Raw genomic sequence first — 144,179 nt, 5'->3', positions numbered from 1 at the left:
CACGTGCACTAAGTCATTATGGACAAGGTTTCCATTGAGGCATTTTCAACAATAGCAGAAAGACGTCTGCTATAAATGACCATCGAATGGGAATTCCTTAAATAGATTATGGTACATCCATATGTAGGAAATGATACAGCCATGCAAAAGGAAGCTTTTCTGTACTGATATGGAAAGCACTTCAGTCTCCATTAAGAGAGAAAAGCAAGGTATGGAAGAGTTTATACAGTGTGCCAACATTTCTGATAACATTTTAACCAGCTCCTGGATTCACTGATTTTTGAAGGACTTTTCATGTCTCTATCTCCTTCAGTTCTGCTCATATCTTAGTTATTTCTCATCTTTTGCTAGTTTTTGAATTTGTTTGCTTTTGCTTCTCTAGTTCTTTTAATTGTGATGTTAGCATGTCAATTTTAGAACTTTCTTGCTTTCTCCTGTGGGCACTTATTGCTATAAATTTCCCTCTAAACATTGCTTTAGCTGTGTCCCAGAGATTCTGGTACATTTTGTCTGTGTTCTCATTGGTTTCAAAGAACTTACTTATTTCTGCCCTCATTTCGTTATTTACCCAGTAGTCATTCAGGAGCAGGTTGTTCATTTCCATGTAGTTGTGTGGTTTTGAGTGAGTTTCTGAATCCTGAGTTTTAATTTGATTGCACTGTGGCCTGAGAGACTGTTAGGATTTCCATTCTTTTGCATTTGCTGAGGAGTGTTTTACTTCCAATTATGTGGTAAATTTTAAAATAAGTGCGAAATGATGCTGAGAAGAATGTATATTCTGTTGATTTGGGGTGGAGAGTTCTATAGCTGTCTATTAGGTCCGCTTGGTGCAGAACTGAGTTCAAGTGCTGAATATCCTTGTTAATTTTCTATCTCATTGATCAGTCTAATATTGACAATGGGATGTTAAAGTCTCCCACTATTATTATGTGGGAGTCTAAGTTTCTTTGTAGGTCTCTAAGAACTTGCTATATGTATCTGGGTGCTCCTGTATTGGGTGCAAATCAAAACCATAATGAGATACCATCTCACACCAGTTAGAGTGGTGATCATTAGAAAGTCAGGAAACAACAGATGCTGGAGAGGATGTGGAGAAATAGGAACACTTTTACACTGTTGATGGGAGTGTAAAATAATTCATCCATTGTGAAAGTCAGTGTGGCGATTCCTCAAGGATCTAGAACCAGAAATACCATTTGACCCAGCAATCCCATTACTGGGTATATGCCCAAATGATTATAAATCATTCTATAAAGACACATGCACACATATGTTTATTGCAGCACTATTCACAATAGCAAAGACTTGGAACCACCCAAATGTCCATCAATGATAAACTGGATAAGGAAAATGTGGCACATATACACCATGGAATAATATGCAGCCATAAAAAGGATGAGTTCATGTCCTTTGCAGGGACATGGATGAAGCTGGAAACCATCACTATCTGCAAACTAACACAGAAACAGAAAACCAGACACCTCACCTTCTCACTCATAAGTGGGAGTTAAACAATGAGAACACATGGACACAGGGAGGGGAATATCACATACCAGGGCCTGTTGGGGGGTGGGGGGCTAGGGGAGGGATAGCATTAGGAGAAATATCTAATGTAGATGATGGGTTGATGGGTGCAGCAAACCACCATGGCATGCATATACCTATGTAACAAACCTGCACATTCTGCACGTGTATCCCAGAACTTAAAGCAAAATAATAATAATAATAAAAAGATTGTAGAAAAGTAAGACGAAAGGAACAGCAACAGACAAAGGAAAAAGAATAGGGATTCTCTGAGAAACTTAAAGAGAACTTTTATTTCCTTCTTACTAACACTTGGAAAATAGAAATTGTTTTGAGTGGAGAACACACACAAGCTCTTGCTGATATGTTATCTGTAATAAATCCAACCTTATTACTGGGTTCCATTCCTCAGAGTAAACAAACAATTCAAAAGGTGGTTGTCACTAATACTCCTGTATCAGCACATAAGTCTCAGCCTGTGGCTTTTCAACTAGGTCCCCTACAAAGGGCTTATGTTTTCCACTTGGTTCCATCAGCCACCATTCATCTCATAGAGAGAGACCTTTTAGAATTATACAGTAACATCTTATTTTCCCAAAAAGGGATATACATTTAGAGCTAGAAGACAGAATATTTTAAAACATTAGATAAAGAAAATTTTAAAACATTAGATACAGACAATTTAAAACTTGACCCTTCTAATTTATAAATTGCCCTTCACATTGCCAGGGAGGATACTGAATATTGAGTAATGAGGAATTACAGAAACTGCTAAAAGCAGTGCCTGATCAATTATGGTCATAATTCTCCAGTGATATTGGAAAACTTATCTTGGCTGCCCCACTTAAAATTTAAATAGACCCATCAAAGCCTCTTCTGAACCTTAAGCCATACCCCCTAGGATCTGAGGCCTTGGAAGGAATAAGACCTATAATTTCAGATTATATAAAAAGAGGCTTGACTATTTCTTATATGAGTTCATGTAACACTCCAGTTCTGTCCATGAGAAAGCCAGACTATAGAGGATGGAGATTAGTACAGAATCTAAGAGCAATTAATAATATAGCCATTCATTGACATCCAGTAGTGCGAAAACCTCATACGTTGTTGACTATAGTCCCAACTGACAGTGAATTATTTGCTGTGATAGATTTATATGATGCTTTCTTTAGCATTTCTGATTATAAGGACAGCGAGTTCCACTTCACCTTCACTTCAGAAGACAGACAATATTCATGGATGGTTATGCTTCAGGGATATACTGAGAGTCCAACTCATTTCTCATAAATATTAAAAGCAGATTTCTTGAATGTTGAATTTTCCAAAAAAAATCCACTTTAATAAATGTGTGGATTATATTTACTTTTCTGTTCAGAAGATAAGCAAACCTCTATAAGAGATTCACTTGTTACAACAGTCGCCTTTAAAAAAAAAACCCCACAAAATTTCAAAAGAAAAGCTTTAGTTTTGTCAAAAAACAAGTGAAATATTTAGATCGCCTAATATGAAAGAAAGTCGTTTTCATTAGTCTGGGAAGAGAAAAAGGGATATTGGCCTTTCGTATCCTCAAAACTACCAAAAACTAAGAAGATTTCTGGGGCTGGTAGGGTATTGCAGAAATTAAATTCTGAACTTTTCTTTAAAATCTCTGCCTTTATACACTCTTTTTATTATTTTTTTATTATTATACTTTAAGTTCTAGGGTACATGTGCACAATGTGCAGGTTTGTTATATATGTATACGTGTGCCATGTTGGTGTGCTGCACCCATTAACTCGTCATTTACATTAGGTATATCTCCTAATGCTATCCCTCCCCCTTCCTCCCACCCCACGACAGGCACCGGTGTGTGATGTTCCCCTTCATGTGTCCAAGTGTTCTCATTGTTCAATTCCCACCTATGAGTGAGAACATGCAGTGTTTGGTTTTTTGTCCTTGTGATAGTTTGCTGAGAATGATGGTTTCCAGCTTCATCCATGTCCCTACAAAGGACATGAACTCATCGTTTTTTATGGCTGCATAGTATTCCATGGTGTATATGTGCCACATTTTCTTTATCCAGTCTATCACTGATGGACATTTGGGTTGGTTCCAAGTCTTTGCTATTGTGAATAGTGCCACAATAAACATATGTGTGCATGTGTCTTTATAGCAGCATGATTTATAAACAGACACTTCTCAAAAGAAGACATTTATGCAGCCAACAGACGCATGAAAAAATGCTCATCATCACTGGCCATCAGAGAAATGCAAATCAAAACCACAATGAGATACCATCTCACACCAGTTAGAATGGCGATCATTAAAAAGTCAGGAAACCACAGGTGCTGGAGAGGATGTGGAGAAACGGGAACACTTTTACCCTGTTGGTGGGACTGTAAACTAGTTCAACCATTGTGGAAGACAGTGTGGCAATTCCTCAGGGATCCAGAACTAGAAATACCATTTGACCCAGCCATCCCATTACTGGGTATATACCCAAAGGATTATACACACTTTTTTTTTTTTTTTTGAGACGGAGTCTCGCTCTGTCGCCCAGGCCGGACTGCGGACTGCAGTGGCGCAATCTCGGCTCACTGCAAGCTCCGCTTCCCGGGTTCACGCCATTCTCCTGCCTCAGCCTCCCGAGTAGCTGGGACTACAGGCGCCCGCCACCGCGCCTGGCTAATTTTTTGTATTTTTAGTAGAGACGGGGTTTCACCTTGTTAGCCAGGATGGTCTCGATCTCCTGACCTCATGATCCACCCGCCTCGGCCTCCCAAAGTGCTGGGATTACAGGCGTGAGCCACTGCGCCCGGCCTATACACACTTTTAAAACAAGACAAGCCAGACTCTGGAATGGGCAGAGGAAGATCAGTTAACATTAGAAGCAATTAAAAGGGATCTTATAGATGTCCTGGCCTTAGGACATTCAAATTATAATATTCTCTTTGCACTTTTTGTATATGAAATTAAGGACATGCCCTAGGCATTCTGACCCTAAAACATGGGGGTCAAAATAGACCTATAGGATATTATAGTCAGCAATTGGATACAGTGGTTGGAGGACTACCTTACATAAGAGTGATAACAAAGACCACCCTGCTGGTAAAAGCAACTGAAGAAATAATTATAGCATCTCCCTTGTCTTTGTTCCACATTTTTTGGAAGCACTTCTAAATTTACACCATATTCAGTATTATTCAGTGAGCAGGCTGGCCTCTTCTGAAGTCCTACTTCTATTTGTACCTCATATTACAGTCCCTAAGTGCTATAATCTAAATCCTGTTACTCTTCTACCTGAAATTTGTCATGCAAATTATGCTATAGTGTCCTATAGTGCTGAAGAAATAGAAAGTGCTTATCTTCTAAAAACAACATCAGTTCTACAAGCAGGATTGAAGCATTAATTAGAGCTTGTCAATTGGTAAAAGGAATAACTGCTAATATTCATACAGACAGTCGATATGCCTTGGAGTAGCTCATGACTTTGGAATGTTATGGAAACAAACAGTATTCCCAACCTCTTCTGGTCAGTCCATTAAAAATGGACACTTTATCTCGCAATTATTAGAAGCCATATTATTACCAAAATCACTAGCAATTATTAAAATCCCAGGTAATTCCAAATCAGATACACCAGAAAACAAAAGACATCAGCTAGCTCATAAGGTAGCAAAGAGGGCTGCTCTCAATATATCCAGGCAAGAAAAGCAATCCATATTAACTTTTAAAGAAGGCTGTCAATCCAGAGCTCCAAAAACAGAATAGGAACATTAGAAAACAAAAGGGAAACATACTCCCCTGTGGATGAAATATATTATGGGCCAAATGACTTGCATATAATTCCTACTAAATTACAGTAATCATTTTTAACATATGTGCATGATTTAACTGACGGGAGCCTTTATACAGTGGTTGCTTGGGTAAAACAGTATTATTGGAAACCTTCTCTGACTATAGCTTATAAGGCATATAGTTGCTGCCATATCTGCCCAAAATATACTCCAGGGAAATCTACACAGTGTTCTCAAGGACGTTTTCCTTTACCTGAAGTCCCCTTTGAAGTGTGGTCATTGTATTTTATTCAGATAAACCCATCACAAGAATACAAATACGTTCTAGTGATAGTTTGTACATTTTCTCATTGGGTAGAAGCATTTCTGTGCAGAAGAGCAATGGCTTTAGTACTAGGTAAAATTCTCCTGGAAAAAAAATTACTCTGACTTGGGGAGCCCCTTTAGAACTTCACAGTAACAGAGGTACTCATTTCACTGGACATATTATCCAATCAATATGTAATATTTGGCCAATTCTTCAACATTTCCATGGTGCAAATCCAGGTTAGAAGAATGCACAAACAGAATAATCAAAACTCAATTGGCAAACTTAATCAAGGCTTTTAAAATTCCTTGGCTAAAATTTCATTAATTGGTTTTGCTTAACCTAGGACCCATCCCTTTTATAGCAGACATCAGTTTTCTCCAATTGAGATAACAGACTTATGAAACTATCTATGAATTCATAATGCTAAAAGGAGATATATTCTATTACCATAATGGCCTTATGAAACAACTAAGTAAAAAAATACAATTTGGCAAAAGATTATTTTTATTGTGAACTCCCCCCCAAAAAAGAACCTCAAACCCATGGTCTTCAGCCAAAATATTTTGTCTACTAGAAATGACATCTTCTAAAGAATTCCCTTCAATAGAAGTGGAAAGGTTCCTATCAGGTACTTCTTACTAACCCTTTGCTACAAAGTTTGAAAGCATAGACTCATGGATCCACATGTCTCATTTAAAGAAGGTTGAGCCTCATGAATGGACTGGAAGGTGGTCTTTGACTAACATTGATGCCAGGCTAAGAAAAAAAAAGGTATCTGAGGTAGACAACACTCCGAAGATGCCAGACCAGACCTGTATCTAAATGAACACTTACACTTATCTACTAGCAACCATTATCATCATTGCTGCAGAAATTTCATTAATTGTTATTATTTTATGTGACATAGGAAGCTGCCCATTCTAGTCTGTTGAGATAATTACTGTTTTAGTACTTAGCAGGGGTAGTTCAACTAGAAAAGAATTAATTTTATTTTTTTCTTTGTGGTTATTCCTTTATCTCGATGCATGGAATGGCATGATAACACTTTGATTAAACTTTCCCAAATTGTTGCCACTGGAGGAAATTGAACTGTTGGATCTGCTGTATGATTCCTGGACCTATTCATGACCAATATATGTCATTAGCAAAATTTGTCACTAGTTTTCCAGATACATCTAATGCCATTACATATTTCAGATACATCTAATGCCATTACAAAAAAAAAAAGAGAAAGAAATGCATTGCTGAAAAAATGAATCCCTCCTCTGCCAACATCTCTTTCTGCTTTTTTGTTTTTGTATTTTTTTTTTTTTTTTTTTTTTTTTTTTGAGATGGAGTCTTGCTCTGTGGCCCAGGCTGGAGTGCAGTGGTGCGAGTCTCGGCTCACTGCAACCTCCGCCTCCTGGGTTCAGTCGATTCCCCTGCCTCAGACTCCCAAGTAGCTGGGACTACAGGCACCCGCTACCATACCTGGCTAATTTTTTTTTGTATTTTTGTATTTTTAGTAGAGATGGGGTTTCACCATGTTAGCCAGGATGGTCTCAATCTCCTGACCTCGTGATCTGCCCGCCTCGGCCTCCCAAAGTGCTGGGATTACAGGCATAAGCCATCGCACCCGGCCCTAACATCTCTCTTTCATTTCACATTATACAAGTGGGTTCTGGCAAATAATGCAAAAAACGAAATTTCTGATTTGATCTGGTGCTCTCTACCCTTCCTGTTAATGAGGCCATTAATGAACATACCCCCAGAGGAATTACTTGTGTTCCCCCAGGTTATGTGTTTGTATGTGGCATTGGGACTGATTTGCCTACCCAATGTTGGGCACATCATTGCCTCAATAGTTGGTAAATAGAGGGTATATCTTTGTTAGGTCATTTCGTAACTCCCATATCCTTACATAGAAATACAGATGAACTCCCTTTCTCCCTCCATTCAGAGCTAACAGGACTATGTTAGCAGGATATGATGATATCTCAGAGCAAAGCATTTTGGGACTAATCCCAAATGCTAGAGTTTATATTAAATATCTGAGTCCAAACCTATCAACCACTATTGGTCAGATAGCTGAAGACACTGCAACAAGCACTGCAACTCAACAAAAACCTTTGGATTCCTTAGCCCAGGTGGTACTAAATAACAGAATTGCCTCTGACTATTTATTGGCTGAAAAAGGAGGAGTCTGTGGAGTAGCAACACAGCACTTAACGTACTTATATCAACACCTCTGGGGGAAGTAGAGACTCAATTAGAAAGAAAAACTTAAAAGTCTAAAGAGTTACGAGACTTAAGAAAAACTGATCCTCTAAATGATATGTTTAGTTGGTTACGCTTGGGGCTAAGTTCTCTATTTCATCCTGTTCTTTGAGTAGTTATTATCATAATCATAAGCACAATTGTCATTTTCCTAGTTATCAAATTACTCGCGATTTGTATTTCAGCTTGCCTATGATCAATGACTAAAACTAGAAGAATGACTGCTCAGAAAATTGTATTTAGTTAAAAATATGGTCATGTCACCTGAACCAGACCAAGTTACTTTCCTCCTGTTGCCTTATAATTCCACCTTACACATTTCCATCTTACAAATTAAACATTTCCCTCCTCCACTGGACATGACTCTATAGGAATGAGCCTTCCTAGGAATGCAGGATTTAACCACTTCTCTAAACAAAATGATTTTTCTGCAATGTTTCTTCAAAAGATCTTGAAGAAAAGGGGGAAATATGAAGGAAAGTGGATTTTCTGTCTATTTGGGGCTTCTAAAAGTTGTTAGGCCCTAAGCGAGGTTGACTTTGAAGACCAAGTCATGGAGCATGACCTCTTAGTTACTGACCTTTTGTTATAGATTAACTTCTTTCCTTATTTTCTTGTTTCTGTCTCAGACCAGATTGTATCTGAGATAAAAGACATCTTGGCTGAGGTAAAAGACCCCTTGACTATTACATCCTTAACATGGAATGTTAAATACACCTTTCCCAAAAAAGGAACACTGCTTATAAGCAATCATATTGCTGTTACTATGCACTAACTTTGAATGGAAAATATTTAAATCCTATGCCTTAATCCCCTCTTCTATAAGGACATGAGTCATACCGGATTAGAATTCTAATGACCTCGCTTTAACTTAATCACCTTTTAAACAATTATTTCTCCAAATGCAGTCACATTCTGAGGTACTGAGAGTCTGGGCTTCAGCATTTGAATTTTAGGGGGACAAAATTCAGCCCATAATAACGCCTAATGCCATGTCCATTGCTGACATTCCTGCTGAGAAATGGTCCCTAAAAAAGAGAAGCTGTGGTCAGTCATGGTGGCTCATGCCTGTAATCCTAGCACTTTGGGAGGCCAAGGTGGGTGGATTACTTGAGGTCAGAAGTTCAAGACCAGCCTGGCCAACATAGTGAAACCCCATATCTACTAAAAAATACAAAAATTAGCTTGTGTAGCACATGCCTGTAGTCCCAGCTACTTGGGAGGCTAAGGCAGGAGAATCACTTGAACCCAGGAGGTAGAGGTTGCAGTGAGCGGAAATCACACCACTGTACTCCAGCCCGGGCACCCAGAGCAAGATTCTGTCAAAAAAAAAAAAAAAGAGAGAGAGAGAGAGAAGCTACAAACAGGGCTGAAAGTCTCCCAGCAGAAGAGGCCCAACATTGAGCTCAGGGGACTCTGTGTTGGGTTGTTACATTGGGTGAGTCCTGCTAAATGAGGTGGAATTTGCCTGAAAATTCCAAATCTCACTCCATACTTCTCAAAAGGAGCTCAGGTATTTGGTGCAATAATAGATTATATTTTCGTGTGAATTACTTTCCAAATTTATCCCAGGGCCTTGAGCACTGGAGGGTGTGTCTGTGAGTGCAACAGGCAAAATGGTACCTAATAAGCCATTCTATCATCTCGGGACTATGAGGACAATATAAAGTTATCTGCTGAGCAATGAGCCGTGTCCAGGAACTATTGGTCAGTGGTAATGGTCATAGGGTTTGGCCTCTGTGCTAATAGATGCAAAGCTTCCCTGCATACAGTACTCTGGTGACAACTGATTTATGGTGTCCACAAAGAAGCTTCTCTAATTAGTACCAGAAGCATCCTGCAGTATCCTGAATGCTCTGGAAGAGGCCTGCTGTGTAAAACTGTCCCCTGAAATGATGGCATTGTCCTCTATTTGTGGTGTCATTAACACGTTAAAATAAAACTCTTGACAGGTATTTTTGTTTCATGACTAAGAGTTGATAGCTTTGTGAATTGCAGTATGTTTTTATGAGAACACATAACTCACTGGGATATGTGCTGTAGAGCTGCTTCTTCCATGAGGCATGGACTGAGGAGGTCAGACAGAGACATAGACAGAAACACCCCTGCTTGCCTAAAGCCACTCTGTAGTTGAAATGCTCCACATGAAGCTGGAGACAAACTTCTCCTGGCTGCCATCTGCTTTCAGCCCTCTCTACTGGCAGCTGAGAAGTAATGGCAGAAGAAGCACACATTGAAAGCAAGACATCTATTATAATCTCCTGTCCTAGCTCTTGAAAGAGTGAATAGCTAATAAAATGATCAAAGGTGCTTTGATATGACTCATTCTGGCTTACATGGCTGACTCCTTTTACAACTGCTGAGATGATTCAAAGGCTGATCTCTCTTCGAGGTTCTGCAGAGAGGCTCTTCAGAGGGAAATAGAATCTGAAAACTTTCTCAAATGCATTCCAAGTTTAAAAAACAAACAAGGTTTGGAAAAAAATACTGAGTGGAAAAAAAAATGAATTGCCTTAAAAAGTCATTTTCTCCTAAAATTGGCTTGCGAATTACCCTAATTATTCATGAGATGATGGCTGAAAACGACTAATTTTCAAAAATGCATAACTTAGAAACCCATTCTTCTCTTTTACCTATATTTATGCTAATTGAAGAGGTTATTGATTATAGAAAAAGTAACTTCAATTACTTCTAGAGAATAGTTTTATTTCTCAGGTTGAAAAAACTAACATTTTAATTTTTAGATTAATAATACATAACTTAAGATGCATTTAGAATCTAGGCAAGCCAACATACTGATTGGTTTATCAACAACAATTCTAAGTGGTGCCATAGAATTATGAATAAAATTGAATTGAGCTTCAGCACATAGACATAGCAGTTGAAAATTGTAACAATCTCTGATCCACACTACATTAGAGTAGGGAGTGGCTGGTAATTTGCCTCAGTAGTTCATGAACAATGCTGGGGAGAAGGGTGCCTAGAGTTGGCCAGAATATCTGGCATGAGTGACCCCACGGGTGGAAGGCAATAGTCAACCATATCAACTTTTGCCCTACCTTTGTAACCTTAAGGAAGGTAATTTATTCTATCTCTTTCCTTGACAATATTTTTCCCACCTTTTATGGTCCTTTCTATATACAGGACAATGAAAGTAATGAGGGAGGTATAGATAGTGTTTCTCACATTTATCTCTGGTGTAATCTTTCTCCTGACTTTCAGACCCTTTTTCTAAGGCCTCTGAGGAAATTCTCTAGAAGAATAACAGGAATTCTAAAACCTGCATCTTCAGACTGAATTCATGATCATCTCTCCCCTGTAATTGACTCTTATTTTTTAATTAACTTAATAGCTCAATTAGATACCACTGAATCATCCTGATTCTTTCTTCTCTCTCTCTCTTCCTGGATCCAGTCACTGCATTTTTCTTAAATTCTTCCTCCTCTCTCATACCTACTATCACTGACTTGGTTAAAGTCCTTAGTATTTATTTTGTTCATTTGCTGAGCTTTTGTGGGGGCTAGGCACTAATATTAATGAACTCACATCTTTGTTTTATAAATTCTCAGTATCTACAAATGTGGCAGAAACTGTACTAAGCAATGACGATATAGAGCTGAAAGATACTAGCCCAACCTTATAGATCTGGCTAAAAAGAAATATTCAAATAAGTGGAAAAAAAGGTGTGCTCTCTATTAAGTCTAATTGGTAGAAAACAAGCAGTGGGGGTGCAGAATCAGGAAATATTTGAAAATATTTATGCCGGGGTTTACGTTTACGTTAGGATTTTGAAGGATGAGTAGAAGTTAGCTTGGTAAAGAAGTAAAAAAGATATTCCAAGCAAAGGGGATGGTATGTACAAGGCATAGGCACAGAAAAAAATCACAGCAAGTTTATACAACTGTGAGCAGTTTTGCAGAGCTGAAGGATAAGGAAATAAAGAAAGTGGTAGGAATATTGTAAAAGACATTGAAAGATTTTTAGAATGTGGGATGGTCTTAAAATATGTCAGTGAATTTTTTCACAGTCCTCCAAAGGTGGTTCCTAATTCCCCAACCCTTGAATGTGAACCAAACTTAATGACTCACTTCTAACGAACAGAATGTGGCACAAAGTGATGCTACGTGACTTCTGAGGCTAAGTCATAAAAAGGTTGGCTTCGGCATGGCTCTTTCTCTCCTGGGTGCTCGCTGCAGAGAAAGCCAGTGTCATGCTGTGAGAACACTCAAGCAGGCTAAGAGAGGACCATGTGGTGAGGAACAAAGGCCTCCTTCAATAGCCAGCATCAAGTCGCCAGCTACAGGAGGGAGCCACCTTGGAGGTGGATTTTCCAGCTCCATTCAAGCCGTTAGATGACTGCAGCCCCACGTGACAGCTTCATTGCAATCTCGTAAAAGACCTTTAGCCAGAAATACCCAGCTAAGCAACGCCCAAAGTCCTGATGCATGAAAACAATGAGATTAGTAAATGTTTCTTATTGTGTTAAGTAACTAAGTTTTGGGATTCTTTTGTGTGTAACAAGTTGTCTTGGATAACCAAGACAAAACAAGAGTGATGTGATTAGACATGTTTCATGAAACTTTTGTGGCATTGTGAACTATAGGGAAATTATTGGAGTGGAGGTAGAATGAAGGCAGTTGAATAAGTTAGGTCTGTCACATGAATTAGGTAGGGATGTGACATGGACCTGAACTAAGGCCTTGGCTTTAGGATTAAAGAAGAGTGAAAAACGTTTGAGAGATTTAGGGAGGAAAAAGCAACAAAATTTAATGAATTTGTGAGGGATGAGAGAATAGAAAGCACAGGAGATGGGGAGATCACTTACGATAACGGGGAATAAAGAAGGAAAAGCAAATCAGGTGAGGAAATAAGCTTAGTTTTTAGTTTTGAATGTACTGAGTTTGATGTGCCTGTGGAAAATCAAAATGATGTCTTAGTAGAGGTGTGTGTGTGTGTGTGTGTGTGTGTGTGTGTGCATGTGTGTGTGTGTGGATACAAAAACAATCTCTACCCTAGGAAAGGAAAATGGGCTGAAAATAAATCAAAGGAGAGTGGAGAGTGTAATATAAGTTGGCAAATGGTAGAACATTAGATCACTTCAACATTTAATGATAGAAAAGGATACAGGGAGCAGGGGTGTGAAAGATTCAACAACAACAACAAAAATTAAAGTGGAGAGAAAGCATAAAAACCCAAAAGGGAGAGAATCCAAAGAAAAGGTGGACAGTGAGCCAACAGAGATAAAGACTAATAGTTGTCTACTCTACTGAGCAACCAGGAAGTTACCGGTAAATTTGACCATGGCAGATTCAATAGGACAGATGGTGACAGAAGCCAGACTGAAGTGAGTTGAAAAATGACCAGATGGGAAATGCAGAGGCATTGAATGCAGCGTGTGTGCTCCAGCAGCTCACTGTGAACGGGAGCAGGGGGAGCCTCCCAAACGCTCCCTCTGCCTTTGTTTTGCCTTCCCTATTTCTGTTCCACGTTGCTACAAGCGTGATCTTGTCAACATCCAAATCTGCAGAGGCTCCTGATTAAACATGGTAAACCAGCCCATATAATTGTCTCCCTTCCTTCACAAGATTTCACTTAAATAAATGTAGAGAAAAAGATTTAAGTACAAACCAAAATAACCAGAGACATAGCAGGTGAGAAATATCAACAGATTTTTGGAAGAAGGAAAGGCAAAATAGGAGTAGAAAGAACTTAGAAGAAAGCTCAAGTGCTGTAGGAGACTAGAAGAATTGTCTGATTTGCTCCTATAGGGCCTCTGAGATTCCCAGAACTTAAGATGAGGCAGAGCAGATAGTAAAGTACTGAGCTAAACAAATATGGATTGATTAAAAGGCTGTATATGCACTGGCTAGACTTCTAGATATGTTGCAGTTTATTCTCTGTATAAACAGATCAGTGAGTTTCCAAAAGAAAATGCCTTCAGTACCACAAAATTAAGAAAATATTTTGAAAACATTGATTAAGCCCTCCGCTATTTCTGCAAACTGAGCCATTTTCCATCATGAGATGAGAAAGTCAAACATGCAGTGGAAAGACAATATGCAGGGTCATCAAACAATTTGAAGGAAAATATTCAAACCACCTCCAAGATCAACCCTTGTTTTATCTCTGCCCATTATTTGAATTAGTGTATAAATGCAATTTTTACTGAATTTTTGTTAAATATAGGAAATACAGATTTATTTTTCATTTTTGTGGGTAGTTTTTCAGAATAAAGTTTTAATCCAACCTTTCTTCCTACTTACCCCCAAATGTTGATCACCTTGTAAGTTCTCTTCATGTGGACTTTTCCTGATACCAATGATTATGGATAAAAATGACCTCCTAGCTGTGTATTAACCTAAATCTCACTACAGTAATTTTTCACATGCTTGTGATTTCTGACAGGCAGAAATTACCCCTTAGCTAGGAATGTGACTTTCTCAGTCTTGCATCTCTAGAATCTAGTACAGTGCTTAGCACTTTAAATGCTTATTAAAAGAAACAGAAAGGAGGGAGGAATGCAACTTATTTAGCTATCGGATTAGTTATTATGCCATTACCTCCCTGCTGTGGAACAACCATCCTGCCCTTTCAACAGTCTTTGCATTGGTAGCCATGGGGCTAAAACCGTGCTCAGGACTAAGTTGCAGTGGTGGAGGGGCCTTCAAGTGACCTCATCGCTGGGAGACCTCATCTCTCCAAGACCTTGTCCTTAGAAATATAATCCACCTGTTTTCTTCCCTCAACCAGAGTCCACACCTGGAATAGTCACTGGATAAGTCAATGCTCCACTTTTCCCTTTCATCAGGATGGCATCCCATATGTGCAAGGGAAGAAGTGAGTAGGAGCAAGGTTAGGAGTAAGGAAGTGATGGAGAAAGTAGATATTGCTTCCAAGAGGTGTGTCCAGGAGTCCTAAGAACCACATCACCAGGGAGGGACCCGGATTGCAGAGGGAGTTTTGTTTTTAGTCTCCACAATGAGAATTGGTGTGTCATTTACCTTTTAAGTGAGGCTATAATTTAGAGTTCATTTTTAGAGTGTTATCAGTGCAGAATTCAGCCCTCACATTGTAGCAATTATAATCGGAGTATATACTTATTTTACAGAAATTACTAGGCAGTTATAACATTATTCTACTGATAGAACATTCTGGATCTAAGCTCAGAAAATGTCACACTGAAAAAGACCTTTACTTGTACCGGTTTTGAAAACGCTTATTGCTTCCCCACAAACTTGTGTGCCTTTGACCCAGGAGCCTATTTTAAATATCTTCTAATTCCTGATAACACACCAGTTCCTCTGCTTGTGGCTGATTACAGCATGCTCATTACAGAAGGCTGCTAATGTCATTTCCCAGATATACCATATCTTATTAGGATTTTTTTTTTCCACATACTTATGTTTAAGCGATCACAAGGGGCCTTTGAGAGGAGAGTAATACAGGTCAATTCTCAAGATCTGTTATTGTCAGAGCTCCAGGGAAAGGCTGTGGTTCACCTGAACTCTCCTATCATCACAATCTCAGGGGACAAGACTTACACTGAGATCACTAACTCACAGGTGCAGTGAGAGGCACAGACCTGGGCAGGTGCTAATAAAAAACCTGGAGAAGAACAAAGGGAGCATTCTCTGTGCTCCTCAGGAAATGCCACGCATAGGAAGGGAAGCATTGTCTGTGGAGCATGTGGGCTTCATCAGGGCCCACTAGACAGAGCAAATCAATGCTATTGTTGGGGATGGGCTCAATGAACGCCATTGTAGCTGCTATAATGAGTTCAGCGACAGAGCAGGATAAATTTCCATCTGGCTTCTATATATCCTGAAATACCCATTTCATCTAGTGGCCCACCTGCCACCTTTTTCCTTCACATGTAGAAGTCAGATTCGACTGAAAGTATCCCAAGGTTACACTGCCTTCTTTTAAAGATCACCCAGCTTCTATGTTTCTGTTTATTTTTCAGTATCCTGAAGTTGTATCTACACACAAACACGTGTGAGGGACTGGGGTTTCAGAAAAAAACAGAAAATCTGATTTTGCAAAAGACGCGCTGACTTAATTCCATTTTCACCTGCTCCCCACCTACCCCTAATATGTTTGTGTTCATAAATTAGGCCAGGCTGAGTTTTGACATTTTCCCTACCCACACAGACACACAGGCTTTGCATGGCATATAGGTTTCTTAGTTTGTCAAGAAGACAAATCAGATAAATGTACACTAAGATGATAGTGATAAATCAGATTTTTCTCTTGATGTAATATACATTATAAAAGAAAAGTTTGCAGCTTGGAGCAGAAAAATTCATCCTTATATAAGACAATCCCTCCTTCTGCACGATATTTAGTAACCCTGCCTACCTCTCTTCTCCCTGTTTGCCCCATCACATCCTTCTGCATTGTAATAACCAAAAAGTCCTCCCAAGCTCCTCCAAATATTCTCAGTTAGGATCTACCACCAGAGATGATGTTTATAACAATTGCAGTGAAGCATTGAGTGCCTGCTAGTTACTAAACACTGTACTGCATGCTTCATACTTAATCTGAGATAAACTAATCTCAGGTGGTAGACTTCCAGGCACTTGGTTGGGTGAATATGCGCAAGCAGATAAGACTTCCTGATACTACCCAAAGCACATAGGAAGGTAAGATATTCATGGTTTAGGCCAACCCTGGCCAAGACAAAAGTGAGAAAATCTCAATGAACTTGCAGTTCATTGAGAACTCAAAGCAGTTATTCTCCATCACTGCCATTTTCTGCAGCAAGGAGGCCTTATCCATGGACAATATGCTATTTCTTAGGGCTTGCTAGAGGACATGCTAGAGCTCCAAAACAGAGTATGGCTATTTTGTTTGCCATTGCCTAAACTTGTAACGTGTCTGTCCGCTTGACACCCTTGCATTCCCTTCAGTTGCCAATATGGCACTACTGGGCTGCAGAATTTGGAGAATCTGAAAGCCCTCTGTGTCTCCAACTGGCCTGACCCACACTGGTTCACTGGCAGCCAGACAGAAAAACAACAGACAGAAAAACTCCCACAGAACTATTATTTGACACAAATTCCAAAAAATGGGAGTTAGAATTCAAAGAGCCTTGCAAGTTTTGATCTACGGCAGAAAGAGGGCCACATGAGAATGCCTCTGACTTTTAAGCAGTGGCTTCTTGAAAGAGATTAGAGGCTCTGGAAGCAATGATGAATACTTATACTGACTGAGGAAACTGATCATTGCCGACATCCATTTTTTATATTAAAGTCCCTGCTAACATTTCGTTTAAAAAAGGGCTTCCAACAAGCTCAAAATACTTCCAGCTCAATGTTCTCTGCTCTGGTTAGTGTTTACAACAAGAGTATTCCTTGCTTAGTTTACTAGATTAGATCTCCAAGTAGGCTCTGTGATAAGGTTTGAAGAGTAATATCTTGACAAGAAAACAAAGAGAAAGCCTCTTAATTATGTCACTTTTTTCCTGGAAATTATGAAAAAAGTCATTTCTGCTTTATTTTCTGGGCACGCTTAGATGCAATTATGCTGAAATTATTGGGGGTAACTCTTAAAAAGCTATTTGTTTTCATAGATGTGTCCTCTTCCACCATGCATCTGTTCTCTTGTCATGCACTATAGAAGGTCTAGGTGTTTTTAGTGTATTGGAGGAAGGTACCCCACATGGTAATGGGCGTAAATGAGTTCAAGTTCCTGAATTACTCCTTCCAAGGAGCTGCCACTTGGGGTTATTCAAGAAAAAACATTAGCTGCCCCAAGGCCTCCAGTTGCACTTCAGAAACAAATCAGAGAATTTTTGCAGTCAAAGAGAGTAGAATCTGAACCTGACCTTCAGTGTAGCATGCAGAGAGCCTGAACTTCCCCCGTGTAGCATGGAAGGAAGATGTAGGCAATGCTATATGCCATGAGCTTGCAAATGGCTCAAGACAAGTTGGTACTTGACAATTATTATGTTCCATTTGCGAAATATCAGTTATTTCCTACTAGTTAGAGGTAGGAAGGGTCTGTAGGTCTTCTTCCCCACCGTATCAGCACCAGGTGATGATACACTGACAGAGAATCTCAGATGTAGTTCTAACACGTGAACCAATTTTTCTTAGCAAGCAGGCACAAAAACCAATCACAATTTATTTTGTAAGCTCAGTGAAGTGCCAGCTCTCTGTCTTTTTAGGCATCCCAATAGACACTTTGTCTGGAAGATTCACTCAGCAAAAATCTAACAGGATTTTCCTGTGTGAAAATTCCTGGGTGAGAGGTCACAGATGAGATGGATTAGAATCCTAATCTATGGCTGCCTCTCGGAAAGATTTGGGCTACTGAGCTTGCTGAATTCTCATAGTGCTTGCCTGACATTTTTGGCCAATCCACATACCTTAAATACCACTTATTTCATCAGCGAAAAAGTTTTTCTAACATCTGTTATGCTAATATTAATTCAAGAGAGTCTTTGATGTTCATTGGAGGTAAAGATAGCTAAAGTTCTTATAGCTGCCTCTAATGTAAGCCTTTCATTAAGAATCTTTTAAATGTTTATTAATCTCCTATGGGATTTCTATTCCAGATTAGAGTATGTCAATTATTAACAATTGCCCCTATATCTAGAGTCAAAAATACAAATCACAAATTCCATTCTCAACTACTGAAGATAAGTTACAGAGAATATAAAAGATGGGTTAGAGAGCCACAGAACCATGAGACAGGATAATGTCACTCCCAAAATGAATAAGTCAAGCAGAGACAGCAGCATTTTATGGTATACATTTGAAGGCTGCTCCTAAAAAAACAAATAGTCCAGGAAGATGGAAGAAGGTATAACACCTAGAACAACCACTAAAGATGCCATGCAGAGAAACATATTCAAAGACACTATAGATAAATCAAAATAGAATTCTAAACAGAAATTTAAAAGCCTCCCAGATACTTCACATGCTAGAGAGGAAATGGCTGATCGTATTGGCTCATTGTATTGGCTGATTCATACCAGTTACATGTTTAGTAGTAAAATAGTGAGATGAGTTGAGGAAGTTAATTTTTCTCCTGTGAGTTTTACAACATTACTATAAGTGACACCATGCAGACAGTATATGGAACTGTATTACAGAAGCAAAAATTATGTCTTAGAGGAGTTCTGTGATTCATAAAATTGTAGATCTGAGATTAGAACCCAAGTCATCTCATTTCAAGTACAGTAATCTTAAATAAGCACTAAGTACATTAAAAAAAGATGGTGTTAATTTCACTTTCTACTTAAGTTTCAATAGCTGTCATTTTTATTATCTGTCTGTCTCCCAGAGTTGGCATAACCCAATTGCTTCACTTTTCCTCACCACTACTAGAGATAGTACTTTTGTATCCCTTCTATCGCCTAGGGTACATTCACTTCATTTTGTCTATTGTTAAGTATTTGTTCTTGGATATACTGTAAGAAAGAAAATACTTCATTATATGATATCTTTATCTAGAGAAGAATTAATTATTTTCAAAATTATATAAACACAAAGTCTGAAATGAAAACCAGGATGCTGTGAATCAAGAAGATTGTCAGAACTGGGAGACCCCCACCTGTCTACTCAGTCCAGCTCTGTGACTGCCACACAGTCCCTCTTCCCTTATGTGCTCCTGGGGAGGGGTATTCTGTCTGAATCACTAGTATAGCGTGTGAAGAATAGCATTAAATTTGGAGTCAGAAAGCTTTGATAGAGTAGGCATCTGTTGGTTCCTCTGACACCATGTGGTAATTCAAAATATTTCAGTACGAAAAGAGTAATAACCGGGTACAAATTCATTCTCATTTATACCATAGGGGAAGTTAATCAGAACTTTGAATTATCTTTTTGTTGTCATTTTAACTTGTTTTATTTTATTTTCCAACTTTTATTTTAGATTCAGGGGTACATGTGCAGGATGTGCAGGTTTGTTACATAGTTAAATGTGTGCCATGGTGATTTGCTGCACAGATCATCCCATCACCCAGGTATTAAGCCCAGCATCCATGAGGTATTCTTCCTGATGCTCTCCCTCCTCCCACCCCAACTCTCCATCAGGCCCTAGTGTGTGTTGTTCTCCTCCATGTGTGTTATCATTCAACTCCCACTTATAAGTGAGAACATGCAGTATTTGGTTTTCTGTTCCTGCATTTAATTTGCTGAGGATAATGGCTTCCAGCTCCATCCATGTCCCTGCAAAGGACATGATTTCACTCCTTTTTATGAAGGCACAGAATTTTGAATTCTCTAATAAAGACTCTACATTTCACCTTCAGAAGTAGTTACTCACCACAAATATTCTTATCCAAATACATACTAGGAGTTCTGTTGCATAGCATGAAGTATGTTAGTAATAATTTGTATTGATAATAATATCCATAAAAATCAAGTAGTGTTCAAATTGTGTCATGTTGATTAAGAAAATTGTCGTCTCTTTTCTCAGTGAAGTGCAAAAATCCAACAGGCCCAGCAGTCATACAACATGCCTACTGGAAGAAAAGTAGTGGTTTTCAAAATGGAGTACCCAAATGCTTGGAGGCTATGAGAAGATTTACTAACGAGTTTTAAAGAGCTCCATTTCCAGATCCTCAAGTTTCTCATGCATTCTTTTGTAAAAACTGTTTTTCCTGGGAACGTGCCTGTTCCAAACCACTTCTGCTTTCCCACCACCTCATTTACCATAGTTCTTCTCCTACGTTATGAAAGAAAAGTAGACCTCTCACTCAGAACCAGTGACATAATTGGCAGGAACTAGTACAAAATGAAAATGTGGGGTCACTTGTTCCAAGATTATTAAGAATTTCAAGACAGTGTGAGCAGTGTATTAAACCAATACCAATAGCTGAGCTGGGGGTTCTGTGAGAATGCTGGTGTAGCCTACCCTGTTGTCACCCTATCAAATCCTGTCACAGCATATTCTTACAAGGGCATTGTAAAAGTACTTGGGCAACAGATGAAGGGAAAAGTCAGTCTTTTGGCTTGGTATTGAGAAAGTAACAAGTACTTTTACAAGTCTTGTGGTCTCCCATTTGTTGCTTTCAGCTAAACTAAAAGAGGATGAAATCAAGTTCTCAGAAGATAAATGATAAAAAATAATTTCGATAATAGATCACTATGTGATTTTTGGCATATAACTGAAAAGGAATTCAAATAATCAATCAAATGACATTCCTATAATAAAACTTCTTTTACTCCATCTATATAGTAAAGAAGGAAAACTTTACTATTCCATCTATGAATGGATTTTCTTTGAAATTTTATTTACAAAAATGCTAAATGGAAGTAAAATCAATGCTGAATACCATCTCATTTTAGTTAATAAATACACAGGCATATACATGGATATACATGAAATAATTGTTTTGGATCTCCATCTTATTAAGAGATATGATTCTAATAAAAATTTTCTAGGTTTAATAATTTTCCTTTAAAAATGGGCTACATATTTCATATCTGAAATGGTTTGGACCAGAAGTGTTTCACGTTTTTTATTTTAAGGATTTTAGAATATTTACATTACACTCACTGCTTGAGCATTCCCAATCTGAAAATCCAAAACCTGAAATCTCCAATGAACATTTCCTTTGAATATCATGTCAGCTCTCGTGTCATGAAAGTTTCAGATTTGGAAGCATTTCAGATTTTTCATTTTTGGATTAGAAATGCTCAATCTGTATATGTAATATGTTTACGACATTTAAACTAATTTTAATGTAATAATTATAACAATTTAGTCCGGAAAGAAAAATTCATGAGCCTTAAAGTCACAGAAATTTTTTGAATTAAAATTTAAATGCATATACTTATTTTCATTATGATATGGGGATCAATAAAACCCTTTCCAGTATAAAAATATAAGAAATTATGATAAATCTCTGAAAAGGAAGGAAATGAAATGTAAAAAGGAAAAAGAGGAATTATAGAAAGCTTTTTACTGTTAAAGAAGTTTATTTTTTGATGGCTCATAATACCATGGTACTGTGTTTAAATTCCATAGGCTACATTTAAAAGACTAATGTAACAGGCCTGGCATGGTGGCTCCCGCCTGTAATCCCAGCACTTCGGGAGGCCGAGGCAGGTGGATCACCTGAGGTCAGGAGCTCGAGACTAGCCTGGCCAACATGGCGAAACCATATCTCTACCAAAAAAAAATACAAAAATACAAAAATTAGCCAGGCGTGGGTGGTGGGCAACTGTAATCCCAGCTACTTGGGAGGTTGAGGCAGGAGAATTGCTTGAACCTGGGAGGCGGAGGTTGCAGTGAGCTGATATCGCTCCATTGCACTCCAGCCTGGGCGACAAGAGCGAAACTCTGTTTAAAAAAAAAAAAAATCAGGGCAGCGCCAAGATACAAACAGCTCTCTGCGGTCAGTAGCTCCCAGCAGTACAAACGCAAGAAGCGAGTGATTTCTGCATTTCCAACTGAGGCAGCCAGTTCACCTCACTGGGACTGACTAGGCAGTTGGCATGACCCAAGGAGAGTAAGAAAAAGTAGGCGGCGGGGGGTGACAGTTCACTCTGGAGCTGCGGAGCTGCGTGTGGTAAAGGGACCTCCCTCACCCAGCCAAGGGAGGCGGTGAGGGACTGTGCTACCCACCTGGGGCACTACATTTTTCCCACGGATTTTTGCAATCCACAGATCAGGAGATTCCCTTGTGATCCTACACCACGAGGGCTTTGGGTCTCAAGCACAAAACTGGGCAGACCCATGACATCTGCTCCCGTCAATGGCTATTCCAGCAGGCACTGAGCTGCGGCAGTTTTTACATACTCTGGCAGCGCCTGGAACTCCAGTGAGGCAGGAGAACCATCCACTCCCCCGGAAAGGGGGCAGAAGCCAGGAAGATAAATGGTCTCACTCAGAGGGTCCCACTCCCACAGAACCTCGGAAGCTAAGACCCACTGGTTTGAAATCTCTGCTGGCTAGCACAGAAGCCTGGAGTCTGCCTAAGACGACTGAGTTGCCAGCAGGAGGGGCAACCGCCATTACTGTAGCTCTAGTTGGTGGCTTTTCCCTTCCCAGTGCTAGGGAGGCAGGGAGGTTTGGACTGGGCGGTACTCCTCACAACACAGCACAGTGGTTGTGGCAGATTGTAGCCAGACTGCTTCTTTAGGTGGGACCTGGATCTATCCCTCCTCACCAGGCAAGGCCTCCCTGCAGGAATGCCAGCACCCCAGCCAGGAGCTTATAGATAATCCCTGGGGCAGAGTACCTCAGGGGAGGGGCAGACACCATCTCAGGTTCAGAGGACTTAATCTTTCCTGCCTTCTGGCTCTGAGGAGTCCAGCTGATCTGGATGAGGGAGATTTTCCCAGCACAGTGCACCAGCTCCACTAAGGGACAGTCAGACTGCCTCCTTAAGTGGGTCCCTGATCTGATGCCTCCTGACTGGATGAGACCTCCCAACAGAGGTTGCCAGACACCTCATACAGGAGAGCTCCAGCAGCATCAGGTCGGTGCCCCTTTGGGATGGAGCTTCTGCAGGAAGGAGCAGGCAGCAATCTCTGGTGTACGGGAGTCTCCACTGGTGATACCCAGGTGAACAGGGTCTGAAGTGGACCCCCAGCAAACTCCAGCAGACCTGTGGAAGAGGGGCCTGTTTTAGAAGAAAAACAGCAACAACAACAACATCAACAAAAAAAGACCCCACAAAACCCCCATACAAATGTCAACAGCCTCAAAGATCAAAGGTAGATGAACCTACGAAGATGAGGACAAACCAACATAAAAACACTGAATATTCCAAAAGCCAGAATGCCTCTTCTCCTCCAAATGATTGCAAAACTTCTCCTCCAAACAACTGCAACACTTCTCCAGCAAGCACGCAGAATGGGGCTGCAGCTGAGATGGATGAACTGATAGAAGTAAGTTTCAGAAAGTGGGTAATAACGAATTTCACTGAGCTAAAGGATTATGTTCTAACCCAATGCAAAGAAGCTAAGAACCATGATAAAAGATTACAGGAGCTGTTAACTAGAATAAACAATTTAGAGAGGAACATAAATGACCTGATGGAGCTGAAAAACACAGCACAAGAACTTCATGATGCAAACACAAGTATTAATAGCTGAATCAATCAAGCAGAAGAGAGAATATCAGAGCTTGCTGAAATAAGGGAGGCAGACAAGATTAGAGAAAAAAAGAATGAAAAGGAATAAACCAAACCTCTGAGAACTATGGGACTATGTAAAAAGACTGAACCTATGACTGATTGGAGTACCTGAAAGAGACAGGGAGAATTGAACAAAGTTGGGAAAAACACTCTTCAGGATATCATCTGGGAGAACTTCCCCAACACAGCAAGACAGGCCAATATTCAGATTCAGTAAGTCCAGAGAATCCAATAAGATATCCATGAGAAGATCTACCCCAAGACACATAATCATCAGATTCTCCAAGGTTGAAATGAAGGAAGAAATATTAAGGGCAGTCAGAGAGAAAGGCCAGGTCACCTACAAAGGGAAGCCCATTAGACTAACAGTAGACCTCTCAGCAGAAACCCTACAAGCCAGAAGAGACTGAAGGTCAATGTTCAATATTTTTCAAGAAAAGAATTTCCAACCAAGAATTTCATATCCAGCCAAACTAAGCTTCATAAGCGAAGGAGAAATAAAAGCCTTTTCAGACAAGCAAATCCTGAGGGATTTTGTCACCACCAGCCCTGCTTTGCGAGAGCTCCTGAAGGAAGTATTAAACATGGAAAGGAAAAACCGTTACCAGCCACTACAAAAACACACTGAAGTACACAGACCAATGACGCTATGAAGCAACCACATTAGCAAGTCTGCAAAATTAACCAGCTAGCATCATGATGACAAGACCGAATTTACATGTAACAATATTAACCTCAAACGTAAGTGGGCTAAATGCCCCAATTAAAATACATGGAAAGGCAAGCTGGATAAAAAGACAAGACCCATCCATGTGCTGTATTCAAGAGACACATCTCACTTGCAGAGACACACACACATAGGTTCCAAATAAAGGGATGAAAGCAAATTTACCAAGCAAATGGAAAGCAGAAAAAAAGGAAGGGTTACAATGCTAGTTTCTGACAAATAGACTTTCAACCAACAAAGGTCAAAAAAGACAAAGAAGGTCCTTACATAATGGTAAAGGGTTCAATTCAACAAGAAGAGTAACTATTCTAAATATATATGCACCCAATACAGGAGCACCCAGATCCATAAAACAAGTTCTTAAAGACCTACAAAGAGACTTAGGCCCCCACACAATAATAGTGGGAGATTTTAATACCCCACTGTCAGTATTAGACAGATCACTGAACAGAAAATTAAAGGTATTCAGGACTTGAACTCAGCTACAGATCAAGTGGACCTGATAGATATCTATAGAAACCACCCTAAAACAACAGAATATAAATTTTTCTCGGTGCCACATGGCACTTACTCTAAAATTGATCACATAATTGGAAGTAAAATGCTCCTTAGCAAATGCAAAAGAAGTGAAATCATAACAAAGTCTCTCGGCTTACAGCAAAATCAAATTAAAATTCAAGATTACGAAGCCCACTAAAAACCACACAACTACATGGAAATTGAACAACCTGCCCCTGAATGATATCTTGGTGAATAATGAGATTAAGGTGGAAATCAAGAAGTTCTTTGAAATCAGTGAGAACAAAGAGACAATGTACCAGAATCTCTGGGATGGTGCTAAAGCAATGGTAAGAGGGAAATTTATATCACTACATGCCCACATCAAAAAGCTTGAAAGATCTCAAATCAACACCCTAACATCACAATTAAGAGAACTAGAGAACCAAGAGCAAACAAACCCCAGAGCTAGCAGAAGACAAGAAATAACCAAGCTCAGAGCAGAACTGAAGCAGATAGAGACATGAAAAGCCCTTCAAAAAAATTAACAAATCCAGAAGCTGTTTTTTGAAAAAAAAATCAATTAAATATGTAGGCCACTAGTGAGGTTAATAGAGAAGAAAAGTGAGAACATTCAAATAAACAATCAGATATTATAAGGGGGATACTGCCACTGACCCCCTAGAAATACAAACAACCATCAGAAAATACTATAAACACCTCCATGCAAATAAACTGGAAAATCTAGAGGAAATGGATAAATTCCTGGACACATACACCCTCCCAAGACTGAACCATGAAGAAGTTGAATCCCTGAATAGACCAATAACAAGTTCCAAAATTGAGGTAGTAATAAACAGCCTACCAACCCCTCAACAAAGCTGATTTCTACCAGAGGCACAAAGAGGAGCTGGTACCATGTCTTCTGAAACTATTCCAAACAATTGAAAAGAAGTGACTCCTCCCTGACTCATTTTATGAGGCCAGCATCTTGATACCAAAACCTGGTGGAGATACAACAAAGAAAACTTCAGGCTAATATCCCTGATGAACACTGATGCAAAAATCCTCACTAAAATATTGGCAAACTGAATCCAGTAGTACATCAAAAAGCTTATCCACCATGATCAAGCTGGTTTCATCCCCAGGATACAAGGCTGGTTCAACATATGCAAATCAATAAATGTAATTCATCACATAAACAGAACTAAAGACAAAAACTACATGATTATCTCAAAAGATGCAGAAAAGGCCTTCAATAAAGTTCAACATCCTTAAAGTTAAAAACTCTCAATAAGCTAGGTATTGAAGGAATATGCCTCAAAATAATAAGAGTCATTTATGGCAGACCCACAGCCAATATTATACTAAGTGGGCAAAAGCTGGAAGCATTCCTTTTGAAAACTGGCTCAAGACAATGATGCCCTCTCTCTTATTCAACATAGTATTGGAAGTTCTGGCCAGGGCAATCAGGCAAGAGAAAGAAATAAAGGGTATTCAAAAGTAGGAAGAGAGGAAATCAAATTGTCTTTGTTTGTGGATGACATGATACTATATCTAGAAAACACCATTGACTCAGCCCAAAAGCTTCTTAACCTGATTAGCAACTTCAGCAAAGTCTCAGGACACAAAATCAATGTGCACAAATCACAAGCATCCCTATACACCAATGACAGACAAACAGAGAGCCAAATCATGAATGAACGTCCATTTACAATTGCCACAAAAAGGAATAAAATATCTAGGAATACAGTTAACAAGGGAAATGAAGGATCTCTTCAAGGAGAACTACAAACCACTGCTCAAGGAAATCAGAGAGGACACAAGCAGATGGGAAAACATTCCATGCTCATGGATAGGAAGAATCAATATTATGAAAATGGCCATATTGCCCAAAGCAATTCATAAATTCAATGCTATTCCCATTAAACTATCATTGACATTCTTCACAGAATTAAAAAAAAAAAACTAAAATTCATATGGAACCAAAAAAGAGCTCATATAGCCAGGACAAACCTCAGCAAAAAGAACAAACCTGGAGGCATCACACCACCCAATGTCAAACTATATTACAAGGCTATAGTAACCAAAACAGCATGGTACTGGTACAAAAACAGATACATAGACCCATGGAACAAAATAGAGAACCCAGAAATAAGGCCACATGCCTACAACTATCTGATCTTTGACAAACTTGACAAAAACAAGCAATGGGGAAAGGATCCCCTATTCATTAAATGGTGTTGGGAAAACTGGCTAGCCATATACAGAAAATTGAAACTGGATTCCTTCCTTACACTTTATGCAAAAATTAACTCAAGATGGATTAAAGACTTAAATGTAAAACCCAAAACTATAAAAACTCTAGGAGAAAATCTAGGCAATACCATTCAGGACATGGGCATGGGCAAAGATTTTATGATGAAATCACCAGAAGCAATTGCAACAAAAGCAAAAATTGACAAATGGGATCTAGTTAAACTAAAGAGCTTCTGCACAGCAAAAAAAGCTATCATCACGGTGAATAGACAACCTACAGAATGGGAGAATATGTTTATAATCTATCCATCTGACAAAAGTCTAATATCCAGAGTCTACAAGGAACTTAAACAAATTTACTGGATGAAAACAATCCCATTAAAAAGTGGGCAAAATATATGAACAGATACTTCTCAAAAGAAGACATTCATGTGGCCAAGAAACAAATGATAAAAAGCTCAACATCACTGACAATTAGAGAAATGCAAATCAAAATGAAAATGAGATACCATCTCAAGCCAATCAGAATGGTGATTTTTAAAAAGTCAAGAAACAACAGATGCTGGTGAGATCATGGAGAAATAGGAAGGCTTTTACACTGTTGGTGGGAATGTAAATTAGTTCAACCATTGTGGAAGACAGTGTGGTGATTCCTCAAAAATTTAGAACCAGAAATACCATTTGACCCAGCAATCCCATTACTGGGTATATACCCAAAGGAACATAAATCATTCTATTATAAAGATACATGCATGAGTATGTTCATTGCAGCACTATTCACAATAGCAAAGACATAGAATCAACCCAAATGCCCATCAATTATAGACTGGATAAAGAAAATGTGGTACATATATGCCATGGACTATTATGCAGCCAAAAAAGGAATGAGATCATGTCCTTTGCAGGGACGTGGATGAAGCTGGAAGCCATTATCCTCAGCAAACTAATGCAGGAACAGAAAACCAGACAACACATGTTCTCACTTATAAGTGGGAGTTGAACAACAAGAACACGTGGGCACAGGGAGGGGAACAACACACACTGGGGCCTATTGGGGGAGGGGAGGGGAGGGGAGAGCATTAGAAAAGAGCTAATGGATGCTGGGCTTAATACCTAAGCTGATAGGTCCAGCAAACCACCATGGTATATGTTTACCCATGTAACCAACCTGCACATCCTGCATTTGTACCACAGAACTTAAAAAAATAAAATAAAACAGTAAAAAAGATGATGTAAAAGGTATACATTTAAATGCCCATATCTGCAAAATCCCAGAAATTAGCTACTTTGCAAGGTTTCCCAATTTATAAAGTAAGAAATTTTGACTATGATCTCTAAGGTACTTTCCAGCTCTGTTTTGGTAATATGTTTAATATCAATTCCATTCCAACTGTTTTCTTTCTCGACATACATTAGAATAAAAACAGCAGAATACATGACTCTTTCCTTTATATACTTGTTCAATACATCTTTATTAAGAACATACCATATCCCATGCATTTTTTGAAACACTAAAAATATATTAATGTTCAAAGCTGATGAAGTATCCCACCCTCATGGAGCTTATATTTTAGTGGGAGAAAATACATAAACAAACAAATAAATAAAATATGTAATATATAAGATAAATTCTATCAAGAAAAGGAAAGCAGGAAAGGGATGGAGATTCTATGGGGTAGAAACAATTTTTAATAGGCTCGTTAAAGAAGTTCTCCTTGAGAAAGTAACATTTGAACCATGCGTATAGTTATAGGTATTGTGGGATGATCTGGAAATCCTCAGCTACTTGAAGACTGACATAAGTCAGTAAACATAAAAGTGAGATTTTAGCGACTGTTCACAAGAAAGATCACGGCGGTGAGCCTGTGAGCAGGGGCTGATTTAATGAGAAGCTAAAGAAGCTTCAGTTTCAAAGACCCTCATTTGCATGGGCCCTTTTGAGGACCCCAGGAGAAGCTAGCAATACATTTGCCTGGTATTTTGTGATCTTTTACTTGAAAAGAGCACCCCAAAGTGTATAAAGCTCAGTCCCACAGAATTTGGATCCTCTCCAGCTGTAAATGTCACACAGGGAGAGAGGTGATGGTGTGGCTCATGCCAGGAGCACACAGAATTCAAGGGACTCCCATTGAACCTGCTGATAAATAATTATCCAGCTAGTGGTGGATTGCATTATTGTTCTCTACTCTTTCCTTCTCCCTTTATCTACCACCTTAGTCATAAGACTTTGCAGTTTGCCCTACAAGAGGCAGAGTATATTTCCTTGCCTAGCTGATACTGGATTTAGCCGGGAAGCTTGCTTTGGCCAATTGAATGTTCTGAATGGGATGAAAGCAGTCCATTTAAAACACATCTATAGGCTTGGGGTTGTCCTTTTGTGCTCTTTCCTTTTGTCATGAGAAGAATGTGTCCAGGGTAACCTTCTAGTCTCAGAATGAGTAGCACGTGGAATGTACCTGAACTCAGCCTAAGCCTGAAGCCACGGCCAGCCAAATCCAATCTAGATAAGTTGGACCTCAGCCAACCTGCAAACAAGAGTGAGAAATAAATGCTTATTTTTTAAATACCAACTGGAATTTTGTAGCAAGACTATGTTAACTATGTAGCATAATTGATGGAGTAAGTAATACAGTTTTGTCAGCTTAGGCTAAGTTATGCTGCAGTAACAAGAGATCCCCGTATTCCTCACTCATGTAATAAGCCATTGTGGGTCAGCTGAAACTCTGCCCCTTATTTTCACACAGGGGCCCTATTTGATGGGAAAGCCCCTATCTGGATTTACTGGTCTCCAAGCAGAGGACAAAGAGAGATAGGGAACTATTCACTAGCTCTTAAAATTTCTGCTCAGAAATAACTTACATGACTTCACTCAAATTTTATTGTTCTAAATAAGTTACACAGCTCCACCTGAACAGGGCAGGAATGTGTAATCCTTCTGCAGGAAGCAACACAACAGAGAAAGGGCCCCCAGGAAAACTTTCACTTTGGGAAGAGGCAGTGAATAATTTGAAAAATAATAAAATCTACCATAACAATATACCTTGGACATATGAGTACATATTATGTAGTGAATTGTCTCCATCCCCTGCGCCTATCTTTTAGTTTTTGTCCTGATTGGCTTGAATTATGCTTTAACTCGAATCTTCAAGCCAAAGGGTGTATGTGTGCATTCATGCGAATCTGCACATTATCACACACTCCCCTGGTGGGATGTGTCCACTACTCTTTACAGGACAGCCAAGCAATGATATACAGCTTATAATTTTTCCCCGATATTAATAATATCAACACTGCTCTGCTCTCTAAGCATCAGATTTCCCATGGAAAAGAAATCAGAAATCATTAATTTTCCACATCAAAATGACTGTATAGTGGTGCCATGATGCTATAGAGACCTCATTTTCACCTGTTGCTTTGGAACAGTGAGTCCTAAATGCTTGGATGTCAAAATTGATCCTGCTGGACCTAAATTCCACCCAACCTCCACCTCATGCCACAAAGGCTGAATTTTATGTTTCACCCTAGTATGGAAGAAAATTCTATAATTTCTTTCTTCTGTAATTAAAATCTAAAGAACCAGTTAGTCAAAGCAGTGCATCATTTTTCTTTGGCTTTCTTTTTTTATTTTTATTTTGAGAATGTGAATTTTATTGTTGTGTGTTTCTTTTTGGTATTAGCACTTTATGCAGCAGCCAAGATGGTCACTTTCTGTGAAGGAGATAATGGAGGATAATGCAACCATCCAGCTGCTTGAGCAAGAGACCTGGGCATCTCCAAGAACAATCGATTCTACTTTCCCTATTTTCTTGCTGCTGCCATTGCCTTAGTTCAGGCCCTGGAAATCATTTGCTATATTTAGCCTCCTAGGAGCCTTTCCACTTCTAATCTCTTTCCTCTCTAACCCCCTAAAATAACCAGTGATACTAGAGCTCCTCTCGAGTTTTCTTTTGGTAACTGACCCAAGAAAGCTTTGGATATGTTGTAATCAGACAGAGGAAAGAGATTTGATACAAAAACAAATCATGACCCCAAAATATGAAACTATATCTGATAATTTCACATTTTTGATACCTTGTATCCTTTTGAGGCAGAAAAAGAAAAAAAGTCAAAAGGTATATAGAATCTGTATTGGACTTTTTTAAATCATTGAAACTTAGGGGAGAAAAAGTCATCCACATTTTGGATGGGAGTAGAATGACAGGAGAACTCAAAGTACTTGAGATCTTGATTAAGCGCTTCTGAAAAATAATATGGTCTCATGAATCCCTGGCTCACTTAAATGCATTAAGACTAGCCTGCCCTGAGCAGGAGTGGAGAGGGAATTCTCCAGCCTGACAGGCTGTGAACTTGAGCCGCAGCATCAGCTTTTCCTAGGTTTTCAGCCTGCTGGTCCACCCTGCAGATTTTGGACTTGCCAGCCTCCAGTATAGTGTGAACCAATTCCTTCAAATAAATCTCTTTCTCTCTCTCTACACACACACCCTATTGGTTCTATTTCTCTGAAGAGCCCTGACTAATACAAGGGCTATACCATTTGGCATTCCCAACAATCATGTATGAGAGTGCCTGCTTTCCCAAAGCCCTGTTGATAGCATATCAGTAAGTGTTGAAATTTTTGCCAAACTGATAGGTAATAAATGGTATCTTAACATACCTTTAATCTGCATTTCTCATGAGTGAAATAGAGCATCATTTCATATGTTTAAATATCATTTGTATATCTCTTACACTGAAAAGGCTTTTGAAAAGTTTTGGTAATGAAAAAATACATTTCTTCCTATGGACCACTCTAAATCCCCCTTAGAAAGATAGACTGGGTTCCGATGATAAATATAATCTATTATTTCTGATAAGAATACCCCTTCCTTTATGGAATGCAGGGTGTACATACTCCTTATTTTTTATACATACATTTTATTTTTATTAAGCAAAATTTGATTAGCAACATAATGTATACAGGGAAATTCTCTTTGATAAAATGTGTCCTGATGAGAATCTAGATTTTACAATGGAATTGTAAAAAACCTAGGGGAGAAGAGATGCCTTGTTAGGGCACGTGGACTCCTGACCTGACATTTTTTATTAACCAAGATAGTCGTCACTTTCTTCCTCTCCCTCTTCTTACTTACTCCCTATCCCCCAGGTTCTCCAAAGTTTTCTTTGTGTTGGTTGAATAAAGACAAGTCTGTGCCTTTTTTTCTTCCTGTAGCTAAACACTTTCATTTTAACACAAGCAAGTGTAAATATCTGCTTAAAAGGTGCAAAGTGAATGCATTTCAAGTTAAATCTTCCTCCAAAGTGCTAACTCCCAAGAAAACTAAACTGTAACAGGAACTTTAATATCCTATGTGTACTGCTCACTCCTAAATAATATTCCGTTTTCCCAAACTTGCCAGCAGAAAATGTGTTTAATGCAAATAGAGGTTGAAGTGATCAGCAAGTAGCTAGCTAGCAGTTCCCCGACACCCGACAGTTGCAAACTCGCAGCTTGTGAGATGAAAACACCTTGCAGACATGTTCAATTTTCTTTAGGTTTGAATAAGTTGTATTTATTTTGAAAATTGAGAAGTTTATTGAGCCAGTGCTTTTTGAAAAGGTCCTGGTTTTTCTCCAATATTTTCTTTAAGACATTATAATGGATGCATGCAATGAATGCAAATGTTGTTTTGCATAAGGAAGGTGTAATTTCAACATAAATTCCTAAAAGGTGGACTTCTGGACCAATAAGAATGTACTTTTTTAAAAATCAAAATCTCCTTTTGAGAAAATGAAGCATAAAAACTGCTTGCCAAAGTCCCCACCACACCCTATCACTAAACGTGGTTCACTTCTGCCATTGTTATTATTCATCTGGCATCAGTAGACATTTGAGTTTACCGACATTGCTGCAAAGAGCTAGGTAATTTCTGCTATGCTCATGCTTCTTAGTTCCATTCATGGAAACATCTGTCTGTGCTTGAAATATTCCAAGCTCTTTCAGACCTCTAAGCCCTTATTAATTGTGTTCTCTCTGCTTGGAATAAGCCCCCATCCAGCCTTCTCTCAGGAGAATCCCTGCACCTTCTGTAATTCAATGTCAATTTGTTTGTGATATGTGGCAAAATTGCCTGCTCCCTCCTCTGGGCTCACAACGTAGTTGAAGGCATCTTTGTCATACACAGTTCTCCCCATTCTATATTATGATTATGACTGCATCTCCACGCCCTTGACTGAGGGGTCCTCAAGGGCAATTGTGAGGATCTACATGTCTTTGGATCCCCATCAGCTGTCTGGCACATGGTTAGATGTGATACATGCTTGTTCTGTGAATGGGCAATAAATAGCCTCTGGGTCTTCAAACAATGCAGCACCAAGTAGAGAGAACAATATTGCTATTTGAAAACTGCATCCAAAACTGGGCTCTCCCACTCACATAACCTCTTTAGCCTATGTCTTCATTTTTAATAAGGGTTAGCAACACCTACCTTACAGAGTTATTCTGAGAATTAAATGAGAATTTAAATAAAGTGTCCATCATCACAGCCAGAAGCTCTTAGCACGTGCACATTGCTCATGATTAGTTTGGACTAGTTTGTCTGCTGAATTTGAAAATCTGAAAAAAAGTGCATAAGCAGAGAAATGACACTTATTCCAAATAAATAAATTGTCCATTTTTCACTCAGTCCATCTTAACCATGTACAATGAACTAAATTACTATTTATAATTTCCTATGTACAACAGAGCCACAGCACAAGAGGGTGGGCATAAGAAGTTGCCACCCAGAAGAGCTTTCACTCATGAAAGAAAGCCCTACAAATAGGCCCAGGAGAAGCAACGTTCACCAACAATTATGGACGTTCTCATTTTTTCTGTTCCTTGGAATTTTCTCTTACCTGTTGCTTTCATTTCTAAAACAACTATGAAAAGCAAAGATTTTTTTCTCTCTTCCCTCAAGCCAGTTGCTGGCAGTTACGCTAAATTAAGAGGGAGATGGGGTTCAAATTTTCTAAACTTTAAAATTCTGATAATCTATATCAGAGACTGGGTTGTGTCCGATGCATATATTTTTATCTACCTCAGAGATACTATATACATTTACATAAACCCATTCTTTTAACAGAAAGGCTAATATCATCATAAAATAAGAGAAATGAACAAAGAGAAAAGGAAAACATGTTTTGAAGCTCATGAATCAGACTTTTTCAAGAGAATGAGATTCAGAATTGGTTGCTTTTTGAAGATATTAAACAGGACCCCTGATTTCCCCAGAACTGTACTCTGAAGGATATTTCGAACTAGAAAGCTACATAGGAAGTAAACATGACAGAAATTGTCATTCCTCTTGTCACTCAGAAGAACCATCTGCTTCTGAGTTGAAGCCATTTTCTATTAAATTCACCAGCATGCTAATTAAAGAATGACTGGAGGATAGTGAAGCTGCCAGATGCTATGAAGATATATCACTGTCTTTTTATATGGTTAGGCAAACGTTTAATTAAACCTGCAGCTGCTGTGTCTGGTCGATCTACCAACACAGCTAAATCTCATTTACCTGAGAAAATCATTTCGCATTAGTGTCTTTCAAGAAGTAAAACAACTTAAAACAGACTTTGCTGAAATATTTAATATCTTTGTACATGATTTAATTATATGCATCAGTAATTACATCAGGGCAACTTGAACCTGACTTTCCTTGGGGTTCTTGTTGTGTCTCCTGATAACTAATCAAGTGTCTCCTCATTGAAGACACTGGAGGAATAGAATTACAGAGCGCCTAAGTATAGGTGCTTAGCCTGTTTCTACTACATTTTACTCGGGCATATGAGTTTGAGTGCATTTGAAAGGCCGCTTTTTGAAGAAAATTAGACAAGACCTAGAGGAGATGGAAATGAAATGCAGCATCAGGGTGCTTGTCTTGAAACTCTGCTAATGATCAACACAATCGCCACCAGTACTGTGGACCTGTGCTGATTGTTTCTTTAAGAAAATAGTCATTTTCTTTTGTGATAGAGTTTTGTTTGAATTTTGGATGTATGCACATTCTTCTACTTTGTAAATAGAACAGTGTTTTGATCAGCAGTGGGTTTTAACTGGAAAACATACTGTATATCCCCAAATTCAAAAACAAATCATCACTATTAATAGATGCTAGCTTCAGATTAAAATGGAGACAGTTATCTTAATTGAGGATCTTGAAGACTGGATATATATAGTCTTCATTGACGGGTTTTTAGGCTAATGTCTTAAGCATGAGATGCAGTGCAAAAGGGGGAAAAAAGTCATGTAAAAGCCCTAGATCAGCTGAGAGATGAACCTCAGCTGCAGATTTCCCTGCTCTTCCTCAGGAAAGAAAAGCCTCCTTGGAGGCAGCCAGCTTCACCTCCCTGCTTGGCTGGTCCCTAGAACGCTGTGACAGCAAAGCTGCTGAGACAGTTTGCCTGAAGGATCAGAGGCAGAATGTGGCAGTATATACAAGAGAAGCACTACCTGCCTGGATTGTGCCACAAATTTAACCCAAGGAGTTTGTGATTCTATTGGCTCCCCCTTCCTAGAATGCTTGGTGCACTAGTGACTCCTTGTCAAGCACAACTTAGCCAGCAGTTTCTCCAGACTTTCCAGCACCAAGGATTGTTTCCTTCTGTTAGGTAAATGGACGTGCTTTGGTCAAGAATAGGCTGAGGCAGACATCCAGGCCAGTGTGACTCGGAGTTTATAGTGCAGGCACACAACTCCACTTGTTATATAACCTGTTTGTATAAGCTCATACTTGGCTCGAAGCCACTATTGTCTGTAAAAGGTATAACTGCCCTGCTGACAACTGTACACACAGCTCTTGCAGATGGACAGCGGGGAGCCAGGAACCAGCCACGTGCCAGGGAGTGCAGCTGTAAGTGTGGGAGCGGCAGGAGCCCCAGAGCCTGAGCAGGCAGCCAAAACAAAGGTGGACAGTGTAAGAGAGCTGCTGAATAAAACCATATTTCACCTGCCCATGCCCCACCCCGAGTGTTCTTTCAGCTATCTGCCACCCATCTACCCACTCCCCTTGGAACTCAGCATGAGCTGGAACCTGACACTTGGTGTGACACCTTCGCAAAAGAGCTGGGGAGAGATGCCACAGTCAACATTTGTGGGATCAGCTTTATGATGTATAGCTGCTAGGACAACATGATGGCCTTTGTGGCTTGCTTTCTTGCTGAGGAGAAAGAGGGAAGTTCTCCTGGGGAAAACTTGGTGATATTTTCAGTTCTATGCGGTAAATATTTTATCACTTTGGTAATGGGATAACTTGCTACCTTGCCAGCTACCCCTAGAATAATGTCTTCCCCCTTCCCTTAATAACAAAGAGCTTCTAAATGCTGTAGTTGTAGTTGCTGAGGAAAACAGTAGAGGAGGGACACAGAGGAAGTTAAGAAAGTGGGTGCTTAAGAGTAGAGCACTGTTTTGTGAGCCTGCACCCCCTAGTGTGAGTTTCAATACGTTTCATTATGAAGTTGTACAATCCAAATTAGAATTTTTCTTTTCTGGGTTTGTTGTCGTTGTTTCTATTTTCATTTTTAAGGAGAACATTCACCATCCTGTAATCACACCACAGCTATGTTTTGACAGCATGGGACACAGCCACTAACATTCTGTCCTCTTTCTGATTATTTAGGAATAAACAGTACAGAAACTAAGAAAGCAAGACACACTGAACGGAGTGGGATTCCTTGGAAGCAACTCTATGGGGAAGTGTTAGACAATCACTTCCTACTTGGTCTGTTTTAAATTAGTCCTCTGAATGTCCTCATTTCTAAATTTTAAGTTGACTATCCAAATTTTAAAAATCAGACAATCAGGAGCCTGCAACCTGAGTCAGGCCTTTCTGATTTCAAACTTACAATTGTCTGCAATCTCGCCATTGGCAACAGTCCAAGAAAACATGTGAATGCAGCTGCCCAGTGTGCTCTGCCACAGACATATGCTAGACTTAAAGATATTAAACCACAAGCTCTAAATACAAGTAAGTATGCCAGCTGTTGTTTTTCCATCAGGATCAAGTTACCCAGGTAAATTCTCTCAGGAGAGAAATTGGAAAGTGGAGGAAATAAATATTCTTAACAGGAATTCCCTATTTCTTTCTGAAATTACACAAAGTAAATAGTTTTGGATTCTGAAAACATAATCATTGTAAAAATTAAATATCTGGGGTAACATAAATGAAGAGCCATTTATAATCCCAAGAGTCAATAAAGAGGGAAACAATTAGTTATCAATGTTAATAGTTGGTTACAATAGGCCAGGCACAGTGGCTCACGCCTGTAATCCCAACACTTTGGGAGGCCGAGGCGGGCGGATCACGAGGTCAGGAGATCGAGACCATCCTGGCTAACACGGTGAAACCCCATCTCTACTAAAAACACAAAAAATTAGCGGGGCATGGTGGCGGGCGCCTGTAGTCCCAGCTACTTGGGAGGCTGAGGCAGGAGAATGGCATGAACCCGGGAGGCAGAGCTTGCAGTGAGCCGAGATCGCGCCACTGCACTCCAGCCTGGGTGAGAGTGCGAGACTCTGTCTCAAAAAAAAAAAAAAAAAAAAAAAAAAAAAAAAAATAGCTGGTTACAAGAAAGTAATCAAAAGTATATTATAACAATATTTTCTTTCAATTTATAAGCATGGCATTTATATACCCCTGCTCGAGAGGAAATGAACTTTGGGTGGATTTTCCAGTGGTAGGGTTATTCTGTCCCATTTTTCTGAGATGACTAGTCGTGGCTAAGGATGGGATTTGTGACTTTGTAACATGACAGGCTGTTTAAACTTGGCCTTATTGGTGCCACCTGCCAATCAGTTGAAGTGTACAGTCAGGACAAAGCAATAATTTGTAGAGAAAATATTATGTACATTTTCAGGGAGGCTCTCAACTACAGCTCTCAATAATAGCCAGAAATAGCTAATTCAGATGGGATTCATGAGCTAACTTACTCTTATGATCTCATCTAATCCCAGTTACCTCTCCAATGGCCCCATCTCAGAATACTATCAAATTGGGGATTAAGACTTCAATATATGAATTATGGGGTGCACAAATTAGTCCATAGCAGTTAACAAGAAATGTATATTTATAAGTGCCCTCCCAGTTATTTATGTTTGTCTTCATTTAGCAATTAATTTTTAAACACTACTATGGGCATACAAAAATGCAAAAATGATTAAGACACACATTTCCTAACCTTAAGTAGCTCATAACTCAGTGAGGAAGATAGACACACAGAAAACAAAAATTGAAATAAGGTGTGATTATTCTAATAAAGGTTTGTAAGAGGAAATGTGTCAAGGCTTTATTACAGTTCAGTAGTTTAGTTCATCAGCAATCTCTCTGAATTTATTGAGCACCAACCACATACCAGGCAATGCGCTTGGCACTCAGAATATAAAGAAATAGAAACAGAGTACTAGCTCAGGCCAAAGGATCCAGGGAAGATTTTCTAAAGAAAATGGTGGGATGCGCTCACCTGAACTGAGGAAAAATTAGCCAGGTTGGTGAGAGGGGAATAGGCATCCCTAGCAATGAGAGGAAAGTGTGCAAACACACAGTGGTATGAAGTACTGGCAGAGAACTAGACAGTGTGGCTGGAACATAAAAAGGCGTGAGACTGGCCTGGGTCAGGGAGGTGGGGATGGGAGAGAGGTGATAAGAAATGGCCAGATTCTGGATATATTCTGAAGCTAGAGCTATCCATTAAGGTATGTGAGAGAAAAGAGTTAAGCTGACTCAAAGATTCGTATTCGAGAAACTAGAAGAACAGATGTATCATTTACAAACAAAGACTGGTGGAAGGAACGGACATGTGGGAAGAGGCTGGTTCAGAATCAGGAGTTTGGTGACTGGAGATTCATTTGCTTCACAAGTTTTGTTTTAAGTGGGCTCCCAACTGAAAGAGAATAAAGGCCTAAGAGTGCTGTAGGAGGTAGAACTGACAGAATTTGTGGACTAATTAGATCTAGGCAGTGAAGAAAAAGGCAGAGAGTGGAGTCTTAGATGACTCTGACTGGGTCACGAGGTAGACAATGGGACCATTCACTGTGATGGGCATTACAGGCAGGAAAGGGAAGTTACAGTGGGGTGATAACAAGCTCCATTTTTTTAACGTTACATTTAAAGGCCTGCGATACACCAAGTGGAAATGCCATCAGGGTCTCTGGAGCTAGGGAGGGAAAAGTGCTAGAAATGTATCACCCCCTTTAGTGGCAGAAACTGAAGCCATAGGGTAAATGAGAAAGCATATAAAGATGAGATACAATGCAAAGAGAAGCAATATAAAGACAGAACTTTATTGAACAATATTTAAGGAGAAGAGCCCAAAGAACTTTGATCCTGATCTAGTTCAAACTTTCCTGTTGAAGAAAAATACATGTGATCTGTACAGAAGAGCCATTAGAGGCTTATAGACTAAGTCAAATTTTCATAATCATGATAAGATAAAGAACTATGTTTCAAAGATCAAAAGCAAGATTAAATAAATTCATTCTTTTATGCTTTATACTCAAGAAATCTAGGCTATCATAATTTGAGAAAATATTTTTAAAGTTTTATTAAAATATAGTATGCCTACAGAAAAGTGTACATATCATAGAAGTACAATTAGAGTAGTTTTCATAGACTGAACACACTCATTTAACCGAACCAAGAGGAAGAAATAATATATCACCAACACCTCACCTCAGATGACGTATTTATCAATTTGAATGTCATGGACATTTGAGTAGCTTCTAGTTTGGGACTACAAAGGACTGCTAGAAATATCCTAAAACCTAGCTTTTGGTAAATATATATAGAAGTGGACTAGTTGGATCATAGTATATCCTATGTTTAGCTTTAGTTTTTCAAAGTGGCAGTCCAAGTTTACACTTAAGCAGAAGTGTGTGAGTTCTAGTTGGACCGAAAGTTTTCAAAACAGAGGGAAAACTGTTGCAAAGGAGCTCTTCAATGAGAGGAAAATGTCCACATCTCAAAACTGGTTAATATTATATTTTTTCTCATTTTAATTTTCTATGGGTGAAAAGACTAGTGATGGAAATAGGAATTACTTTAGTACTACATACATGCATTTTACTTAATCACTAGTAAGCCACAGCCCCCTTGCCTCTCAACTTAAAGCAGACTTTCTCAAAGTCAAACTCAAATGCTACTACTGTCCATACAGCTTTCCTTATCCTCTCAACTAGAAGTGATGTCACTTATTAAAATGTTTTTTCTGTTTATGCTATTGAAGTCCCAACTTTTATTTTGGCCACATTGTGTATCTTATCTCTTATTTATTAGTGGCTTGAAGGTAAGGACTGTGTATATGTATATCACTATCTATTCCATCTAGACTTTTTCAATTTACCCATAGTTTTTCATAAATTTGTTCACAGAATAAATAATTTTCACATTTATTGTGAAGAGTCCCACTCATTTATTTCCAGTACCACAATGTGTTAGTATCCCTTGGCTTTAGGGAACAAATGACTTAAAAAAAAGACTTGATTTCAGAAAATTAAACATTGAAGCTCATCTCTAACTTACACCTCAGGGAGCAGGGAGTGGGAAGGAATTTAGAGGGGAAGCAGAAAGTCAAGCAATTTTTATTGTTCAAAGGAATGTGCAATATGTTCTCTTGAAGCTCTGGGGATTTAAATATCAGGGGGATTGTTGGCAGCTTGGGTTTGCATATGCAGCACTGTTTGGGAATGCTCATATGGTGTGTGATTGTGCTATGCCTAGAACTGACAGCACCATCTGTTTCCTTGCTTTATTGAGCAATGGGAATTAGCCTGCCCTCTCCAAATGAGCACATGTGCGAGCACACACGCACACACACACACACACACATATGCATGGCCCCGACCCCCACCCCAGCCTAAACAGAATACTTGATCGACTCTCCATTTCAAGCTTTAATCTCAGCAAGCAATTCAGATGAGTCAGATATCAGAGTATGGCCATGGTGAGATCCTACTCTTTCATGGAGAACTGCGAGGTCCAAGTGACAAGGAAACAAGTAATCATCACATGCAAAGTTATTCAGCATGGAAGATGAGTTATAATGACAGATGGTACCAGTCAAAAAAAATAGCTCTATGGAAAAAAGCATGCTGACAGGATACCAGTGTATAAGTCAAACATGGGCAATGTAATAAAATAGCAATAAGGGATGACACAACAATTTTTTGAGAAATGTTCACAAGAACTGTTTTAAGTGTACCTGTACATCTGTTCTCTATTCGTCATTTGGAAATAGTAGTTATTTCCTAATATCATCATCATCATCATCATCATCTTCATCAAATAAAACAATAGAACTCAATGTTCATAGATGTAGCTGCGCTGAAGGAGATCATGTGCCCTGAACAGAAAGGGAGAAGTTGAGCTACGTGATTAATGTGCTATAGATGCAGAGAACATATGCCCAGGACTTTCTGTGATTGTCTCAATTTTATGTAACTTTATTCTTAGAAAAAAAGGGACAATGATTGACTAAAGTTATGAGAATTTAATTTTTACACAATTGTCTTTTCACATGAAAAAGTTCACAAATCAAGAAAAGTTTAGAAAACATAAATATCACAATGATGGCCTTGAGAAAATAAGTATGTTGGTGGCGATGTATGCAGGTGGGTAAAGCAATAATCATTTTCAGCAAGTTGTTAATCCCCGTTACAAAATGCAGAATAAAAATAACAAGCATTCTATTTAGTGTATTAACTGAGTTTGTAAGACAGTAAAAAGTAATTAATATGGGTCTGAAATGGAAAGGAAACTGAAATCTTCCTGGTAAAGACTCTAAGCTGACCCTGTGGAAGGCATTCATTTTGGGTAAAGTGGGAGAGTGCTTGTTAGTTTAGGTAACCTAAGAACCTCAGCTTTATACCCAAAGAAAACTAGGCCTTGGGTAGCCTGATGTAAAAGTTCAAGTCCAAATAGGGCATTTTGCATAGTCTCAAAGTATCTCCCTTCAAATATGTAGCAATTACAAATGGAAAAATAGTTAACATCAGAGTGCAGCAACTTGGCAGACAACATCTAAGTGAAGGTATCATGATTAACATTGTGAGTAATATATGCACATTGACATGTACCCCTGATAGGATGTATTAAGAAGGACCCGTAACTTTTCTAGTATCCTTCCCATTGGTGTGTAACTGCAGCATAATCATGAGAAAATGATAAACCCAAATTGAGGAACATTCTATGAAACAACTGAGCAGAACTCTTGGTGAGTGTCAAGGTTAGAAAGACAAGGAAAGAATGAGGACCTGTCCCAAATTAGGAGACTAAGGAGTAAGGAGTCATGATAGCTGAACCTAATGTGAGATCTTGGGTTGGATCCTAGAACAGAAAAAAATGACATTAGTTGAAAACCTGGTGAAATCTAAGTGATCTTAGTTTATTAACTTAAAAAAGCTAATAGTGTTATAACAAGATTCACTTCTTTGTTTTGATCAATGCATTGTGACTAGGTAAGATGTTAACGCAACAGTGTATACAGTTGTGGAAGATATTAATATAATGGAAGGATGTATGGGAATTTTATAGTTTCTGCAATTCTTTAAGAGTAAATTTATGTCAAAAAAATTAACTGTTTAAAAAACAGGTACCAGTGACCTCATTGTGGCTATAAAGGGGATCAAGAGAAAGAATGAAATAAGAAGAAAAAAAAAGGTCATTAAATCATGGCTAGAAAATTAAATTCAAATCTAATGAGTTGGCAGGGACTCTTCTTTATTATAAACTGTGTAACAGGATGTGTGGGCACTGTGCCCATTCACTCCTTCCCACCTGCTGAAGTCACCCAGTAAGTGACAAGCCACTGCTAATGGCAATGTAAACCCCCCAAAAAAAGCTGTCAGAGAAGCAGGTGGCATCAATGTCCCAAGTGGCTTGAAATTTCCTGGAGGCAGCTCCTACCTCTTTTAAAAAACTGTGGGCTGAGCATTGTGACTTTAATGAAACCATAAAAGTAATAAGGCATTCAACAAGCCTCAGACTGAAGAGACCGGAAAAGTGAGAGTGCAGGAACATTTGATTTGAATGAATCAAATCCAACTAATGATACATGCAATCACTGTAAATCAGTTACTCCAGGTTTTATGTTCTTTCATGTCCCTAAGAATTTTTCTTACATTCTAAAGAGACGTTTGAGGGTGGGTGTGGTAGATCATGCCTGTAATCCCAGCACTCTGGGAGGCCGAGGTGAAAGAGTCCTTTGAAGCCAAGAGTTTGAGATCAGCCTGGGAAACAAAGCAAGACATCGTCCATGAAAAAACTTTTTTTAAATTAGCCTGCTGCAGTGGCATGTGCCTGTAGTCTCAGCTCCTTGGGAGGCTGAGGTGGGAGGATTGCTTGAACCCTTGAGCCCAGGAGTTTGGGGCTGCAGTCAGCTATGATCATGGCACTGCACTCCAGCCTGGACAACAGAGGAAGGCCCTGTATCTAAAATAAAATAAAGAAGTTTGAGATATGGTGAATAACATTATCTGATTGTCCTAGAAAGTGCTACTACTTTCCTTGCAATTTAGCAGTGAAAAAATGAGGGTTAGGGATGGAATTTGGGAACAATTTGACCTCTGATTGATTACAAATATAAATAAGCTCTTCACAACTTCATGCAATGGTGTTTAACATAGTGGATACAGATGCAAGGACTGGAATGTTTTAAATATGGAAAAATAATCATAGAACATACCATTTGGAGCTGGACAGAACTTTGGAGGTTATCTGGTCCAGCTCCCCACTTTTGATATGAGAAAACTGAGGCTCAGAAGGATGAATGGACTTGTTCAAGACAACACAATGGCCTAGCAGCTCACAGCCTAAATGTCCTGCCACCTGCTGCACTTCTTAAAAGCAAAGATACAAGTTGCCAGGTGAGCATAATGTGTGGACATCAAATCTGAAACAGGCTTTAAGATGTAAAATGAAGTCAAAATACAAGTAAGTACCTTCACTTTGTTAATACTCAATTACAAAGGAAACCCATCATGTTCACCGGGAAAAACTCAATTTCTTTTTGAAGATTTTAACGTTAACTTCTAAGAAGACATAGAAGATGATCTGATTCACCAAGAACCACACAAGAGACACTCACAATGAAAGGAAATATGATCTTGGGACGAAGGCAAACGGGGATTCCTTACATGGCCTTTGGTGTTTTGATACTAACTATGCAGAAACATTGATGTCCATGCTTTAATGTATGTGAGTTTCTTACCCTAATTTTATACTGTTTATGTAAATAAACCGTAGCTTTTTGGTGGTGCAGTAAGCTTTGAAATAAGTTATACGTAAGATGTGATATTCTGACAGGATACCTAGACTTTATGTTCTACAAAACAGTCATACATAAGGTATAACATAGAATGACAATAAAGTATTGATATGGTTTGGCTGGGTCCTAACCCAAATCTCTTCTTGAATTGTAGTTTCCTTAATCCCATGTGTCATGGGAGGGACCCGCTGGGAGGAAATTGAATCATGGGGGCAGTTACCCCCATGCTGCTGTTCATGACAGTGAGTTCTCATGAGATCTGATGGTTTATAAGGGGCTTTTCCCCCTTTTGCTTGGCACTTCTCCCTGCTGCCACCATGTGAAGCACGTGTTTGCTTCCCCCCTTCTGCCATGATTTTAAGTTTCCTGAGGCCTCCCCCCAGCCATGCTAAACTGCGAGTCAATTAAACCTCTTTCCTTTATAAATAACCCAGTCTCATGTATGTCTTTATTAGCAGCATGAGAATGGACTAATACAAGTACGTTGGTAAATCAGAAAGAGAGAGAGAGAGAGAGAAACAGCTAACATTCAAGAACCCAGGTTGAAAAATACAAAGATAGAATAAAATACACCAAAGAATACTTATCAAAAAAAAGCTGGCAGAGAGTCTTATTTCAGAAACCAGAAACTTTAAAGCAAAAAGCATTATTAAGAATAAAAAACTTAACCATGTGGCCAGAAAAACAATTCACTAACCATAAAAATGATAATGCTAAACTTCTATGTACATGATGACATGGCCTCAAAATATATAAAACAGAAATTGATAACATTCCAAAGAAAATCAATGAACTCACATTTCTGCCACTAATTAACTCATGGGTAGCAAAATTTTTTAAGAATATAGAAAATTCAAATAATACAGTTAGGTAGTTTTATCTACAACAATTAGAGAACTAGGTAGTTTTATCTACAACAATTAGAGAATGACAACAATTAGAGAAGACTCATTCTTTTCATGCATAAATGAGGCATTTCAAAATTGACCATGCACTTAGTTACAAGGCAAGTTTCAACATACTAGATGGTCTGTATCAAACATACTATCTTCTCTGTCCACTATGCAATTAAGTTAGAAAACAGTAATGCAAAGATAAATATAATTCATCATAATTTATAAATTTAGTAACAAACTTCAAAGACAAATTTTTATGGAAATAAAGTATTTGGAGCTCGATTACAATTAAGATACGATACTCAAAACCTGGATGGCCTAACTAAAGAGGTACTTAGAAAATTTATAAAATTACAAAATAAAAAGAATTTTTAAAAAATGAACTAAGCACGTACTTAAGAAGTTAGAAAAATAACAGAATAAACCCAAAAAGACTAGAAAGAAAGAAAAAGGGCCAAAATTAATAAAATAGAAAGCAACAGATTACAGAAAGAATCAACAAAGGCCAAAACTAGTTTTTTGGAAAGACAAATGGATAACCTCTGGCAGTATTGATTATTTTTAAATAAAGGAAATCACAAATAAGTAATATTGGGAATGAAAAAGAGGCCATGGGTAGAGTGTAGCACATATTAAAGAAGAACACCAGAATGGACATTGATGATGGAGTGGGAAGTTCCTATTCTCATCTCTATGGCCTTCAGATTTTTCCCCACTGGTGGCTCTTATTTGGCTCACTCCCTTTGATATTTTGCTCTGCAAAGCTGGCCATTTCATCTATTAGGTTTAAACTTGCCTAAGTCTACAGGGCCTTGTGCTTGTAGAATCTGTGTACCTTTCCAGTCAACAGGGTTGTAGAAAAAGAGACTGAAGTACTCAAATCATAGAAACTAAACAAAATCGGAGCTCTCACCCAGCCCCGGTGTGCCCGTGTCATCAGGTGTACTGCCTTCCTTTCCCCGATTTCTACCCCTGTTCCTCATTGTCCTGTCAGTGATTACTCTCACAGCCCATTAAAGGTTACTTTTTCTCAAGTTTGGCTCTGTTCTATTCTCTAGGGTAAAAACATAATTTTGGCAGTTTTGGAGACCTGGGAAAGATAAACTTTTTCTTTCATTCTGTGGCTTTGGTGAGGGCTTAGGAACTATAGCTATAAACTAACCTAAGATAGCTTCCGCAGAAATTCCTGCCCAACAGAAAGGGCCTATCAGCATTTAACAAGTAATGTTTGTAGGGGCTAAGAAACTTGCCCTGAGACAGCTGGTATCACAGTTGTAATCTCAATTTAGGTCTGTCTGAGACAAAATACTGCTCTTTTTTCCCCTATGTAATTTCCACTGAGGTTAAATCTTGGTTTCCTGTGATGAGTCCTTTCCATCATTATATGCTATTTATGTTTTCCATGCTTTGTGTGAATGCCATTACAACTTCAAAAATGAAACCAACAGATGTTTCTGAATAACTGTACACTAAGGAAAGGTACTATTTTTAAAAAATAAAACCCTAAATGCATAGTGCCCTTATCAGACTCTGAAGACGCATAAAATAAAAACATTCACACAGTGTGAGCACATTTTCTCAATAATGATCAGTCTCCTCACTTGAAAAATAAGAGAAAGATGGAGAATTGGACCAAATATTAACCGCTTTAGCTCTACTTGACTAATGAACTGAATAATACATGGACAGACTTTCCCCCTTTCAATGTACCTAAATTAGTATTTTCAGGCATCGTGGGAGGAGCTCTTTTGTTCAGGAGCTGATAATTGCCAATTTTTGCAAAGCAACAACAACAACAAAACACCTAAAGTTGAGTTTTAAGATAATTAAATGAACAATTGCTTTTACCCTGTTTTTGAAGTCAAGTTGATGTGATTTTGTGCAGTTTGAGTGAGAGGATTTTACTAATCACAACTAATATTTGTGATATTTTTATGCCATAAAAATCCCTGTGCCTAAATATACTTATCTTCAAAGTTTTGGTGTGGTAAAAAAGGAAAGGTGTTATTCTAATGATTAAGGTAGGAAGGTATGGGAGAGGTATTTCCATTTCCTCTCTCATATGCACTTTCTTACTTTCCCAACTCAGTGGGAGCAGCTTAGAGCATAAAGAAAACTAGAGAAAGCCCCACTCATTCTGTAGACTCTCATCCCTTCTTGTGTCAACTATACTTTCCAATTGTTAAACTCTATCTTCCACTCAGCAAGTTTTGCCATTTCTCTCCAATCTCAAAAGCAGACACATCTGTGCATTCAACCACTCATCCTTTTCTAGCAAGCTGACACCCCATTTATCTCCTCCTCAGGCAAGCTTCTTGAAAAATTATTATACTTCTTATCTCTCCTTCACCACAATAAATTTCTCAACACACACAAAATTGACTTCAATTTTCCTAGTTGCTAGATTGAATTTGCCTTTACCATAATTACTGAGGACCTCCTCAATGTTCATTTCATTCTTTGGTCTGTCTTAGAAATGTTTCTACGCTTGCCGCATCTTCTTTTTGAAATTTTTTTCTGGCTTTGGTAACTTCTATCATGCTTGTCTTCCCTGGGTTTCCTGCCATCTCTGTGGCTGCTCCCTCAGTCTTCTTTGCTAACACTTTCTTTTAACCCTCATCTTAAAACTTAGTGCTTTTAGGCTTACACTTCTTAGTATTCTGTTACTGTCTCTGCTTTCTGAGCAATCTCACCTACTGACTTAACTTCTGACTTCTACCTAAACAAAGATGTTGTTGGGGTGATCAGACCCAATACCAGGTCATTGGGGTGACAAAGTCTGGCAGAGTCAAAGGATTGAGGAAAAGACAGTGAAAGAGAAAAAGGTGGGCCATCACTATCATGGAGTCTGTGAAGGCCCAGAGCTCTGGGAGCCCACGGTATTTATTGGTAATCCAACAAAGAAACAGGTGGTGAGAATGTGGAGGTCAAAAGGACATGTTGCATTAAGCACATGATTTACAGCTGTGATGGTTTAGCATTTATATGGAACATGTTCTGCTACTTGAGATAATGGGAATAGGAGCCTAGGAGCCTAGGAGGGCCATAAGCAAGGAGCCAGCAAGTCTAGACACATTCCAGAAGACATTATGCAAGCCCTGCCTCAGTTTCCCTCCCAACCCTCAGCTTTTTCCCAACAGATACGTCCCAAATCCCTATCCTCAGCCCAGACCTTCTTCCTGAGCTCCAGGCTGGGATATAAATCTGCCTGCAAGACATAAAATCTTGAATAAACCACAATCATCTCAAGTTCTAATCATGTCCCAAGTTGAGTTTGTTGCTTTTCTTTCTCCAAACCTCCTGGAATTTATCTCTTTCCTTTTCCAGAAACCCCAGCCAGAATCTAGAATCATTCTAAACTCTTTAGTGTTCATCGCTTTACTCATTCAGTTTCATGCAACCTGTCTTATGGATTCTATAGTTATAATGCTATCCATTTCTAGCTCCTCCTTTACACCCCCACTGACTTAGCTCATATTCTTTTTATACCTGGCTCTAACTACTTCAGTGATTTGAAGAATCCCTGCCATTGGTCATTTGTGCCCTTTATCTCCCTTCCCAAACATCCTCCCCACAGTGATCAATCTGACCTTTCCAGAGTGTCATTTATAAAATGACATAAAGGTACATTTACTTTGATGTTTTAACCCTGTTTAACACCTGTCAATGTCTCCCCACTTCAGAAGTCCCTAAACATGAGTTTAGGGATTACTGCTGGGCTGTGTTCAGTAAGCTGATTAGAGGGGTGACATAGAGGAGAAGAACAAATATGTATTTTTCAAAAGTTCCCACTATAGGATTCTAATATACAGCCAAGGTTGAAATTCTCAGGGCAAAAGGCCAAACCAAAATCACATATGCAAAGGGGATTAATCACTCTGGATGACCCATTCGTACTAATTGGGATGTGAGCCAAGTAGTATCCTGTATTTCTCAGGACTGTTGAGAACTTCTGACCAAAAGGTCCAAGTCAAAACTCAACAGGTACAGAGGGCTCCCTATCATCTGATCCCTGACCCAATGTGCTGCGTAATCCCCTGCCCTCTCCAAGCATCCTGTGTTCCAACCATATGAAGCTATTAAAACTCCTGACTGGGCGCAGTGGCTCACGCCTGTAATCCCAGAACTTTGGGAGGCCGAGGTGGGCAGAGCACGAGGTTAGGGAGCTCAAGACCAGCCTGGCCAACATGGCAAAACCCCGTCTCTAATAAAAATACAAAAATTAGTCGGGTGTGGTGGCAGGTGCCTATAATCCCAGCTACTTAAGAGTCTGAGGCAAGAGAATCACTTGAACCCGGGAGGTGGAAGTTGCAGTGAGCCAAGATCGCACCATGGCATTCTATCCTGGGTGACAAGAGCAAGACTCCATCTCAAAAAAGAAAAAAAAAATCCCTAAGCTTATTATGCTATTTTGTACTGGCTGGAAAATTCCTACTCATTCTTTAGACCACTTTGAAGCTTCTTTGCTACACATTCCTAGGCTCAGGAAATAAAAGCCAATAACTTCTCATTTATGCCCGTATTATTCCTTGGACATGTTTCTATGCATTTGCACTGCATTTTAACTCTGTGTACATTACCCATTAACCTGTGATAGCCTTAAAGACAGAGATAATATCTTAGACATTTTTGAGCCTCTAGAACCTGAAACAATATCTGATCCATAAATATTCAATCTATTGAATGAATGTATTCCTCCAAAGAAGATCTCCCCAAAAGATTAAATGCTCAAATATTAGAAAATGGGCTAAATGACAAGGATTAGTCAGCCTTTGATCTAAATTAATTCAATAAGTCTGAAGCTTGATTAGTATCATCTACTAGTTCTTCTAGTCCCTAATCCTTTCTCTTCACTCTGATGTGCTAATTCATGGGCCATTTGGTGGAGGACACAGATATTTATCCGGTGAGACTCTGGAAAGACCAGTGTTTGCAGTGTTTATTTTTTCAGGAACAAAACGAAATAAACTGAGTGATTTCCATCAAGGATCAACTATTATCTGTTGTGGAACCTATTATATGCCAGGCATTATACTTGGCATTGAACGTGCAAAGATGACACAAACATAACAGAATTATGCCCCCAAAATCTATTAGGGTCCCAAAGAGATATTTGATTAATTCTGCCTGAAAGACTGTGCATGGTCTATGAATTCATGAAATGTTAGTTTGTGAAAGCCAAAAGGTGACATCTTAGATAATAAATGGCTATTGTTCACAACAACATTTATACAAACAAGATGACAATAATGCATTTGTTAATTGTACTCTATTTATGGAGAGGAGCCCAAGCTGTAGATGGCAATAGTGGCTATTGCAGAAGGCAATGATAAAGTAATCAGCAGAGCCAGACCTATGTGAAGTTGTTTATTGAGAGGTTTAATCATTTGTATATCAGGGAAAGCCTTATGCCTTAATTACAGTGATAATAGAAAAAAGTATTGATTAGGCCTGGATTTCTGTCATGAAAGTAGAGATTACAAGGTATCTTCTTTATCAGTAGACCTTGCTGACTTTAAGAAAGGCAGACTTTCCTTCAGTCTTAGTTTTACGGAAAAATGAAAACTTATTTAATAAAATTTTTATAAAAAAGGGAACGAAAACCTCAGAGATATAAATAAATGATTCAGAGTCACACACTGGCAGTCAATTTCACTTAGACCCTAAGCCCACCCTCTTTTCACCACATCCAAGATTGGATTACCATCAACAATTGACTGGATACAAGTGTAGAGTGTTACTGAATCCCCCCAACCGACTGATCTGTTTTGTTCTAAATATGCTGTGGTGCGGCAAAGGGCACACCAATCGAGCATAGTAATGAATGATACATGTAAAATGGGTGCATTGCATTCACACTTTTACTGTCTGAGCCTCATACTAGACGTAAAATATGAATAACTTGGGAAGAATAGTAATTTAAGGACATCAGGAAAATAGAGCTATGGTTTAAAATTTCACGCAGCTTCAAGAGTAGACAAGCAAATGAAATTTCCCATTGTGATTTCTGTCTTCATGTGGTGGAGCTTGTGACTTGAAAGGTGGAGAAAATGTCAAGAATTTTGGTTATAAACTATTAGGCACGTATCAGCCAGTAGTGGGAATTGCCAGGATCTAGAGGCAGATAGGCCTTGGCTGAAACCCAGCTCAGTCACTTTCTACCCTTGTAATACTGGCACTCAGTTTCCTACATAAATGATAATACTAATAGCTGCCTTGGAGGGTGGCCGTCAGGAACAAACAAAATAATGTGCCAAGAGGAGCCCGGCATGAAATTCTTAGTGAGGCTCCCACCTTTCTCCTTTCTTTTGTGAGGCCCAGACTATTTGTCAGGTTCAGATTGGCTCCCCAGCCTTCACCCTAAAGCCAACGTTAGAATGAAGTGAGTGAGGCAGTCAGCTCAGGCACAAAATTTATGGGGATGCCAAAATGCAGTAATCAAGATAAACAATATAATGAATTATTTTAACAATCAAAATGCCAAAAAAGCCCATGATAAATAAAATTTCAGCAGTTTAAAATTAAGATAGGGTCCAACCCTTCATTTACATAACTTAGCCTCACTTGCCTCACCACCACACTGGCCCTGCCGGATCCTGTCTTTATTTACAAGTTTGATATTTTGTTCTTCACGGGTTTCTCATACTGTGATTTTAAAAATCATTTCAGTAAATATTACTTAGATTGATGACTGAGTTTTTTGGTGGGCATTACATTTTATGTCTGAGCCACACGTATCACTCACCTCCTCTTAATCTTGAACCTACTACTTCCTTCTCCCAGGCCCCAGGTCTCAGGAGCCTTTCCTATCTATCCTCCCTCTACGAAGTTGGCATTCTAGTCTTAGGGCTGCTCAGTGCTAGACTTGCTGCAGTGGGAGGCAGTCTATCAAGGGCAGGCTCTTTTTGTCTTACGAACCATTTTGAAGATATAAGGATAAGACAAATGTAAATGGAAGAGGGCCATTTTATCTGCTAGGAGACACCCACACAGAGCCAGGAACCATTGAGGTAGAGGGGAGAAAAGTGTGGTGCTGAACAACCTAGCAATTCCACCTCTCACTACCTGTGTAACCTCGGGAAGTTACTCAAGCACTGCCCTGTGCTAGCTGTGTCATCTTGGGCAAGTTATTTAAGCTTTCTCCTTACTGGTTTTTTCATCTAGGGCAACTTACTTGAGCTCCCTTACTAAAAATTAAAGATAGCTGTTGTACCAGCTAGATTGCAGGTAGCTAGGTAGCTTATGCAGATGTCAGACCTCTATGTCCCTTTTCCATCTCCTTTTGATGAGAATGGTAAGTCTGCTTACCCTTGTATGTTCACATAAGGAAAAAATTAACCTATTTAAGGCTTGATCCCTGATTTAGCAACAGAGGGGTCCTTTGGGCCTGAATAACTGGCTACTTAGGTTCTAGGGGAAGAGTCTTTCCTCTCTGTTTGCTCCAGCCACTTGTGAGAGTCTTGCCCTTGACACAGCACTGCTCCTCTGTGCTCAGCTCTGTGCAGACTAGAAATCCTGCCCTATAGCTTTTCTATTCTCCACCATTGAAGGATCTTTGAATCCAAGTGCAGTTGTATTAGTTGTGTGTTTACTATGTGCATAGTACTAGGTGAGGCATTTGAATGACATCAAAATTCTATTCTCTGCTATTTTACAAATTTGATAAAAGTTAAGGCTTACAGAAGCAACTGAGAATAATAAATATATTAAAGTCAAAACTAAGGAATAAATAAGAATGGAGAAAAGAAGAGAGACATTTTCGAGAAAGATTTCAAAAGCTATTAAAAAATAGTCATGGTCTTGATAGTTCATGACATATCAAATGTCCCAAGAGAGTTTTCATTTAAAATTTGCCTTTCATATTTTTCTAAATGGGAAAAGTAGTGTTCATTTTCTTTTTGTGATAATTATAAGCTCTTGTTTCTACATAAATATTCATAGGTCTGATATGTCCAAACGAGGCAGGTAACGATCTTTATGTGCATTTTTTTCAAATTCATTTAAGATCGACTTTAAATATGATTTCCAGCCATTTCTTGAGAGTCAGCTGCTTTATTGATGATCTGAAACCTCTTTGTCTTCCTTTTCTCCAGTAGAGTCATCCATCATCAGCCCTATTAAGGGCCTGAGAAGCTGAAGACATTCTAGCCCATTTTTTTGTCCACAGTAAACTTGTCTTCTGCCTTGTGGAGTTATACCCTAGAGGATCCTCTGCATTACAGACTGAAAGCTCCATGTTAAACTGGAAGACAGGGCACAAAGTTGTCCTGAAAATAAATTGTCATTAACAGCCATCAGTTAAGGAGGATATAAAACATTGTCAGAGCTAAAAGTTGATAAGGTTGATGTTTATTGAGTTATTTCCTACAGAAAGGACAGGAACTTTTTCTAAGCCTGTGACTGACAGAGGTGTTTTATATTTTCAGCTTTGACTACCTGCCATTGCTAGTAATAGCTTACTGTTTGGTAAGTAGCTTACTAGCTTGCCAGTAGTGATAGTTTACTAACTTGGTAAGACCATGTCACATAATGTATCAACTGATCATAGAAAATTTTTCCTAGTTCAGATCATTCTTACCTATCATCTTTTCCTATCTTTCATACATGCTCAACCTCTTCTTCATGCCAACCAACCTTACCATTCCTACCTCTTCCCTACCCAGTAAGTTTTCTGTTCAAAATTTTTAGCCATATCTGCATTGCTTTTCCTAACACTATACATTCCTTGCGAGTCATATGCACTTCTGTAATCCCTAATCCTTAGTAACTTCTGCTGTTCATGTTCTCTGGGCCACGAACCATGGTGAGAGAAAGCAAGGAAAATAAGAACTCTTGACACACTCAGTATTCTTGCTCTCTGATTTCAGTTGGCAATCACTTCACTCGTGTTGTATTTTCTATTATGCTCTGTGTTAATAGCTGTTCAAATCCTCTTTACTTTCTCTTACACCCAACTACTTTTCTCACTTAGCAGATGTATTATAGGTCAAAGTTATTTTGCAAGTGTTCTCTCACCTACCATTCCTCCACTGAAAAGTCTATTTTTTGTTGTTTTCATTCTCCATTCTCCAAACTTCCGTTTTAGTTTTGTTCCCATTCTTTAAATCATTTGATTAAAAATAAGTTTTTAGGTTTAATTTACATTCAATAAAAAATGCTCATTCAAGTATACCATTCAGTGAGCTTTAACAAATGTATATACCCATGAAAAATCACCAAAATAAAATTAATTTTTCCATAACATGAAAAAAGTTGACACATACCACTCACTCATGGTTAATCTCTAACACCCATGATAATTCAAACACTGATCTGCTGTATCATGAGAGATTAGTTTTGCCTTTCTAGAATTTCATATGAATGAAATCATATGGCATGTGCTCTTTTATTTCTGGCTTCTTGTGCTTAGCATAATATGTTTCATGCTCATTCATGTTGGATATATCAGTGATTTTTATACATAAAGTTTTGTTTGAACACATCTATTCATTTACACATTGTCTATGGCTGCTTTCATGCTATAACAGCAGAGTGGCGTAGGTGTGATAGAAAACATATAATCTACAAAGCCTAAAATATTTACTATCTGCCCTTTAAAAAAAGTTGACAACTTCTTATCACAGTGGTTTTGTTGCATAGAAGTTTTTATATTTTTAAATTATTCTTTTTAATTTCTATAGGATCTGTAGCATAGGATCTAATGCCTGTAGGATCTATAGTGTCTCAATTATGACAGGTGTTAGAGATTAACCATAAGTGGTATGTATCAACTTTTTTCATGTTATGGAAAAATTATCTTTATTTGGGTGGTAGTTTCATGGGTTTATACACCTGTCAAATCTCAGGTAATAAGAAACCATTTCCATTCCTGATGTTTTGGTAATTTGTTTTTTTTTTCTTGATCAGTATAGCTACAGAATTATCCATTTCTTTGATCTTTTGTAATATCCAGCTTTTGGTTTCATTAATTTTGTATGTTTTCTAGTTGATTGATTTCCATTTGTTTATTATTTTATTCACTGATCTTTGATTTAATTTGCTCTCCTTTTTATTCTTAAAGTAGGATCATAGGCCATTGATTTTTTGTTTCAAGTGAAAGCAAGTTTATTAAGAAGGTAAAGGAAGAGAGAATGGCTGCTCCATAGGCAGAGCAATGGCTTGAGCTGCTTGGGTAAGGATACTTATTGTTACTTCTTGATTATATGCTAAACAAGGGGTAGATGAATGAGTTTTCTGGGAAAGGGGTGGGCAATTTTTGGAATTGAGGGTTCCTCCCCTTTTTAGACCATATATGGTAACTTCCTGATGTTGCCATGGCATCTGTAAACTGTCATGACACTAGTGGGAGTGTCTTTTAGCATGTTAATGCATTATAATTAGCATATAATGAGCAGTGAGGACAACTAGAGGTCATCTTCGTTGCCATCTTGGTTTTGGTGGGTTTTGGCTGGCTTCTTTACCACATGTTGTTTTATCAGCAAGGTCTTTGTGACCTGTATCTTGTGCCAAACTCCTATCTCATCCTGTGACTTAGAATGCCTAACCTCCTGGGAATACAGCCCAGTAGGTCTCAGCCCAGCCTCATTTTACCCAGCCCCTATTAAAAATGGAGTCACTCTGGTTCAAACATCTCCAACATACTCCTCCACCCCCACTCCCCTTTATAAAAGAACCCTTAATCCTAAGGGTTGTAGATGGATGAAGATCCATCTCCAGTAACTTCTTCAGACTGAATAGGGGTGATAATATTCCTGCCTAACTATTAGGGTCTCTTGTATTTGGGGTAGAGAGGAAGCTTAGTCAGAAAGTGTCAGTATGTTGTGGGCCATTAATAACTCTTGAGTTCCGACAAAATGTGATATCTGGAAGATTAATGAGTGTCCAATTTAAGAAAACATTCAGTAAGTTTATCCTGCATTCCTACACAAAAAGTACAATAGCAATATTCCACAACATTAAAGAAAAATAAGCAAAATTATCATAAGTAAACTAAATAAAAAGGCTCTCCAGGACCTGGGCAACTGCTGGAACCAAGCTGCTATGGGGTCGCTGGCTGATTCCAATACATATCCAGAATTAGAATACTGATCCAGATTTTTACATTACCTATCCCTCTTGTTTCTTCTGAGCTGCAGCCAGAGATCACTGGTTGGTTCATAGGAACAAGTTTAAATTGCAGAAAAAAAGAAAACTTAAAGACAACTGAGACTAGAATCTAATAACAAGTGTACCATAGTTCCTGAAATATAATTTTTCTCTTGCCAGTTTCCCATTTTTACTAAACAGAAATCATGGTAAGACTTATTTGCTTTATTATACTTGGCCTGATTATTCATATAAAGTGAAGCAAGAATAATTATTTTTCACATAGGCTTTTAAAATTGGCTTTGATGAAACTTTGTTCCATAAAAGGAATCTCAGATAAGACTTTTTTAAGGCCAAGCTCAGCCAACAGTTTGTACCCTCAAATACCTATGAGTTGGGTAAATTCCTCTCCCCTTGATGTCCCAAGATAACTTGGGGCCCCTAGGCCTGTTAGAAAGTGACATTCTTTACTTACCACAGGTCAGAAACCCTGCACGGGGACGGTGTAAATAAGGTATAAGGCTAGTTTTTCCAAGGGGCTTTTATTGGCTCTATAAGTCAAGTTTGATTCCTTAAAGGAAAGCATACCATTCCAGTCAAAGCCTTGGTAAAATCACTAGTTTCTCCAATTGTGTCCTGTTACAAAATAAAACAGATTCTTATTGCACTTATGCAAATAACTAAATTGCCATAAGTTAAGAATACTCACAACTAGTTTTCAAATTCTGGAGAAATCAGGTAGAGAGAGACGAATGTGCTCCAAATTTTGTTTACAGGAGTATACCTTACTCAATTGTGAAAAGCTACAAGTAGCTTAAAAAAAAGTTTTTCTTGATTCTGAAAAACAAAACAGGATCAGCAACATTTTAAGCAAAGTCAAAAAGGTTACTTCAGCCTTCTATTAGTTCAGTCCACACAGTTAACTTCTGTCCTGCTTGATATTCACAAACATTTCAGCTGTCAATGAGTCCTGAAAGTTTTTATTCTATTCTGATGTCACAATCTCAAAGCTTATTAGAAACTTGCATTCGAGAGCACCTGTCTAAGTCCTATATCTGATTATAAGCCACCTTTTGAAGAGGATCAAAACAAGAAAACTATCTGTGGATGACAAAAATCTTAGGAGAGCCACTGTTAAAGCCACAGTTGAAAAGGAAATTTTGGTTACTTCTGTGGCATACAACAATTTTACATAACGATTATAATCATTAATAACATACCCTAAGTCATATTAGAATTATTAGGAATTTTCCATAATTTTGGAACACATACCAATAACATATTTATGCAAATATAGCCCTAAGAAAGCCAAACACTATTTCACATTTGACAATGCTTTCTGTATGGACTTTACACCAAATAAGCCAAATTTCACCTTTACATTAGTGTACTCTTAATGATAAACCCAATTCTTAATAAAACCTTATAGACAAATTTACTCAATTTTAATCCGTTTGACCATAAGGTAAGATTCTTATAAACTTGTAATTAAACATCCTCACCTCCCCAGCAAAGTGGATCATAAAACTTTTATTAATATAACCCTTTACAATTTTTGGGAAAGAGCAGATCAGTGCTCTAAGAAAAACCTGTTGTGCTTTTATTCCAATGTTCAATTTACATAAAAACTGAGTACCCCTTTAGCCAATATGTTCACACACAGAATTTCTCTCATGAGTTACTTTTTACAAACCTTCCACAACTTGTTCAAACCTTCAGCTTTATCTTATCTAACTTATAACAATCCTTTAGCCCTTTAATCTAGGCAGAAAAAAATCCACATTCTCATGACTTCTTATCTTTTACCAAAAACACATTTCACTTCCTTTACACACCTTGCATGTAAAACAGTTTTTATTTCCCAAAGATTACTAAATCATGTGAACTAAAAGGCATTACAGATTTTATTTTTCTGATAAAATATTTGATTTAAGCTCTTATTTTTTTAAACCAATTAATCAAAGCCCTTTCATATCAAACACACAACATATATAAATATACAGACAGACAGAAGATCCAGTAGTTGTAAGATTTTTCATCTGCCAGTTTCTTAATTGGATTACTGGCTTCAGGGTGGAGCCCTTGGAGGAAGAGGGCCAGGAAAGCATGCAGTTTCAACAGCCTGATAAGCAGGCACAGGTGGAAGGCAAAGTAGATCCTCCAAAATTAAGGGTCCCATTTTATACTAGATCCTGCCCCCAACTGCAAAACAAAAAAGTGGGGGAATCAGCCCATTTCCCATGGGAGTCTTATCTCTCAGTGGGAGATAAGAAGGTATTTCCATACCTTCAAGGTGGCCAAGAGCATGCTTCTCTAATCCAAACATGCAAACACCTAAGTATTCACCCATAACTGCCATCAGCCATTCCTAAAAGTATATTTCCTACCTAGTTATTACACACCAAAAGTCCCTCATAATGTGAAGTAATTTCTGATACCACCAAAAGTAAAAAATGTCAGATAATGCAATGCAAAACAGAACAAAGTCTTAGATTTTGAGCAAGATGTATCCATTTTCAATTCCTGGGGTTCAAAGAGGAAAACAGAGGTTTTGCCCAAAACCGGGTCCCTGGAACCTCCTGTTTTTCCCAAGAAGTCCCAGGCTATTAGAGCTTGAATTAAGCTGACTGTTAACTATAGTGCTATTAAAAAAAATCCTTGAAAATGTCTTATTACCTGACTTCGGCCACGCCAAACCACCAATATTTCTGGCTTTTGAATTTTACCAAAGGTAAACTCCAAGGTGCTCAAAGAAAGGAAAATTTCCCTGAGAACCTGGAAAGGAATTTCTCTGGGTACCAGAAAGGACTCATTCTCTAAGCCAGGAATTGAACCCTGCACCTGGACCACCATTGTGAAAAGACAAAGCCTTAGCTACTGAGCCAGAGCACTGCGCAGTATCCATTATCCTTCCCAGAAGGAACCTAGATCAGCCAATTTTGAGCTTGCAAAGGCTTTTAACTGTTCAAGATTATTTTTAGGGCTATTACATGAATCCCCAAACTCCTGTCTGCTGGATAGTGGAAACCAAGGGAAAATATGACCACATGATTACAAGGTCAAGGTCCCAAAGACATAAAATAAGACGAAAGGGAAACTTCATCCAGTTTTTTTTGGTTTTTTTTTTTTCAGGGACTTGCATCAAAGTTTATAATTGACCAGTTCGCTGGGCCATCTTGAACAGTGGGCTTACAGGTGTCCTAGGGCTGCATTCCATCCTAAAGTACCCCTCTTTATGAAAGAACAATACAGAAAGACGCACAAAGCACACCAGATTTGCTACAGTTTAAGACTAGCCTCACAAATTCTTTTCTCATTAATCAAAACTTTACCCGAGATAAACAGTGATTTTTACCGTTCATTCAACCTGTTTGCAGAGAGAGAGAGAGACAGATAGAGAGAGAGACCAGAAGTCAGACTGATAAAAATTCTTACCCTTTTGCCGCATGCTAGGCTTCTGGGTTCCCTTTTCCTAAGTGGCCCTAGTAACCCAGCTCAGTGCACCATAGCACTGGGGGCCAAGCTGCAACACAAAGGAAAATTATCTTTTTCCATTCTGGCCAGAGCAAAATACGTGTGACAAAACATAGACATTAACCACTCTGCTTAGCACCCAATATCACACTGGCAAGGCTCAAACTTGCCCCTGGTTGGGCTGGGTCATCATCAATCCAACCTCCGACAAGGAGTTTCAACATGTGGTCTCTGGGCAAGATGGTCACCCTGAGTAATAGAAAATATAAGAAAGGGGGCCAGGCGTGGTGGCTCACGCCTGTAATCCCAGCACTTTGGGAGGCCGAGGTGTGCAGATTACAAGGTCAGGAGCTCGAGACCAGCCTGACCAACATGGAAATCCCGTCTCTGCTAAAAACACAAAAATTAGCTGGGCATGGTGGTGCGTGCCTGTAATCCCAGCTACTCAGGAGGCTGAGGCAGGAGAATTGCTTGAACCCAGGAGGCAGAGGTTGCAGTGAGCCAAGATCGCGCCACTGAACTCCAGCCTGGGTGACAGCGAGCTGCATCTCAAAAAAAAAAAAAAAAAAAGAAAGAAGAAAGAAAGAAAGGGAAAGGAGAGAAAGAGAGAAAAGCATTGCCTGTGGTAGGCTGGGGACAGCGAAGAGCTCAGGGAGGCCAGAGAAAGACCCACCCATCCCAGCAACACTGAATCAAAAGTTCAGGTGGCTGCTTGTCAGTCAAGAAGGGATCTTTTTCAGCAGTCCCATTAGCTCTTAAGTGTCCCTGTTTGGGGAGGAAAAAGCTCCCCATGTCCCATGATCCTGTACGTGCCTAATTATGTCACCCATAGCCATCAGCAAAGAGTGCAAGGCAGATTAATCCAAAGAGAATGGCAGTTAACACCCCATAGTATCAAATCCGTTCTTAGCCAGGAGGAACTTTACTGGGAGGGGCCTCACACCCCCTACATCTTAGAAGGGACTCTAACCCTGCTAAGTTAGGCCTCAAATCCAACTTCAGTCATGCATCCTTGCCTTTTATTAAGAGAGGCCTTTAACCCACTCCATCTTAGGAGAGATTCTAACTCTCCTAAGTTGGGCCTCTAACTCTATCCCGTTTTTCACCCGGGTACACCACTACTTACCCAAAGTTAGCCAATTGGTGCTCCAGTCCATTTCCTTTGGGTCAGAAGTCTCCTCAGTATCATCCCTTTGGGGTTTGCCAGGAAGATGTTACCAGAAAGGGGTCCTGATCCAGATCCCAAGAGAGGGTTCTCAGTTCTTGTGCAAGAAAGAATTTGAGGCGAGTCCATAGAGTAAAGTAAAAACAAACTTTTTTTTTTTTTTTTTTTTTTTTTTTTTTTTTGAGACTGAGTCTCGCTTTGTTGCCAGGCTGGAGTGCAGTGGTGCGATCTCGGCTCGCTGCAACCTCTGCCTCCTGGGTTCAAGCGATTCTCCTGCCTCAGCCTCTTGAGTAGCTGGGACTATGGGCGCACACAACCACGCCCAGCTAAGTTTCGTATTTTTAGTAGAGACAGGGTTTCACCATGTTGGCCAGAATGGTCTCAATCTCTTGATCTCATGATCCGCCCGCCTCGGCCTCCCAAAGTGAACAAGCTTAATAAGAAGGTAAAGGAATGGCCACTCCATAGGCAGAGCAGCCGACCACTGATTTTAATTTTTCTTCTTTTCTTGCACAAATATTTATAGCTTTATCTTTCTAAGCACTGTTTTAATTGCGATTCACATATTTTGAAGTGCTGTATTTTCATTTACTTCACGATATTTTCTTATTCCTTTTGTGACTTTTTTTCTCTGACACATGAGTTATTTACAAATGTAATATTTACTTTCCAAATATTTGGTAATTTTTCAGATGTTATTTTATTATTGACTTCTAATCTAATTCTAATTAAATTACAAGCATATTCTGTATGCTTCCAAATATTTTAAATTTATTGAGACTTGTATTATGCCTCAGCATGTGCTCTATCTTAATGACTATTCCATATGCATTTGAAAAGAATATGTATCCTGCAGTTTTTTTGGATACAATGTTCTATAGATATCATTTTGGTCAAGCTTGATAATATTGTTCAGATCACTTACATATTTATTAAGTTTTCCTTTTGTCTAGTTGTTTTATAGATTGCTGAGAGATGGGTGTTTAAATTTCCAACTATGAGTATGGATTTGATTTTTCTTTTATTTGTCATTTTTCCCTTTAATGTATTTCTGAAGCATTATTAGTTATATACACATTTTGATTCTTAGGTCCTCCTAACACTTCATCCTTTTATCATTATAAGCTTTCTCTCTTTATCTCTGATAATATTTCTTGTTCTGTAGTCTACGTTGATAATACAATTACTTCAGCTTTCTTCTAACTACTTTTGTAATAGCATATATCTTTACATCATTTTATGTCGAACTATCTTTTCTTTATATGTAAAGTTCATCTTTTGTATACTGAATATAATTAATTTGCTCTTTCACTTTTATCCAGTATGACAGTCACTAATTTTTCATTGGGGTATTTAAACCACTTACATTTAATGTCATATTTAATACGACTGGGTTTAAGTCTAACATAATGCTGTTTTCTATTTGCCCTATCTGTTCTTTTTCCTTTTCCCCCTCTTTTCCAGTCTTCTTTTGGAATTGACAATTTGTGTAGCATTTTACCTTCTTCTACTGATTTATCACAAATACATTTTATTTCATTTTCAAATGGCTGCACTAGAATTTAAAATATTACTCTGTAAGTTGTCAGGATCTACTTTCAAATAATATACCTCTTCTCATATCCTTAAAACATGTTTTCATTTCACCATATCATCTTTTGTGATATTTTTGTTATATTTTTTACATCTACATATTATATAAATACATCAATACATTGTTTAAGTATTGCTTTAAACAATACTTAAAACTTTAGAAGAAGTTTTTTATTTTTATGCATTTTATTTTTTATTTTAGATTCAGGGGAAATATGTACAGATTTGTTACCTGGACAAATTGCATGACACCGAGGTTTGGGCATCCCATCACCCAAGTGGTGAACATAGTTCTTGATAGGTACTTCTTCAACACTTGTCCCCCTCACTTCCTCCAACTTTTGGAATCCCCAGTGTTTATTGTTCCCATCTTTGTGAACCCAATGTTTGGTTCCCACCCATAAGTGAGAACATGTGGCATTTGTTTTTCTATTTCTGTGTTAATTCACTTAGGGTGATGGCCTCCAGCTATATCCATGTGGCTGCAAAGGACATGACTTCATGAGGTTTTATGGCTGCATAGTATTCCATGGTATATATATATACACCACATTTTCTTTATCTAATCCACAATTGATGAGCACCTGAGTTGATTCCAGGTCTTTGCTATTGTAAACAGTGCTGTGATAAACATTCAAATGCAGGTTTCTTTTTGGTAGAACACTTTCTTTTCCTTTGCGCATATACCCAGTAATGAGATTGCTAGGTCAAATGGTAATTCTATTTCTAGTTCTTTGAGAAATATCTAAAGTGCTTTCCATAGGAGATGAACAAATTTTCATTCCCATCAACTGTGTATAAGCATTCTCTTTTCTCCACAACGCTGCCAACATCTGTTATTTCTTTGACTTTTTAATAATAGCCATTCTGACTGGTCTAAGATGGTGTTCCATTGTGGTTCTGATTTCCATTTCTCTGATGATTAGTGATGCTGAGCTTTCTTTTCATATATTTTTTGGCCACTTGTATGCCTTCTTTTGAGAAGTGTCTATTCATATCTTTTGCCCACTTTTTAATGGGGTTATTTGGTTTTTACTTGTTTAGTTGTTTAACTTCCTTACAGATTCTGGGTATTAGTCTTTTGTCAGGTACATCATTTGCGAATATTTTCTCCTATTCTGTAGATTGTCTGTTTACTCAATTGATAGTTTATTTTGCTGTGCAGTAGCTCTTTAGCTTAATTAAGTCCCACTTGTCAATTTTTGTTTTGCAATTGCTTTCAAGGACTTAGTCATACATTATTTGCCTAAGCCAGAAGAGTATTTCTTAGGTTTTCTTCTAGGATTTTTATAGTTTGAGGTCTTACATTAAAGTCTTCATTCCATCTTGAGGTAATTTTTGTAAATGGTGAGAAGTAGGAGTCCAGTTTCATTCTTCTGCAAGTGGTTAGCCAGTTTTCCCAGCACCATTTAATAAATAGGGTGTCCTTTCTCCATTGTTTACTTTTGTCAACTTTGTTCAAAAATCAGCTGATTATAAAGGTGTGGCTTTATTTCAGGGGTCCCCTTCTGTTCCATTGGTCTATGTGTCTATATTTGTACCAGTACCATGCTGTTTTGGTTAAGGTAGCCTTGTAGTATTGTTTGAAGTTGGGTAATATGATGCCTCTGGTTTTATTTTTTTTGCTTAAAATTGCTTTGGCTATTCAGGCTCTTTTTCAGTTTCATATAAATTTTAGAATAGTTTTCTAATTCTGTGAAGGATTGTCTTGGTAATTTGATAGAAATAGCTTTGAATCTGGAGATTCCATTGTATAGTATGGACATTTTAACAATATTGATGTTTTCAACCCATGAGCATGGGATGCTTTCCCATTTGTTTGTGTCATCTATGATTTCTTTCAGCAGTATTTACAGTTCTCCTCATAGAGAGCTTTCAACTCTGTGGTTAGATGTATTCTTAGGTATTTTATTTTTGTGTGTGTGGCTATTGTAAATGGGATTGCATTCTTGATTTGACTCTCAGCTTGAATGTTATTGTATGTAGAAATTCCACTAGTTTTAGTACATTGATTTTGTATCCTGAGGTTCTATTGAAGTCATTTATCAGGAAGAGGAGTATTTGGTGGAATCTTTAGGGTTTTCTAGGTATAGAATCATATCATCAATGAAGAGAGATAATTTGACTTTCCCTTGGATGCTTTTTATTTTTCTCTCTTGCCTGATTCCGCTGGCTGGGACCTCCAGTACTATGTTGAATAAGAGTGCTGAGAGTAGACATTCTTGTCTTATATCAGTTCTTAGGAGGAATGCTTCTAGCTTTTGCCCCTTCAGTATGATGTTGGCTACGAGTTTGTCACAGATGACTCTTATTGAGGTATCTTCCTTCAATGCTTAGCTTGTTGATAGCTTTTATTGTGAAGGGATGTTGGATTTTATCAAAAGCTTTTTCTGTGTCTATGGAGATGATCATATGGTTTTTATTTTTAATTCTACTTGATGAATCACATTTACTGATTTGCCTATGTTGAACCACCCTTGCGTTCTGTGAAAAAAGCCTACTTGATCATGGTAAATTAACTTTTTGATGTGCTGCTGGATTTAGTTTGCTGGTATTTTGTTGAGAATTTTTGTGTCTATGTTCATTGGGGATATTGGCTTGTAGTTTTCCTGTGCCTTTGCAGATTTTTGGCATAAAGATGACACTGGTTTCATAGAATGAGTTAGAGAAGAGTCCCTCCTCCTCAATTTTTTTGAAATAGGTTCAGTAGGACTGGTACCAGCGCATCTTTGTACATCTGGAAGAATTTAGCTGTGAATCCATCTGGTCCAGGGCTTTTTTTGGTTGGTAGGTTTTTTTTTATGATTGTTGATTCAATTTTCGAACTTGATATTTGTCTGCTTAGGGTTTCAATTTCTTCCTGGCTCAATCTTGAGGGGTTGTGTGTTTCCAGAATGTGTCAATTTCCTCTAGATTTTCTAGTCTGTGTGCATAGAGATGTTCTTAGTAGTCTCTGAGGATCTTTTATTTCCGTGAAATTGGCTGTAATGTCATCTTGGTCATTTCTGATTGTGCTTATTTGGATCTTCTCTCTTTTTCCTTGTTAATCTATTTATCAGTCTATCGATTTTGTTTATCTTTTCAAAGAACCAACTTTTTATTTCATTTATCCTTTGTATGGATTTTGGATCTGAATTTCATTTAATTCTGCTCTGAGTTATCTTGTTACTTTCTCTAGCTTTGGGTTTAATTTGTTGTTTTTCTGGTTTGTTTAGGTACAAGGTTGTGTTGTTAATTTGGAATCTTTCTATATTCTTGATGCTATAGTGATGCATTTAGTGCTATAAGTTTTCCTGTTAAGACTGCTTTTGCCACATCTTAGAGGTTTTGGTATGTTGTACCTCTATTTTAATTTGCTTTAAATAATTTTTTGACTTTTGCCTTTATTTTGTTGTGTACCTAAAAGTCATACAGGAGCAAGTTGTTCAGTTTCCACATGTTTATATGGTTTTGAAAGTTCCTCTTGGTATTGATTTTTATTTTTATTCCACTGTGGTCCAAGAATTGCATAGTATAATTTCATTTTTTAAAATTTGCTGAGACTTCCTTTATGACAGAGCATGTGTTTGGTCAATTTTGGAGTATGTTCCCTGTGTAGATGAGAAGAATGTGTTGGGAGAATGTCCTGTAGATATCTATTATGTCCCATTGGTCAAGTGTCAAATTTAAGTTACAAATTTCTGTTAGTTTTCTGCCTCTATTATCTGTCTAATGCTGTCAGTGGGGTATTGAAGTTCCCCACTATTATTGTGGGGTTGATAGTCTTTTCCTAAGTCTTGAAGTAAATGGTTTATAAATATGGGCGCTTCAATGTTGAGTGTGTATATATTAGGATAGTTAAGTCTTCTTGAATTGAACCCTTTATCATTATGTAATGCCGTTTGTCTTTTTTTTTTTTTAACCATTCTTGGTTTAAAGTCTATTGTATCTTATACAAAATAGTGACACTTGCTCTTTCTGGTGTTCCATTTGTATTTGCATGATAGCTCTTTCTCCATCCCTTCACTTTGAGCCTATGGGCGTCATTACGTATGAGATGGGTCTCTTGAAGATAGCAGGAGGATGTCTTCTCTATGTCTTTTAAGAGGAATTCTTTGGTTATTTACATTCAAGGTTAATATTGATATGTGAAGTTTTATTCTTGTCATAGCATTAGCTAGTTTCTTTGTAGTCTCTATTGCATAGTTGCCTTATGCACTTTTTGGGCTATGTGCTTGTGCGTGCTTTTGTAGTAGCAAGTATTGTTCTTTCATTTCCACATTTAGAACTCCCTTAAGTATCTGTTGTAGGTCTGGTCTGGTGGTGACAAATTCCTATAACAATTGTCTATTTGGGAAAGACCGTTTCTCTTTTGTTCATGAAGCTTAAATTGGCAGGATATGAAATTCTTTGCTGGCATATCTTTTCTTTAAGAACGCTAAAAATGGGCCCTCGATCTTTGGCTTTTGAGGTTTCTGCTGAGAAGTATATTGTTGGTCTGATGGGGTTCCTTTTGTAAGTGACCTGATCCTTTTCTCTAGCTGCCTTTAAGGCTTTTTCTTTTGCATTGACCTGGGATCATCTGATGACTATGTTCCTTGGGATTGTCATCTTGTATAGTATCTCATAGGAATTCTTTGGATTTTTTAAAAAATTTGCATGTTACCCTCTTTAGCAACATTGGGGAAATTTTCCTGAATTATATCCTCTAATATGTTTTCTAAGTTGCTTACTTTCTCTTCCCCTCTCTCAGGAATGCCAATAAGTTGTAGACTTGGTGGCTTTATATAATCCCATATTTCTTGAAGCCTTGATTTTCTAAATTCTCTTTTTCATATTTTTGTTTGAGTGGGTTGATTCGAAGGACTGGTCTTCAAGCTCTGAAATTCTTTATTCTGCTTGGTCTAGTCTGTTGCTAAGGTTTCCAATTGTATTTTGAAATTCCTATAGGGAATTTTTCAATTCCAGAAGTTCTGTTTGGTTATTTCTTAATATAGCTACTTTGTCTTTCAAATCTTGGATCATTTTTCTGGCTTCTTTCTGTTCAATTTCAACTTTCTCTTGGATCTCACTGAATTTCTTTTTCATCCATATTGTGAATTCTATATCTATAATCTCACACATTTCATTCAGATTAGGATACATTGCTTAGGAGCTAGTGGAATCCTGTGGAGGTGACAAAACACTGTAGCTTTTGATATTGCCAGAGTTTTTGCACTGCTTCCTTCTCATCTGAGAGAGACGTTTTTTTGTTTTGTTTTGTTTGTTTGTTTTTAATTTGCTATTGTTTGGATGGGGCTTCTTGATTTTTTAATTCTTCTTTCCCTTGGGGTTATGGCTGTTACGTATATTGTGTCTAATCAATTGGCTTCACTTCTGGGTGCTTTTAGGGTGCCAAGGACCTGTAAAGGTTCCTTGGTAGCAGATATGTTTATGCAATGACTCTTTCAGATATTGCTTTTTATAATGATGTAAGTTTATTTGGCAGTGTATTTTATGCTGCATTCCAATAGACGGTGCTTAAGAGCCAGCAGGTAGGGGAAGGGGTGGAGCCAACAGAGAATCGTGAAAAGTGCCCTCTTCTGGCATGTATTCACCTTCAGAGGGAGATGAGCCACTGGAGAAGCCTGCAAAGCAGAATTTTTCAGTCCATGTTCCCCAGGCCCAAATGGGGAACGTCCCTGCTGAGCCTGCAACAGCACATTGAGAAGGGGGGTGGGAGGCAAGAGATGACCCCCTCTCCATGTCCATTCCTGGACTTTGGTGGTGTTGCCTTCAGTGGTTGGCACTGCATTCATGTTTCTTTTGACCCATGGGGGACTTTGGTGGGCTGCATTCTGCCCTCCCTTACGGGCAGTCTGTGCCAAGGGTTAGATTTCCAGGGGAATGGGGTCTGCCTCTCTCCTGCTCTTCAGAGATAGTGGAGCACTGTCCCCCAGCTAACCAAGGGAACAGGCTGGGACACCCAGTAATGACACACGGAGACCAGTTCCAGGTCACAAAACCGTTCCTGGCTGCATGTCTTACTGCCCAGGAGAAACCTCAGCTTCAGCAACTCTCCTCCTGTTCTAGTTCTGTGATGGGAGAGAGCCTAATTCCAGTGCCTACTGTTGGGGCACTGTCCACACTCATTACTCAATTTTGGCTGTTGGGTCCCTTCCCCTGTCCAGAGCCAGCACTCCAATCTCTGCCCCAAGGCTAAAATGCCAGCTGTAACCACCATGGCCAAGTCACCAAGCAATGTCTCTAATGATGATGCCAGCTGTGGGCTTGCAACTGCAGAGGTTGGGACCCTTTCAGACAAGCAGCGTGGACAATAATCTGTGAGGAGTGTGGTCCACTTGAGTCTCAGTCTCACTAAAGACTGTAACAGAGTGCTGGGTATTATCCTAGGCAGGAGTAGGAGAACCTGGCTTCCCTTCCCTTCCTTGGCTGGGTGGCAGCTAAAGCCACATCAGCCAAAATTCAAGCCAAAGGTGGGGTAGGGCTCAGCATTACAATCTCAAAATGATACTTTGGGCCTGCAACCAGGTAGGATGAGGCACTGTCTGGGCAAGAAGCACGGGCAAGAAGCTGTGGGGAATGCAGCCCAGTTGGGTCTCAGTCTCTCAGTAGCTCATTGCAGAATAGTGGGTATTGTCCAAGATATGCATAGGATGTCCTGGCCTCTCTGTCCCTCTTTGGCTGGGTGGCAGCTGCAACTGCATCAGCACAAACTTCGGCCAAGGGTGGGGTGAAGTCCAGCATTAGCCTCTCAAAATAGCACCTTAACCTGGGGCCAGAGCTGTGGCACCATCCAGGCAAGAAGCATGGGCAAAAATCTATGTGGGGTGCAGTTCACTCATGTCTCAGTCTCAGCAGCAGCCCCTTGTAGGGTAGCAAGTATCCTCCTAGGGTTGCACAGGCATGCCTGTTCTCCCCTTTTCCTTACTGGAGCAATGCAGCAGCTGAAGCTCTGTCTGCAGATTCCCAGTATCTATGTTCTGAAAATACTGCCCAGCTGAGGATGCTCCAGGCTCGGATGCCTGTGGGATTCTGTGCGGATTCTCTTTATGCAGGAACATCTCTGCAATATTTAGGCAGCTCTGTATGTCAGGCATGAGGCTCTAGTGGGTTGAGGGTTTCTCCTGTAGCAAAGATCATGCAAGCTCATTTCAGAGCTCTGGGGATTTCTCTCTTACTGTCTCCCCGTGTCAAGAAGCCTCTCTTGGTGCTGCCAGTTCCCAGCTGGGGAAGCTGCCTCAAACCCCCTCCTTACTTCTAGCACTTCCTGTCTCTACTCCAGTGAGTCCAAGTGTTCTCTCCTAGATAATCTGCTCAAAATATATATACTTATTATTCTGGTTCATCACCATGGAGAAGGAACACACTACCTGTGTCTACTCAGCCATCTTGATCCCTCTAACTGAAAAAAAATTTTTGTGAAAAAATGTATTTTCCATTTAGCCACAAACTTTACCATTTTTGGTCCTTTTTCTTTTTGTAGAGACAAGTTTTCAAATGATATTTTCTTTCAGCCTAAAGATCTTTCTTTAATATTGCTTATAGTATAGGTTTGGTAGGAATGAATATTCTCAGCTTTTGTTTGTTTGAAATGTCTTTATTTTCCTTCACTTAAAAAATGTTTGCTGGATATAAATTTCTAGGTTGGCCAATTTATTTTTCTTTCAGCAAATTTCAGACACTATTATACTGTCTTATGATTTGCAGGGAAGATTCCATTCCTTGCCTCTTCCAGCTATTGGTGGCTGCTGGCATTCCATAGCTTTTCATGGTATGGTCAAGATGACTTCCCTGCTGTCCTGGTTTAGGAAGCGAATATCTTGTAAAGCTATTATTTAGATTACCACAACCTATTTCTTTTCTTCAAGTAAAATATTTCCTGTCCTTTCAGCTTCACAGAATGTCAGTTGAACACACAAAACTCAGAAGTTAGAAAACAGCTTCATCCCTGAGGTGATTTATGAGGACAAACAGTAGGAAAGAAAGTTGGAGACAGCTGTGTAAAATGTAATGTAGGATACAGAATATATTTGAAGTTGCTTTGAAAATTCAGTGTTTCAATATGAGAAAGGATTCTTGAATACATTTAGATGAGGAGAAAGTGAGAGCTAGCATGAAAATCATACATTCACAAAGAAAAACGCAACACACAAAAAAAGAAGGCAATGCTGAACGTCGCCATGAGCATCTGGATATCACAGTGAAGCCTAGGATACTGCAAAAAGAAACAAATCTAGAAACGGGAAAGAAGACAGTAAAATAGTGATGATGAAGAAAGTCAATAAGAAAGGAAAAAGGAAGAAAGGAACTAGGTCTCAAGAAAGCAGGCTAGGACTAGTGCAGGCTGGTGGGTGGATCCTACATACAAGTCTGAAATAGAATCTAAGTTGATAAATTACTAGAGATCATTTGACCTGAGAAGTTTAAATTGAATTGATTAAATGATATAATGAACTATTAAAAGACATGAAACTCAACAAAGAAACTAAGTTAAGTTATGATACAAGGTAATGAGATTCATTCACTTAGTCACACTTGACAAGTATTTACTGACCACCTACTATGTGCCAGGCACTGCAGTACCAAAGCAAACTCATCTTCCCCTCATAAAGTTTATACTCCATTGAGGGAAATGGGTGATACACAAATAAAAAAATAAATGAGCAGTGTTAGAAAATTATGAGATATAACAAAAATAAGGCAGAATAAGAGAAGAGAGAATGACAGGAGTCAAAATTTATTTATCAATAGAGCAAATGTTCAAGGTGCACCTCTTTGAAGAGGTTGTATTTGAGCAGAACCTGAAAGAATACAGCCGTCCTCAGTATCTGCAGGGGACTGGTTTTAGGAACTCCCTTAGGCACCAAAATCCATGTCAAGTCTCTGATATAAAACGGCATAGTATTTGCATGTAACCTATGCACATCTCTGATGCTCAAGTCTCTGACATAAAATGGCATAGTATTTGCATATAACCTATGCAGATCCTCCTGTATACTTTAAATCTTATCTAGATTACTTATACCTAATACAATGCAAATGCTATGTAAATAGTTGCTTTATTGTATTTTTTTATTTGTATCCATTTTTATTGTATTATTTTTCCCCCAAATATTTTCAATTTGCAGATACAGAACCCATGAATTTGGAGGGCCACCTGTATGTGGACTGAGTCACAAAGATTTGGAGCAAAGGTGTTCCAGGAAGATAGAAGAGCAGCTAGGTAAATAAATGGTGGTACTATTTTGAGATGAGGAAAAGAGACCAAATATCTATTTTGCACATGTTATGTTTGAAATAATGATTACATGTGCAAGTGGAAATGTCAAGGAGGTAATTGTCTATCCAAGTCCATAACCCTGAAGAGCACTTTGAACCACAAGTGTTAGTTTGGGAGTCATTTACATTTGGATGGTAATCTATTTCATCAGACTGATGTGGTGGGATGAGTACAGATAGAGGGCAGGAACAAGCACTGAGTCCTGAGGCACTCCACTATTTAAAAGTCAGGATGAAAGAAGCAACCAAAAACAAAGACACTGGGAAAGATTCCGTGAGGTAAGAAGTCCAAAGAATGTGAAACCCTGGAAGCCATGTGAAAAATGTATTTCAGGGACATGTAATTTGGAAAACCAGTGTCCTAACTTTATAGTCAACTTTGTAATTTTTACCAGCGAAACTCTCTTATATTCAAAATAATTATATTCTATTTTGAATAATTATATTCAAAATAATTATATTCTATTTTGAATAATTATATTCAAAATAATGGAGTGCTAGGATGTAGAGGCTTTCAGAAAGGCATGGGAAAGGAAAAAGGAGAGGTTGAGGGAAGTAGCCAGTATTAGTCCATTCTTACACTGTTATAAAGACATATGCAAGACTGGGCAATCTATAAAGGAAAGAGGTTTAATTGACTCACAGTTCCACAAGGCTGGGGAGGCCTCAGGAACCTTAATATCATGGCATAAGGTGAGAGAGAAGCAAAGAAACATCTTACATGGTGGCAGGTGAGAGACAGTGAGCGAGTGAGCGAGTGAAGGGGGAAGAGCCCCTTATAAAACCATCAGGTCTCATGAGAACTCACTCACAATCACAAGAACAGCATGGGAAAAACCACCCCTAAGATCCAATCACTCCCACCATGTCTCTCTCTTGACACATGGGGATTAAAATTGGAGATGAGATTTGGATGGGGACACACAAACCATATCATAACCCAAACAAATGTGCCTGGAAGGGTTCCATTCTAGAAGGGTAATTTCCCCCTTTTGCTTTATTGAGTGTGATTGCAAATGAGGTCAAAATCCTTTTGGGGTACATAGGATGATACCTCTCTCCTGTGATTCTGCACACAAACAGTACCATTATTAACATTTTGATCTCTTCTGGAATGTGTTGGTGCAATGAATAGAACTTTAGTTCCACAGGTACACTCTGAAGCTAGATTGCCTGATTTCAAATCCTTGCTCTTCATTTGCTGTTGCTAGACCTTGACCTTAGTCTCTCTGTAGCCCAACTCCTTCATGTGTAAAATGAGAATAATGATGACAACTACTCACAGGAGAATTTCTCTATAAGAATTAAATAATACACAATGCTTAGAACAGCGTCTAGTTCAGAGGAAGTCCTATGTACATTGTTATTTAGTTATAACCATATAAACATAATGGATATCTTATAGTCTTACATTGATTAATGCAAGTCTTTCTCATTTCATGTTGTCATAATCATTTTCCAAGTGGTTTAATACTCTTCATAATCATTTTTAAGGCCCACACACATAAGGGTCAATGTAGAATAAACAGACCATACTTTATTCATTGCTGTCTTGTAACACCGTAACTTCTAAATTTTTGCTACTTAATTAACAAATATCACAGTTTGAGATATTCCTTAATATAGTCACATATTTGTGCACATATGTGTGCATATCCCTCTGAGAGCAGACTAGCCTAATGGTTGAAGCACAGGCTTTACAAACATACTGCAGGTGGTATGAATCCCAACTCCCCTGTTTACCAGCTGGGGCAAGTTGTTTTCCTTGCTGTGATGCAGTTTCTTCATCTAATAATGCTTACTTACCTCGAGGCCATGGTGAGGATTTAGCTAATAAATGTTAAATGCTTACAGCAGTGCCTGCCAAGTAGAAAGTACCTATTCAATAAATGCCAACTATTATTTTATTTGAAATATTTCTCAAAGCAGATCACTTTGTTGAAGTACAATTATTAGCTCAGAAGTTATTAAATGTTTATAGCTTTTAATACATTACTAAACTAAATAATTAAAAGATTGTATTAATTTATACTAACAATATTATGTAAGAGTACCATTTCAATACATCTTAATCAGCATTCACTACCAAAATTACATTAAAAATAATAATTTGACAATAATTCCTTGTGGGTTTTTTTGCATGCACTTTATTATGCAAAGAATTTAATTGCATTTAACTGCCAGTGCCTTATTTTTCTAATCCTTTTATTTGAACTTCCAAAATAGTTACTTGATGCTAGTATGTCATTTCATCGTTTGCTTGTCTTAATTCAAGACCCATTTTACTGAACTTTCATTTTTCTACATCTTGAGGTAGCCTTCTTTCATACACATATATGATAATTTTATTCAGATTTAGGTATGTTTCAAAATATACAAAGTGCTTGGGTACAGTGCAACTCTCTAAAAGATAATGAACATCTACTTAAGTTCTAGATCTACTCTGTGTAAAAAAGGACTGCCTAGGACAGGAAGAAATGTGATACATATGATTAATCATTCATGGATCGCAATCAGTACAATTGTTTTTTTTTTTTTTTTTTTTTTTTGAGACAGTCTCAGTCTATAGCCCAGGCTGGAGTGCAGTGGTGTGATCTCAGCTCACTGCGACCTCTGCCTCCCAGGTTCAAATGATTCTCCTACCTCAGACTACCAAGTAGCCAGGTTTATCGGCATGCACCACCCACCCGGCTAATTTTTTGTATTTTTAGTAGAAAAGGGGTTTCATCATGTTGACCAGGCTGACCTCAGGTGATCTGCCTGCCTTGGCTTCCCAAAGTGCTGAGATTATAGGTGTGAACCACTATGCCTGGCCCACATAATCTTTTAATCAGGAAAAGTATCACTCAACAAGGTAGTAGGGATGATAGACCACCTGAGCTGACAGAACACTGCTGAAGGGATAGATCTGGGATCCACCCTCAGCTTATTCATTAACTCTTGCCTCTCACATTGCTTGTCTGAAAAATATAGGGGGTTAGATAAAATAAGAGGTATCTTAAAGACTTCTGCTTGGCTTCCTGCTCTTCTTCAAAAGTCCAAATTCCACTTATCGTTCCATATTGAACTCAGATGTCTCCTTATGTGTGAAGTCTTCCATTTTTCTCCACATTCTCATATTTCCTTTTCTTTGTTCTAATATTCTCAGCCCATACCCCTACCCAAGCACTGCTCGACACTGAAACAGAAATATGTGTCCTCCCTTAAATCACCAAAGGTCCTGAGGGAAGGTACCATATTAGTGCCTGCTATTAAATATGGTACTGGAAGTCCTAGCCAGAGCAATTAGGCAAGAAAAAAAAAAGGCATCCATGTTAAAAGAAGTAAAATTATCTCTGTTCACAGATGACATAATCTTACCTGTAGAAAACCCTAAAGATTACACACACAGACACACACACACACACACACACACACACACACACAGAATAAACAAATTCAGCAAAGTTGCAGGACACAAAATCAACACAAAAAATTCAGTTGTGCTTCTATACACTAACAACAAACAATCTGAGATGGAAATTAAGAAAACAATCTCATTCATAATAGCATCAAAAAGAATAAAATACTTAGGAATAAACTCAATAAAGAAGGCAAAAGCTTACACAAACTACAAAACATTGCTACATGGAAATACATTCCATGTTCATTGATTGGAAGACTTAATACTGTTAAAATGTGTGTACTACCCAAAGCAATCTATAGATTCAATGCAATTCCTATCAAAAGCCCAATGGCACTTTTTTTTATTTTTTATTTTTGCAGAAATAGAAACAAAATATTTTAACATTCTTATGGACTCTCAAGAAACCCTGTGTTGCTTATACAAACTTAAAACAAGTTGAAGATTTTATACTTCTGAATTTCAAAACATTACTAAGCTACAGCAATCAAAACAATGTGGTACGGCCAGGTGCAGTGGCTCACACCTGTAATCCCAACACTTTGGGAGGCCAAGGTGGGTGGATCACTTGAGGTCAGGAGTTTCAGACCAGCCTGGCCAACACAGTGAAACTCCATTTCTACTAAAATACAAAAATTAGCCAGGTGTGGTGGTGCTCACCTGTAGTCCCAGCTACTCAGGGGACTGAGGCAGGAGAACTGTTTGAACCCGGGAGACAGAGATTACAGTGAGCTGAGATCGCACCGCTGCACTCCAGCCTGGGTGATACAGCGAGACTCCCATCTCAAAAAACATAAAAAAGTCAACAAAACAAAACAATGTGGTACTAGCATAAAGACATACAAATAGACCAATAGAAAAGAACACTGAGTACAGAAATAAACCTTCACGTATATAGCCAAATGATCTTCAACAAGGGTGCCATGAATACACAGTGGGGAAAAGGATAGCTTCACTGACAAATGGTGCTGAGAAACTGTATCTCCACATGCAAAAAAATAAAACTGCACCTTTGCCTTACACCATATACAAAAATTAACTCAAAGTAGATTAAAGATATAAACATTAAGACCTAAAACCAGGCCAGGCACAGTGGCTCACACCTGTAATCCCAACACTTTGGGAGGCCAAGGCGGGCGGATCACTTGAGCTCAGGAGTTTGAGACTAGCCTGGGCAACATGGCAAAACCTGGTCTCTACAAAAAAAATACAAAAGAAAAAAAAAATTAGCCAGGCATGGTCGCATGTGCCTGTAGTCCCAGCTACTGATTAGGGGTGCTGAGGTGGGAGGATCACCTATGTCTGGGAGGCAGAGGTTGTAGTGAGCCTGGATCATATTACTATACTCCAGCCTCAGCAACAGAGCCAGACCCTGTCTCAAAACAAAACAAAACAAAACAAAAAAAAAAACAAAAAAAGGCCTAAAACCATAAAACTCCAGAAGAAAACATAGGAGAAAAGCTTTATGACATTGGTTTGACAATGATTTTCTGGATATGACACCAAAAGCACAGGCAATGAAAGCAAAAGTAGACAGATGGTATGGCATCAAACTTTAAAACTTGTGCACATCAAAGGAAACAATTAACAGAATAAAAATAGGCAACCTATGGAATTAAAGAAACTAATGGCAAATCATATATCTGATAAGCGGTGAATATCTAGAATATATAAAGAACTTTCACAACTGAATAACAAAAAAACAAGTAACGTGATTACAAAGTAGACAAAGGACCTGAATAGATATTTCTCCCAAGAAGACATACGAATGGCCAACAAGCACATGTAAAATACTCAACATTACAAATTATTAGAAAAATGTGAAGCAAAACCACAGTGAGATATCAGGACATACCCATTAGGATGGCCACTGTCAAAACCCAGAAAATAATAAATGTTGATGAGAATGCAGAGGACCCTTGTGCACTACTGGTGAGATTATAAAATAATGGAGCAGCTGCTGTGGAAAACAGGATGGTGGTTCTTCAGAAACTTAAACATAGAATCACCATGTGATCCAGCAATCCCACTTCTGGGGTATAAATCCAAAAGAAGTGAAGGCAGAATCTTGAAGAAATGTTTGCACACCCATGTTCACTGTAGCATTATTCACAATAGCCAAGAGGCAAAAGCAGCCCAAATGTCCGTCGACAGATGAATGGATAAAAAATAATTGGCATATATATACAGTAGAATATTATTCATCTTTTTAAAATAAGAAAATCCTGTTATATTCTACAACATGGATGAACCTTATATGCTAAGTGAAATAAGCCAGTCACAAAAGGACAAATACTGTATGATTACACTTATATGTAATATCTAGAGTAGTCAAAATCATGGAAATAGTAGAATTGTGGCTGACAGGGAATGCAGGGAGGGGGAATAGGGAGTTGTTCTATGAATATAGAGTTTCAGTTTGTAAAGATGAAAGAGTTCTAGCTATCTGCTATTCAACAATGTGAATACTGTTAACACTACTGACCTGTATACTTAAAAATGGTTAAGATGGTAAATTATATATTATTTGGTTTTTACCAAAATTAAAAAATAAAGCCAAAAAACCTCACTGCCTGGCATGGGGCATCTGTTAAAAAAAAATAAAAGGAATAAACTTTCTCCTCCTCAAGCCTGATAACGTGGCTTTACAATCAGATATAAGAAGCGACTACAGAAACAACTAAATGTTTTATAATTACTCAAGAATAAGGAGTCCAATATTAATCATGCCAAAACAAAACCTACTGAAAAAGAGGGAGGAGATTTTTTTCTAAAGTTCAAATGAAAAAAAAAATACTGAATAACTCATTCGTAGGGTGATTTGTTCAGTTACCTACATTTTTGTAGCTAACTCAGTCTGGGTGTTACTCAAAATTAGGTCACCTTGTAAAAGCAAAGTGTGTAGAAGACACCACCTTCTCTTAATTTTTTCTTGGTTAAAATTACCTCAATAGGGACTGAGTAGGTAAAGATGTGTGTTGTTTATAGTCTGGCATGGTAGTTCAGAAACTCAGTTTGGTTTGGATCCAAAATGACTTTTTAGAAATTCCTGATCTTCCCCATCTGCTGCCATCCCCTTGGGCTCACATCCACACACACAAAAAAATGTAAAATCCAAACACCCAGAACTCCAAATTTCTAAGCATGAAGGTCACATTGGATAATACATTACATTAAAGGGTTGGCAGAAGGCAAATTACACAAATGAACAGGGGAATTCAGTGAAAACAAATGATTTATCATCATTATGAAAATCTAGTCACCTACTAAGCTATCCAATATAGTAGCCAATAGCCACATGAGACAATTTAAATTAATTAGAAATATGGTAGAAAATTCAGTTCCTCAGACACACAAGCTACATTTCAAGTGTCTAAAACCATATGAGCTAGAGGCTACCCTATTGAACAGCAGAGATACAGCATATGACATATATGTATAAGATATGAAATATATGATATATTATCACCATCACTTCTATTGGAGAGCTGAAAACTAGGCATCCAGTCCGTGGTGTGCGTGCCAAATATGAATGCTTACTGAGTTACTGATTTAAATACCTCATCACCTTTTTACGTCATTCTTGACTTTTCATCACATAAAAAAGTGAACATTTCTTTCTGTTATATTACATTTTTGTTTAAGATATGTTGTTTTGTTTCACTGACAAGGATCCATGGAATGAAAATAGAAAATATTTTGTGGAGGGAGGGGGACAAGATGTCTGACTTGATGCAACTAGGAAGTGCCTCTCCCACCAAGAGAAACCAAAATATCAGGTAAACCATCACGTTTCAAACAGATCTCTTGAGTGGAAAAACTGAGTGCTGACAGAAGGGTGATACAGACATTGAGGTGGAAGAGGGAGGAAGTTGGGAACCCTACATGGAGTTGCCAAGCACTGGGACCAGCTCCAGACCTTAAACAGGTCTTGAGGAAGGGGTGAGTGAAAGAACTGCAAGGCAACACTCTCCTGCTGTGGACCTCCAAGATCCTAGCTGCAAGAGCTCCCACCACCCTTACAGATATTTGGATTGGCAAGGGGAGCTGCCCAGAGAGTAGACAGAGGCAGAGTTTGAGCCTGCACGGAGCCCAGAAGGTTTTGCGGGGGGCAGCTACAGCAAAACACGACCATCAACAACCATCTCCCTGTGGCTCTAACCTCTGCTGACTGCCAAGGCCAGGAGAGAGCAGGGCTATCTTTCCCATGGGACCAGGGTGACTCTAATCTGCCACGCCCCCTTCTCTGCCAGCCCCTCCCAAGTCTTCCGGCTGGCTGCTCCCACAAAAGCATACACATAGCACAGCTTCCACTGCCCCTCCTGAGTGCTTTGCTGGTGGCCTGGGAGCACTTCGGCCCCCCTGCATAGCCTGTGCTCAACCCTAAGAGGTCAGAGGACAAAGCCACAGGTCCAGTCCCAATCCCCCAGAGTTCGGACACACAGCTGAGGAATATCCAACTGAGATCTATGGCCAGAGCTAGATTGGGGTAAGAGCCCCTACTCTCCAAACACTGAGAAGTATAAGGTGTGGGTTTGTGGGCTGGAGCAGGAGCAGAACGTGCTTCCCTCTGCAAGACCAGCCAGGGAAAGGTGTAGCCTGTTTGTCAGCCAAAGCCTCTGCCAGAAGGAGCCCCATGGCCCAGAACAACCAACAGCCCAGCAATCTGTGTGCAGGTGGAGTGAGACAAAACTAGCTGGTCATGCCAGCTACTAGGATAGACACCGTAAGGAGATCCCGTTGTGGGAGCACGAGTGGAATGGTCCCCACAGCCATCTGCTAGGAAAAAAAACCCAAGCTGCAGTCACCACACCAGCTGCATACCCACAGCAACACTGCCCTGCCCAGGGATCCTCACCCTTGACCTACTGCATCAAGGGGGCACCTGTTGACATATCCCACAACCTGCTCTGACTCTGCCAAGCACAGAGGACCAGTGGGTCCCCAAGGACCTGCGGGTCTCCTGGTGACCTAAACTTTGGCTTGGGTGACACTAAGGGAAGGGAGAACACAGCCTACCAGCACCCCACTTTGGGACTAAGAAAATGTAAGCATGGCACCAGTGACTGGAGGGGGCTCTCCAAGACCCAGGAATGGATTTGGTGAGGTTATCTCTTGCCAACCCCCGTCTAACTCACCCCAGAGTACTGCTGCGAATGCACCAAAATATAAGAGGCGTGTGACTAAGAGCCTATCTACCAGCCCTTACTCTTTTCAAAAAATAGTCTTTTTTATCAGCTTACATCATGCTTTTTCTTTTTTAACAAATTTTTTTAATTAAAAATGTTTTTTATTTGCCCTTACTCTTAAGTGCCACGTACTAGATCACAGCCTTAATTAAACCACCAAACATAAATTCTTTCACCATACATCACCAGTGAAACCCAATGCAGGAATCTAGCCACAAAGAAAGATCCCGCACAGAGCCTTGACCCTCTGAAAGCACCCAGGAATGAAGTCAATCGACTATAGGCAGCATACTCCAGTCAAACCCTCAAGGGAAATAAAGAATATAAAAACAAATAGCCCCATCCAAACAACAGCCATTTCAAAATGATAAGGCAACACCAGCCCTCTCATATGAGAAAGAATCAGCCCAAGAACTCTGATGATTCAAAAGTCAGAGCATCTCCTTACCTCTAAATGATTGCACTAGCTCCCCAGCAATGTCTGGTTCCCTACCAGACTGAAATGGCTGAGAGAGATGACAGACATAGAATTCAGAATCTGAAGGGCAAAAAAGCTCAATGAGATTCAGGAGAAAGTTTAAACTCAATCCAAGGAAGCCAGTAAAATGGTCCAGGAGAGATGACATAGTAATTTTTAAAGAAAGAAACAAACTTTCTCTACAACTCATTGGCATTCCTGAGAGAGAAAAAGAGAGAGTAAGCAACTTGGAAAACATATTTGAGGATATAGTCCACAGAAATTTCCCCAATCTCACTAGAGAGGTAGACATGCAAATTCCAGAAATCCAGAGAACACCTGCAAGATATTATACAAGACAACCATCCCAAAGACACACAGTCATCAGATTCTCCAAAGTCAACAGGAAAAAAAAAATCATAAAGGTGGCTAGGGAAAAAGGCCAAGTCACTTACAAAGGGAACCCCATCAGGCTAACAGCAGAGTTCTCAGCAGAAACTTTACAAGCCAGGAGAGACTGGGGATGTATATTTAGCATCCTTAAAGAAAAGAAATTCCAACCAAGAATTTTATATCCTGCCAAATTATGATTCACATGCAAAGGAGAAATGAAATCCTTTTCAAACATGTAAAGACTAAGGGAATTCATTACCACCAGACCTGCCTTACAAGAGGTACTTAAGGAGAGAGTTCTAAATGTGGAAAGGAAAGAACAATATCTGATACCACAAAAACACACTTAAGTACATACACAACAGATCCTACAAAGCAATTACATAATTGAGTCTACAAAACAACCAATTAATAACAAAATGACAGGATCAAATCCTTACATATCAACATTAACCTTGAACATAAATAGTCTAAACGCCCCACTTAAACGGCACAGACTGTCAAGACCCAACCGTCTATCTTCAAGAGACCCATCCCACGTGTAAAAACACCCATAGTCTCAAAATAAAGAAATGGAGAAAAATCTATCATGCAAACAGAAAGCAAAAAAGAGCAGGGTAACTATTATTACATAAGACAAAACAAGCTTTAAACCAACATAGTCAAAAAGGACAAAGAAGGGCATTATATAATGATAAAAGGTTCAATTCAGCAAAACATAACTATCCTAAATACATATGCATCCAACACTGGAGAAGTCATATTGATAAAACAAGCACTTGTAGAATGGCAAAAAGACTCAGGGCTGGGCGTGGTGGCTTATGCCTGTAATTCCAGCACTTTGGGAGGCAGAGGCAGGCGCATCACCTGAGGTTGGGAGTTCGAGACCAGCCTGACCAACAAGGGGAAACCCTGTCTCTGCTAAAAATACAAAATTAGCCTGGTGTGGTGACACCTGGGCAACAAGAGTGAAACTCCGTCTCAAAAAAAAAAAAAAAAAAAAAAGCCACATAACAATATTGGAGGACCTCACCCCACTGACAGTGTTACACTATCAAGGCAAAAAACTAACAAATACATTCTGGACTTAAACCTGACACATGACCAATTGTACCTAATAGACATGTACAAAATACTACACCCAACAACCACAGAATATACATTCTTCCCAACTGCACAGGAAACACACTCTTAAGATTAACCATATTTGGTTATAAAGCAAGTCTCAGTACCTTTTAAAAAATTAAAATCATACCAACCATACTCTCCAATGACCGTGCAATAAAAATATAAATCAATACCAAGAAGCCCTCTTAAAACCACATAATACATGGAAATTAAACGACTTACTCCTGAATGACTTTTGGGTAAATAATAAAATTAAGGCAGAAATAAAAAATTTCTCAAAAATTAATAAAAACAGAGACACAACATACCAAAATCTCTGGGATGCAATGAAAGCAGTGATAAGAGAAAAGTTTACAGTACAAAATACCTATATCAAGAAGTTAGAAAGATATCAAATTAATAATCAAACATTGCCCCCAGAAGAACTAGAAAAACAGGAACCTCAATGCTAGCAGAAGAAAACTAAAATCAGAGCAGAACTGAATGAAGTTGAGATGCAAAAATACACACAAAAGATCAATGAAACCAAAAGTTAGTTTTTTGAAAGGATAAACAAGATTGATACACTGCTGTCTAGATTAATAAAAAGAGTAACAATACAAATAAGTAGAATCAGAAAAGACAAAGATGACATTACCACTGATCCCACAGAAATACAAAAGATCCTCAGAGACTAACTACTAAAACATCTCCATGTACTCAAACTAGAAAATCTAGAAGACAGCCTGTGCAACACAGTGAGAACCCATCTTAACAAAATATTAAAAAGTTAGCCTGGCATGGTGGCATGCACCTATAATCCCAGCTACTGAGGAGGCCAAGGCAGGAGAATCACTTGAACCTAGGAGGCGGAGGTTGCGGTGACCCAAGATCGCGCCGCTGCACTCTAGTCTGAGTGACAGAATGAGGTTCTGTTTCAAAATAAATAAATAAATAACTGAAGGAAAAGGAAGGAGGGTAGGGGGGAAGGGAAGGAAAGAAGGAGAGAGAGAAAGAAAGAGAGAAAGAGAGAGAGAGAGAGAAAGAAAGAGAAATAGAGAAAGGAAAGGAAGAAAGGAAAAGAAAACAAAATCTGGAAGCAATGGAAAAATTTCTGGAAACACACAACTTCCCAAGATTGAACGAATAAACTGAAACCCTGAGAAGACCAATAATGAGTGCTAAAATTGAATTAGTAATAAAAATCCTACCAACCAAAAAAAGTCCTGGACCAGATGGATTCACAGCTGAATAATATCAGACGTACAAGGATGAGCTGGTATCAATCCTACTGAAACTATTCCAAAAAAAATCAAGGAGGAAGGACTCTTCCCTAATTCATTTTACAAAACCAGCATCATCTTGATGCCAAAAATCTGGCAGAGACACAATGAAAAAAGAAAACTGCAGGCCAATATCCCTGATGAACACAGATGCAACAGCCCTCAACAAAATACTAACAAACCAAATCCAGCAGCACATCAAAAAGTTAATTCACCATGATCAACCAGACTTTATTTATGGGATGCAAGGATAGTTCAACACACACAAGTAAATAAATGTGATTCACCACATAAACAGGATTAAAAACAAAAACTATGTGATCATCTCCATAGACCAAAAAAAAAAAAAAAAAAAAGCCTTCAATAAAATCCAACATCCCTTCACAATAAAAGCCTTCAACAAACTAGGCACTGAAAGAACATACCTCAAAATAATAAGAGCCAGCTATGACAAACTCATGGCCAACATCATACTTAATGGGCAAATGTTGGAAGCATTTTGCCTAAGAATTGGAATAAGACAAGAATGTCCACTCTCACCACTCCTATTCAACCCAGTACTGGGAGTCCTAGCCAGAGAAATCAGGCAAGAGAAAGAAATAAAAGTCACAGAAATAGGAAATAAAAGAAGCCAAACTATCTCTCTTCCCTGATGATATGATTCTATACTGAGAAAATGCCAAAGCCTCCACCAAAGCCTCTAAGAATTGATAAACAATTTCAGTGAAGTTTCATTATACAAAATCTGTGTACAAAAATTAGTAGCATTTCTATACACCAATAATGTTCAAGCTAAGAGCCAAATCAAGAACACAATCCTATTTACAATAGCCTCAAAAAGAATACAATACCTAGGAATGCATCTAACCAAGGAGGTGAGAGACCACTAGAAGAACAACAAGTGCACTGAAATAAATCAGTAATGACACAAACAAATGGAAAAACATTCCATACTCGAGGATGGGAAGAATCAACATCATTAAAATGGCCATATTGCCCAAAGCAATGTATAGATTCAACACCATTCCTATTAGAGCACCAAGATCATTTTTCACAGAATTGGAAAAAACTATTCTAAAATTCATATGGAACCAAAAAACAGCCTGAATAGCCAACACAATCCTAAGCAAAAAGTACAAAGTGGGGGGGCATCACATTACCTGACTTCAAACAATATTATAAGGCTACAATAACCAAAACAGCACGGTACTGTTATAAAAATAGACACATAGACCAATGGAACAGAGTAGGAAACCCAGAAATAAAGCTGCACACCTGTGACCATATGATCTTTGACAAAGTCAACAAAATAAGCAATGAAGAAAGGACTCTCTACTCAATAAATGATGCTGGTATAACTGGCTACCCATATAGAGAAGAATGAAAGTAGACCCCTATCTATCACCATATGTAAAAATTAACTCAAGATGCATTAAGGACTTAAATATAAGACCTCAAACCATAACATTTCTTGAGGAAAACCTAGGAAATACCCTTCTCAATACTGGCCTTGACAAAGAATTTACAGTTGTCTTCATAAACAATTGCAACAAAAACAAAAATTGACAAGTAGGACCTAATTAAACTAAAGAGCTTTTGCAAAGCAAAAGAAACTATCAACAGAGTAAACAGACAACCTACAGAATGGGAGAAAACACTCAAACTATGCACCTGAAAATAGCCTAATGTCCACAATCTATAAGGAACTAAATCAATAAGCAAAAAACAAATAGCCCTGTTAAAAAGTGGGCAAAGGATATGAACAGACACTTCTCAAAAGAAGACATACAAGTGGCCAACAAACAAATGGAAAAATGCTCATCATCACTAATCATTAGATAAATGCAAATCAATCTCACACACGTCAGAATAGCTTTTGTTAAACCGTCAAAAATAACAAATGCTGGTGGGGTTGCAGAGAAAAGGGAACACTAATACACTGTTGGTGGGAATATATTAGTTCATCCACTGTGGAGAGCAGTTGGAAGACTTCTTTTTTGTTTTGTTTTGTTTTTTTAGACAGAGTCTCGCTCTGTTGCCAGGCTGGAGTGCATCGGCGCGGTCTTGGCTCACTGCAACCTCCGACTCCCTAGTTCAAGTGATTCTCCTGCCTCAGCCTCCCAAGTAGCTGGGATTACAGGAATGCACCACCACGCCTAGCTAATTTTTTTTTTTTTTGTATGGAAGACTTCTTATGGAACTAAGAGCTGAACTAGCATTTGACCCAGCAATCCTATTACTGGGTATATAACCTAAGAAAAATAAATCATTCTACCAAAAAGGCACATGCATCCATGTTCACTGCAGCACTATTCACAATAGCAAAGACATGGGATCAACCTAGATACCCTTCAATGTTGGACTGGATAAAGAAAACATGGTACACATACACCAAGGAATACTATGCAGCCATAAAAAAGAGTGAAGTCATGCTGTTTGCAGCAATATGGATGCAGCTTGAGGCCAGTATCCTAAGTGAGAGAATACAGAAAGAGAAAACCAAATACCACATGTTCTCACAAGTCGGAGCTAAACAATGGGTACACACAGACATAAAGATGGGAACAACAGACACTGAAGAATATAAGAGGGAGGGGGTTGGGAGAGGGAGAGGGCTGAAAAAGTACATATTAGGTATTACCCTTACATCCTGGATGACAGGTTCAATTATACTCCAAACATTAGCATCATGCAATATACCTTTGTAACAAATCTGTATATGTAGCCCCCCAGAATCTAAAAGTTGAAAATATATATAAACAAGTAAAATAAAAGGCATGATTTTGATACATAATTGCACTAATCTATTTAATAATATAGTCCATTAAAAATCACTTTTATTGCTATTGTTGATAACCAAAGTTTCTTCTGATATCTATAATTTGTGGAAGACTATGGAAACTTTTCAAGTTGAGCCAAAAAAAAAAAGAAAAGAAAAAACAAGAGCTTGTTTTTTCCAAAGAATGGATAAGATTTCATTAAATGAGAATTATTTATATTTCCTTCTTTGCCACAGCTACAAGAAAACTCCAAATTAACTTAATATTTTATTGCTGTAACTATTACTAATCCAGGTTTCCAATAAATGTACTTTCTATAAAATGTTTGTTTGACATTACTTTTTCTATTTTAATGTATTCTTTTATTGTAAGGAAACTCAATTTCCTTTTGGAGATGGAAGAAACATAATTAGTAAATTGTATAAATAGAACTCTACTGCCCTTTGTGTTTCAAGAATAGAAGTTCCAAGCAAGACATCATGATTAAAATGTTTTCCAATAACATAAGAAAAATAATCTGTAACATTCATTACATCAACATATTGTCTACATCAATGTCAAAAGCCAGTTAATAAAATTAAGTATTCTTAATAAAACTCTAAGAGACAAAGAACTGAAATATGAAAATTACCAAAACTTAATAGCAAATATCGTATTATTAATAATTGGTGTAGTGCAAACATTTCCATTAAAATCAGAAATAAGATAAGGATATCCCCCTATCATTCAACATTGTTTTAAATAGTGTAGCTAATGTAATAAAATTTTGAAAATCAAACAAGCAATACAAATATTGAAAGATGTATAGTTTTTTTCAGTGCTCCACCCACAAAATCCAAATGTCCATAATAGCTAATTAAAATAATTAAGGTTAATTGTTAAATTAACTCATTAAATTATTAAATTAAATTAATTAAGGTTAATATATTATATATAAAACAAATTGATTCCTTTTCTCTATACCTCCAATAACTAAATAGAAATGGGGAAAAATCCTACTCTAGTATCGGTAATAAATGCATGGAATAAATTTGATACAGGAATCTAAATTTGTCACGAGAAAAAGGCACAGCATCTATTTTTTTAAAAAAACTTGTAAAATCTTAAAGGACATAAGACATTGGAATGACATATTCCTGGATACAGAATCTTAAAACAATAAAAATATCCATCTTTCTCAAATTAATGCAGTTTAACTCAGTATTACATTTCTTAGGAATGCTTTCACCTGCAAGAAAACATTCAACTAACAGTGGCTTTAGTCACATTTAATTATCTCCCATAAAAAGAAGTCTGGAGAAAGGAAATACAAGGACAATGTAGTGGTTCCCTAACATGCTAAAAACCCAGGCTCCTATCTTTCTGCCTTAAGATTGCTGCTTTGTGGCTTCATGGTTCTGAGACGGCTACTGCAACTTCAGGCATCACTTCCAAGTTCAAGGCAGGGAAGAAATGGATAAAGGAGTGATGCTGCTATTTTTTAAAATCAAAAAAGCAAATGCTTTTCTAGAAGTCTACCAGTAGACTTCCAATTATGGTCAGAGCCACGTCACAGAGCTACCTCTAGTTGCTAGCAGGCTGAGGAAGTGAGCACCCAGCTCTTCCAGTCGTTACAGTAGTGGAAGGAAAGGCAGAAGAACACTGAAAATGGGTATTTGCTTAACCAACTAAGTGTTAATGTATACCATAAATGTTAACCAAAATCCCATTTTTCCTCTCAATTTCCTCTGTCTCTCCAACTAGAATATAAATTGCAGAAGGTGGGAGTCTTTACCTTGATCATAAATTACTTGTTGGATAAACAGCATTAATGCCAACTAAAAATAGCCATGTTTTTTAAAATGGCATTTCTAAATGATAGATGCTTTAGTATATTACAGCCTTACCTTTAATTTTCAATACTGTGACTAAACACAGAATTATATAATAGGGAAGTTCATGTGGTCTCACCATTCTCCCAAACCCTGCCCAAAGGTGGTAGCATGACTGCCATTGTCTGATTGAAACACCACACGTGAATCTCTTAAGGTTTGTTGAGTGCTTATTGCATGTCAGAGACAGGGCTTAATGCTTTACATGCATGATCTTATTTGTATTCACAATAATTCCATAAGGAAAATACTAGTATTCCCATTTCACAAATGAGCAAAAAAATGAGGCATAGCTCAAAACAATACAAATTAGTTGCAGGGCGTGGATTAGAACGTAGGTCAACCTAACTCTGGATTCCAAGCTGTGAAACACCAAGCTTTACCACATCCACTGCTACAGCCCATTCCACTGCTAGAGGAGGGTTCTTTTATTGGGCTGATCCAATGGACCACTCTATTATTTGTACTCATTGTCTTAGTTCTGGAGGAAAGTGCAGAATTCTATTCACTCTACTACATGATCACCCTCTGAGACTTCAGAATTATTTCCAAACACTGTTATTTTGGTTACCTGCTTGTATTAGTCAGGGTTGTCTACAGAGACAGGATGAATAGGATAGATGGATATATGAAAGGGAGTTTAAGGAGTACTGACTCACATGATCCACAAGGTAAAGTCCCATAACAGGCCACCTGCAAGCTGCGGAGCAAGAAAGCCAGTCCGAGTTCCAAAACCTCAAAAGTAGGGAAGCTGAAAGTGCAGCCTTCAGTCTGTGGCAGAAGGTCTGAGAGCCCCTGGCAAACCACTGGTGTAAGTCCAAACGTCCAAAAGCTAAAGAACTTGCAGTCCAATGTTCAAGGGCAGGAAGCATCCAGCATGGGAGAAAGATGAAGACCAGAAGACTCAGCCAGTCTCATCCTTCCACGTTCCTCTGCTTGCTTTTATTCTAGCCACGCTGGCAGCTGATTAGATGGTGCCCACTCAGATTGAGGGTGGGGCTGCCTCTCACAGTCCATTGATTCAAATGTTAATCTCCTTCGGCAACCCTCTCACAGACACACCCAGGAACAATACTTTGCATCCTTCAATCCAACCAAGCTGACACTCAATATTAACCATCACACTGCTTTTGGGTTAAACAGTTTATAGGATGCCCCCTTAAAATGTAGTAGCCAAAGGAAACAACACCACGGAGCTATTTACTAGATATATAGACTATCTTGTCGATTAAACTGCCATTAAATCTACACTTCAATGTTGTCTAAGATTGCAACATTTTTCTTAACAAGGCTTGTAATATTTTTGGCCAACAAACTTTCCAAAACTTTTTCAAATAATTTGTTGCCAAACCAGGTGTCCTCCGATGAGGACTTAACGTTTAGCCATGTTGTTTCAACTGTCTTGATCCAGTTCTTCTGACCTAGTTGGGCATAATGCCCTTTAGATGCACATTTATATTTACACATATGCACACAGACTGCACAAACGTAACCCCCATACGCTCCACACAAAACTGAATACATTTACCTCAATTAATGTTGATTAAAAACAAACGTACATATAGTTAGTTCCTTCATCCCTTTAGTTAAGTAAAAATAAGTATTTCAGTTCAATACAGGAAGCATCAAAATATTTAAATACTTCTTTATACACACTGTGAAGAAAAATGTTATAAAAACATTTAACTGGTGATTGTGACAATTTGTATATAAATGTCGTATTGTAAAAAAAAATTTCTAACACATATTACAGTAACTAATTCTCACTAGGAACAAATCTGAGAATCTGCACCATGCAACTAAAATTTTCTTCCTTTGATAAAGCGGCTGAAAATTGAGAAGCAAGTTTATAATATCAATTTGTTGTGACTCACGCAAATTAATCTATTAAATTAATTTAAATTAAAATTAATTTATTTAAATGTAACTCATGTAGGACATGCTTGTTTTAATGTTACAGTGAGTTTTTTATTTATGAATTACATAGAAGCAGAATTAAGTCATATTACTTCATTGTTTACAATGGAAAAAATAAGTTTTAAGTAGTGTTATTTTTCATTGCTCAAATTCTATTCAATTCTTATACACCAAAGGAGCATCTACATGTCATTTAGCGTTTAGAGGATTAATTTATAAACTCATGGATTCCAGAGTAGCTGATGAAGAAATGACCTAAGAGTCTTTATAAAAAACTTATTTTTCTTATTTGTAAAGTAGCAACCACAAGGTGAAATTGTTTTTTTTTTTTATACAACAGCAACAACGACAACAAAAAACAACTACTAGGGAGAAAAAAGAATGATTCCCCACTAATACAAATTCATTCTCTATTGTACTAAACTCACACATTCAGATTATAGTTTCACCTTCATTTAAAATAAGTTAATTCACTTCTGGCTGTTAGTCTGAATTACTGAAAAGGTTTAAACTTTTTTTTTAATTGTGGACAAGTCCAATTAACCAGTAAAAAATTTCCAACAATGCTTGGAAAATGTTTCACCCATAAAGCAATTTCCTTAAGATGTAAGCAAGTGGCAGAAAAAAGAAAAACAATGAAAGTATGGTGAACACTGTAGCTTCAATTAAAAAAAAAAACAACCAAAGTATGAAGTTTAGCCCATGTTTGATTTCAAGAAATGCTTATAAGCAGAACGCTACTGACCTCTTGTGTATCAAGAATGTAACATAACACAAGTGCCAAAAATGGTATCTCCTAAAACTACTAAAAGACAAGGTTTAAGTAGCTTGTTTTCCCAACCAGGTAGGGAACTATTAGAGCAGAGGACACTTGACTGAGTGCTTTTATATGTTTGTTGTCTCAAAACTTTTTACTGAATCAATAAAGATGATTATTTTGATTTTTTATTGTTGCTGAAAATATATAGCAGAGAATACAACAAATTAAAGTAATAAATTTAGGACTTTTAAAAACTCTCATTTATTTTGGTAAGCCTAAAAAGCAAAAATTTGAGTTTCCATTTTAATGCTGACTATCCAATCTGTCCTGTTTTCAAATGCAAAAGTGCTTAAAAACAGCAAAGGCAAAACAAAATAGGACTTTATTGCCGTAGCCTTACACTACATTGCTTGAAGCAGTCTTTTAATCTGTTAAGTGACCTAAGAACAAAGTCCTAGCACTTTGGGAGGCGGAGGCGGGCGTATCACGAGGTCAGGAGATCAAGACCATCCTGGCTAACACGGTGAAACCCCATTTCCGCTAAAAATACAAAAAAAAAAAAATTAGCCGGGTGTGGTGACGGGCGCCTGTAGTCCCAGCTACTCGGGAGGCTGAGGCAGGAGAATGGCATGAACCCGGGAGGCGGGGCTTGCAGTGAGCCGAGATGGCGCCACTGCACTCCAGCCTGGTCGACCGAGCGAGCGAGACTCCTGCGCTCCAGCCTGGGCGACCAAGCGAGACTCTGTCTCAAAAAAAAAAAAAAAAAAAAAAATTCGTGGTAAATCTCTGTTCACCATCAGATTTCATCCAAGTTTTCTCTGATCGATAAATATTCCACTTGAAAGACCCAATCTGATGGTACAGGTAGGGAAAGATAGAGCTAAATCTATAGCCTTTGGTTTTCTAATTTAGAACACTTTCTCCCCTCCCCACTCCAAGAATAGACCTAAAAAGTAGAAGTATAAAGATGTTCCACTTTTAATGCAGAAATGTAGACAATTAGCTAGTTATTACTGTCAGTTGTACCCTCCCACCACCTCAAAACAAGCTACATTCTTTAAATGTTCTAAGCAACTTCTAGTCATATTTATGCACATCAGCTTACACGCTATATGTGTGAAAAGTGGGATATTCTTTCAGCATCAACTTGTGATTTCATAATTGCTGAAATTCTTTAAAGGAATAAAAAGTTATAGACTGCTTTTGTGACAATAAAATCAAACTTTAATTGGGGAGCCAGATAATATTGCCTTTTCTTTCCAAAATTTTAATTTATACTTTTTAGTAAAAAACATAACACATTTCTCATTCATTTAACCAATTAATCCAAAGGAAAAAAGTGAAGTACTATAATCACAGGTACACTAACAAACACTTTTACAAAGACATTCAGAAATATTTGCAGCAGGTTTTATAAGACTCTGATATAAAACAAAGTAAAATAAAACGTTTTGAAATGGCAAAATCGGTTTACCTAGCCTGAATTGCTTCAAAGAGGCATTTGCACTTCTTGTCCTGGCTTAATAAAACAAAGTAAAATAAAACATTTTGAAATTTCAAAATCAGTTTAGCCTAAATTGCTTCAAAGAGGCATTTGCACTTCTTGTCCTGGCTTAAAAACAAACCCTGAAATTACTTTCTTTTATCCAAATCAATTGACCATATTAATCTGCATAAAGTCTATGAGGATACGTTTTGATAAATGCTATAAACACAAAATTAAGGCAAATCTGATAGTTATTGTCAAATAAATAGCACATTTAGAAGGGCCTTTGTTAATAAAATGCCTCTAATGTATCCAGAGGTATAGATTTCAAAGGGCAAGTCTGTACCTGTTGCACATCTGATTCTCACAGCATTCATGAAAGAGGAGACAATGATATTCCCATTTCACTGAAAACTAAGGTGACTTGTTTAAGGTCATACAGTCCGATCAGTGGCACCAACACATTTACCAATGGCCTTGGAATACAGAGTACAGGGCTTCCTGTTGGTAGATTTACCTTCCTAACCTCACGGAGATGTGATCCAAGTATCAAAACAAGTGTGAGTCCCTTCAGGTCTGGAAAATACTCCAGCCATAACAGGTGAAGAGGAAAGTCAGCTCAAGATTTGTCATATGCTACACAATTTACAGTAAAACACTGGGAAAAGCAGGAAGCTGATGTGAGGAAGGGTGAAGAATGATTTGAAAGATTACAAAATGGCAAAGTTCCTCCAAAACCTATAATAAGCTAAAACAAACTGGAAAAAAAAAAAAAAAGGTCTTAATTGGGAAGCCAATATTCACACCAAAGGAGGGAGTGGGAGGAGAAGATGTAGGAGGAAAGCAGGAAATTATCATCTTAACAGCTCAAAGGATTTGGCACATATCCATGTTATCTAAATAATCTTGAAATTTCTTTGAGGTAGACAAATGTTAGGAATAAGTTGAGTTCATGTAAAACAAAAGAAAGAAAAAGAAAAAAAAAGAGAAGGAAGCTCTACAATCCTTAGTTATTTGTAAAAACCTCTTTTACTAAAGTGCTTAGATGCCAGCCATTTTATTCCTACATTTAAAGGCTGACTGACATTAAATATCTTATAGGTAATGGACAGAAGCCAAGTTGGGCTTTAAAAAAGGCCTAAAAGCCTATCAAAGTTTACAGTACACTTCTAACTTTTTATACCTTCTTTACTTGGAAATTATTGTTTTCTCCTCCTTGTCCCTTGGTAAGCTCCTCCTCAGTTTTCAAGTCTGAGCTCAAATTCACTTCTCCTGCGAAGTATCCATGATTCCCTCAGTCAAATGCAGCACTCCTACTCCAAAAGTCCCACTATGCTCCAAGGTCGCTTTTGCTGTGTTGTGACTGTTTGCCTGCTTGTCTCCCCACTAGACTGCAAGCTACTCAAAAGGCAATCCTGCTTTTTCATTTTTAAGTCGTCAAGACACAGCACTCTGTGGGTACTCAAATTAATCAATAGTTCATCTTATTTACAATCTCTCAAGCAGCTCATTTTATGTTAGTTGCACAATCTGGAGGTCTGGAGTTCTTCACATGAAATTTAATAAATTATCATGCAAGCTCATTTTTATTCCCATTTTTTTTACCCAGGGAGAATCAGTCTACCAGGGCAAATAATGAGGTTACCACCTTAGTCCCTCTTCCCAACCCCATTTTTTAGTTACTTTCCTTTCATTAAAATATCCTTATGCACTTACAAATAAAACTAAGTCCCAAGAGGGCAACAAAATATAAGATTCTTAATGATACAAAAACAAATCTTTCTGATACTAGATCTTTTATACTAGAAAAATAAATTCTTGTGCTTGAACATCATTTTTAAGCACTTAGTGAATTGAGAATCTGAACTGCCACTTGAAATATTCCCAGGAAAGAAACATTATGAACCAAATGAAGGAACATAGCTATTCAAAGGGACATATTTTTGTACTTGTTTTGCTCCAATTTCTGCTACATAGACTGCTCCAGTCTTTCTGTCGACTTCTAGGAGATGTGGCAAAACTTGATCTGCTAGTTGGATTGTGCTGATCACAGAACACTCCCCAATGCTTCCCACTGGGGGTGCTGCTACGACTGAGAGCCTGCTAAGATTCAGCTGGGCCACAATCAAGTACTTCCCATCAGGAGTAAACCTAAGGAGAAAGACATTTAACATAATAAATGTCTGTGAAAAAACATAAGGGTATTTTTTTTCAACATTTTAATCCCCTACTGTGCCAAACAACAGTAGGCACCTACTTGCTGAATGATTCTTTTAAGAAGAATTTTAATTTGATCTAATTCTGTTTATGAAGGAATAAGATGTCCATGATGGTAAGCAAAGCCAAAGATTAGCTTAAATTTGTTAAAAGTATCAATATCATAGTCCACAAAATGAAATTAATGAAGAATTGATGTTAGGCTGGGTTTGATTTTTGTCCTGTTTAAACATTTACCAAATAAAGGCTAGAGGAGAGGTCTAGCATATGTTATTTCTTGTTTTCACTTTACCTGGCATCTGAAAATCTTGGATATCAAATTTCTCTGTATATTTCTATTTTCCCCTAATTCAAAATTAACAATAAATATTTTAAACTTTCAGCTAGCTATTCAGAGGAAGTGAGACACATACACTAACTAAAACAAGCATTTTGCAATAAAATGAAACAATTACCTGACTGAAGAAGGTCCCTCTTCTGTGAAACAATTATTCCATGCTCCTAACCACTCCCCAGTGTCTTTATCAAATACTTGGATTCTTTTATTTCCTCGGTCAGCAACCCACACCTGAGAAACACACAAAAATGTCAATTGAAAAATATCCATGAGAAGAAAAAAGGGAAAAGAATGTTTATTTTCATTAGTTTCACCATACATTATCTCACTTAAGAGGATTCCAAAGAAGGTAGTTAAGTCCCATTTTCAGATGAGGAAAAACTAAAGTTCAGAAAGGTTGCCGTCTCTGAAGTGAGCTTACAAATGGGAGAGGCACAACCCAAAGCTGTCTTAACCCAAAGCTTATAATACTCTGTCTACTGTTCTAAATGTGTGAATAACTAAAAAGCTGGAGTACTCTACCATAATGCAGGGGATCAGTAGATAATGAAAACTGACAACATTCATTCATTCCTCTAACAAGCATTCATTTTTCAATGAGTACTACTGGCTTGTCAGCTCCTGGGCCAGGCAACATGACAAAGAAAAGCAGCCTTACTTCTCAAGAGCTCAATATAGCAGGATGTGAGGTATTCATTCAGATTGCAGTATCATTAAACCCATACCTGCTATTACCAAGGTATGTACAGAGTGCTGAACCAACTGAAGAAGCCTGAGGTATTTTAGCAACAAATAAAGAACAGTAATAGGTTTAATTTAGGTTTGTTATAGGCTGTAATGGGTTATTAAGGAACTTGTTCTAAGACAAGAAGTGAGATGCATTCTAAATGACATTTCATGGCCACATGCATGCAGCTTAAAGCATAAAGGGAAATGGTTTTTTTTATTTTTTGAGATGGAGTCTCGCTCTGTCACCCAGGCTGGAGTGCAGTGGCGCAGTCTCGGCTCACTGCAAGCTCCGCCTCCCGGGTACACGCCATTCTCCTGCCTCAGCCTCTCCGAGTAGCTGAGACTACAGGCGCCCGCCACCACGCCCGGCTAATTTTTTTGTATTTTTAGTAGAGATGGGGTTTCACCATGGTCTCGATCTCCTGACCTCGTGATCTGCCCACCTTGGCCTCCCAAAGTGCTGGGATTACAAGCGTGAGCCACCGCACCCGGCAGGAAATGGTTTTTGATGACTTGTGGCCAGGGTTGTAGAGAGGTATGAAAGAATGGACTGGGAGTGGGTCAGTCCTCTTTACTTCTACCTCCCTGCTTTTGGTCCTTTGGATTTCTTGGGTTTGTGGATTGAGAGATAATTTCTTCACAGGTAACCCTGATTACAGCTTCATCAATATGTGTGAATTTTGGTAGCCATTGAATTAATCTCCAATCAGAAACAAATCAAAACTCACTACACCATTTAAGAAAGGTTGTTGATGCCAAAGTAAAGCAATTTCTCAAGGTCTTTTCCTGATCTATGGTCCTTTAGTAAGGATAGGTTTTCTTAAAGAGTTTGAGACTAGTATCCCAGACAAATGACCAAGGAAGAAGTATAGTTTACACCCTAGGATGGAATGATACTTTAGATTGTTAGCATCATCTGTCCTGCTCAACACTCAATGAATTTTGATTATGGGAACTCCTGTTTAACACATAACAACAAGTCTGGAACTGACTAACCTTTCATATAGGGTTGTGGTGATGATTAAATGAATTAATTATGTAAAATGCTCAGAACAGAATTGCTATTGTTATAAAACACAATTTTGTATAATTGACACTCTTTATCACTCAGGAATGCCAGAGTACCCCCATCAGATGATTTCCAAGGCCTTTTAGAAGGGCGTTCCTCACCATGATGAATTTACCTGGGTCGAGGTCTCGCATGTTCTGAAATTTGATTTTTTTTCTTAGCACACAATGAGTCACCCAAGCTCAGGAGGATAATGTGCAAAAGTTTAATTCAAAGTTTCCAGTTCCCAATTTATATACAAAGTTCACATGGTTGATTAACGTCTTATGGCAGATCAGAAGATTTAATGATCAAAACATTCTCATTTTTGTCAATCAATTATGATTAGGAAGCCAAGTCATAATTAGAAGTTTGTTTGCTGAGCACTGAATCAGAAGTAGAAATGGATTAAATGCCTAATGGTATGAAGGCAAGTAGCCTAATGTACCCATTGTGTGTCAAGACATTTAGTCATTTAATAAATAAATATGACTACTGTGTACTAGGCACAAAGAAATAAAGCAAAAGAGATTCAGTAAGCACTTTCAACAGCCTGACATCTATTAGGGGAGACAGACAAATGATTATAATATAGCATGATAGTTACTATGATACGAAGTACAGGCTGCTATAGGAAAAGAGCAGGAGAAACTAATATACAAATTTTTTGGTGGCGGTTTCGTTGTGAAAAGGTAACCTCAAAGAAGTGAGATCTATGCTTAGAAATTGAGTAAATGCAAAAGAGATAGTAGTGAGTAGGGTAGAAAAGAGAGAAACTGATTGAAATTTGTTGGCTAAAGCTTTCTGTTCCCTAAACAATGTGGAGTTAGTGAGAACAAGAGTTTGCCTAGGTGACTCTTTTTCAGACTTCCAAGGTTAACCTCTCCCACTCCACTTTAGATCAGCACATTTTTTTCTTGAGAAGTGAAAAGATATTCAAACACTTTTAGTGGAGTTTTCCCAGTAAGAGGGCAACTTTTTCTTTCAGGTAACTTTATGTTCAGATCCATTATTTGTGCCTTCTATCCTTTTAAATGGTACAGGAAATCCATTTTGCTCCTTTCTAAATGTTTGGGGAACCCCCTCACTATAGGACTCAAACACTTGTAAGAAAGTATGTGTGCACACCCAGCCCCAGAGTAATTACCCAGACATACCCACTAACACACATGTATCCACATGCCCAGACACACATGTATACCACAATCTATATATACATGCCCAGACACACACACACACACACACACACACACACACACACACAAACATATTCAGACACAAAGTCCCAGACACAATGACGCTGTATTTGTACCCGACCAGCTGAATCAAGTGTAACACTGTGAGGTATGTTGAACTTAGCAGGCCCTGTCCCATTTTCTCCATGCAGCCAAAGGATCATGAAATCTATAAACGGTAAAAATATATAGTCAGAGCAACATATAGAATGTCTCATGCATTTGCATATTTTATGAAACAGGTTACAAAGAACTATTTAATTACACCGCTGGTTCACTTGACTATGCTTTCTCGGCTTTCCTGTCTATATGCCCATTTGCCCATTTCTTACAGTTTTTTTTTTAAAGTTCCTTCTCTGCTTTAGGGAATTAATCTACTTCTTTAATTATTATCTCCACTTGAATTTTTCATGACTGCTTCAAAATCATTGTTTAGGGTTTATGCCATCCTCTCCCTAAAACTGGTTCCCCTTCCCAACTTATCTGTTACTTGATATTAGTATTCCACAGACCTTAAAAATTCACATTATGATTTTACCGTCTATCTCCTTTATTACGCACTACGGTGGGTTCAACTGTGGTCCTTTAAAAAGATGTCCAAGTCCTAACTCCTGATACCTGGGAATGTGATGCTATTTGGAAATAGTTTTTGCAGATAAAATTAAATTAGGGATCTCATGAGATCATCCTGGATTTAGGGTGGGCCCTAAATCCTTATTAAGAGAAAGAAGGGAAAGACTGGAGGCACAAAAACACACAGAGAAGAAGGGGCCGCCATGTGAATATGGAGACAGACATCAGAGTTTTGCTGCCACAAGCCAAGGAATGCTTGAGCCACCAGAAACTAGAAGCGGCAAGGCAGGACCTTTAGAGTGAGCACAGTCTACCAGATTTCTAACTTCTGGATTCCAAAACTGTGAGAATAAATTTATGTTGTTTAAAGCCACGCAGTTTGTGGCAATTTGTTATGGCAACCACAGGAAACTAATACACTTATATTCAATCTGTCTCCTAGATTTCGTTGTTTCTTTCATTCAATTTTTTGGATTCTTGCTTTATCCTTATTCTACATTTCCCTTTCAACTGTTATCAACCAAATTCAGTTACTAATTGATAAATTGACTACACAGCCTCCAAATGACAGAGCTCACTTGAAGTAGATCCTAAAAGAATGTCTTATAAAACCTGCTGTTGTAACATCACTTTTCTACTAGGAAAACCTCAAAAATGTTATAGGCAAAAACATGGCTTTAATAATCCTCAAATAAGACTTCAGAAACATCCCAAATTGTATTTTCTGCTGCTGAAAAAGTGCATCTTCACCTTCTTTCCTGCTAATAAATGCCTGTAGACCATGCATGATAAACCCTCCATGAATGTTCCATCCATCCTCCCCTCTCCTCCCACCAAAACTAGTTTAGTTCAATAACTACTTCCTTCATGATATCTTGTTCTATTTCTCCAGGCAATTTAGTTTCTCCTCCTAAGTCCATTTTGCTTTAAGAATCAATAGCATAGACTACATTTCATTGTTTCAATACATAATAGATCTGCACCTCCTGATACTAGAGAGGACACAGAAAGGGCACTCAATAAAATGCTTGCTGATTAATCAGCCTGTAGGATACTTGAGTCTGGGATTCTAGGTTTCTAATTTCTACATGCTTAATTAAATAGGATACACACTTATCTCCTGAGCCCACTAGAAATTCTCATACTGTTGCCAGTTACTTTTGGAGGAATCTCCTGGCCTTTGGTGAAGAATAAGTGGGCCTGTTATCAGGATCATTTATTGTGGGCAATCATACCCATCTGTTTTTCAGTTTTCTCGTAGTAATACACTTAGCTCTTTACACACCGCTTCATACACAACACTTAAAACATTATACCAAATATCGAACAAATTAAAATCAATTTATAATATTTTTATAATACCATAAACAAGTAATGTACCTTGGGACAGTTTGATCAATCTGTTATTCAATCCTCCATCTCCATCCACAATGTAAATATCTCCTGTGTCCTCTACATATAATTCTGCTGGGTTATCAAACTGCAAAGGATTCAAACTAGTGCCTTTTTTGCCTGGAGTACCCAAGACTTGAACAAGATCACCAAAAGAACTGTATTTTTTAACAGTATGACCAAAGAATCCTATAAAGATAGATATGTACATCTCACAAATAAAACCACTATACAAACATTCAGATTTTTCAAGTAAGCTAAGAGCAAAAATTTGATAGAAGTAAATAATAACAAATAGGTGATAGGCTTAGGAAATTACATATAATTGACAAGCACTATAGCTTCTTCGTAAATTACAGCCAAATTTGATCACGAATTAAAATCTCCATTAGTCCAAAATAAGCGGATTCTAAATTCAAATAAATAACATCCCCATAATTGACTCATTATACAGGAAACTCAGAATGCTAACAAAGTATTGGTGCACCATTTTCTTTTTTAATCTTATGACCTTGAATAAGCATTGCTTATGAAAGGAAATCAAGAAGAAAATGTAAAGGGAACAACTTATATTTGAAACTGTTATTTCAATCACTCACATACAGACCTTAAATTTCAGTAAGTCAACAAAAACGTTCTCTATGGTACAGATTTTTTTTTTAACTGCATTTTCACCTTGTGGAGACATTCAAAATTCAACCCAACTTTTCTTTGCTAAGAAGAAAATAATCTTTGTAAATCATGAGTATCTTATTTTCTCACGTTAAAATTTCTTTAAGTTAAAATTATCTTACAAGCAAGAGCATAAAGCAGACTACTAATAAGGGAATATCATAAAGCAGTGAACAGAAATCAATTTGAAGGTACATATGCCAAATTAATTGATAGGTATTCAAAAGACAAACTGGATACATTGAGCTTACCAGAAAGAAAGTGAATCAGCTTGCATTACAATTCTATGTTAAATAATTTATTTACTATTACACTTTTAGACAGTTGAGCTAAAGTTCATAGCAATAAAAAACACATAAGCCTCCAAGTTTCTAAAAACTAGCAAAAAAGACTACCAATAAAAAATTTTCTCAAAAAAAAAAGGCTAATTTGTAGCCATATTTTTCATTAGAGGAAATTTATTCCTTTGGGAAATGGGAATATAAAACTGTCTTCAGATCTCTGGGTAGAAAATTAGCTGTAATGGAAAAAATGAAGAGATCGTCTGTGCTCTTTTTATTTCTGGGAATCAAGGAAGTCTTATTTTTAAAAATCACATGAATAAAATGAACTCAAAGAAATGGTCTTTAACAGTGGATCTTCAGGAAAAAAGTGAAAATAGACTCTCATTATAGTATTAACAATTCACTCAGTGATAATCTATAGACTTTTTTTGGTTGAACCAGATTCATACTATGTAAAACACAGCATGAAATAAATGGGCCATCAGCTGAGGCCCAGAAATCTTATGGGTTCTGAGAACAGCTGTGATAATGGCACTACTTACAGAAACTGAGAACTCATTATCTCTAAAAAATGGTATCTGAATCAGCCAGGACTGTAGAACCAGGATGTCTCTCAATTCAAGAACATAACTGGGCCAAGGAATACTAGAAATAATGTCTTTATAATCCCATTTCTTCCTGAATTCCTAGGGTAATGCCAGGATATCTCAGGTATTGCCTTGTCTTAAGCTACAGCCACAGGTGAATTGTTTCTCTGAAAACTTTCTCCATAGCTGCACATTCAGTTGTGCTCACTTCATTTTTCAGCTTTTTCTACTAAAAATATTTGATGGCAGGAAGATTTCAGACATGCTTCAGTCAGTAGAATTTCAAAAACATTAACAACAGTTTCTGCAATCTTTGCACTTTGAGCAACAAAGCAGTTACGATTTCACAATCTTTTATGAAAGAAAACTGGAAAAGGAAAATAAGAGTCAAGGATTCCAGTCATTGCTTTCAGAGACTGCCACTTTATTTGGCTTCAGTTTAGAGTTATTTAATCTGAGAAGAGCAACTGATGCTTTAAAGAGGAAAAGACCCTAGACAAGTTCAAGGAAAGATCATATTAACAGGCTCCTTGTCAAATTTCTTTCTTTTTTTTTTTTTTTTTGAGACAGAGTGTCGCTGTGTCACCCAGGCTGGAGTGCAGTGGCGCGATCTCGGCTCACTGCAAGCTCCGCCTCCCGGGTTCACGCCATTCTCCTGCCTCAGCCTCCCCAGTAGCTGCGACTAAAGGCGCCCGCCACCACGCCTGGCTGATTTTTTTTTTTTTTTTTTGTATTTTTAGTGGAGACGGGGGTTTCACCGTGTTGGCCAGGATCGTCTCGATCTCCTGACCTCGTGATCCGCCCGCCTCGGCCTCCCAAAGTGCTGGGATTACAGGCGTGAGCCACGGCGTCCAGCCCTTGTTAAATTTCTTAATTCCACAGAAGTACAAAATAAAGTTTGTTAAAAACATGTGATTTCATGAATCGTTAAAGAAATTACAATTAGATTCAGCAACTCTGATTTTAAACAATACAAACAAGGACATGTGCAAAGATGTGATTTCCAGTAAGATAATTTAATAGATATTACTATACATACCACTTCCTACATCCGTGATCCAGACGGATTGTTCATATAGAGTACTGGCTGCAAATATACCATGAGGTGTGTCAACTGTATAATTCCAGGCTCGTAGGAAATATCCATCCTCTGTGAACACTAATATCTTTGGGATGTTATCCCCTCTCTGAAGGTATACAAAAAATAACTTCTTAGGATCAGCTTAAAGGAAAGGTAATCTGTATCTTGGCGAAGAAAAAAAATAACTGAGAATTTTACTACAAAAACCACTTTCAAAATCTAACATATCTTTCACATTCGAAACCAAAATACTTGAGACCAACTCAAAAATAAATTGCACAATTAGCATGATATAAACGCATATGGTCAGTTACTACAGCAAGACAGGAAGGCTGTTACTTCCTTTGTGTTCATAATTTTTTTAAATCTCTATTTACTTACTTGACCTATGTAAACCAATCCATTGAGGGAGTCAACTGCAACACAAAATGTTGTTCCGGTAAAATATTCTGGGTGCTTAGGCCAACCCACATCCAGCCGGTAAAGAATTTTCTCAGTTCTCCAGGAAACTGCAAAAGTAAAGTTCCTCAAAACCTTAAACAAAATCAGACAATTCAGATTTAGTTTACCGTCTAGGTAAGAACAAAAAAAGGGCGGGGGGGCCGGGTAACAGGGCTTATTTTTAAGCATGCCTTGACAACTAGAAGTTTGCTGGACTGAAATAATTCCAAAGAAATGAGCTTAGATGCCTAAAGACCAACACGACCACAATACAAGTCTGCAAATTATTTGAGGATGTAGTAAGAGTTGGGAAAGAGGAAAATGGCGATGTAACATACACAAATTTTTAAACTCAAAGGGTCAAGGCAGTTTGGACCCAGGTGCAGGCTTTGAGACAAGCTACTGAGGGAACCAGGGCCTGCCACCTCCATGCCACGACCGTGGCGACGCCTCCCAACAGGGCTACCCGCACACCCGACAGTCATTTCCTCACTACCCAACTCACTGGAGAGCCACAAAAACGCGAATGCAAAACCAAAAATGCAAGAAAGAAGCCAGCACCGGCTACGCAGACCCAGAATCTCGCCATGACCAGACGGGAAGCCAGGAGAGGGAGGGTCCGCAGGTGTCTGGGGGAGGACCTGACAGCCTCAGGCTGCAACGGTTTGCAGCGGCACAGAGGGTCTGCCCGGGGCCCGAAGACCCTATCTCCGGTTTCCCCTCCCTGGATGCACGAGCTTTGAGTACGAAAGGGAACAGAGACCAGGGCGAATGAAAATCACAGAAGACCAGTTCCGGACTTCGTGTGCATTTCGGGGTCCCCGCCCTCATGTCAGGTGCTTCGGGCTGACCCAGTGACCACCCTTTCCCGCCCTCAGGGCAGTCCGCGCCGCTGACTTTCAGTGGCCACCAAAGTATGGGCGCCCGTAGATATGCCTTAATCGCTCGCCATTTATTCTTTTTAATCCAGAGGGCAAAATCAAAACATCGCACACTCAGACACGAGGTATGGTGGGGATGACATTCAAAATAATGACCGCTAGGCTTCGGGAAGGATTTTTGCCACATCCTATTCCTACCATCCAGGCATCCGCTATGGATGCCTATATTCCCACACCAGGACCCCACCTCTGGCTTTCAGGAAAGAGGGGCCCAAGCTGGCGGCGCAGTGTTGAGTTTACTTGGGCGCGACTGGCTTTATTGTAGGTCCCCATGAGCTGGTGGGGGCTGTAGGGGTAACCAGGCAGGGCGTCTGGCGCTGTTGGGGCTGCGTTTTTCCGGAGTCCCCCTATGCGAGGCCGTGCCCCTCTTCGCCCGGCTCCTGGTGCTCCCCAGCCGCCGGCCCGCTCCCGGAAGCTGCAGCAGCTGGTAACAAAGAGCCTGCCGGGCCGCCTGCTGCCGGGGCCGAGGTATCCAGGAGTCGGGCGGAGCGGCTGGGGATGAGCGCGAGCCGGACCATGCGTCCGGGTTCGCGGCGGTGAGGGTCGCGGCCGGCGGCCGAGGCGCAGGTGCGGGTCGAGAGACCGGCGCCTCCCTCCCCGCCGCCCGTGGACTCTGAGCGCAGGTGTTTCTACTCTGCCGGCCGCTCCACCTGGGAAAGCGCCTTCAAGAGCTACCTCTGGCGGCACCTGGCCCTCAGCTGCAGGGAAACCGCACTCAAACCTGCCGCCGAGCCCGGGTTTTTCTGCAAAACTCAGAGGACCTGGCTCTTGCCCGAGGTGCCCTGAACCATTGTGTGAATAAGCTGGGGAAGCCTGACTGGAGTGTTTTTTCTTTTTAATAAAAAGAGTTTTTCTGAATCTCAATTTTTAGAAATTTTTTTTGCGAAGTTTGCAATACTCTCTACCTCTTCGCATCCTCTCTTGCTCGTGGAGTCTTTTTCCTCCTCAGCTATAAATATTTTTTACTATCGGCGGAGCAGACCAGGGATGAACGTCTTTTAATTGCAAGTATAACTGTTAAAACCACGTCGGGATAGTAGTCAAGATGGATAAAAAGTCCTTTGAAATGGTGCTGGATGAAATTAGAAAGGTAATTAGACCGATTCCATGAATTATTTTATGAGATGAATTCTCGTGTTTTAGACTCTCTTTGAGGTACTGTATGGAGATTGTGCAGAATAAGGGTCCTAGGATTGCCAAATTGGTTTGAATTTTCACGTGTAATGGAGGAGTTTATATCTTGATACGTTTCCAGTACAAATAGAAATTAAGTTACGTTAACGCCAAATTTGAGACTCAGCACGGTGTCGTGGGAATTACATTTGTAAAGCCCTCGGTTCCAAAGCCGGCTTTACAAATCCGTAATAGCTCTGTACTTTTTGGGTAAGGGGTTTAATATTTTTGAGTTTATTGCCTCATCTTTCAGTAACACAAGAGTGACTGAAAACGAGAGGTAATACGCAGAAAGTTTCTTTTATGGTAGTTATTATGATGGGGTTTTCAAATCTAAGCATAAGGTAGAGTATATTTGTTGCGTTGGCCATGCAAAATTCGTGTCCTGATGGTAAGTGTGGCATTAAGTTTAAAGTCACGTTCTTAGGAATTGGCCGTCAATAACTTGAGCTTCAAAACTTTTTTCTCCTGCTTTCCAAGTTTTTGCTGCTTTTTGAGGCTGTTGTGTGGATCGCATTTCCCAGAGTGAACCAGACAGCAACAATTCTGGAAGGTAGTCTTGAGCCTAACAATATCTCAAGCACAAAAATACCGAGAAGTTACTTATTTTAAAATGTAAGGACTTGATGTACCATTGTTACATCAACACACGGTGCTTTCCTTCGGCCTTCCGGGCAATTATTCTTTCGTCAGCTGCATACCTTTACGACCCTTGACTGAAACGGAAGAAATTGTTGCCATGTGCTCTGGTGCTTATTTCAGTTTACAAAGCTATTATTAAAATTGTCTCTGGTCTTGCTGTTTTGCTTTGTTTTTATACAGCTTTTTTCTTTTTTCAAATTGACGTGTTTAAGTTTTCATATTTGATAATACTGAACATTCTTTTTTGAACAAGTTCTGCTTTTGCAAACCTAAGTGTCCAATTAATTTTTGAAATAAAATATTGGTTTGCTAATTATATGCCTAGAAATTTGTCACAATTTGTTCTTGGGCTGATTTTTAATTACTTTTCATGAGAAAATAATTGGTGAGTCCAAGTAGACCAGCAGATTTTTACTTTTGGAAGATACAGGGTCTCAGTGTGCATATTCTCTTCCTGGTGTCATAAAAACGTCACAGTAAATTCTAAAGAGGGGAATAGGAAATTTTCCAGATATGAAAGTGTTGTTCACATGAGATGGCAACTTAAGTCTGTATTTCTGGTCAGCAGTTAAAATATATCTTCTGCTGGCTTTGCCGAGTGATTAGACACATCAACATTGTCATGGTCTATTAAAATGGAATAAAATATTGGCATATCTAAATATGAGCATTACTACTGATTTTCTTAAAAATCGTTCTTTGTAAATGTAAGTCAGTTTAAACCAGGTCATCTCTTGAGTATCACAGTGAGTTTATATGATAGATAATACTGATTGTCACTACTGTCATTTAAAACAGAGGCATATAAGAAGCCACTAGCAGAAGAACTGGGAAAGGGAGTAGAAAGGGGGAAAAAGCAATGGTTAACTGATTATTCAAAAAGGAGGGAATGATAGCTATTAATTAGTGAGCACTTACTTTGTGAGCCTGTTTTTAAGCACTTTCTCCAGTCATTATTTGTTTTGATTCTCCTTACAACGCATGAGGTGTAGGCACTGTACTTCTTGCTTATAGCTGGTGGCCTATTCTCTGTGAGGTTAACTATCAGCTCAAGACTCCCTAGGTGGTAAGTTGGGGGCTGGGGGCAGTATTCAAACTATGCTTGCAGAGCACCATGCTGTCCTGCCTGGGGTTACAGCTGGGCCTCTCAGGCATTGATGGAAGAATTGAGATATGACTTGGCATCAGTACAATCCAAGACTTTGTTCAGAAACTTGTATTTGACTGTGTCCGATTATTACATTGATAATAAAACTCCTAGGAATACATTATTTAGAATGCCATTTTCTCCCTTTTCAGTGAATATTGAACTACTGAGCACCCAGGATATTTCAGTTGACTGGTCATAATACTTTCTCCTAGCAGAATGATATATGTGAAAAATATGAATATTAAAATTATTTTATAGTACAAGCAAAGGGATTAGTTCATTTTTAATGATTAGTGGCTACTGACTTAAGATAGCTGTTTCCATCTCTAAGCTGAGCAAATAGCTGCAAGGGGAGCATGTGTGATTTAGTGGGCTCTAGATAGTGCTGCATCAAAGCCACCAACTTCTCTCTCACCCACTGATAGATTCCGAAAAGGAAAGGAACCATCACTTACTGAATACCTGTTATATGTCACATCTAATGTCCACTATTATAGTCTTCATAGTAATTCTTTGAGGTTGGTGAATGGTGTTCCCTCTATGAATGAGGACGCTCAAAAGGAATTAAAATGCCTCTCAAAGTCTACACTGCCAGTTAGTGGCAGGCACAGACATTGAATTCAGGACTTCTTGCATTCTTATGTCCCTATAGAAATACTGAGAGCCTCAACTAGACCTTGTCTTATTCTTGCTTCTCTGTCACTTAGCACATAGTAGATATTCAATAATTGATGAATGAGTAACATCTGATATGTTTAATCTTAAAAATGACAATTTGGATTTGGAATGTTTTGAAACTCTTTAATTACATATTTAGGAATTCTAAATGTTGTGTATACTGATGTTGAATCATATCTATTACAATTTTATTCCCTTTCTTTGTAGAAGTTGGTAGGGAAGCCCAGCAGATCTTCCTGCTTGCTCAGTGTGTCCCTCACAGTATGGAACCTGGAAAGATGGAAGGAAGGGCCTCTCACCACAGTGACCTTAGTTCCTCTGAATGACAGGGCTGAAGTAGACCTGCCACTGTTGAGTTGCTTGGGCAGTTTTGATAGATGTATATTACTGTGCTGCTTACGTATATTAATGCTGTTTTACTCTGTGTGTGTGTGTTTTTTTTTTTTAGGCTGTTTTGACAGAATACAAATTAAAAGCAATTGAATATGTGCATGGATACTTTTCTAGTGAACAGGTATTCCTCATTATTTGTTTAAACAAAGCTTTCTTTTTATACCAATGTTCTGGTTAATGTCTGTCTGCTGGCCGAATTCAGAATTGGTTTTACCTTTTTGCTGTATTTATTCAAGAACTCGAGAAGCTCTCAGTTTTGGCAGAAAACTCTACAGAATTTATAATTCAGGGACTAAGCACCTCTCCACTTTCACCCCAATTCATGTTTTAAAATGATTTTAAATATAGGGTCTTAAAGCAATTCAAAGTGTTTATGGTTCTGGGCACAATATCAAAGATTTAGAGACTCGTAATGGCAAATTTACCCAAATTTTTATAGTTACATGTAAGACAATTACAAAATTCGTCATGTAATATAAAAGAAAATGTGAACAAATAATGAAATATGTTTTTATATGAAGCCACTAAATAAAAATTTCAACAGTAAGAAAAATACACAGTGTTATTTAATAAGTAGTTTCTGTAACTGCCAGAATACTAACATTTTAAGCATGATAGTTTAGTGAAAACTTCATTCCACCTTAGGGGCAGTTTGCTAATTAAAATATATGTGTGTCACACACACAAGGGGGCATGTTTCTGAGGGATAGTTGGAAAATTCTTGATAGAGAAGTCAGGCATAAATATTAATAGAAATGTCTGGAGAACAGCTTGGGGAAAGGATGGACAATAAATGTATATATTGAGTTAGTAAATGCTCCAATTGAGTTAGTAAATGGTCCAGCTTTTCATTGGTTTCTCAAGAACTTCAAAACTTGAAACCTTAAATGACTTTTAAGCCTATAGAAGTTCTGCCCACTAAATTCTTAAAAGCTACTTTATGATTTGCATTTGTTGTCTTTATGTCAGTTTTTCAGCTTTCCCATTGCTTTACAAAGTTACTTTATGCTCTTTTAAAAATTTAAATGTTTTGGCTGGGTGCAGTGGCTCACACCTGTAGTCCCAGCACTTTGGGAGGCCAAGGCAGGCGGATCACTTGAGGTCAGGAGTTCAAGACCAGACTGGCCAACATGGCAAAACCCCATCTCTACAAAAATACAAAAATGAGCCGGGCATGATGGCGGGTGCCTGTAATCCCAGCTGTTCAGGAGGCTGAGGCTGGAGAATTGCTTGAACCCAGGAGGCAGAGCTTGCAGTGAGCCAAGATCGCGCCATTGCGCTCCAGCCTGGCTAACAGAGCAAAACTCTGTCTCAAAAAAAAAAAAAAAATTAAATGTTTTAAAAAGATATATAATTTCTTACAGCTAATAGCATTTTTTTTCTTGGGTGTATGTGATGTACCACCCTTAATGATGCTTCCACTTTGCTAAAGTCATTACAAAGTTTATTAAGCCACTTTCTAAATGAGCTTATTGTATTAAAGATTTTTCTTTGTATCTTAGATATGGTGGCTTGTAAAATTTTATGGTTGGTTAAAATATAGCATTTATTAGATATTAAGAACATTATTCCCATCAAAGTTAAGGACATAGACGTTTATCAAATTAACTGGAAAGTATACATAATACTTATTTGCTATATATATATATCTCTTTATAAGGAGTAAAAATTATTTTTACTCTCTTTACATACCACTCCAGTTTGCACCATTGACCTTGCTGTATAGAATAATTGGAACCTTAGCGTATTTTCAGGAACTGTCTTCTTGTATCACTTTTTTCCCCTTTTGGAGCATCTTTGGAGGCAGTCAAACAGGGTGGTGGTGATCATGCTGAGACTTCAGTGTCCTGATCTTTATGCCCTGTGCTCCCCTCTTACTGGCTATCTCATAATGCTTCCCTCATTTGTTTGAAGTTCTTAGGTGGTGGTGGGAGCTAATCTGAGCTGCACACTCTGAGCTCTCAAATGATGTATCATTTAGGGGCTGCTGGAGTAATTCATGTTGACTCTTAACATTTTTAAGGGACTAGATTTATGATTTGAGTTTATGCCCTCCAGATTCAAGTTAAAGGACCTACTAGGACTAAAGTTAGTGGACCTACACTAAAACATACCACTGTGCCTTTGTGAGTGCTGTTCTCCCCTCGTGTTGAAAGGTTTTCCATTCACAGTCCATCTTTATAATCCTGAGCTGACATTTGATCTCCATCTAGTACTTCTCAACCATCCTTTTCCTATTAGGATACTTTGTTTTTTTCTGTATTGTATATTTTTCTTTCTTTCTAGACCAGTGCTGTCTAGTAGAACTTTTTGTGGTGGTAGAAATGTTCTCTATCTGCAGTGTGCATTATTGTAGTTATCAGCCTCACATAGCTCTGGAGCACTTGAAATGTAGCTTGTGTCACTAAGGAACTGATTTTTACATTTTATTTGACTTTAAGTTATTTAAATGTATATAACTATATAATAGCTATTCTGTTAGCACAGTTTTTAAACTTTAATGCCACCTGTATCACCTGGGCCTGGGCTGCACGTGTCGAATTATAATTTCAAGTACTGAAATCTTATAGAAATGTTTGCAAACATGCTGTCATTAGAGCTGTTAGTTCTTTGTTTTCAGGTGGTTGATTTGCTGAGATATTTTTCCTGGGCCGAGCCCCAGTTGAAGGCAATGAAAGCATTACAGCATGTAAGTAACTTATTTTTTCCTTCAGAACGTAGAATTTAAGTATTTTTAATTCTCCCAGTTGTGTGTAATTTATTTCAGTTGTAATTTATTTGCATTAGAAAAGCGAACTCTATGTGTTATTGTACTTTGATTCAAAATAGCTATGTTAAAAAATTAAAATTTTCTAAACTGTACATTTAAATTGTATGCTACAGTGTCCCGATTGGCAAGTTAGAAGAAAACTTCACCAGCAAGCAAAATATAGGATTTGAATTCTTAATGGTTTTTTGCACTTCTGTTTTTTAATATCCATCGTCACCATCTTTCTATTTAGTCTTAGAAGAGTTATTACTGTCCAAATAAATTTTCAGCGATGATGGAAATTTTTATATCAGCACTGTCCATTGTGGTAGCCACTTGAATGTGCCTCATCTGAGGAACTATATTTAATTTTATTTAATTGTAATTAGTTCAAGTAGGTACATGTGCTTAGTGGCTACTATATGGATAGCACAGCTCTAGAACCTAGGTCAACAGGAGCATCTGGATCACACAGGAGTATCTGGCTGTGTAGGAAGATTTTTGAAGCAATATCAGGCCTGGATATCTTCAGTGGAATCAATTTACAGATCCTTGACTTTCTAAACTGATGAGCCTAAGAAAGTGTCTGGGTCTGTTAGTGCTGCTTTCTGACCTCCTCTTTAATACTTGCTTTTTTACTGCTTTGCAAAAGAAAGAGTTATCGCACCTGTTCTCTGGGGGTGAAAATGTTTCTCCAGGTTCCAAAAGGACAGTGCTTTGCTCTTGAGAGGGAGAGCAAAGCAAAGAGAGAGGCTCTGTAAGAAATATTGATAAGGGGCTTGGGGTGGTGGCCAAGCCTGTAATCCCAGCACTTTGGGAGGCTGAGATAGGAGAATCGCTTGAGGCCAGCAGTTCTAGACCTGCCTGGGCAACATAGTAAGACCCTGTCTCTAGAAAAATATAAAAAATTTAAATTAGCTGGGTGTGGTGGTATGCTCCTTTAGTCCTAACTACCCAGGAGGCTGCGGCAGGGGGAATATTGATGAGGGCTTTGCTTTATTTTATCAGGACAACAAACTCATGACAGAGCTCTGAGGCCTGCTTGCCTGTCTCCCTGCCTTAGACTTAAAATTCAGAGGTGGCAAGGGTATCACAGGGACAACTCAATACACTTATTTGAATTAAATTAAGTCTGACCTTTTCTAAAAATGTCAGTCTGATTTGATTGTTTTCTCACTGAAGACTGATTTCGCCAGTTGAGTTACGTAATAAATATTTCCATAAATGAGCTAAATTAGTAGTTTCAAAGTTCTTTCAGATATATAAATGTATTTAAGAAAATCGACCTTTTGTGAGTATTTAAACTTCTGATAAAATTGTTAGGTATCAATTTAAAAACATGCAAAGGGGCTTATAGTTTTATTAGTTCTTCTGGTAGTACATAAAAGTATGTGAAAACCACTCCTCCAAATTTTAGGAGCTCTTGGATATTGATTCTAACCAGTCTTACTTATGTTGATGTTGCTTTTAATTTTCCTTCACTATTAACATAAATGTCCAAATTGGCCAAATCTTCTGAATGTTCTTCAGAAATAAAGGTACTCTAGTCAAATAATTATGTAACATTCCACACAATCTTGGTGCATCACAATGCACATTAAATTAAAATAAGACTTAAAGTTCTGCAGTAGAGAAACCTGTTTAACCCAGCTTTTCCCTACCTTATATGGCTAGTGTAACCTTTTTTTGTAATATGTTTAACATCATGGAAGCACTGATCTGTGGCATACTTAGCCCTCTAACTGAGGAGTATAGTAATGTTTTTCTAACCTTTGAACAATTTAATCTCCCATGTGTATGAGTATCACCTTTTTATATAACCTTTCTGAGGAAAGTAATACTTCTGATTTTTTTAATTCTGTAACTGAACACATTGAGAAATGGATAAAAAAGGAGCATGTAGGAGAACTTAGATCTTCATTAGATCTTCAACTGAAATGGTTACGTTGATAGAGCATAATTCATTTATTGTTAGAACTTTCTTTTGAGTAAGTGGTTTTCACCTAAAATGTGATATATTTTATCTAAAATGTTTATATTAAGAGCATTTAACTGTACTTCCAGAAAAAGGTAATTTCTGGCATGAAAATTTCACGTTAAAAATAAAATTATTTTTTATATCAACAGAAAATGGTGGCTGTCCAGCCAACAGAAGTGGTCAATATACTCAACTGTTTCACTTTCAGTAAAGACAAACTAGTTGCTCTTGAACTGTTAGCCTCGTAAGTATTTCTTTTTTTTTTTTTTTTTTTTTTACTTGGGAAAAAATGTAGAAGCGTTTTAAGTGTCTAATTAGTGTGTGTTAATGTGTCTAACAAAATACAGTCAAAAGCATAGTGGTACATTCTGATTTCCAAATGTGAATAAGTATCTAGTGTACTTATTACATATATGACTATAACTTATAAAATGAAGGGGCTTAACAAGATTGTTTAATTTGATTTTTTGTATTTCAGTTATTTGCTTTGCCTTCCTACTCTGAAAAGACAGGAATTTAAGAATTAGAGATTCTTTCACTTACTGACACAATAATTTTTTTTTTTTTTGGCAAGGTGCTTATTTTTTCTGAGCCTTATTTGCCTCAATTGTAAAAATAAGGCTCATACCCACTTAATAGGGTAATGAACTTTAAATATCAGAAAGTCTGTGAAAGCACCTACCACAGCATTTGACAGATGACCGTAATGAATGTAAGCTCAAAAAGACATGGAAAGAACCTACTCCTTTGCATAACTGAAGAATGTATAAGTTATTTATTTGTAACACATACATTTTTAAGTCCTTTTTGTATGCATAGGTGTCCATAAAAGCACAAAATTAAAGCACAAGATAAAACTATGCATTTAGCATAAAATGATTTTTATGCATTTAACACATGGGTTGGTTCTATTGGCATAGCTCTCCTAACTATCACTGAAGAAAGTATATTTTGAAAAATCTCAAAATAATGATTTTTATTTGCAGTATTACTGTTTTACTTTTCAGTAATCAGATAAACCTAAGTTATTATATTTATATATAAACATGTTATTTAAATTGAGCTGTTAAAAGTAAATAGTCACACTTTTCTCCCTATGTCATGGAGAACGCTTACTCAGATGTTTGTGTGGTAAACAAAGGTTGCTTACCTCGATGTATGTTCAGATTTTTAAACAAAAAGCTAAATTGTGTTTTCTTGGTAGGAACATTATTGATGCACAGAATTCTCGTCCTATTGAAGATTTATTCAGGGTAAATATGTCTGAGAAGAAACGGTGCAAGAGAATACTTGAACAGGTAGTTTTCTAAAGATTGTCATGTACTTGGTACGCTGGTTTTTCCGAATATTGAAGACGAAAAAGCACCTTTCTTCTTACTAACTTTGGTGAATAACTTGAATGCTGTTGTACAATGGGTTAAAAATGAACATCCCTGCGGTCTGCGGCGTGGAAATAGAGCTGGTTGATGGGGACATTCAAGGGGGAGGAGATGGCTTGAGAGTGAGAAGTCAGTTGGCCACTCAGCTTGAGCCTCATGGAAATGTTTGTGTCTTGGTCCCTTGGTACCTTTGCCATGGCTTCAAGTTTTTGCTTTAAACTTTATGTACTTAGGAACTTAACTTTTCAAATTTGCTTTGTTATCCAGTTTATTTTAAATCGGATTCATAAGAGGTCAATATTAAAGCCAGTTTATTAGTTAAAATTCCAGTTTATTAGTTAAAAATCTGTAAGAATGGGAGAAATAGTACTTGTCCAACCCTAGAAAACTTGATTTGTCATCTAAGGTAGTTATTTCTAAGGTAGGATTGCGATGTCTGGAAGCTGAATTAATTAATTAATTATGAGCCTGGCAGTTCAGTTGTATTTAATACTCACAAACTCCTTTAAGCCCAGGGATGGTAGGCAAATTCACCTTAGTCATACATTGTTGTAGAAGAGTTAAGATCTGAGCCATGTTTATTTACTTCAGTAACTTCCTTACCAGTTTTCTTGACTAAAACCTTTAAGGCAACATGCATATTACTGCTGTAGTTTTCTTTCTTATGAAGTGTTCCGATCGTGTCACTTTCCTTCTCAGAAATATTCTGGGCCTGAGTGTTCTGTAGAGTGGGCCCTCTGGTCAATATAAATTAGTACAACTTTTCTAGAAGGTAAACTTGAAGAGCCTTTACAATATTTATACCTTTTGGCCCCAAATTTCTACTTTTAGGAATTTATTTGAAGGAAATGTTGAAATATACAAATTTATATATAAGGGCATTCACCCCGGTACTCTTTATTATAGCCAAAAATTCAGATGATTTCAGGGTTGGGGTATTTAGTAGAGGGGCTGGGTTATATAGCTAATATACATATATGTGTTGTGAAGGGATTTATAAAACCAATATATAATAAAATACATTGTACATACTTGTGAATATATATATACACACACATATGTATAGCTGGATATTTCTATAACATAATATAGATACATTGGAATATATGTTGCCTAATACAGTGTTTTTTCATTTATTAATATGTATTGAGCACCAACTCAGTGTGTGTGCGGCATCATTTAGAAGCTGAGGATGCAGTAATAAACAGCTTAGACCTAAATCCCTTCCCTCACTATTTCTCATAAATATGTAATAGTATGTTGAACATTGTCTAAGTTGGTTTTTGAACGGTATGTAGGTCTTTGGACCACCCAATGTCATGTTACTTGTTTATGATGTCCTCCACTGGGTTGTAAAGAGCAGGGACCATGTTTCTTCCATCTCTGTGTCCTCCTTTCCTCAAATGTAACATGACCTTGGCATTTGTAGATTTGAACTGTTATTTCTTGCTAGTTGAAGAAATGGGACAGATTAGATAATAAACACTTTTTTACACAATTTACAAAATCTACTGTGAAGACATTCTTTGTATGAGTCTGTTGCAGCATTATTATGTTAACCATTTTAATTATTCCATTTAAATAAAGTGATTTTATTACTTTTGGTCACATTCACCACTGTAAGTGCTGAATTATGTATGAGCAGATTGAATGTAGTGCTGTTCTTTAATTCATGTTTTTTTTAGCTGAGCTCCCAATGTTCAGAATACTTATCTTTTAAGAATTTTTTTCCTACCCCTCTTCTTTCTTATATTACAGGCTTTCAAGGGGGGCTGCAAAGCTCCTCATGCTATGATATCTTCTTGTGGAACAATCCCAGGAAATCCATATCCCAAAGGAAGACCTAGCCGCATAAATGGAATTTTCCCAGTAAGCATACTTCTGTAGCTGTATATGAAACTTCTCATGGTTAAGTATGAAGTGTAGAATAAGTTAATGATATTTAAAGGAAAGGAATTTTATGTCGGTAACTTAATTCACAGGCTCACCACTGATTGAAAGTTCATGTCTAAACTTCATTAAAGTATTAAGGGTATCTATATAAAATCTATAGAACAAGACAAATAGAAGAGAGGATGATTTTATTTTTCAAAGTACTTTAGAAGCACTGATTTACATTTAGTAAAGGAACAGTTCTCAAATTCTCAGTATTCTTACAATCTCAGTTTCACTCAGTGAAGTGTGTTTGGGAAACTTTGCATACAGTGTTTCCTTCCTGGGGAATCGCATATAAAGGCTCTGAGAAGTACTATAAAAAAGAAACTTGTTTTTATATCATCTAATGTTCCTCAAACCTCTTTGTAAAACAGCTTTCTCAAAGAATGTTATATTTCTGTAGCTGCATAACAACCCCACAGCTTACTGGATTAAAGCAATAAATGTTTATTACCTCACATGGCTTTTATGGGTCAGGAATATTGGAACGCTTAGCTGGATAGTTCTGGTTCAGGTCTTTTCATGAGGTTACATTCATCTGAAAATTTGATTGGAGCCCAAGAATAGGGCCTCAAGGTGACTCGTTTACATGCTTGGCAAGGTAGTGTTGGTGGTTGGCAGGAGTCCTTTGTTGTCCACCACAAAGACTTTTTTGTAATGCTGCTTGAATGTCCTCATGACATGGCAGCTGGCTTCTACCAGAGCAAGTAATCCAAGCAAGAGAAGACAAGTGGAAGCTGCCTGGAAGTCAGATGCCATCCTTTCTGCAATGTCCCATGTGTTACACAGGTCAGCCCCATTCATTCTGGGAGGGAATGGTGCAAGGGCAGGTAGGAGATGAGGATCAGTGGGGGACATCTTGGGAGTTGGCTTCCACACTAGTATATACCATTTAGCCACACACAGTGTTAGGGCGATGACACACTGCAATAATCTATCAACTTATTCTGATCTGTTAATTTTAACAGTCTTGAATAAGGTCTCATTTACCCTTGACAATATAAATAATCACACTTAATCTTTATAGAGAACACCATTTTTTCTTATCTACTTTCAACTGTAACATAGGTACTCTTATTCTTTGAGTATTATACATACTGTGGCATTGGAAGTTCATTTCTGATTGCTCCTATTTGTGAAGAAGAAAAATCAGAACATACTGTATTCCGAAAAAAAGCAATAATACAGTAAAACAATGCAGCATAACAACTATTTACACGGCATCCACATTGTATTCGGTATTATAAGTAATCTAGAGATTATTTAAAGTATATGGGTGGATATGTTCAGGTTATATGCAAATACTATGCTGTTTTATATAAGAGACTTGAGCATCCATGTATTTTGGTATTTATGGGGGAGGTCCTAGAACCAGTCCCTGTGGATACCTTATATTTTCCTGTCATCCTCTCTGTGTTTTTCATGTTCACTTCTGAGTACCTTTGCATGTGATATGAGAGTTCCATAGCATAGGAGGATTGAGGACCTTATCAGGGTCATGCCGCCAGCCAGTGCAGAACTGAAATGGGAATGCAAGTCTTTACACTCTTACCAAGTCCTTTTCTTCAGTGTAATACAGTGAGGTTGGTTATTGTTACTGGTTTGAGGGTTTTTTTTTTAAGTTTCAATTACCTTTTTTTTTTTTTTTTAATAGGGAACTCCTTTGAAAAAAGATGGTGAAGAATGTACTAACGAAGGCAAAGGAATAGCTGCACGAATTCTTGGGCCATCCAAACCAGTATGTTTAGAAAATGATGAAACAAGCCCAAACTCCTTCCTACATAAAGTTTCCTTTTTACTCAAAGCATAAATTTTATTTTTGTGTTGCAAAGTTTGAAGTATTCTAGAAATTGTAGGAGAGTGAGAGAGTGAATGGATGAGGGAAACATAAATATTTAACAGTAGTAAGAGCCCCTTTGAGATTGAGCTTTTTATTTTAAAGTAGAATCAGTGAAATTGCTTTCAGTTTTTTTCTCGAGATGCATTCAGCTGCTCAGTTGGAGATACGGAGTGTGGAGAGCTTGTTTTAACTAAGTTTGTAGTTTAGCTGAATTAGTGTTAGTGAAACCACAGTGAAGTCACAGGTTGAAAGTATTTACAAGATAGTGATTATAATGATTGCAATGTAAACAGGACAGGAGAAGACAACCCCATGGGTTGAAGGATCTTTGGAGTTGAAGTACTAGAGGCCTGCATACAACCACCTTGCAAAACCTGCCTGTCCACATGACAAGAACTCCAGTGGAGTTGTTTATGGCAGAATAGTAACAGATCATGGTTCTTGCACAAGACTTCAGATAGGGCCACAATTATGGGAGCTGGAAAGAATCTGGCTCCCTTACCACCAGTGGGTCCTTTCCCCTGCCTCACAGGCATGCACATGCTCTCTCTGTAGGTAAAAAGTACAGCATCTGGCTTAGCTTCAGATACTTCCAGTTTTCTAAAGACCAGTGCTTTGAATGCTTTTTGTTACTTAGGTAAGCTCCATCAACTGTAAAATAAGTATTGGTGGATTTATGGATTTCAAAAGGCAGAACAACTAACATACTGAATTCCTGATTCCAGTCTATGTTCTACTGGAGTTGTCAGAATGCCAAATGCTAACGCAAACAGTGCTTTTTTCTTCTAAAAGGAGGAAAGAGGGTGGGAATGAGAGGATGAATTCCTATCAGTTTAGGAGGATGTTGCCATTGGGAGTTCTTGCGTAATTTGAGATTGTAAAACCTAGAAGGTTTCTTGTCTTTGTTATGTAGGAGGAAACAGGAATTCTTGGTTTAACTTAGGCTGGGCCTGGGAGGAGTTTGCTGTTTACAATGAGATCTAACCCCTTATTGGAGATGATTTTAAAAATCTCTGGCCACCTCTATGGCCATCTTTGGCAAGATCTGCATTTGGAATTTAATAGCAACCACATTTATTAAAGCAAAGAAATTTCCCTCATTTGTTGTCCCATGTAGTCCAGTAGTATGATATGCGGGGACATTTTTAGCATATTAGGACTAAATATTTTGAAAGACAAGTTGCCAGGAGACAGCTTACTTGATTTTCTTCTAACTGCTGTATTTTCCCCCATGTTTTAGCCTCCTTCAACATATAATCCACATAAACCTGTTCCTTATCCGATACCTCCATGCCGACCACATGCAACTATTGCACCAAGTAAGGAGTTCCCTTATTTTTTACTTGTTTTTCTTTTTTGCTGTTTATTTATTAAATTGAAAGTAAATGCTGGTCTATGTGGTTGGCAAATCTGTAGCACTTATGAAATGCTACTGTGAGCTTAATTATGCCCATAGTTAGCTAGTAGTGTCCTGGCCTACAACACTGCAGCAGATAGTTTATTTAGGATATTTTCTTTATGATAAATTAATTAGATTATTTTTAGTCATTCATTATTTATGGGTTTTCACTTTGGTAAATCATCTTGAATTCCTTTTTTTGGTAGTTGGTAGTTCAGAGGCATCATTCATGCATTTAACTTCAAAAAGTCAAGTATATGCGTTTGGCAGAAAAGACAAATAATGTAAGTATAGCAGGTTCTGCCTGCCATGCCATTCACTGAACTTATCCCTGCAATGAGCATGCAGTGGGAAATAGGAATCTCTGGTTGTTTCATTTGGTGTCAGTTTTCACTTAACTCTAGACATAAACCTCCATATAAAATCAACTGTATTAAATAGGAGTTTTTATAATAAATTGAATAGCTGCATTAATATAGTTTGAACTCCTAGTCACAGAACAATACCAGTCACAGAACAGTCCTAAGGTATATTTTTTTCTATTGTGTTTTTATTTTAGGTGCTTATAACAATGCAGGTCTGGTACCATTAGCGAATGTCATAGCTCCACCTCCACCTCCATATACTCCTAATCCTGTAGGAACAGGTAAAATGTTATTTGGGGGTGTTTAAGTAACTTATTCATATACAAATGTACACTTGGAACGGACAGTTGTTTGGCATGACGTATTCTAACAGAGGGAACACAAGCTCAAGAGTCTGAAGGATCTGGAAGTGAATCCTTGGTAATGTGGGACAGTTTTCATAGTCTTGATGGACTTCACTTTCTCTATTTGTAATATAGGCTAACATTTTAATAGCATCTGTTCAGTAACATGTTTAATGAATATTAGGTGACCCTATCATGTGTTGTGTGCTGTGGATACAGAGGTGCACAAAGAGTCATGTTTGCAAAGAGTTTAGTCTAGTGAAAAAATACAGATGAGGAAAGAGAAGGCCATTTCAATATATTCTACATTATTGGTTCTCAATTGCACATTTTTTATAGTTTAATTTCTCTGAAATTAGAATGTGATTTATAGCAAGTGGCATCTTAGATTCAAAGAGATGCGTTGGAATGATCAGTGCTGTGATAGGGTTAGGGTGCTATGGAAACTCATAGGAGAGGCATCCAAATCAGCCCCACTAAATTAAACGTGAGCTGCTTGCATAATATACTGTTAAAGGTTGTTGACCCAATAATGAAGCTGCCATTTAATTGAATTAAGTTAAGGAAGAAACAGGTGAAAACAGACTGATAATCAAATATGAGGAATGACAAAGCAACAGTGAGGTGGTTTCTCTGTAGCCTGAAACTACCTGGAGCACTTTTAAAAAAATACCTTTAGTTCCCCACTTGTAGAGATTCTATTCAGTGTATTGTGATAGGGGGTGCCTGGTATTTTTATTTTTTTTAATGACCTACTGGTGGTTCTTTAAGCAACTTTGGGAAATGCTAGAATTTGTGCACAGAGAACCCAAGAGAGATCAAAGTATCAACTTTTTTTTCAAGGATCTTTATTAAGTGCCAGATTGAAGAGAGCTGGGGGACTTTCTGCCTCTAAACTTTTATTAAGAATCTTTGGACACTAGGGTAGGCACCTTTCTGACTCAGCAAAGGAACTGTCAGAAACTGAAATTGATGGATGACTGTGTATGGAGTTGACAGCGGGATAGCAAAGAATACTCTGCACAAAGGCAGTTTATCACATGCAGATTAGAAGAGTAATTACTTGGGGAGGGGGTGAATTGGGTATCCCGTGCCTGTCAGAGGTAGGGCAGGAGCTGGAATTCAGCCCACTGTAGCCTAAGTTCCACGGCCAGTTGGCATGATTGTCTCCCCATTTACTTTGCTAATGACATAAAAGACTCCATTCAAGTGGCCTTGGGTCACATATGTAAACACAGGCTAGTTATGGGAAAAAGAACTATTTCTCATGAGTGGTAAAACTTTGACGTGCTATGGAGAAGTATCATTGACTTAATGAATGCCACCATTTGAGTAAATTATGCCTACCATGGAGAGGAAGGGCTCATAAAAAAGCAGTGAGAAGGACTAAAACACCCCAACACTTGCCAGGCCAACCTTTTTCAGTGGGTCTTTTGGTAACATGGGATATGAACAATGAATGGTTTCCCATATGTTGTCAAACTATTCTCCAAAAACCCTATACCAGTTTAAACCTGTCCATAAGAGTATATGAGGCTACAGTTTCTTCACACCCTTTCAACATGGAAGATTTTCATTTTTTTAACTTTGCCAGTCTGGTAGACTAATTTAGCTTACATTTTTGTTTGTGTTTTTTAACAAAAAATTAATTTTTATTTATATCAGTTGTTGTTTGTTTTACTCATGAGTTTGATGTGTTCTTTATTAAAATTCCACTGTAGTTATTTTATTATTATATACTAATTTTACTACCAGATTTGTAGTGTGTTCTAATGTTTCATAAGGCAGGCTCCCCCTTATATATTTTTGTATTTTTATTATCGTTAGAAATCTTCCATCTGAACCTTAAGATCATTTTCTGCAACTTAAAACAACAGGGGTGTGTGTGTGTGTGTACAGAGAGAGAGCTATATAGTAATTTCAGAAGAACTGACATTTTTATGATAGTAAGTCTTACCATTCAGTTATGTGTATATATCTTTATATCACGTCAAGCTGGTAGTGTTTTCTTCCCCAGGGTTTATTTTATTCCTTTCAAGAAGATACTGTAGTTTTCTACATGCAGATTCTGTTCCTTAAATCTGTCTATAGAATTTAGAGATATTTTTGGTTGCAATTATAAATAGAATGTTTCATTTCTAGGTGCTTATTACTAATTACCCTCTCTAGTTTTTTTTTTTTTTTAAGTCTCTTGAGTTTTCTAGATAGATATAAAATAATATCAGCTGAGTTATAGTCTTACTATAAAATATTTCTTTATTTCCTAGGCCTTATTCAGTAATAATATTGTCCTGACTTTATTTTTATTTCATAAAAAATATTTTGCCTGTACCTTTATTTTAAACTTTTTTCCCCTATGATTTTATTTGGTAGATTGGCTTGGTTTGTAAATTGTGTATAGCTGAATTTTTATTTTTAAACCTGTTAGACTTTTAATAGGAATTTTTATTAATAATAAAAATTACACATTTGTTCTTAGTCCTTCCATTTTATTTTTATTTTCATTATTCTTCTATTCCAGTTTTGTTTTTCTTACCTTTTGCTAAATTGTATTGGTCAAATTGCCATTTTGTTTTTTTAACAACTGTTCTCTCCTTGACCCCACCCAAACTTAGAAATTTTCTCTAATATCGCCAATGATTACCTTCTTATTCTTAATGGTTGTCAGTATACAAAAACTTAAAACTATTCTATATATCATTTTACTTCCATATTCTCTCCCTTTTTTTTTTTTTTTTTTTTTTTTGAGACAGAGTTTTGCTCTTGTTGCCCAGGCTAAAGTGCAGTGGCGCAATGTCGGCTCACCACAACCTCCGCCTCCCAGGTTCAAGCAATTCTCCTGCCTCAGCCTCCCAAATAGCTGGGATTACAGGCATACCACCATGCCTGGCTAATTTTTCTTTTTTTTTTTTTTTGTATTTTTAGTAGAGACAGGGTTTCTCCACATTAGTCAGGCTGGTCTCGAACTCCTGACCTCAGGCGATCTGCCTACCTCGGCCTCCCAAAGTTCTGGGATTATAGGTGTGAGCCACTGCGCCCGACCTCTCCTTTTTAAAATCAATTTGTATGTTTTGTTGGGATACTAGACATTTTTGCTTCTGATATTTAATTTCTTTAAAATTGCCTTTGATCATGACTTGTTACTGTTTCTTCTGTTTGTTTGATTCTTTGTCTTGATGTGCCTGTTATAATTTTCTTTTGGTAGAAAATGACGTGTAAGAAATTACTTCAGAAAGGACACATGTATAGAGTTGTGGATGGGAAATTTAATTCCAGATAATTTTCTTTATTGGGAACTTGGTCTCTTTCTGTAAGCTTACAAAGAATTTTTTTTATCTTTGGATTTCAGAAATTTTACCAGTATGTTTAGGTGTGTATCTTGTCATTAATCTTTTCTGGCATTCTGTAAGTTCTTTTGATGTGAAAACTCAAGTCTTTAAAGCTTAGGAAAATTTTGTTTTCGTTATTCTTTTAATTGTTGCATTTTCCTCTGCTTTTTTTCCCCTCCTCCTGCTACTCTTATTTTACATTTTCTGTATTTGCTTTCTAAGCCTATTAACCCATTCATTTATGACATCTTTTCCATTAAAAATTTTTTTTTGGCATTCTAAGTGATATTTGTTTCTTGTTTCCAACCATAGTTTAACTTTTAGTCATTTTATTTCTAATCTTTATTATTCTTTCCATTTATTAATTTGGAATCAGATTTTTATATGTAAAAGTCTTCTCTGCTTATTTCCCAGTAGTGTGTGTGTGTGTGTGTGTGTGTGTGTGTGTGTGTGTGTGTGTCGGGTTTTAAAAGTCCTTTTTCTTTAATTAAATCTCCATTGTTCTGGTGGTTATTTTTTGTCACCTCAGTCAAGCTCGTGAATTCCTCAAACAAGCTGTGGTTTTTCTTTGCTCACTATACCAGGGCGTGGAGGTTTCCTTTACACTGTATGCCTGTCACAGTATTGGTTTCTTGGGCAGTTATTGTCAAGCCATAAGAGGTTAAATTTTTCTCCCTTTGTATCCTTGGCTGATGGGCTGTTTGGATAGATCCTTTCCCTTGAGGAGTGTGCTTTGGGTTGTCAGTCTCACAGGCTTCAAGTTAGCCTCAACTAGGCTAGTTCTCCATGGTAATTCCTAATATAGGGCCTTTCCCAAGCTGAGTACAGCAAATGGGCAGGACAGTTTCTTTCTGTTGGCTTGGACAATCCACAGTGAATGGCAGCGAATTCTACACTTATTCATCCAGCTGCCACCTCGCTTCTCAGTCTTCCCACTCCTGTAGGCACTGGTACTCAGAGGAGCTGTCTGTCAGGTCAGCCAATGATAGTGGTCCTCTCTGCACTACAGCTGCAGGGTACACTTTCTCCTGGATGGCACCCTCAGGCCAGCATCTTTCCAGAAAGTGTTCTTGAATATAGTATATATGTAAAATTAACAGTGTGTATTTAAAACTTGACAAGCTAAGGTAGAGATGCTAGGGGATAAAAGAGCACTCACTCAGTTTCTGGTAATCCTCTTGCTCTTCAGATAGAGTAGTAAAGTATTAGTAGTAATAATAGTAGAGTTACTACTATTTTTATTTATTTTCCCATATGTGTACATTTTTTTCCTAACATAGTCCATAAATATTTATATCCTGTGTTTTTCTTTTTATCCAAATATCTGTTTATTATGGTGGCAAATATTTGATTAAAGTTTAAAATGAACTTTTATTTATTTTTATATAGAGAATGAAGACCTTTCGAATCCGTCAAAACCTATACAGAATCAAAGTAAGTAGCAAATTTGATCCAGAGATAACGGATATCTGTCATGGTTTGCTCTGTTATTCACTGAGAATAATTTGAGTATATTTGGAATGGTTATGTTTTAGGAAAAGTTTCTGGTTAAAGAATATAATTCATACTTGTTAAAAGTGGTTTACTAGTGTTACATATTATATACATAACATGAAATGCACGTGTTAACTGAATTTAAAATTAATCTTAGGACTTTTATACAATTTGCAAAACTTGCAGTGTAATGTAAGTACTGCGTAGCTTTGCATTCACATTCACTTTACATTCTGTGATACTGGAAACCTCATTTGTTTTTTGATATAAACACATGGGATGATAAAAATCCTTTTTGACAAATGCTAGTCAGATTCTATTTTTAGAGTTCATTATTTCAATAAGTATTATTAAGCATATCTTAATGTAGGAAAGAACAAGGGGCACCAAAGCAGAAAATGGAATTGAAAAATGAAAATGAAGTGTGTCCTACATAGTGCCTCCAGATGGCAGCAGTGCTGCGACGTTGTATTTTTCCCCTAGGTGATGATCTGTGTGGTCAGGAAGGAGAGGCTTTCTTGTATGAGACAAAACTACATCAGTTCTTGTTTAGCAAAGTAGCACAATAGCCTGACCATTGTAGTACATAGTTAGGAGTCTCAGTGGGAGAATTCCATTCCCTGAGAACAGTGCCTAGCAGGTGCTTCTCAGCTGGTAGTTTCTAAAGGAGGTAGCATAGTGGGGTGTAAAGAACACTAAGTGAAATGTCAGGACATCCAGTTTCTTATCCTGCCTCTGGCATCACCTAGTTTTGTGACCTTGAACAGGTAATTTAACTCCAGTGAAAAGGAGATTGAGGAAATTTCAGCTTTTATGTTCATCTTTATTATTTTATGTTCAAATGTTTTTGAAGGGAGTAATCAGGTTAGTTGTTGTAAGTACCATTGGCAGGAATAGCATATTGTTTTCCTATGTTGTACGATGTTAGCATGATTAAGATTTTATTTTTTCCTTTTGGAACTGTATTAAGAAACAAATTAAGACAAACTAGTATAGCAGTTAAAGACATGAGTCTGAAAGACCCAGGCTCAAGTCTTGGCTCCACCATGTAGTAGCTGCATGATCTTTTATCCAGTTGCTTAGTCATAGCAAGCCTCAGATTGCCCATCTGTCAAATGAGGGTGTTAGTTTCTATCTCAGAGAGTTATTGTGAGGACAAGTGAAATGATGGGCCTAACTTAGCACAGGGCTTGACAGATCATGTTTTATGGTTAATAACCAAATTAGATGACTGGAAAGTGCTGTTTATTATGGTATGTGGTTGGGATTTTTTTTATTTTTGTTCGTTTCATTTTTACCTGCAAGTGCTATGATTAATAATGCATAGCTTTTGCTTTATTAAATAAAAAGATCCAACAGAGGCTGCTATAAATAATACTCTAGGATAGCTTGGTTTTACCTTCAGATTTGTCATTAGCTACATGGTCTTCAGCATATAGTTTAATAAATAAGATAGTGATTTCTCAAATGATACCCAACACCTATGGACTTAAATACCTTTTTGGTACATTATTTACAAACATAAGATTAGGTATATATTCCTTATCCTTTTAGTTCTTATAAAAGAAATTAAGTACAAAAAACGTACAAATCCATTTTTATAGGTACTGTAAGTTTAAAATGATAGCTAGTCTTATTGAAACCAAATCACTGCTTACAACATTAATACGGTCAAGACTTAAGGACTTTTGAGTTTCAGTTTATGTACTTAAATATGACTGTCAATTTTCCAATCATTTTTTTTTTCTAAAACAACTACAAAATTTGTTCAGCCCAATGTGACACCCCTTGGCCTTCACATAGTGCAAATGAATTATGTATGTGTTGTTTACCTCCATTTTCTTCCTATTGTCCCTTCCCATCTATGAGTAGCATAGTGTATTCGTTGACCGTGTCAGCTTGCTTATGTCAAAAGAATCTTAATTATACATAAATTGTAAAATGTGTTAGTCCATGAAAATATTTCTCAGTTGGTTATCACTGCAACAGGAACATTCTCTACAACTGAAACAGAATTTGATGTGAGTACAGTATCAGATGATAGTTGTGTTTATGACATTAGCTACCTAAGTCATGATATCCCTTGACACCAAGATTATCACAGGTGGGGATAGCCATTGAATACATTCAGAGGGGAGCCCACATCATCCCCCAAAATGCTTATTATTTGTAGAGTTTATCAGAATAAAAATAGCAAACTCTAGAAATAGTGTTGGGAATAGTCCTTGAGTGGGTTTGGGAACTGTAGTTTGAGGTAATTATGATATATCCAGCCCAGCAGACGCTCATTAACTATGCAGGTGCTGTGTTCTGTGCTAGGTACTAAGACTATAAAGATGAATTAGACACAGCTTTTGCCCCTAAAGGAGTTGCCAGGTAAGGGTTAGGGGTTAATGTAGTGTAGAGCGGTCAGTATGAGCAAATGTATGGGGGTGGGGCGGGGCAACTGTACAGATGAACAATCTGGAATATTAAATTCAACTCACAGAGTGGCAACAAACAATACTGGAGAGCTGGGCATGAATCCTGGAAAGCCTTGTATGGCCCTGCAAGGGAAGCCATGTTCTGAAAGCTCCTATGAGGGGGACTGACTGACTCTAGATAAGTAGATTGAAAGAATTAGAGGTAAAGTCAGTGCAGCAGCACTAATCACAATTAAAATAAATGCTTTAATTTTTAAAAAGCGGAAAAACATGAAAGGACACTTCGCAAGCTTCTCAAAACTTCCTGTGATTTGGAGGGCTATTTTGAGCAGAGTCTAGACGAAAACTGGATCTGACTGGCTCCAGAGTAAAGATCTGAGAAATGGAACCCAGCAATTTAGATATTACAAGAGCCTGTTATACTTGTCATTTTTTATTTGGTATTTGTTAAATATTACAAAAATGGTTATGCTTTTTAATTCAAAATTTGACGTTTCAGCATGATGATACATTCTTGCCTTTTTTCCCCCTTCCATATAGCATTTTCCACCCCAGCAAGTCAACTCTTTTCTCCTCATGGTTCTAATCCTTCAACACCTGCTGCAACTCCTGTTCCTACTGCATCCCCAGTCAAGGCAATTAATCATCCATCAGCATCAGCAGCTGCCACCGTTTCTGGAATGAACCTGCTGAATACTGTCCTTCCTGTGTTCCCAGGGCAGGTCTCCTCAGCCGTTCACACACCTCAGCCATCAATACCAAACCCAACAGTTATCAGAACCCCTTCATTGCCCACTGCACCTGTTACATCCATCCACAGTACAACCACCACTCCTGTTCCTTCCATTTTTTCTGGCCTAGTGTCACTGCCAGGTCCTTCTGCCACTCCTACCGCAGCCACTCCTACCCCAGGACCTACACCACGGTCCACTCTTGGTTCCAGTGAAGCATTTGCTTCTACTTCTGCACCTTTCACTAGCCTCCCCTTTTCCACCAGCTCTTCTGCTGCTTCTACCAGCAACCCAAATTCTGCTTCATTGTCATCAGTTTTTGCAGGGCTCCCTTTGCCCTTACCACCAACATCCCAAGGCCTATCCAACCCGACTCCTGTAATTGCTGGTGGCTCTACTCCCAGCGTTGCCGGTCCACTTGGTGTGAACAGTCCTCTTTTGTCTGCGTTAAAAGGTTTTCTGACATCCAATGACACCAATTTAATCAACTCCTCTGCTTTATCCTCTGCTGTCACAAGTGGGCTGGCTTCACTATCTTCTCTTACTCTTCAGAACTCTGACTCTTCTGCTTCAGCCCCTAACAAGTGCTATGCCCCATCAGCCATCCCTACCCCACAGAGGACTTCCACTCCAGGGTTGGCCCTGTTCCCAGGCCTGCCGTCTCCCGTGGCTAACTCAACTTCCACTCCCCTGACATTGCCTGTACAGTCTCCTTTAGCCACTGCTGCATCAGCTTCCACGTCAGTGCCAGTTAGCTGTGGCTCCTCAGCCTCCCTTTTGCGTGGCCCCCACCCAGGTACCTCAGATCTGCATATTTCATCTACCCCTGCTGCAACAACTCTTCCTGTTATGATCAAAACTGAGCCCACAAGTCCTACTCCCTCGGCCTTCAAAGGTCCATCTCATTCTGGGAATCCCTCTCATGGCACTTTAGGTTTGTCAGGGACATTGGGCCGTGCATATACTTCAACATCCGTGCCCATCAGTTTATCTGCTTGCCTTAATCCTGCATTGTCAGGTCTCTCCAGCTTGAGTACTCCTTTAAATGGTTCAAATCCTCTTTCCTCTATTTCCCTTCCACCACATGGTTCCTCCACTCCCATTGCACCAGTATTCACTGCTCTTCCTTCTTTTACTTCTTTGACCAACAATTTTCCTTTAACTGGCAACCCATCTCTTAATCCGTCAGTATCTCTCCCAGGGTCATTAATAGCCACCTCATCTACCGCTGCCACCTCCACATCTCTCCCTCATCCTAGCTCAACGGCAGCTGTTCTCTCAGGGCTTTCTGCTTCAGCACCAGTCTCAGCAGCACCTTTCCCCCTCAACCTGTCCACTGCTGTTCCCTCACTTTTCTCTGTTACTCAAGGACCTCTGTCATCTTCAAATCCCTCCTATCCAGGCTTTTCTGTCTCTAATACCCCAAGCGTTACCCCTGCTCTTCCCTCATTCCCGGGGCTGCAGGCGCCCTCTACAGTCGCAGCTGTCACACCACTACCTGTGGCTGCCACAGCCCCATCCCCAGCTCCAGTCCTCCCAGGATTCGCCTCAGCATTCAGTTCCAATTTCAACTCCGCTCTTGTTGCACAAGCCGGGTATGTGGATAGTTTGGAAATAGGATAAAATTATTCTTCACCTAACTTGTAGTTCACATTTCATTTCAAGTCATCAAAATGAATGTCAAAATCTAAATGATGTTTTTCTGGGTGAAAACTTTAGCACTCTGAAATGTTTTATGAACCATGTTAAGATAAATGTATAAAATATTAATGCCTGTTGATACAATGTTTGGATTTGTATTTGATAGTTTTATTTATAAGACAGCAGAAAGGATTATATGCAAAACAGACTTACTGAATTTCGAATAATATACTTCACAGTAGAAAGATTCATATCAGGGAATGGCTGATTTTTATGGTCCTTCCAACAGAGGAATAAATTCTAAGGTTTTTGTTTTGTTTTTAACATTTTAAGATTGTATTTGACAAATATGGAAACAGTAGCTTTTATGTCTTGTCTGCAGTTAACTTGTTTTTCTGTCAATTGTTTTAGTTTATCATCTGGACTTCAAGCTGCAGGCAGTTCTGTTTTTCCAGGCCTTTTGTCCCTCCCGGGTATCCCTGGGTTTCCTCAGAATCCTTCACAATCATCCTTGCAAGAATTACAGCATAATGCGGCTGCGCAGTCAGCATTGTTACAGCAGGTAAGCAGCAATGGCTGGCATAAATTACATGGTAACATGTATAACTAACTTCTGTAGTGATAACATTGCAGTATCATTTGCGATATCCCAACATTGGCAAAAAATGGCTCTTAGCAGAATGCATAGAGATTTGATGATGATTACTTCTCTCCAAATTTGCAAATTTTGCTTGTCTTCTTTCAGGAGAGTAACAGAGGTGGTAGGATATAGTTATCTGTATGAATTGTTTTTCCTTCCTGCTTATAGATTTCACTTGATAAAATTTAAGAATCTATTCATGACAGTTAAATGTTAACTTGTCTTCTGTAATTCAAGCTTAATGATTGACCGTTAAAGCACATTATCTGTAGAAAACCTATTGACTTTTGAGAGAATATTAAATATTTTAATGACAGTTCTATGCATCTCCTTCACCTGAAGAAATTTGAACATTTTCTTAAAAATTTTAAGTGACTGAGCAGACTTTATTGTGCCTCAGAGTTTTGTCTTGTCTTTCTTTCCTATTCTGAATATCTCTGTGTGGCATGGGTAGAAGCAAGCGCAGGCTTGAATGAACTTGGCACTCTGCTAAACCACACGCTCTTCTTTCCATCAGGTCCATTCAGCTTCGGCTCTGGAAAGCTATCCAGCTCAGCCTGATGGGTTTCCTAGTTATCCTTCAGCGCCAGGAACACCATTTTCTTTGCAACCAAGCCTGTCCCAGAGTGGGTGGCAGTGAATACTTTTAACTTTTATTCTCCTTCAGAGCAACATCAGAATTGCCTGAGAACTGCAATGAACAATCTGACAAATGTGAAGCTGGCCAAAAGTCGGAAAATGAGAATGAGGGTAATCCTGGAGAAATTGTGACAACAATTTGAAAATTGTGGTTGCATTTTAAAGTGTGAACACTCCCCTATGTAAATATGCTGACAATAAATTGTATGGAGAATGGTATTTAAAAAGTGTTTGGAGACTTTTCACCTGTCCTATAAAATTTTGAATTGTGTATGTGATCTACATAGAAAGAATATTAAAGAGTAGGTTGAACTCTTTATAGCCGAATACAGCCTTAAATATGCTTGTATAGCATCCACTGGCAGAAGTAATAGTTGTGCCTCAGACTTGGGGGTTGCATGTGGCCCTGGGGGAGTTACTACCCTTGGTATGCATGAGCGGTTCCTATTAGCATCAGTGGGAACTCAGTACTCTGTATGTATCCACAAAAGGGAACTTGAGACCCACAGTTATTCTTAATTTCTGATATTAACAACCGTACATACTGCTGAATTTAACTCAAAATATTTCAGGTAAGTGAAAGTGGTGCTTAATGTAGACTATAGAATGACTTTCAGGTGTTTTCAACTGAAAGTATATATCCAGAACTGCATCCTTATAGAAATACAAGTAAGACTTAGGATAATTTGCCTTCAAAACAGTTTTCCTAATCTCAGCAGTATCCAGTGAGTGAAGAACACTTGACTGACTCTTGGGCCACCTCTGTTACTTACTGTACTATGGAAGCTCCTGGTGAATGTTTACAATTATGGGATGTAGTATTTCTATTTGTACTTTAAGTCAAATGCTTATATGAAATATGTGACAACAAATAGAGAAGACTGGCTCTGTTAGTAATTATGCAGTATGTACTCTATTTAAGGATCTGTGGTAGTATAACATGAGTGAATGTCATTAATTTTGAAGTAATAACTGCCACATGTGGGAAGTAGGGGAGTAAGGAGAATGAATTCCAATCTGTGATTAAAAGTGTAAACTATAGACTCTACTGTAGTACATTTCAGGATCTAGAAGTTTTACTTTTATAAAGATGGTGTCCGGAAGATGTTGCTAATGTATTTTACTTCAACATAGGGAACAAACTTTTTAAGTATATTAATAAACCTGTATGGTTAGTTTTTAACAGTTTTTTAAAATAAACTATGGATATGACAAATATTCTGTGTTTTACTAAGTGCTTGGATAGGCTTTCTAATTTTGTATACGTGCTAGAGTTAATTATTGAACATTTTTATCCAAATTTAGTTGTAACTCTGTTTATACTACTGATTGCTCATTCGTTTAAATGATATTTTAATGTAAAAGTCATAACCAACATATGAACAGACAGATTTATGTCTTTAAACACAGAATGTAAGCTATAGTTTAATCTGATACCAGTTGCTGGAAGTTGCCATTTGTTTTTCTTAAATCTATACCCATAAAACTTCTTTTAAGATTATATTGTGTTTTTTATATATGTTGACCATTCATTCAGAAAATAATTATTGAATGAGTAGTCTTGATACAATGTGATGCCACAACAAGGTGTATTTCTGCTATCCTATGAGCCCCTTGAAAAGAGGAGCTATATCCTATTCATCTTATAGATCCCTGGCCTCACACATAATTGGCCATTCAAAGGTATATATAAAAGTGAATGTTTTTAGAATCCTTGCACTAATTCGTAGAGGCTAGTTTTATGTATATGTTTCCCAACTATATGGGATAAGTAACCTAATTCACTAAAGAATCCAAGATGTAAGTCACATAAAAAGTGGTAAATCTGAATCAAGCATCTACTATGAATACTTCTACTACCAAGTGCTAAGAAAACACGAGAAGTGAGGGGAGTATCTTACTACCTGAGAGAGTCTAGAAAGATTTATCAGTGACATTAAAGTCTTAAAGAATGAGTAAGAATTACATGATTTATAAAGGCACAAAGTATGACAATAGCATAGCAATATAATATATGTGGATGGAGCATGGTAGTTTGAGGATGAAAAGCAAGAGAGGTACCTGATCATGAAAGACCTTTAAAACATGCCAAAGACCTGGGGATTTGTTCTGTGGTTAGTTTGGAAACGTATTGGAGTGCTTTAGAAAAATCACTTAGGTGGCAGCATGGAGGTTGGATTAGAGGTTACTGGAGAAACCCAAAAATGAAGATTATGAAGATTGTGTTCCTCTCTGTCCCCTTTATGTGAAGGCCAGTAGTGTGTTTAAGGTTTGCAAAAGCTGTTAGTTAATTCATATAATTGATGAACTTTAAGCCTCACCATTTGATTTGCCAGATTAGTTTCTATATTTATAAAATATAGTTGGTGTCAGAATTGTAGAAAAGAACTCCAAATTTAATGAGGACTTCAAATTTTTGTTGTTTTTAGAGGTGACACAACATATTGGCAAACAGTATCTAATTTGGTCAGTTACAAGGCTAAATATTGAACATTAGCAAGTAAGTTGGGAAGGGTAATCCAAATTGTCCCTGATAAAAACTCCAGCCAAATTAAATTTAAAGGAGTTTAAGTGAGCAATGAATGATTCGCAAATTGGGCAGCCCCCAGAATCACAGCAGATTCACAGAGACTCAAGTGCAGCCACGTGGTGGAAGAAGATTTATAGACCAAAAAAAAAGGAAACGATGTACAGAAATCGGCAGTGAGATAAACAGCTGGATTGCTTGCAGGTTGGTGCCTTATTTGAACACAATTCGAACACTTAGCAGTGGTTGAAGTATGGCCGCTGAGATTGGCCAAGATTCAGTTCCTGTTACAGGCACATACTCCTAAACTAGGTTTTCAATTTTGTCTGACAAGCTAGATTACAGTTCATTCAGAAGGACTCAAATACAGAAGTACGGAGTCCTTCTCAGGCCATATTTAGTTTTAACATCCCCAAGATCCTTTTATTCAGATGAGGCATTAGGATAGTAAGTTTTTAAGTATCTCTGACAAAATTTTATGGTAAGAGCTAAAAGTCAATGGTGTTTATCACTCCTAATTTGTAGAAAGGGTAATCGGAATAAACAAAAATATCCAAAAGACAAGAAGAAAGGCACAGACACGTGTAAGAAATAAGCACACGGTGAGACGTTAATTAGGCTTTCCTGTACGGTAAGTCTTCATTTGGATCATCAGTAGGTTTTTGGAAACTGCGACTAAGAGAAACAGAATAATCAAACCAATTTTACCATAGGCTAATTGACGTAAGCAAAATTAAGTTCCTGTGGAATGTTTCTGGCCACAAAAACTACACTAAATAAAGACCCAGAACACTTCTAATTAAACATTGAAATAAATGTGACCTAAACATACATTTAAGAAAGTAATAAAAACTAGATAATTACCCAATTTTTCGTCAGTGACTAGTGGTGGTCATGGTGGTGGGCTAAGTCATGGAATGTGCGTACATATCCTTTACAAAGAAAATTGTCAGGAACACCTCCTACCACCGCGGAGTTCAAAAACAATCAGAAACATGGCAGGCTCGCTGAGCGCTTAGGCACCACATCATTTATTGTCATGCATTTGTATGATTATCGTGGACTTTACAAACCTTTATTTTACAATTTGTATTCATTGATTTTCCAACGCACTTATTCCAGTTCAGGGTCACTGGTGGCTGGAGCTGATCCCTGCAGCTCAGGATGCAAGGCAGGGACCCATCCTGGACAGGACACCATCCCATCCCAGGGCACACTCACACACCAATGCTCACTCAGACTGGGACAACCTAGACACACGAGAAAACCTAACAGGCACCTTAGGATGTGGAAGAAACCAGAATATGTGGAGACAGATGTGGGGAGAATGCAAACCATGCAGACAGAGGCCCCAGCCACTCATCTTACAATAAAACAATGTGGAACAAAAGGATGTTATTTGAGGACCTCCTATATTAGAATCTCAACACTTGTAAATGGAAAGGAAGCAGTGTTGGAAGGCTTTTCTGAGTCCTGAACTTTCAGGGATGGGCCATTTTAAGGACATACAAACTCTTCCAGTAGAAAGACACTCCTCTTTCTATTGACTATGTATGAGTATTGACTCTTTCTATTGACTATATATGACTATATGACCCCTCAAGTCATTCTTAAAGACCAGCTTAACCATGATACCAAAACTCAGACAAGAATAGTATGAAAAATAAAAAATACATGTCAAGCTTACTCAAGGGAATAGTACAAAACCATAAAGTATTAGCAATACAAGTAGAGCATTTTTTTTTTTAAAAAAAGATGACAGACCATGATCAAGTTGTGTTTGTTTCAGGAGTGCAAGGGTAAAATAACATTAGGAAATCTAAGAGTGCAATTTGCCACGTAGAGAAAAAACATTCTTGGTCTATGCATCAAAAACATTAAACATTTGATAAAATTCAACCACCATAATGGCTAAAAAATAAAAAAAAAAAACTCTTTGCAAACTAGGTTAAAAAAAACTTCCGGGAGGAGCCAAGATGGCCGAATAGGAATAGCTCCGGTCTACAGCTCCCAGCATGAGCAACGCAGAAGACGGGTGATTTCTGCATTTCCATCTGAGGTACCGGGTTCATCTCACTAGGGAGTGCCAGGCAGTGGGCGCAGGCCAGTGGGTGCACGCACCGTGCACGAGCTGAAGCAGGGCGAGGCATTGCCTCACCTGGGAAGCGCAAGGGGTCAGGGAGTTCCCTTTCAGAGTCAAAGAAAGGGGTGACGGACGCACCTGGAAAATCGGGTCACTCCCACCTGAATATTGCGCTTTTCAGACCGGCTTAAAAAACGGCGCACCATGGGACTATATCCTACACCTGGCTCGGAGGGTCCTACGCCCACGGAGTCTCGCTGATTGCTAGCACAGCAGTCTGAGATCAAACTGCAAGGCGGCAGCGAGCCTGGGGGAGGGGCGCCCGCCATTGCCCAGGCTTGCTTAGGTAAACAAAGCAGCCAGGAAGCTCGAACTGGGTGGAGCCCACCACAGCTCAAGGAGGCCTGCCTGCCTCTGTAGGCTCCACCTCTGGGGGCAGGGCACAGACAAACAAAAAGACAGCAGTAACCTCTGCAGACTTAAATGTCCCTGTCTGACAGCTTTGAAGAGAGCAGTGGTTCTCCCAGCACGCAGCTGGAGATCTGAGAACGGGCAGACTGCCTCCTCAAGTGGGTCCCTGACCCCTGACCCCCGAGCAGCCTAAATCGGAGGCACCCCCCAGCAGGGGCACACTGACACCTCACACGGCAGGGTATTCCAACAGACCTGCAGCTGAGGGTCCTGTCTGTTAGAAGGAAAACTAACAAACAGAACGGACATCCACACCGAAAACCCATCTGTACATCACCATCATCAAAGACCAAAAGTAGATAAAACCACAAAGATGGGGAGAAAACAGAACAGAAAAACTGGAAACTCTAAAACGCAGAGCACCTCTCCTCCTCCAAAGGAACGCAGTTCCTCACCAGCAACGGAACAAAGCTGGATGGAGAATGACTTTGACGAGCTGAGAGAAGAAGGCTTCAGACGATCAAATTACTCTGAGCTACGGGAGGACATTCAAACCAAAGGCAAAGAAGTTGAAAACTTTGAAAAAAATTTAGAAGAATGTATAACTAGAATAACCAATACAGAGAAGTGCTTAAAGGAGCTGATGGAGCTGAAAACCAAGGCTCGAGAACTACGTGAAGAATGCAGAAGCCTCAGGAGCCGATGCGATCAACTGGAAGAAAGGGTATCAGCAATGGAAGATGAAATGAATGAAATGAAGCGAGAAGGGAAGTTTAGAGAAAAAAGAATAAAAAGAAATGAGCAAAGCCTCCAAGAAATATGGGACTATGTGAAAAGACCAAATCTACGTCTGATTGGTGTACCTGAAAGTGATGCGGAGAATGGAACCAAGTTGGAAAACACTCTGCAGGATATTATCCAGGAGAACTTCCCCAATCTAGCAAGGCAGGCCAACGTTCAGATTCAGGAAATACAGAGAACGCCACAAAGATACTCCTCGAGAAGAGCAACTCCAAGACACATAATTGTCAGATTCACCAAAGTTGAAATGAAGGAAAAAATGTTAAGGGCAGCCAGAAAGAAAGGTCGGGTTACCCTCAAAGGGAAGCCCATCAGACTAACAGCGGATCTCTCGGCAGAAACCCTACAAGCCAGAAGAGAGTGGGGGCCAATATTCAACATTCTTAAAGAAAAGAATTTTCAACCCAGAATTTCATATCCAGCCAAACTAAGCTTCATAAGTGAAGGAGAAATAAAATACTTTACAGACAAGCAAATGCTGAGAGATTTTGTCACCACCAAGCCTGCCCTAAAACAGCTCCTGAAGGAAGCGCTAAACATGGAAAGGAACAACCGGTACCAGCCGCTGCAAAATCATGCCAAAATGTAAAGACCATCGAGACTAGGAAGAAACTGCATCAACTAACGAGCAAAATCACCAGCTAACATCATAATGACAGGATCAAATTCACACATAACAATATTAACTTTAAATGTAAATGGACTAAATTCTCCAATTAAAAGACACAGACTGGCAAGTTGGATAAAGAGTCAAGACCCATCAGTGTGCTGTATTCAGGAAACCCATCTCATGTGCAGAGACACACATAGGCTCAAAATAAAAAGATGGAGGAAGATCTTACCAAGCAAATGGAAAACTGAAAAAGGCAGGGGTTGCAATCCTAGTCTCTGATAAAACAGACTTTAAACCAACAAAGATCAAAAGAGATAAAGAAGGCCATTACATAATGGTAAAGGGATCAATTCAACAAGAGGAGCTAACTATCCTAAATATATATGCACCCAATACAGGAGCACCCAGATTCATAAAGCAAGTCCTGAGTGACCTACAAAGAGACTTAGACTCCCACACATTAATAATGGGAGACTTTAACACCCCACTGTCAACATTAGACAGATCAACGAGACAGAAAGTCAACAAGGATACCCAGGAATTGAACTCAGCTCTGCACCAAGCAGACCTAATAGACATCTACAGAACTCTCCACCCCAAATCAACAGAATATACATTTTTTTCAGCACCACACCACACCTATTCCAAAATTGACCACATAGTTGGAAGTAAAGCTCTCCTCAGCAAATGTAAAAGAACAGAAATTATAACAAACTATCTCTCAGACCACAGTGCAATCAAACTAGAACTCAGGATTAAGAATCTCACTCAAAGCCGCTCAACTACATGGAAACTGAACAACCTGCTCCTGAATGACTACTGGGTACATAACGAAATGAAGGCAGAAATAAAGATGTTCTTTGAAACCAACGAGAACAAAGACACAACATACCAGAATCTCTGGGACGCATTCAAAGCAGTGTGTAGAGGGAAATTTATAGCACTAAATGCCCACAAGAGAAAGCAGGAAAGATCCAAAATTGACACCCTAACATCACAATTAAAAGAACTAGAAAAGCAAGAGCAAACACATTCAAAAGCTAGCAGAAGGCAAGAAATAACTAAAATCAGAGCAGACCTGAAGGAAATAGAGACACAAAAAACCCTTCAAAAAATCAATGAATCCAGGAGCTGGTTTTTTGAAAGGATCAACAAAATTGATAGACCACTAGCAAGACTAATAAAGAAAAAAAAGAGAGAAGAATCAAATAGACACAATAAAAAATGATAAAGGGGATATCACCACTGATCCCACAGAAATACAAACTACCATCAGAGAATACTACAAACACCTCTACGCAAATAAACTAGAAAATCTAGAAGAAATGGATACATTCCTCGACACATACACTCTCCCAAGACTAAACCAGGAAGAAGTTGAATCTCTGAATAGACCAATAACAGGAGCTGAAATTGTGGCAATAATCAATAGCTTACCAACCAAAAAGAGTCCAGGACCAGATGGATTCACAGCCGAATTCTACCAGAGGTACAAGGAGGAACTGGTACCATTCCTTCTGAAACTATTCCAATCAATAGAAAAAGAGGGAATCCTCCCTAACTCATTTTATGAGGCCAGCATCATTCTGATACCAAAGCCGGGCAGAGACACAACCAAAAAAGAGAATTTTAGACCAATATCCTTGATGAACATTGATGCAAAAATCCTCAATAAAATACTGGCAAACCGAATCCAGCAGCACATCAAAAAGCTTATCCACCATGATCAAGTGGGCTTCATCCCTGGGATGCAAGGCTGGTTCAATATACGCAAATCAATAAATGTAATCCAGCATATAAACAGAGCCAAAGACAAAAACCACATGATTATCTCAATAGATGCAGAAAAAGCCTTTGACAAAATTCAACAACCCTTCATGCTAAAAACTCTCAATAAATTAGGTATTGATGGGACGTATTTCAAAATAATAAGAGCTATCTATGACAAACCCACAGCCAATATCATACTGAATGGGCAGAAACTGGAAGCATTCCCTTTGAAAACTGGCACAAGACAGGGATGCCCTCTCTCACCACTCCTATTCAACATAGTGTTGGAAGTTCTGGCCAGGGCAATCAGGCAGGAGAAAGAAATAAAGGGTATTCAATTAGGAAAAGAGGAAGTCAAATTGTCCCTGTTTGCAGACGACATGATTGTTTATCTAGAAAACCCCATCGTCTCAGCCCAAAATCTCCTTAAGCTGAGAAGCAACTTCAGCAGTCTCAGGATACAAAATCAATGTACAAAAATCACAAGCATTCTTATACACCAACAACAGACAAACAGAGAACCAAATCATGAGTGAACTCCCATTCACAATTGCTTCAAAGAGAATAAAATACCTAGGAATCCAACTTACAAGGGATGTGAAGGACCTCTTCAAGGAGAACTACAAACCACTGCTCAAGGAAATAAAAGAGGATACAAACAAATGGAAGAACATTCCATGCTCATGGGTAGGAAGAATCAATATCGTGAAAATGGCCATACTGCCCAAGGTAATTTACAGATTCAATGCCATCCCCATCAAGCTACCAATGACTTTCTTCACAGAATTGGAAAAAACTACTTTAAAGTTCATATGGAACCAAAAAAGAGCCCGCATTGCCAAGTCAATCCTAAGCCAAAAGAACAAAGCTGGAGGCATCACACTACCTGACTTCAAACTATACACTACAAGGCTACAGTAACCAAAACAGCATGGTACTGGTACCAAAACAGAGATATAGATCAATGGAACAGAACAGAGCCCTCAGAAATAATGCCGCATACCTACAACTATCTGATCTTTGACAAACCTGAGAAAAACAAGCAATGGGGAAAGGATTCCCTATTTAACAAATGGTGCTGGGAAAACTGGCTAGCCATATGTAGAAAGCTGAAACTGGATCCCTTCCTTACACCTTATACAAAAATCAATTCAAGATGGATTAAAGATTTAAACGTTAGACCTAAAACCATAAAAACCCTAGAAGAAAACCTAGGCATTACCATTCAGGACATAGGCATGGGCAAGGACTTCATGTCCAAAACACCAAAAGCAAGGACTTCATGTCCAAAACACCAAAAGCAATGGCAACAAAAGCCAAAATTGACAAATGGGATCTAATTAAACTAAAGAGTTTCTGCACAGCAAAAGAAACTACCATCAGAGTGAACAGGCAACCTACAACATGGGAGAAAATTTTCGCAACCTACTCATCTGACAAAGGGCTAATATCCAGAATCCACAATGAACTCAAACAAATTTACAAGAAAAAAACAAACAACCCCATCAAAAAGTGGGCGAAGGACATGAACAGACACTTCTCAAAAGAAGACATTTATGCAGCCAAAAAACACATGAAAAAATGCTCATCATCACTGGCCATCAGAGAAATGCAAATCAAAACCACTATGAGATATCATCTCACACCAGTTAGAATGGCAATCATTAAAAAGTCAGGAAACAACAGGTGCTGGAGAGGATGTGGAGAAATAGGAACACTTTTACAATGTTGGTGGGACTGTAAACTAGTTCAACCATTGTGGAAGTCAGTGTGGCGATTCCTCAGGGATCTAGAACTAGAAATACCATTTGACCCAGCCATCCCATTACTGGGTATATACCCAAATGACTATAAATCATGCTGCTATAAAGACACATGCACACGTATGTTTATTGCAGCATTATTCACAGTAGCAAAGACTTGGAACCAACCCAAATGTCCAACAATGATAGACTGGATTAAGAAAATGTGGCACATATACACCATGGAATACTATGCAGCCATAAAAAATGATGAGTTCATATCCTTTGTAGGGACATGGATGAAATTGGAAATCATCATTCTCAGTAAACTATCGCAAGAACAAAAAACCAAACACCGTATATTCTCACTCATAGGTGGGAATTGAACAATGAGATCACATGGACACATGAAGGGGAATACCACACTCTGGGGACTGTGGTGGGGTCGGGGGAGGGGGGAGGGATAGCATTGGGAGATATACCTAAGGCTAGATGACGAGTTAGTGGGTGCAGCGCACCAGCATGGCACATGTATACATATGTAACTAACCTGCACAATGTGCACATGTACCCTAAAACTTAAAGTATAATAAAAAAAAAACCTTCCAAGTAAAAGAAATCTATGATAGTATTTATGGCATACTTTATTTTTAACTATGAAATGCTAGAAATACCCCTTTAAAAGCAGATGTCAATCAAGGAAAGTAATTCAGCATTGTATCAGACATCGTAGCAAGTGTAGTAAGGTACAAAAAAAGTAAAAAGTGTAAGGATTGGAAAGGAAGATATATAAAGCAGACAATATTCAGAGGTGACAAATTATTTGAATTAATAAAGCTTAGTGAGATTCAGATTCATTATATTCAAAGGTCAGTTGCATTTTCAAACATGAGCAACAGTATCAATAGCATGCTCTTTTCTTTTAGTTTTGGTTTTTCTTTTTTGAGGCAGAGTCTCCCTCTGTCACCTAGGCTGGAGTGTAGTGAAGTGATCACAGCTCACTGCAGCCTGGACCTCCCTGGGTCAGGTAATCTTCCCACCTCAGCCTCTTGAGTAGCTGGCACTACAGGTGCACACCACCATGGCTGACTGATTTTATTTATTTATTTATTTTTGTATTTTTTGTAGAGAAATGGTTTTGCCATGTTGCCCAGGCTAGTCTTGAAATCCTGGGCTCAGGCAATCCACCCACCTTGTCCTCCCAAAGTGCTGAGATTACAGGCATGAGCCACCATGCCTGGCTAGTATGCTCTTTTCAAAAGAAGAAAATGGTGACATGTCACCTAGTAACAAATCCTACAAAAGATGAGTAATAATTTTACGGTGAATTTGTTTTTAAACTTCATAAGCATCATTAAAGAAAACCTACTTAGGCCAGGTGCAGTGGCTCACGCCTGTAATGCCAGCACTTTGGGAGGCTGAGGCAGGCGGATCACAAGGTCAGGAGATCTAGACCATCTTGGCTAACACGGTGAAACCCCGTCTCTACTAAAAAAATACAAAAAAAAAATTAGCTGGGCATGGTGGCAGGGACCTGTAGTCCCAGCTACTTGGGAGGCTGAGGCAGGAGAATGGTGGGAACCCAGGAGGCGGAGCTTGCAGTGAGCCGAGATTGCGCCATTGCACTCCAGCCTGGGCAACAGAGCAAGACTCCATCTCAAGAAAAAAAAAAAAAAAGAAAACCTACTTAAATGGAGAATACACAGTGATCATATTTATGAATCATAGCCTTAGAATATAAAATCTCTCAGTCTCCAAATTTCACACCATTCCAATCAAAATCCCAACGTTTTAAATAAGTTTTATGAACTTATTCTAAAATGTATGGGTGACCAGAGGGTGAAAAATAGCCAAAATTCTTCTGAAGAGAATGAATAAAGTAGAAGGACTTTCTCCACTAATTATCAAGGCTTGATATTTCAGTCTTCAAGACCTTAGGAAGGGAAGGATTTTTAAACAAGGCACACCAAGCATTAAATATATTGAAATTTTATATATTTGATATCAAACACATCATTAAAAAGGTGAAAAAATAAGTGACAACTGGAAAAATATATTTGCCACTTATGTGCTGTCAAGTATCAAATATTCATAAGTACATATAATGTATAAAGTGTATATACACGCCCACACATTGTGTAGGTGTGCATATATTTATATACATGTTGAATATCCCTAATCCAAAAATCAGAAAATCTGAAATCTGAAACACTCCAAAATCCAAAACTTTGAGCACCAACATGACACCACAAGTGCACTCTTTCACACCTGGTCTCATGGACAGGTCACAGTCAGAATCCAGGCACACAATGCAGTTTATTCAGCATCTGCAAGGGGAAAAAGACCTTCCCAGCCTTTTTCAGCTACGACGTTATCTTTTCCGTGCATCCTGAGTCCCCACTCAAACATACCCCCACAAAGGGTGATAAAAATAGCACATGTGCAGGCCAGACACACTGAAGGCAGGCTCTCTATCATGCCCCACATGAAGCCAAGTCCTGTGGACATGACTCACTTATTCTCTGCTCTGTGGTGTAAAGATACCATGAAAATGTCAAAAAGACCTGTAGACACCCTTATAAGTAATAAGAAAATAAGGAAGCACTTATGTTTATCTATAGTTTGATAGAAAACCAAGCTGTTGGAGGAACTGGACAGTGGCATAAGTGTGGTATATCTTTCAGAAGAGTATGTCATTGGAATGACCACCATATATGGCCTGCAGAAACAGAAGGATAAACTGTTGAAGTTCTATGCTAAAAGTGATGAACAGAAGTGAATCAAAAATAGAAAAACACTACATACAGCTAAAAATGAAGATCTCAATTGTGTATTGGAAGAGTTGATTCATCAGTGTTACAGTAAACATATGTTGCTTAATGGTATGCTGATCATGAAACAAGCAAAGATTGATCATGATAAACTGAAAATTAACG

General features: G+C 38.3%; 2 protein-coding genes and 1 long non-coding RNA gene across 11 annotated transcripts, besides 5 other annotated features; 1 reads left to right on the top strand and 2 right to left on the bottom strand.

Annotated features, from left to right (window-relative positions):
• Positions 11,855-12,376: an enhancer, noted in NCBI's record as "OCT4-NANOG hESC enhancer chr13:39704423-39704944 (GRCh37/hg19 assembly coordinates)". NCBI's record gives its function as "activates a minimal SCP1, AML or CMV promoter by ChIP-STARR-seq in naive H9 embryonic stem cells {active_cell/tissue: H9 hESC(naive)}" and the evidence as "EXISTENCE:reporter gene assay evidence [ECO:0000049][PMID:30033119]".
• LOC105370169 (uncharacterized) lies at positions 50,968-89,590 on the bottom strand. 4 transcript variants are annotated; one of them, NR_187781.1, is made up of 5 exons: positions 89,334-89,590; positions 61,299-61,434; positions 60,134-60,221; positions 57,408-57,535; positions 50,968-53,880 (listed from the first exon to the last, which is right to left on the bottom strand). It is a non-coding gene; the product is annotated as an uncharacterized LOC105370169 (long non-coding RNA). The 4 variants fall into 4 exon arrangements; NR_187783.1 differs by having other exon boundaries at positions 61,299-61,402; NR_187782.1 differs by lacking the exon at positions 61,299-61,434.
• Positions 89,591-92,552: 2,962 nt separating this feature from the next.
• On the bottom strand, positions 92,553-104,351 carry NHLRC3 (NHL repeat containing 3). Of its 3 annotated transcripts, none has more exons than NR_073109.1 (7): positions 104,197-104,351; positions 103,374-103,526; positions 102,951-103,098; positions 100,357-100,557; positions 98,481-98,572; positions 95,510-95,622; positions 92,553-94,988 (listed from the first exon to the last, which is right to left on the bottom strand). NR_073109.1 is itself a non-coding variant. In NM_001012754.4 (7 exons), exons 1-7 carry the CDS (start codon positions 104,020-104,022, stop codon positions 94,736-94,738), a joined length of 1,044 nt encoding a protein of 347 aa, NP_001012772.1. In that variant the 5' UTR covers positions 104,023-104,206; the 3' UTR covers positions 92,553-94,735. The 3 variants fall into 3 exon arrangements, 2 of the variants coding, with proteins under 2 accessions (NP_001012772.1, NP_001017370.1); NM_001012754.4 differs by having other exon boundaries at positions 103,939-104,206; NM_001017370.3 differs by lacking the exon at positions 100,357-100,557 and having other exon boundaries at positions 103,939-104,206.
• A 221-nt stretch (positions 104,352-104,572) lies between these two features.
• Positions 104,573-132,797, top strand: PROSER1 (proline and serine rich 1). Of its 4 annotated transcripts, NM_025138.5 has the most exons (13): positions 104,573-105,464; positions 108,466-108,531; positions 111,031-111,099; positions 113,287-113,381; positions 114,342-114,435; positions 116,275-116,385; positions 118,106-118,189; positions 119,532-119,610; positions 120,250-120,336; positions 125,118-125,162; positions 128,186-129,971; positions 130,429-130,579; positions 131,175-132,797. In NM_025138.5, exons 1-13 carry the CDS (start codon positions 105,420-105,422, stop codon positions 131,295-131,297), a joined length of 2,835 nt encoding a protein of 944 aa, NP_079414.3. In that variant the 5' UTR covers positions 104,573-105,419; the 3' UTR covers positions 131,298-132,797. The 4 variants fall into 4 exon arrangements, with proteins under 4 accessions (NP_079414.3, NP_733837.2, XP_011533541.1 ...); NM_170719.4 differs by lacking the exon at positions 108,466-108,531; XM_011535239.4 differs by lacking the exon at positions 120,250-120,336.
• Positions 104,863-105,092: a silencer, noted in NCBI's record as "silent region_5275". NCBI's record gives its function as "represses an Ori minimal core promoter by ATAC-STARR-seq in GM12878 lymphoblastoid cells {active_cell/tissue: GM12878}" and the evidence as "EXISTENCE:reporter gene assay evidence [ECO:0000049][PMID:35858748]".
• Positions 106,235-106,344: an enhancer, noted in NCBI's record as "active region_7597". NCBI's record gives its function as "activates an Ori minimal core promoter by ATAC-STARR-seq in GM12878 lymphoblastoid cells {active_cell/tissue: GM12878}" and the evidence as "EXISTENCE:reporter gene assay evidence [ECO:0000049][PMID:35858748]".
• Positions 121,256-121,550: a silencer, noted in NCBI's record as "tiled region #13170; K562 Repressive DNase matched - State 9:DNaseU". NCBI's record gives its function as "represses a minimal TATA promoter and a strong SV40 promoter by Sharpr-MPRA in K562 cells {active_cell/tissue: K562}" and the evidence as "EXISTENCE:reporter gene assay evidence [ECO:0000049][PMID:27701403]".
• Positions 135,493-136,101: an enhancer, noted in NCBI's record as "NANOG-H3K27ac-H3K4me1 hESC enhancer chr13:39580698-39581306 (GRCh37/hg19 assembly coordinates)". NCBI's record gives its function as "activates a minimal SCP1, AML or CMV promoter by ChIP-STARR-seq in naive H9 embryonic stem cells {active_cell/tissue: H9 hESC(naive)}" and the evidence as "EXISTENCE:reporter gene assay evidence [ECO:0000049][PMID:30033119]".

Source organism: Homo sapiens, chromosome 13 (genome assembly GCF_000001405.40).
Source record: "Homo sapiens chromosome 13, GRCh38.p14 Primary Assembly".
NCBI lineage: Eukaryota > Metazoa > Chordata > Mammalia > Primates > Hominidae > Homo > Homo sapiens.
Note: the sequence above shows the minus strand (reverse complement) of the source record. Positions and strands in the feature narration are given on the sequence as shown.

Bases quoted from the DNA above. Each gene is read 5' to 3' on its own strand.
- NHLRC3 (NM_001012754.4), bottom strand. From the start codon at position 104,022: ATGGCGAGATTCTGGGTCTGCGTAGCCGGTGCTGGCTTCTTTCTTGCA. The intron at 100,558-102,950 runs GTATGTATAGTA...CTATCTTTATAG, and splicing joins GATCACGGATGTAGGAAGTG to GATTCTTTGGTCATACTGTT. The intron at 95,623-98,480 runs GTACAAATACAG...TGTGTTTCTCAG, and splicing joins CACTTGATTCAGCTGGTCGG to GTGTGGGTTGCTGACCGAGG.
- PROSER1 (NM_025138.5), top strand. From the start codon at position 105,420: ATGGATAAAAAGTCCTTTGAAATGGTGCTGGATGAAATTAGAAAG. The intron at 118,190-119,531 runs GTATGTTTAGAA...CCCATGTTTTAG, and splicing joins TTCTTGGGCCATCCAAACCA to CCTCCTTCAACATATAATCC. The intron at 120,337-125,117 runs GTAAAATGTTAT...ATTTTTATATAG, and splicing joins TCCTAATCCTGTAGGAACAG to AGAATGAAGACCTTTCGAAT.